The 144179-nt window shown below is 42.2% G+C and overlaps 1 protein-coding gene across 1 annotated transcript; it reads right to left on the bottom strand.

Moving 5' to 3' along the window:
* Positions 1–25404: 25404 nt before the first annotated feature.
* STOX2 (storkhead box 2) lies at positions 25405–137602 on the bottom strand. The gene is made up of 4 exons (XM_025385723.1): positions 135939–137602; positions 41399–41551; positions 32049–34314; positions 25405–26446 (listed from the first exon to the last, which is right to left on the bottom strand). The coding sequence occupies exons 1-4, from the start codon at positions 136102–136104 to the stop codon at positions 26251–26253; spliced, it is 2781 nt and encodes a 926-aa protein (XP_025241508.1). The 5' UTR covers positions 136105–137602; the 3' UTR covers positions 25405–26250.
* Positions 137603–144179: the final 6577 nt, after the last annotated feature.

Genomic DNA, 144179 nt, shown 5'->3' with positions numbered 1-144179 from the left:
AGAGAGCTCTGGAAATGGATGGCAGTGATGGTTGCACAATATTATAAATGTCCTTAATACCACTGAATGGCACACTTAAAAATGATTAGGATAGTAAATTTTATGTTATGTGTACCTTACCACACACACAAAAAATTCTTTAAAGAAAATGAAAGACCTTATAATTTATGAGTAAAACTATGCCTCCGACAAATACCTCTTCTCCTTCTAAGAGTAATAGTTCCTGGCTTGCCACCAGATCCTGGGGGAGATGACTGACCAGGTGACACCAGGTAACCAGACATCCAATTCTTAGCATTGATGAACTGTTGTGTTACAAGATCTACTTGGTCATAAAGTTGGAAATTCCAAGAAGTGCTCCACCATTAGGGACAGATGATATCTACAGCTCACAAAGGCATAAATAAGTCCTGTGTGCTCAGGAGCCCAGGATGCCACCCTGGCCACACTGACAACATGCCCTCCACCTCTACCCATGACCTCATGGAAATTCCTGATGGCCTATTGACAAAAGAGGAAAACAACTGAAGCCAAATGTACACATGGCTCCGTACCATATGCCAGAACCAGCCCCAAGAGGAGCACTGCAGTCATGATAGCCCCACTTCATGGTAACCCTGAAATGGGGGAGGAAAATCCTCCCAGGGGCAGTACTTTGCCTATAGAATAGACGGTCTGGACTAAGGCCCTGCATTGATTCCCGGAGTAGCTAATGGATGGCCATATGGTCAGGGACAACGTCCTAGTTTTTTAAAAAGGTCATATATAATTAGTCTGATTTATTAAGATGTATATATGTACAATGGAAACTACATACAGCTTAACGTTAACCCTATGGGTGGTTTTAAGATCTGTCGGTTATATTTTCCCAGTTTTTTCTTTGTCTGATGGTTGTGTATTATTCTTATAAACAGGGAAAAAGTTAACTTTGTTTCAAAAAGAAACTTCCTTATGGCTCCAAGTCATAGGAAGCCATTCAGCATGCTTTGTGGAGTTTATTCTGCTCTGAAGTCTGTCTTCTCTGAGCAACACTGTGGTCAGTCCGTGGACACATTCCATTATGGCTCCGTATGAGCTTGGCTTGGCATGCTACATGCCAAAGACAGTAGAACCATAATGTTTATAACTGATACAGTCATATAAATTGGATACAAAATGAGGGGCTTTCTGTTGATGTGAAAGTACATGAGGCAGCTTGGCGCTTGGCGTCTCCAGCCATTCAGGTTGTGGCATGAGCCTGGCTAGTGTGTAATTCCTAACTCTGCTGTTCACCAGCCATATGACTTTTGACAACACAACCTACCTCCAAGCCCAAATTTCCTCTTCTTGGAAAGGGAAGGATGCCAACCATTTTATGTCGTTCTTACAAAGTGGCCAAAATGATTAAAAGCGGTGAGATACGGAAGTTCTCTCTCCACCAGTGCTGAGCTCACAGCGGGGACTCTGTCGATTCCACGTGCGGGACAGGAGAGTGAACGATGGGAATGGAATGAGGAGATGGCACCCTTCTTTCCCAGCTCTGAAACGGTGCTTAGAAAAGGACCCAAAAGTCTCAATTTACTTTCTGCCCCAGTAGACCAGGATCACATAGGTCATGAGCAAAAGGTGGCTTGTTGGAAGAGAGGCCTATCAGTGTTTTGGGAGACTGAAGTGGGAAGATCCCTTGGGGCCAGTTGTTCAAGACCAGCTTGGGCAACATAGGGAGACTCCATCTCTACAAAATTAAAAAAGAAAGAAAAAAAGAGAGGGATGTGAGGAGTCTTTGTAAATTCCTCCCTTCTCCCTCAGGGCCCCGATCCTTCAGTGGGATTACACCCAATACGGGTGGGAGCGACTCCCCAGGTGCGTCTAACACCCCCACTGGCAGAGGGGAAGGCACGGAAGAGGAGGGCAGCGTTTACAGTCTTGAGGAGCCAAGCCCACCGCAGCAAAGTCACACAGGAGGAGCCCTTGCTGTTCTCTCTGTTCTCACCTTTTACTTGGGAAATAATTGGAGAAAGATCAGCTCCAGCCTGTCCCAGGTGGACCAAGGCTGGAGATCAGTAAGACAGCATTGCAGCTACAAAAAAGCATTTTCCACCTCCATCGCCACAGGGAGCACAGCTTCTCTCTCACTCCCGCCCAGGTTCTTAGTCTTGGGGAATCCGATGCTACAGGGGCACAGCCAGCTCCCAGGGCTCCCAAGAGCGGATTGCCCCGTGGGGTTTGGTGAGGTCCTGTGGACAGCCTGAAAGCACAGTGGAGGGAGAGCTTACCACCCACACGCCGCTGCACACACGCTTCTGATCGATTCGCGTCTGCAACCAGGGCTGCCCTCTTTGGCTTCCTACCATGTGCTCCCGTGAATCTGAGGCCCCTCATCTGTGAAATCACGTGGATGAACTCATTCAAAGGTCACTGTCCCTAATCTATGAAATGTACCTAGCACAGTACTGGAGAAATAAGGAAGGGTCACTTAGGGTTAAGGTCACTTTCCCTTAGCAGTTAGAAAGTTTCTGGAGTTTTCTAGGGTGCTCTGTTAGCTTTCCCTGTGATTTTCAGGCAAGGAGGAAGAAACAGCATAGGAAGCTCTTGTCTCCAGAACAGAACTGCAGGAGGCTCAGCCACAGGGAAGGCCAGAGGCGGCCAAGGGGCCACTGCTGAGGTGCCACTCATGCCACCGTCCCCTCCACTTTCCCACGTGCTGTCCAAGTTTGTGACATCCGAAATATTTCTAACCAACCAAAGTCTTTTAATACCAGCTGTATTTACTGAAATGTGGGCAGGTTTTTTTCATAAGGGGAGGTTCTGAGTCAACCTTCAACTCCCCTGTATCCTTTAGAAAAGAAAGAAAAGGTGGGGTGGGCTTGGGGGATGAGAGAGACGGAGGGAAAAAGCGAAGAGGAGGGAGGGAGGAAAGAGAGAGAGAAAGGCAGTGCTCCCTTCCTTCCTGCTGGCTTCCCTGATGTCATCTATCATGTCTGGGAATGACAGGCCTGAAGAAACATCTGGGACCCGCCATGTACCTTCTGCTATGCCAGAGAAGAGATGATTTCTGGATATTAATCTAACATGGGAGCACTCTCTAAGCCTACCAAGGGGAGTAGCAGCCTTTTCTAATTTATTGTGCTAGATGAAAGAATTCAGAGATGTGAGAGAAAGTTTTCATTGCAATGTCAAGGTGGGAGTCCTCAGGACACCCCTCACCCTGAGAAGCGCAAGCCCCATCTGCTCTGGGAAGATTTGGGCTGCGGAAAACAAGCTCACATTTTTTTGTTTTGTGCATACACTGGAATGAATAGATCATTCCAAGGACTTTTGAGACATCAGTCAGCTAGGGCAAGAACAAAGTTTCATTTGCTAGACTCAGTCAAGCCACCTACAACTGAGATTCTCCTCTGTAGATACTGATGACTGCTAAGAGTTGGAAGAGTCACCTACAGGAAAGACTGACAGTCAATTAACCTCTGGTGGAAACCAGTGGCTTCAAGTAGAAAAATCACAGCTTTGGCCGGGCGCGGTGGCTCAGGCCTCTAATCCCAGAACTTTGGGAGGCCAAGGTGGGTGGATCACGAGGTCAGGAGATCAAGACCATCCTGGCCAACATGGTGAAACCCCATCTCTACTAAAAATAAAAAAAATTAGCTGGGCTTGGTGGCGTATGCCTGTAGTCCAAGCTACTCGGGAGGCTGAGGCAGGAGAATTGCTTGAACCAGGGAGTTGGAGGTTGCACTGAGCCAAGATCACACGACTGCACTCCAGCCTGGCAACAGAGCGAGACTCTGTCTCAAAAAAAAAAAAAAAAAAAAATTGAAACAAAAAAAAGAAAAATCACAGCCTCGACCTGACGATGAATTTACTACCATGGTTCAATCATTTAGAATTTAGTCTCAACAGTCTTGAGAAAATTCTGAAATCATTTCTGTGACTCTCCTCAATTTCCTTTCCTAAGGAAGGGAAGCTGCAAGTTCAGTGTGCCTCGAGGGAATGGTCAATATTATGTATAAACAGATGATTACTAGCCAGAAAAGGCATCAGCATAAAGACCAAGAACAATATTTTTTCCATGTGTATACAGAAAAGATAGTTTTGTGTCAAAAGACAGCTGAAAGAAGTGATTTGTTTTCTTTTTGATGACTTGAAAAATGAAATATTTATAGCATTTTTAAAAGCAATCATTTGCTTATTGCCAAGAAATTTATTTGGCTGTTATTTTAAATTAAGAAAAAAAGATCTCCAACTTTTATGTGTTAAAAGCTGTAACTGTTTATTGGGAGCAGAAGACTAAAAACTCTCATTTTATTGCAGCCTATGACATATACTCAGCAATTAACCTTTAACAGTGAAACCAGAACATGCCTTCGAAGTTCTAGAATTCAATGAGAATCTAAACATTTTCTCCCAATATTCTTTTACTACAGACAATTTCTGGTTCAGTAAAAGTGCACTGCATTACAAGACAACATTCAAAACACTGGGGAGAAATATGTTTTAAACTATTTATCATCCTATGGGGTTTTAATTTTCTGCTGACTGTTACAACCAGAGAATTGAGCGTCTTCTCAAGGGGGAAAAGCTATTTATGGACAGTTTGTGATTAGGAGCAGCTGCTCTTCACCATATATTACCTTTTTGTGATAACCACATTTTCACACAAAGCTACCACTAATAAGCTGGTGCACACTAAAAAAAAAACTGCAGCAGAACTGTTACCTTGAAAGGAAGATGTCAAATGAAAAGCTCTTCCACGTTTTCGTATCCTTGAGTTTCTTCATTGTAGGAGAATAATAAATCTGAAAGCCTGTTGCATCTTGGGAATCTAATGTTACTAACAGAAGAATACAGTCAAGTAGTTTTTGTGCAGCTTTCACTCTGGGTTAAAATGAAAAACATCTTATACGAGAGGTTGAATCTCCATGGGAATTAAAGATGGTTTTTATTCAACCCATACAACCAGGATGAAAATATATGGGTTGTGTTGTAAATGTTTCTCTACCAAGCTGGAGACCAAAGCATACTTCACTGTGCTTGCATACTTGAGAGCAAGAAGGCAGAAAGAATTTTGAATTTGAATATGCTGTTCCCGGCCATCCAGGTGAAAAAGTTTGACAATAAAACAGTTACTTTCTCTCAAAATATTTCTGATTAGCAATGACCAATTCGGCTTCCCCAGTGGACTCTTAGAGATGCAAAAGTCAAGAAATCCCCTATCATACTGTTTTATTAAAACTTAATTAGGAGATCTGATACTTTACCTGGTAAAGACTCAACCATGCAGAATAATTTTGCAGATTATACATCAGAATGTAATCCTGAAATGCAAATCCTACAGGGATGGATACAGTTGTAAAAGTTCCAAAATAAAAGTGACCATTACACATGCTGGAAAATAGTTTTGGAATAACTGCTGACCAGGATGTAACTGGACACGACAAATGATGAAGGGTAACTTGACCATGTATTTTCAAAAGCCTTAAACACGGGAAGAGCTACAGACTTAGCAATTCTAATTCCAGGACATGTTCAGGTTTCTTCAGAGATGTTTGTGATGGCCTGAACATTCACATCAGAAAAATGTTTTTGAAAATATCCAACAATGAGAAACAGAAGGAAAATGATTTAAGGAAGCCATCACTATGCAGCCATTTGGAGCAACGTGGAAGGATATTTAAAGCCATGAAAAACGTTAAGGATAGCTATGGGGAAAAGGCAGGTTACAAAACAGTTTAGACTGTATGGTCCCAATTTTGTTTTAAAATACATGTTTTAGACCATACAGTCTACATATATATATATATATTCATTTGTTGAAAGGAAACATAGTATATTGAAAATGATCATCTTTGGTTGATATAATGATGGTTAATTCTTGTTTTTGCTTCTTTTCTGCTTTCTTGTAATTCTGTTTTCCTATAATAAACATATATTAGTTTTTAATAAAAATAATAAGAAGGCTGGGTGTGGTGGCTCACGCCCATAATCCCAGCACTTTGGGAGGCTGAGGCGGGCAGATCACCTGAGGTCAGGAGTTCGAGACCAGCCTGACCAACATGGATAAACCCCGTCTCTATTAAAAATACAAAATTAGCTGGGCATGGTGGCTCATGCCTGTAATCCCAGCTACTTGGGAGGCTGAGGCAGGAGAATCACTTGAACCTGGAAGGTGGAGGTTGTGGTGAGCTGAGATCATGCTGTTGCACCCCAGCTGGGCAACAAGAGTGAAACTCTGTCTCAAAAAATAAATAAACAAAAATAAAATAACAATAATAAATGTTAAAATCAGTGAGGCTTTATGAGACCAGATGTTCCAAATATTTTTCTGTTCCCCACCTATGAATAGCTCTCCAATTCTTCACCCCATTTGTCTAACACTGCCCCTGTATTGTTTGCGTGTGTGAATATACCTATGTGTTTTGGAATCTTTCAGGCCACACAGAATCAGTGATAAGGTGGCACAAGGGGTCTGCAGTTCAAAGTGAAGACTAGAGACATTTCAGGATAAATTTGTATGGCTGCCCCTCAGTATCTTAGGGGGAATGTTTCCAGGACCCCCTGAAAATACCAAAATCCGATGCTCAAGTCCCTGATATAAAATGGCACAGTATTTGCATGTACCCTATACACATGCCCTTGTCTACTTTAAATCACCTCTAATAAATAGTTTACTCATAACATGTAATACAATGTAAACACTATGTAAAGGTTGTTCTACTGGATTGGATTTTTATTTGTATTGTTTTTTATTGTTGCATTGTTATTTGTTATTAATATCGATGTTGGTATTGATATGGGTATTGATATTCCCAATATTTTCAATCCACAGATGGTTGAATCCACAAATGTGGAAGCTGCAGATACAGAGAGCTGATTGCATTATAATTCTAATATTACAAAAATTTTAATTTCACTCAAGTTATTTTTCAAATATGCAAATACTTTCTATCACAAATACTTTTCAAATATTAATTACTTTGTTTAAAAATTACTGATAATAATGCCTCCCTAGGAATACTGATAAGAATGCCCCCCAATAACATACCAGTACCATATAGGTGACTACACGGATCTGTGTGACTTTGCTGAAGGTCACCCTACCCCAAATGCCTATAATTCCTTCTGCTGCTCTCATGCATACGTGACTGCATGCATTCGTTCAGTTATTCAGCAAACACCTACGTCTGTGTCAGCACAGAAAATACAAAGATGACGAAGGCACAGCCTCTGTGCTCAAAAAGCCCCACAGTAACAGGGCAGAAAGACACACAAACAGACTATTGTGAAACTATGTGGAAGGTCAGGTTCGCCAGCATCCTCCTACCGAAGGTTCTTTTATAAGACATACACCTTTAGAAAAGAGAACTTTTGGAGACAGTTACTGGTTTTTCTCCTGTACAGGAGACAGAATTGATGTACAGAGAATAGAAAAGCGGTTTCAGATAAATTCACCTGCTTCCCAGGTTTGTGAAGGGGGTACCCTTGGCTAGGGTGTTCTCTCCCTAGAGAAGGTAAGTTTTGAAGGGTGAACGTGACACTGAAGCCAGAAGCAACCGTTCCTGGGATCTGCGCTGGTAGAGGGGAGTGCTGGGGCCAGCATGTTATTCGTATGTAGTACAAACCTTAACACCTCCAGATGGTCACTACAGTTACCTAAGGATGAAGGTGTTAGTTTAAATAGGTGACTTGAAATTGTAGAAAAAAATTTTTTTTTAAGATTTCAGGTCCTTGGGGAATGTTAGTGGTTGTACAGAATGTCTCTACAGAATTGTCTTCAATCTGAGACCTCCCAGCCTGGCTGTGACACAACTTCCTGTTTCGATTTTTAGGATTACGTCTGAGAGGGCAGGAAAAAAGTGAAAAGTGTGCCCTGATTCCTGAAGACCAGTTTCAGAAATCACCACCAAGCTTTAAGCTTCTTCTTTTCTGGGAAAGGGTCAGGGAAGAGAAAACAGACTCAATCTTAGGGAACTTTGTTAAAATATGCACGCCTGGGCCCCACTGTGGACTTCCCGAATCAGAATCTTGAGAGGATGAGGGTCTCCTTGGAGGCCAACCATGCATACTTTGGAAACATTTCTCCAGTGACTGATTCACGGCCCTGTGCCACGCACTGATGAGAACCATTGCTCTGGACATGCTCCCTACATACATCTTCACCTAAACGTCTCACCCTGAAGACACAGGCATGACAGGAAATCCCCAGCTCTGAGCTGTAGGGGCCAAGGGGACCCATCAAAGAGCCTCTTCACCAGGGTCGTCAGGCTCAAACAAATATCTTGCAGCCCAGGTCCATGAAACCTAAAGATTGAGTAGTGAACAGGTGCCATGATGGGTCCAGTGGAGGCAGGAAAGGCTGTTCCAGTTCTGCTGAGGGCCTTTGAGGTGATGGAGGCAGCCAAGAGCCTGAGCAGAGGCCTGGCTGGAGCACGGGGATGCCAGCCTTGGGGGATAGGGTAGAGTCAGCAAGGTGGGACTGGGGGCGGGGGGCCTTGCAAGCCTTAGTAAAGACCTGGATCTAATTGACCTAACTTTGGCCACCAAAAGGATCCAAGCTGGGGAGTAACACAGTTAGACTTGTATTTTAGAAAGATGCCTCCAGCGACAGTGTGGTAAAAATGAGGCAGGAAATCAAGGAAGAGACCACTGAAATAATTAGGCAAGACGTAAGGGTGAGCTAAACTAGCATGGTGGTGGTGGTGGAGCTGGAGATAAGTGGGCTGATTCGGGAGACTCTTAGGAGATAAACGAAGACCACCTGGTGATGGATTCCATGTGGCATGCAAGAGAGCGACGAAGGGGCCAAGGAGCACTCCTGAGTTCGTGGCTTTGGCAAGTGGGTAGCCAATGAGATCTTTGGCGAGACTGGGGACACAGAAAGGATGACCAAGTTCTGATGGGAAAAATGCAAGTTTTGCTGGAAATATTGGCCGTGAAGAAATAGAGATGTTCAATCTGGAACTCAGGGAGGAAGTGTGGGCTGGAAATTAAGATACTGAATTCTTTTACATGAAAATTCAAGTGCCAGGCGCGGTGGCTCATGCCTGTACTCCTAGCTCTTAGGGAGGCTGAGGCGGGAGGATTGCTTGAGCCCAGGAGTTCAAGACCTGCCTGGGCAACATAGTGAGACCCCATTCTCCACAAAAAGAGGGAGGGAAAGAAAATCCAAATAGAGGCCCAGGAACAAGAAGAAAAGGAGCCTTAAAATCTTTAAGGAACATTGATCATTCAAGGAGTGGACACAGGGCCTTAGAAGGGAGAGCCAAAATAAATAAGAGAAAAATCAGAAAGGTGTGATTTTGAGGTTCATGTTCTAATGCTGTTATTTAACCATGCCAAAACACACATAAAACACAGTAAGATCATGACATCTTTACACTCATGTCTGTGGTGTAGTGGCTGGGCCCAAAAACTACAAGTATTTCAGAAGTCTTAAAAATACAGTTGGCTTTTTCTCTACCCAAGTGCAGGCACATTATTTTGTGAAGGACACTTTGAAACTCACCAGTATAACTGTAAGTGGGTGGCTGTCAGGGTTAGGGCTGAGTCAACATAAGAAGGAAAGCCAGTTTGTCAGCATCCGACCAGCATACCCACTACAGCCAGCCACTGCCGGCTCTGTGAGGTCACAGGACTGAAAGGCATTCCTGACTTCGGGGACTCTGAAATCCAGCTGGGGACACACAACATGTCCATGGGGAAAAGCAAAGAACACAAGAGTGCTAAAATGACTGAAGGGGCCAGAAAGCTGAGGTGGGAGGATGGCCGCAGCCCAGGAGTTTGAGGCTGCAGTGAGCTGTGACCATGCCAGTGCACTCCTGCCTGGGCAACAGAGCAAGACTCTGCCTCTACAAAAAGAAAGAAAAAGAATGAGGAAGGAAGGAAGGAAGGAAGGAAGGAAGGAAGGAAGGAAGGAAGGAAGGAAGGAAGGAAGGAAGGGAGGGAGGGAAGAAGAGAGAGAGAGAAAGACAGAAGGAGAGAAGGAGAGGAGAGAGAAAGAGAGGGAGGGAGGAAGGAAGGAAGGAAGGAAAGGAGGGAGGGAGGGAGGGAAGAAGAGAGAGAGAGAGAAAGAGAGGAGAGAAGGAGAGGAGAGAGAAAGAAAGGGAGGGAGGGAGGAAGGAAGGAAGGGAGGGAGGGAAGAAGAGAGAGAGAGAAAGAGAGAAGGAGAGAAGGAGAGGAGAGAGAAAGAGAGAGAGGGAGGGAGGGAGGAAGGAAGGAAGGAAGGAAGGAAAGGAGGGAGGGAGGGAGGGAAGAAGAGAGAGAGAAAGAGATGAGAGAAGGAGAGGAGAGAGAGAAAGAGAGGGAGGGAGGGAGACAGGAAGGAAGGAAGGAAGGAAGGAAAGGAGGGAGGGAGGGAGGGAAGAAGAGAGAGAAAGAGAGAAAGAGAGAAGGAGAGAAGGAGAGGAGAGAGAGAGAGAGAGGGAGGGAGGGAAGGAGGGAGGGAGGAAGGAAAGACAAGACAACACTAGACTAGACTGGAGGGGGAATGAGCCAAGACAGAGGGCTCCTACTGAAGTAGGAATTAGTCATTGAGAGCTGGGGGTGGAAGTAGCGGCTCCATTTGCAGACAAGGCATGAAACAGTAACATGTGACAAACTTCTACCATGTCACATTCCAATGCTCATCTTTCATGTTCTATAGCAAAACTGTGTTGGAAAAATTATATTTGTGATGTTAATCCCTTTCCCCCTCATATACACATAGAATATTTATGACGCTAAACATTACTTTGAGAGGAAGATTCATTATAGGTACTCTGTCTTGCAACTGTTATCTTTGTTGCTCGTGAGTTTAAGCCCTTGTTATCCATGCCTGGAATATTCTCCAAATCCCTTTGCCCTTACCAATATCCCACCCTACTTTAAAGGTCCAGCTTAAACTCTAGTAATAAAATATTGCAAAGTGAGCTCTGTCTCCCCCGAACCTGCACAACAGCACAATTGTGGTTTTACACCCTACCTGACATGCATCATTTTCATGGCTCTTGTTTAACCCTCACAGAAATCACCGTGAGGCAGGGAAGGCGGGATCCATCCCTATTAGGGTAAGTCAATAACACCGAGCTTCGGAGGTCAGAGGAGGGTGTTGGCTGCCGAATCCCAGACCTGGTGAGTAGGCGGAATGGCTCTGGAACTCTTCCCCACAGTATTCCGAGCACGTTGCAGCATGGACACATCACTGCTCTTCCGTGTGCAGGGGTGACCTTCCCTTCTGAATTCCCTAGAAGGCAATGATCATGTCTTTTACTTTGTGTCGCTAGAACTTCCGGGATGCTCAGAAGCAAAGAGGAAAGTGCTGAATACTTGCTGCATAAACTATCCACTGTAGCAACATTCATCTCCAAACATCAGAATACAGCAACATTCATATCCAATCAGAATACAGCAACATTCATATCCAATCAGAATACAGCAACATTCATATCCAAACATCAGAATACAGCAACATCATATCCAAACATCAGAATACAGCAACATCATATCCAAACATCAGAATACAGCAACATTCATATCCAAACATCAGAATACAGCAACATTCATGTCCAAACGTCAGAATACAGCAACATCATCTCCAAACATCAGAATACAGCAACATTCATATCCAATCAGAATACAGCAACATTCATATCCAAACATCAGAATACATGCAGCACACTTGTGTGTCATCTTTCTATTGATTTGGGTTCCTTCCTCAAACAGTGTATTATTAATTTCTGAATCTGGAAAAGCAGCATTCAAGGCACTATCAAATTTAAACCTCACTTATTCATATACCTTTGCAAAAACCTAGTTTATAATAAGAAGACCCCAAATTTTTTAAAAAGCATTCCCCAAAATGAACTACCTTTTGGGGGTATCATTTTTTTTTTTTTTTTTTTTTTTGAGACAGAGTCTTGCTCTGTCGCCCAGGCTGGAGTGCAGTGGCCGGATCTCAGCTCACTGCAAGCTCCACCTCCCAGGTTCACGCCATTCTCCTGCCTCAGCCTCCCGAGTAGCTGGGACTACAGGCGCCGCCACCTCGCCCGGCTAGTTTTTTGTATTTTTTAGTAGAGACGGGGTTTCACCGTGTTAGCCAGGATGGTCTCGATCTCCTGACCTCGTGATCCACCCATCTCGGCCTCCCAAAGTGCTGGGATTACAGGCTTGAGCCACCACGCCCGGCCGGGGGTATCATTTTTTAAGTCTGTGATTTAGATACTTTTTTTTTTTTTTTTTTTTTTTTTTACAAATTATGATAAAGATTAAGTACAACATTAATTAACAAGCCCTAGATATCTGGACCTATAGGAAGTATCTGAAGATTCTCGCTTGGATATTGAAGGGAAATGAGTTAGTTGTGACAAACCATTTGGGAAGAATGTCTAAATACTCCAGTAAGGATTAAGGAGAATAAGCCAGGCACAGTGGCACATGCCTGTAGTCTCAGCTACTTGGCAGGTCAAATCAGGAGGATTGCTTGAGCCCAGGAGTTCAAGCCCAGCCTGGGCAACATAGCAAGACCGCATCTCTATTTAAAAAAAAAAAAAATCAAGCACCAGCTTACACTGACTACAAATAATTCATTTGTCTTTGCTACATGATGGCTTTTACTCTGTGCCTCGAGGAAGACATGACATTTAATCTTTACTCCTGAAAGTTTTCCTCACTTAATCCTACTTCAGAGTAAGAAATTCTGGGCCGGGCGCGGTGGCTCACACCTGTAATCCCAGCACTTCGGGAGGCTGAGGCAGGGGGATCACCTGAGGTCGGGAGTTCAAGACCAGCCTGACCAAGATCTCTATTAAAAATACAAAATTAGTCAAGCATGGTGGTGCACACCTGTAATCCCAGCTACTCAGGAGCCTGAGGCGGGAGAATCACTTGAACCGGGGAGGTGGAGCTTGCAGTGAGCTGAGATCGTGCCACTGCACTCCAGCCTGGGCGACAGAGCGAGACTCCGTCTCAAAAAAATAAAAATTAAAAAAAAAATTAAAAAGAAATAAAAAAGAAATTCTGGATTGCACTTTATTGAGACCAGAACAATATTTTTGCTCTGGCTAGTAGGAAGAACATTGATTTACAGCTCGAAAAAATTAATAAGGCTTTTTATACTCACGAGAAATCTGTAAGCTTCAAAATTCAGCCTCAGTCAGAGTGAAGTGGCCAGAAGATGCTGTGGAGAAAGGAAGCACTCGCCAGCCAGAAGACAGATGAGCTCGAGAGTGTCGAAAGAGGGGAGGCATGGGAGTCACACTTTGTGACTTTCTGTTTATTGTCTTTATTTTATTTTATTTATTTTATTTTATTTTTTAAAGACAGAGTCTTGCTCTGTTGCCCAGACTGGAGTGCAGTGGTGTGATCTTGGTTCACTGCAACCTCCGCCTCCCAGGTTAAAGTGATTCTCCTGCCTCAGCCTCCCAAGTGGCTGGGATTACAGGCATGTGCCACCACACCTGGCTAAATTTTGTATTTTTAGTGGAGACAGGGTTTTACCATGTTGGACAGGTTGGTCTCGAACTCCTGACCTCAAGTGATCTGCCCGCCTTGGCCTCCCAAAGTACTGGGATTACAGGCACGAGGCACCACACCCCAGCCCCTTCTGTTTATTGTATTCTTAAACATTTCAGTTTTCCATAAATAGTTTTCTGAGTTTGGAATAATATGTGCTTACTGTAGAAAAATTGGGACATACAGATGACTAAAATTAAGATGAGTATTTTCATAGAGGCAAGACTTTCAAGAAGTATGGATTTGGAAGCCCTTGTTCAATTTACCTGTAAGGTTACAGCTCCCAGTGGGAACTTGACTTTGTAGTCATTCAGTTCACCCTGGGCTGCAACCCAGCCCGAGTTGTCTGAACCTTGGTGCAACTTCATTTTAGCAATTCCCCTCAAATACACCAACTCCAAACACCTCAGGTAAACCAGAGGCTTGGGAGATTTCTGGTATTACATCAGTCAACCAGAACAAGACAAGCAGAGTTGCTGGCTTTTTTTTTTTTTTTTTAAACTAGCTTGAATATTTGGGAGTAATAGCAAGTAGTTTGTTAGTATTATATTATAGTAGACATCCCTAGTGAGGCTTTACAAATAGCCACATTATGACTACAAAATGAGTTAGCAACAGTTGGGGAAACTGCTCTAGGAAGATACGAAAAAGTTATCAAGAAATCAAACTCATGGACTTGTTCTCAAAGTGTGCGGGACAGCGGGAGAGAAACGAGAACATTAAAATGAAAAATTAGCTGCAAGCAAAATCCCACAGATGCAAAGAGAAGGCGCAGGAGGTGGGGGAAGAAATGACAAGCAACCCCAACGAAGCCATGTGGCTGGGCTGGGCTGGGGGTTGGGGGGGAAGCCATGTGGCTGGGCTGGGGGTTGGGGGGAAGAAAACGTAAATCAGGACAGAGAAAATAAATTTTTTGTTACATTTTTATGGAAAGTTTGCACAAACAACAGTCAGCTGTCTTTAGATTTAAGATATGGTTAAAAGGAAACACATTGTGAGCATGGCCATACCTACTCCAACCACTTTGGGGAAGACCCTCCCCCTTGTCTGCTGCCCCACAGAGCACCTGACCTCAGTCTCGTATTTTCCCCACAAATGAACTGCCCGTTCCGTTCCACTGTGCAAGGTTTGACTTCTCCTGAGCTGCCTGCTCGGTGGCTTTTCCCACCTCTTTTAACTTCCCGCCCACTTGGCGCTGCACACGCAGATTGAGGGCTGCCATGGAGAAACACAGCGGCTCCGTCACAGCCCGAGAGCAAAGGGCCAGGGTTCTGCAGCACAGGTGCTTGCAACAGGACGGGCTGGAAGCTTCCCGCTCAGCTTCTCATCTTACAAAAACTTCTTGACATTCCAAAAGTCAAAGCTCAGTTCCTGTTCCTGGTGTTCTTTGGTTTCGGTTTGTGTTGAGGTTTTTTGGTGGTAAGGTAGGTGCATGGAAGCAAAAAGGATGCAGTAGCTGGGAGCACATTCCCAAGAGGTTTCTTGGTGAGAAGCAGCCCTGACCACAGCACACAGCATTTTTGAAATCCTGCTTGAAGCCATCACACCCAGCCCATTTCTTGCTGAAGATTTCAAAGCTCATAAGGGCCACCTAGAAACAATGACCAGCAGAGGCTCCCCCAGCCAGGAAATCAAGGAAATAATATTAAAGTGGTATCAATTGTTTAGCCGAGGGCATGGTCTTGGGCAGAGTCTGTCTATAAGGCAAAACATGAGAACATAGGATTGGAAATGACGAATGCTCTACTGTAAGGGAGGAAAAGAAGCCATCTTCTCAGGGCATGGAAGCAGAGAAGGGTACTCAGAGAAGGCCTTGTGAAAGAGACAGCATTTGATCTGGACCTTGAAATTAAATAAAAATTTAAATATTCAGAGATTAGAAGTCGGGAGAAGGAAGTAGCGGTTCACCAGACATTCAGTCTGTATACTAAGTCAACATCGCTTCTTTCCAAGTCCTAACAGTGCAGCATAAGGAAGAACACATCTTAAATAAAATTAATAGTGCCCCTCTTCCCTCTGGACCTTACATTCTTTAGAACAATCCTACTCGGGCCAAATAAGCTCACTAACACGTTTATAATCTTCACCACACTGTCACATGAAGTAAGCCACCTACTAGAGTAAGCTGAGAAACACTTTCACTTGTTTCTCTATTTCCGTATGTATCAAATCAGTTTTAGAAAATGCAGTGGATGACCTACTATATGTGTATACTGCAATTGAGCAATCCGGCAAAGGGATGGCAGGTGTAAGAGCCGGGTTTCTCACTGTCGGAGTGGGAACTTACAGATAAGCAAGAAAGGAGGCTTGAATGATCCATGTCAATGCATTAGAGTTGGGGACATCAGCATGACACCTAGCTTAATAGAAGTAGAGGTGGTTACATTTAGCAACATCTATTGATATGTGTATGTGGACAGGTGAGCATACACACATATACCTCCTTGCTCTGTCAGCTGAGAAGACATAGAAGTAATGTCTCCCCAGGAGTAATGCACACCGCCAGCACCCAGATGGTGGTTTCTAATACCATTCTCCAATAAAAGACACCAGTGTTCTTTAGAGAAATGACTCATTCCAAGACTGGGACAGGAAATATACACCATGAGCCTACAGCTTCTTATAGTGCCAGAGAGTTAAGAAGGTGCTCAAAAACATGTGAACAAACCACAATGATGGGGGTACATCAAAGAGGTACAAGAGCCAACTTAAAGAGCTCTCAGTGCAAAAGCTGGAAAAGTTTGAGCAATAAAATCAAGTGGTAATAGACTCTCACCCAAAGTATAACATAAATATCCGAACCTATACTGCTAAGAATGATTGAATAAATAAATAAGTGGCAAAGAAGAGACAAATCTTCTATACAAAAGAATTACAACTTATTTAGATACTCTGCCCTTAAGGAAGTAGAGCTTAACTCTCCACTCCTTAAGTGGCACATGGTGACTTTCTTCCAAACAGAACAGTATGGAAATGGAGGAAAAACAGTAACTTCACAGTGAAGAAAGCTGACAACCACTACCTCCAGCCAGATGATCAAGGTTAACATCAACAGCGGTAATAAGTCATAACGAATAGGATGGACCCTTGATATGATATGATGAGAATCGAACTTTATCTCTGTGGTCCTCCTCCCCAAAACACATAACTCTGGCCTACTCATGACAAAAGTATAAGTCATACTCAAACTGAGGACATTGTACAAAACACCAGACACATACTCCTCAAAACTGCCGAGGACATCAAATATAAAGAGAGTTTCAGAAATTGTCACCGACCAAGGAAGACCAAGGAGGCAGGACAACTGATTGTAGTATAGTATCCTGGTTGGGCTCCTGGGACAAGAACAACAAAAAATGACAGTGGGACAAACAGAAAATTTGAATACAAGGTGAACTTTACTTAACAATAATGTAACAATATTGGTTCATTAATTGTGACTAAGGTACTGTATTAATGTGAAATGATAGTAACAAGGGAAATTGGATATAGGGTATCCGAGAACTCTCTGTACTATCTTTGTAATAATTCCAGAAATCTAAAAATGTTATAAAAGGTTTATTTTTAAAATGCACTGGAAGTGCTTTACTCTCAAAAACTCTCTACAAAAATGCTGACTGCTGAAGTCCTGAGGCAAGTCTTTCTAAAGTGCTGGCCCTTTCACCAGTTGGGCTAGAGCAAAAGTCAATTGTGAAAGATACCTTCTACTATGCTCATTTGTCTGGCTTCTTGGGGGCCATCTGGAGCCCCAGTCCACCTAATTAAGTCCCCTTCAAATTAAGAGACGAGACACGGAAGGGAGAGAAGTGTAGAAATGACCATTTCTGCTTCCAAGCTCACTGTTCTATTCCAGAGAATCTTAACACTTTCCCAGACTGAATATTGGTCCTTTGACATTCAACACAGATGTCCTCTCATGAACTGCCTTCAAATAACACACGAAGGAAACAAGAGGGGCAAAAGCTGTCTTCTCCAATGCACTTAAGCTTTGTTAGTTATCTGTCTCACTTATTTTAGCAACAGTGACAAACAATGTGAAGCTGCACTTTGTTGATGGGTCCGCTGATTACTACCCCACTGAGCTGTTACTAACTTTAAAGGGGGTGTTTGGCCGGGCGCGGTGGCTCACGTCTGTAATCCCAGCATTTTGGACGGAGGCCGAGGCAGGTGGATCATCTGAGGTCAGGAGTTCAAGACCAGCCTGGCCAACATGGTGAAACCCCGGCCCTACTAAAAATAATCAGCTGGGCGTGGTGGCAGGTGCCTCTAATCCCAGCTCTCAATGAAAGGTTTTGAACCTGGGAGGCAGAGGCTGCAGTGAGCCAAGATCGTGCCACTGCACTCCAGCCTGGGCAACAGAGCGAGACTCTGTCAAAAAAAAAAAAAAAAAAAAAAAAAAAAAGGAGGTGTTTTTCAGGGGAAAAAAACTTTTCCCACAATAAATCATATATTGTATAGTAAAGAATGGTAGGCACTGGCTTGAAGCCTAGATAGAAGAAGGTTACAAAATAATTTCCCAAGATAAGTTCTTAAAAGGGAGTCACATGGACATCACAAAATACCCTCTTGCATGATATGTCCTTTTGTTTCATTGTCATTTTCAGACTATAAGAATACAGGCACCTTTGGTCTAATGCGATATCCAACCATCCATCCATCCATCCATCCATCCATCCATTCATCCATCCATCCATGCATATCTGCAAGTTACCATTTATCAGGCCTCTGATGACTCAGCTGGTGGCAGATATCTACAGAAGTGTTGGAGAACCAAAGGCTCTTAGTGCAAAGGTGAGAGTGGCAATGAGATTGAGGGATGGTAGTGGTCTGTGGATACAAGGAGGGAAAGACAACATAAATATAAAATTTAAAATACTAGTGATCAATTGTGGTTATCAATAACAGAGAGCAAGAGTGAGTCCAAATATTAATAGCATAACAACAAACAAATGAAAATCATTGCTATTATGCAAAGTGAAGAGTAGTAAAGTAAAATAAACTCAAGGTAATGGAAAATAAAAATAACGCATGGAACTTTACACTAAAGGATGAGAAGCAAGGAAAACACGAAGGAAAGTGACCTGGGAGGAATTTATTTGATGGAATTCAGGAGCTGCAGTTAAGCAGCCTATTCGGCCTCTCTTGAGCACAGGTGCCTTGGTTTTTCTTGAAATTCCTGTATGGAGCAATGCACTGTGCAAATGTATTAATCACATATGATTAACTATTTGCTTGACAGGAAAGGTCTGGAGCCACTGAGTGTGAAGGTCGGGGGTGGGGTGGGGGACCAAGATCCAAGTTCTAAATCCAAGAACTCCCACAGTAGGGATAAGATTTTACAGTTAAATGAAGTATTAAGGTCAGGTGAATAACTTCTTTTGATTACTCAGTGGTTCTTGATTTCATGGCCAACACCAGGGAAGGAGGCAAGTATTGAGCACTCTGCTTGAATTTTCTCTAAGGAGGGGGAGAAAACCCACCACTCTAAATGCTAAAAATAAGTTAAAACCATACCATTTCCTTTGGAAAGACAACATGTTTATGAACTGTGACCATTCTCTCCAAGGAATCAGAATCCTGCCTTCCGCCTTCTCCTTAAGTCCCCACGTTTCCTCGGTTCACTAGATAGTTCTGAAAGGAACACACAGTTACCTTTCCTTGACCACAGCTGCTTTTGGTCCTAGAGTAAAACTCACAATACACTCCCAGTATTCCTGCTCTTCCTAACTTCATGCCTGAAAAAGGAAATGTCTGTATTGAGACAGTTTAAAATATATAGACAAACTTACGCAACAAAATACAACTTGTTCTTCAAAGCAGTCACCTTGCCGTCTCCAGACACGTATCCAAAGACACTGTCATTGTTCACAACAATTTTTGGAAGTCTCCTTTGGATATTGCCTTTATAAGAAAATCAGGCTCGACTTTATGGCTCATTGTTTTTGACTGAGAATACTATTTCCTAGCTTCATCATTAATGGGGCAGCAAATCCCTTTGGTTTGAAAAAGCCCATTCTCTGCGGGCAAAGATTTGCTACAGTGAAGAGACGCAGAAGAATGTATGACAGCTGAAGGCAATTAAACACGGGGGATTCCGAACCTGTGCAAGTGACTCACTGGTACATGTGAGCAGCCTCCTCGTGTTTACCGGGAAGAGGATCCCATCCGCTTAGGAACAAAAGCTGAGATATGAGTGCTAATGAAAAAGAAACCCCAGACCTAATCACATCACTTTATCATTTCATATAGAAAATGTAGTTATACGCATCTCTCTCGCTCTGTTTTAAATCCAATTACCTAAAAATGTGATTTTTCCCCCAACTTTCATGGAAAAAGAATTTCGATCAGATATTTTCATTTTTAGTTGTTTTAACTCAGAAGATCTAATAATATTGTGTAATCAAAAATGTTATAAAATCCTATTAATCGAAGATAAATAAATAAACCTCACCTAAAATATTTTCTCTCAAGCACCAAAAAAAAAATCCACTTAAGACATATAACCAAATGTTATTTAATATCTTAAAAAGTAACACAATCCAAAATGGATATTTCACACAACACTACATAAACAACATGAACACAGTATCACCATAGGGAGGGACTTTCAAATATAGACTTACAAAAATCCCTGTCCTTTTTTTTCTTTTAAGTTATTATACTAAGCATGACAAGTAATCATCATTTACAGTATGGTACACGGACACGATAAAAACCATGTTACAAATGTGCTGTTATAAATCAGTAACATTAGGGAAGACATTTCATGAACTGTAATTATTTCATATGAAATACTATACAATATAAACAGAACATCCATCTTGGATGACCTTTACAGCAACCAGAGACCAAGTAATTTAAAATTTTTTTTCAGTGCAAACACATTTTATTCAAGGCAGTCTTGGCTGCAAAACTCCTTTCTGACATACAGTAAATCCCACTTGCACGTCTTAATTCATTTACCCTAATGCAATAGTCACATTCAGTCACTCAGAGAAAGATACCTGCAGAATTCTGATCCCTTTAAACTTGATGTTTAAATGTAATTCTCTTCTAGAATGTAGTATCTGTGTCAACTGCTCTAAGGACTTTAATTTGTAGCTGTCAATACTTGCATGAAGGTGACCCTGGGGCAGCTCTATTCCTCACCCAGCAAGTGTGCACCATACTGCACAGTGCTCTGCCCTTCCAATGTGGAAACCGTGATGGCGTGTCAGTATCTAGGTGGGAGAATGGAAAGGAGGACCTCAGAGGAAAGGAAGCAGAGGAGCTGCTGCGTGTGTACTTCATGATTAGTTTCCTGGAACTTCAGAGGAAGATATTGGAGGAGATCTCAGGTCTCACATTTGGTACCTCTTCTTGGTGGGAGCAAGGGAACAGGTTCACTAAGATCAGCCTTAGGGACAGGGAGGCAGGCAACTATACAGGGACCAGTCAAGCTTCTAACCTTACATTTCCAGCCTTCCAGAATCATCGCTGCCTGACTTGAAACACCCCCTTTCCTCCTTGGCATGGTGTGTGTGTGTGTGTGTGTGTCCACATTTGAAGCCAACAATTAATGATTACAGCCCTATAACCGATCATGTACAATCGTAAGAAAGTTTAGTGCCCCTTGAGTCTTGTAGAATTCTGAATGTTGTGAATCATCAACTGTAAGTCATAGAACTGTAAAATCACAGGATTGTGTGTTAGGGGAGCCATCACTGGGAATCTCCTTGTGGGCTGCTGCTGCAAAAGACGCAGAGTATTAACTCAATAGGAAGGTGCCAATGTCTGTGTGAAACACACAATGGGGATGTAATAATGAATGTTTTCATATATGTAATTTATGAAACATCTCCTGAATAAAAATCTGTGGGAGAATATTGGATGGATCCTTAATACCATAAGACCTTCTGGGAGAGGAATGGGGCGACAGCTGATTCTTTTATCTCACTTGGCAAAGCTCAGACTGATAGTAATCTCTTTCCTGCCCACATTTTACTAACCCAAAGCAAAACAGTGTTTTCTGTGCCTTTTGCATTTCATGTTTCCTGTGTTCTAGCTCCCCCAAGCCCTAAACATGTGTAGAAATGTCAATCACTACCAGAAGAGCCCTGGATGATGTTGACAATGGGCAGGACGGTCCTGGGGGAGACCGGGGAAAGAAGAGATCGCTCCTGCTTGGGCCACTGAGGTCTGGCAGCACGTGGCTAGTTGTGACTGGCCTGTGGTGATGGAGGAGATCCCTGTCAAAGATCATCTATCTCCTAATTTGAGAAAACACTTAGAACTGGAAAAGCTCCCTCAGAAATCCAGCTCCTCCAAAGTAGGGCTCGATATACTGTACTGAATTTCTATGGTGCTAAGGAGCACTGTGAAGAGTACTTGATAAAGTTTTTAATTAAAATTTCTGTTTCAGCACCTTCCACTGCCAGGAGCAGTCGTGTTCCTGAATGATTTAGCACGGGAACTATAGAAACCCAGTATGAAACTGTAAACAAGGGTGTGTGTCCAGATCTGCTTCTGACTGCAATGGCATTTGGGTGGATCTGTCAATCACCGGCTTCATCCATCGATACCAGAAACGTGTGCTGAGGTGTGAAATTCCAAACACCCTGAACTTTTTTTTTTGGAATGAAAATGGACAAAAGTGTCAAGTTGTATTTGTTTTCTTTGACTTTATTAGCACACATCAGAAAAATAGCATTGTATTTAGTGATTTCTCATGATGGTCTATCAAACAGATAGAAAACAGATCATTGATAGCTGCCACTGTGTTTCTGGGGAATCTTAAGTCACTCCTTTTGTTTTATTCATTTCAAGTATGGGTATTACAAAGATGACCTGTCTTGTGAATTGTTTGTGAATCTGAATGCTTTGGAAGCACTTTGAGATCCCAAAGTGAATCGTGAAAAGTCATTATGTTGTTGGTTTTTAAATCAAGCTCCAAATACTGCCCATGTTATAAATGGCGAGACTTTCAAAAAATGATCACTATTGTATCGTGAGCAATATGCTTGTAATTTAAGTTAAAAACTTTATTTTCAAGTACACTTGGTGGTGATAAGTGGTTTATTCTGGGTAGAATTTTGCAAAGCTGCGCCAACCTAAAAAAGGAACAATGCTTCTGCTTCCACTGAACAGGTTTCTTCTCCCCATGGTGACTGCAATGTAATTTAAATTTACATTTTAGAAATGCTGGTTGGGCTATGAAAAAGAGGGACCTGGGAACAGCTGGTGTTCAGATCATTGTTATTCCAGATTAACTGTGAATTGACGCTTCCTGAACCCGACCTTCACAACATCAGAGAAGCAGTAACTTGTTATTTTTATCCAGCTAGTCTCCATTCGCCTCTTCTATTTGTTTTCTCTATTTGATGGCACCCCCCCCCGTTCATATGTTTATTATGGTCCCCTGAGATGTGCAAAATATATATAATGGAATACAAATTATTTAACAGAAGTTGTGGAATTCACAGCACAGCTCTTTTAATTAAAGTGGAGTTTGGGCTCAACATGGTAGCATGCGAGTGAAGGCAGAGCCCGAAGTGCTTCAAGCTTGGCAGTCCACATTGCTTGTGTGTCTTCTGTTACTGAAAACTTAGACTTCAAATCAGATTTCCAAAGGAGTAAATAGCTCTCTCAATTACGTTCACCCATTGGCTCTTCGCCAGAGAACTTTTAACAGGAATGGGTGGGGGGGCGGGGGTGGGCAAAAGAATTTTTAAACTTCTGTTCATTCCTAACAAAATCAACTGCGCTTTCATGGGGAAGAGAGGAGAAGACAGGATTACATCTGAAAGCCAAACAAGGGCATAAGAGAAAGCCATGGCGATGGAAAGTCATGAGTCCACAGAGGCAATCACTGACACACACAGCACGCCATGCCCTAATGTTGAAGGAAGTGTTCAACTTTGCGCTTCTGAACGATACACTTTAACACACGGCTGCCATTTCATCAAATTTATGGAGGTAGTTATATGTAAAAATAAAAATTACCATAAAGTAATATGTTGTATCATAATAATACATAAGTGTGCAAAATGCCGACAGATGTGTTGACCCTTTCACAGAGATTCAACCAGATTCGGTTTTGTAAACCTTTCAGTTGCTAAACCCTAAGACTGGATAAGCAGTCGTGTAACACAAAGCTATGATTTTACAGGAGGAAAAGGATACTGGCAACGCCTGGCGAGGACCCCACTCTTCTGGGACCAAGAGCCTCACCGTGACCTCGGATGACATTTGCAATGTGCTGCCGGCAGCCATTCCTCCCCTGTTCAAGAATCTCAATCAGATTCAGGCAAGAATATTTTTATATGCAACATCTGCTTACATGGTATCACCTTTAAAGTCCATCATTTCTACACTAATGGCTGCTGGTCTAAGGGAGTTTTTAAAAAATTATGTACCCCATAGCATCAGGCAAATAGTGTACATATTTATTTGAATAATGTCTTCTGTAAACCTATATCCCATGAAATATCAATAAATTCCTATGTTAAAGCTTCTCTTAAAGGTAATGCTTTCCTTTCCTGTTCACACAGCATTCGATTATTTCAATGGCTACTTTCAGAGGATCAGCTAGAGGCTGATGTGTTGTTTCAATGGTTATATTATTTATGAACTGAGAGTAGAAGAAAAATTTGAGAGCAGGTTTTTTGGAAAAAATGAATTTAGACAAAAATTTAGTAACCGTATGATATATAACTCCCCAAGGGAACCGACTATGTAGTCTATTAGATACATGATCATTCCTTCTGGACATATTTAAGCAATAAGACAAACAATGCGTCGAGGCATGCCTTGGAGGAAATAAGGCATGAGACTGAAAGCCAACTGGCTTAAGCATTTCAATGGTATGGGAGTTTACTAAGAAACGTGCTGAAGTTTCACTATAGTAAGCACAAAAAAGGAATTTATACCAAACTCAAGGAGTTTAGTTTGACCCAATGCAACTTCCAAATAACTGAAAAACTAGGAGGGAGCATTTAAAGGTTTCAAGAATGAGTCCAACTGTGTATAGGACTGGATTCTTTAAACAGATTGCTAGTGATTAAACCTAATACAAAAACAGATGTGTCTCACAAATCATATGCCAATTACTGAAATCGGAGGTGAAAACATTCTAGATTTATTTTGGGATATATATATATATATATATATATATATATATATATATATTTTATGGTGTATGGCTCCCAGCAGCACATGCCACTGAACTAAATAAAACTTTATGTCAGAACACTTACTTGTGTCCTATGTAACCCTTTTGCAAAGAATATTCCATTACTACAGATCTGTTCCACTGTTCTCAGAAAATAAAACATGGGAACGTTGGAATGTCTCTTTGCTATAAGATGAAATTATTGGTCATCCCTTTGCTGCTGGGTCTTCTTTGTGTTCAACATGACATTGGAAACCAAAGCAAAATGTTAACAAACCATTTTGAAATAAGTTGGGCTAATTAACTACACATCCACCTAAAAACGCCTCCTGAAATTGGTTACAAAGTATCTGTAAACATTACTCTGGCATAGTTCATGTATGCATAATTGTTATTCTGATAAATTTTAGGGGAGTACAAATTAGGATTATACCACACTAGCAGAATGAGCACATTCTGTTGTTTATTACATGGGCACATGTATATTTCTAATCAAAAATTATTTTAAAAGTTTTCTCTATAGATATCTTCCCAGGAATAAAAGGCCTGAAGTTCAACTCTCCCTAAATTTGCTCTTTCCTATAACCACTAAAAATTATCTCCCACAGCCTAATTTAGGCATTCTATCTAAAACTACATAAAATAGATTTATGTCCTTCCATTAGAAAGAATAACATCCTCAGGCCATACTCTTCATTTGTATCACAAAGAACATTTTGCTTTTAAACAAACTAATTATTGTATCTATTTGAGTAAGATAGGGTCATCCTAAGTATCACGAGGAGGAAATTCTCTTCCTTCAATATTTGAGTAATACCTTTTACAAGTCCACATCACCTCTCCCATCACCTAGTGCTGTGCCCCAGCCAGATTGGAAATTCCTTTCCTTTGTCCACTTCAGATTCAAAGGCCTATATTCCTGTTTGTGATCATGGAAGGTTAAAAAATCAGACAAGCATCTGTTACACTGGAAAACAAAATCCTGAAAACATTCACTCCCAGTGATTTTCATTGCGACCCCTTCTCACACACTTCCACGGGCTCCTGCAAAATAGTGTCACGAAAACTCACAGTGAAAAATGACTGGTGCATAAACAATTCACACACAAAGGGCCAGGGTCCCTTCTAGTTAGTTTGGCATCTATTTCCCTCAGGGTGGACCCTTGCATTTGACATTTCGTGGTGACTTAGTTTTTTTGTTTTTTTTGTTTTTTTTGTTTTTTTGTTTTTTTTGGAAGTGTCAAGGATCAGTTCTGTGGCACCGTTTAACCACAGACTGGGAGCAACACGCATCTGTGGCATTTTAAAATGGAATTGGCAACTGCATGACATTGAAAATGCATATTACACTTACAGTGTCTAGACTTTCCTATGTGTGCTCAGATACAATTAGTGAAGCAAAAGTATACATATCACCCCTACTGTTATTCAGTTGCTACAGAGCCATAAATGTGAAAAGCAATACTCTGAAATAAAGATTTTTTTTTGTTTTTTTGCCCTAGCCCTACTTAGCAGCACAGTTTAAGTAAACACAAAAACTGTGGTTGAGATGCTTGTCTTTCCAAAGATGTAAACATCAGTCCCAGTGTCGTAAACTTTGCTGTATCGAATGAGACAGAAGATCTGAGGCAGAAGGACTATCACACACTAGTAACAGAAGCTTGCAAGCAGTTGGAAGGTTTCTGTAGCTTCTCAGCTTCATTTGTCGGCGGGTCCGCGCTCGCTCGGAAGTTGAAGGCTGGACCAGCTCCACCATGCGCCGGGCTCAAAGCAGGGTTCTGACGACGGTTACTTTCAACAATGCTTGATGTGTTGGAAGCCAGGCTCTCCCGAGTACTAAAAGAGTAAAAAGGGTTTGTTTTGTTTTGTTTGGAACATAAATAATTATAAATTGAGCCCCAGAGGAAGAGCAAATGATGTCGTTAATGGATTTCCTCTGTTGGTTCATAATGTCATATCAATATACATTTCGACTGATTATTCACATCTGCCTCTCTACCACGGGCTCCAGAAGCTTCCACAGACATATAATAATCAGCAGCACACTCAGTGAATAAAGGGTTTTTAAACAGCTAAACGCACTTTGAAATATCTTCTCCTTCTTTTCACACTCAAGGAAACGACTTCAAAATTTGAGGTGATAGCTAGCTCTCGCAGTGGTTTTTAAAATGGATACTCATAAATACACCTAAGTCATGATTTCATTTCAGGCTGGAAATTCACTGGCATAGCCGCTCCTGAACACACTCGATAATTTTACCCTAAAGATTCCATTTTCGTTCTGGATTAGATTTTGACTTTGGGGGACTCTAAGCATGCCCTTTTTGGGGGGACCCTGAGCATTTGCTGCACAGATGAGAATAAAATTCATTTTAAATGTTTTATTCCACTGTTTCAAAATTTAACATGTTAGTTAAAATACATTATATTTTCGATAAAGGACTGTAGATTTTTTTTTCCCATTGATTTGTTAAGTTTCCATTCATTTCTGCCTCACTTCGGCAGGACTGTTTTTGTTTGGATTTTTGGGTTTTTTTGGTTTTGTTTTTTTTTTTTTGGAGACAAGGTTTTGCTCTGTCCCCCAGGCCGGAGTGCAGAGGTGTGATCTCAGCTCACTGCAACTTCCACCTCCCTGGCTCAAGCAATCCATCTACCTCAGTCGCCCGAATAGCTGGGACCACAGACATGTGCCACCATACCCGGCCAATTTTTGTGTTTTTAGTAGAGACTGGGTTTTGCCATGCTGCCCAGGCTGGTCTCCAACTCCTGAGTGCAAGCAATCCGCCTGCTGTGGCCTCCCAAAACGCTGGGATTATAGGTGAAATATTGTCCTTTAAAATAATTCGTATAGAATAGATGTGATTTAAAAGTTGTATTGTTTTGCTCTCTCTTTTACTTTTTCTAAGTTAGAAACATTTTAATCTATTTCATTGCTTTAAGATATTTAGAACATTTAAGATTTCAAATGCATAGGGCAATGGCAGAAATCAGATGACTGGCCCAGATTGAGAAGAACTGAGTAGGTTTCGTGTTCCAGGACCTCAATGTGGCTACAAGAACTCTATCAGCTACAGAGACTGAGGAAGCCAGAACATTCTCAAAACATCCACTGCATGAGGCAGAGTCAACACTTAGGAAATATTCTCTGAGCGTTGGTCCCCACATCTGACTTAAGCCTGCTAGAGCTAGTTAACAGGTCAAACTACGACAGCGGAGATGTCCTCTCCTCTCTTTCATTCCTATCCTAGGCCGATAGCAATTTTGTCTGAATCCTGTCCTCTTGGAAATAACCGCTTTCCAAGAGGTTATTTAAGCCTAACTCCTTATGGCTTTGAGTTTGCTTCTCACCAAGAAGCCAAGAGTTAATTGTTTAAAAGGCAGTTTGTTCACCGCCAACCAAAAACAATCAAACAAAAAAAAACCCTGGAATTTTCTTGAATGTCAAGGATGCCTCCAGAAAGGTAATCCACTTATAGAGAGAAGTCAAGTTTTTCATCATAATGCTATGGTAAATCTGAGCAAACCTAAAGGACACTCCAAAATGTCATCACTAAAAGGGAAAGTGCTAGACTTGTCTACATGACATGTCCCCCAGGAAAATTCACCAGTGGCTTTGCCAGAGCCACCACTGAGGCATGCAGCAGGCGGAGGAAGGAGGAGGGGCAGGAAAGATGCAAAACCCCGAAGATTTCAAGACACATTCCTTTGGTTTCATTCTTAATCACTAAAGCAACTTTTTACAGTATCTGACTTCCTCATCTCTAAAATAGAGAGTTATGATGGGATTTACCTACTCCTAGGGTGACTGTGAAGAAGAAATAAGCATCAAGGAAGAATCTGTACACTAATAAGGTAGAAAATGTGGACTATTTCTGTTACACACCTAGCCTATAATGAAATAAATAGTGACTGTGGGTTTGCTTCAGAATCCATGTATTACAAATGACATATTTTCTACGGGAAAATACATTTTAAGGTTCAAAGGATTCACTCTTAAACCAGGTTTCGAGGGGTGGGCTCAACATTTATTGAGTGCCTGCTGTATACCAGACACCGTAAACACATATTACAATAGATCATCTGAGCTGGGGTCTGTCTCTACGATAAGATCCCTTTGCCCACCTTCAATCACAGCCAACATGTTAATAGTGGTGAATATGTACAGTACTTCATCTTTTCCAAAGAATGTATTTCATTATTGTTGCAATAATGATTACAGTCTGTGACGTTCACACTGAGGGCTCCGGATATGCTGATGAAAAAGTTAAAGGAGATGGAATGTTAGCAGTAAAAATATTCCTCAAATTCCAAAGTTGGGTTTTTTTTTTAAAGAGAGCTAATGGAGTGCAACCTTAAAAATAGGATTTCAGGATTTTATAGGGAGGAGAAATGGACCAAGTGGCTGTGTTGTTCGTCCTTCTGTGCGCATATGTTCCCCTGGCCCCCGGCGTCTACAGCACGCGTTCATGCGATACATTAAGCAGATATACCCCTGGCAGCCTTTGGTCTCTTGATTTTCATATTGTGTTCATCAACCAGCTTTAGGCCTCACATTTGGAATCGCAGGCTTTTCATGTCAAGACTTTTCAGTTTCAATATTAGATCTCATAGCATAGTTCAAGTTTCTACCCTTTTTCCATCTACATCCCCTTTAATTTCCAACGAAAGGGACTAAAGAATTTTGGAAATGTGGCTGAACATGACTTCTGAGCCAGCACTGAAACCCTGGGGTGTGGAGAAAAATCACCTTTTGGGGTCTTTTTGTTTGTTTGTTTGGTTGGTTGGTTGCGGCTTATTTACTGAAAGATTTTAATAAATGGCCTGTCAGGGCTGGGCACGGTGGCTCATGCCTATAATCCTAGCACTTTGGGAGGCCAAGGCAGAAGGATCTACAAAAATTTTTTTTCAAATGACCAGGCATGGTGTCACACACCTATAGTCCCAGCTACTCAGAAGGCTGAACTGGGAGAACTGCTTGAGCCCAGGAGTTCCAGGAGGCAGAGAGCTACAATCACCACGGCACTCCAGCCTGGGCAACACAGTGAGACCCTGTCTCTAAAAAAAAGTAATAAAGATTCCCATGTCTCACAGCAAGGGTAAGGTATGAGCATGATAATGCTATCTGTCTAAAACAGTCCCCAGACTGGAAAGTCAAGTCTCTAGAAGTCAAACACTTTCCTTTGCAGAACATCCTCCTGGATCAGCGAGACAACTCCGTGACTTCATTATGGTGTGTAGAAAATAGTTTGTCACCTAGCTTCTAATCGAAGGGTAGTAAATACGAAAGGGATAAATTTAGCAATTGTCTGTAGATTCTCTACTAAGTACATAAAATATATAGGTGATACATGTTTTCATGTAGAGAAAATTCTACTTAATATTAGTGGGCAGACGTGGCTATTGTGCGAAGGTTGTCTCTTTAGAACAAGCTTTACCTTCTGTCATGACAAAGCATTTAACTTTAAGTACACAATGAAACAACTGAAAATCAACTTACTTCAAGAAATAATCCCAGTCATAAATTCTATATTCTGCACCCCAAGTTTAGAGAGAGTAAAATATTTTCTGTAGAGATACTGGTTCAACCATTTCATGAATATCTCTGTTTACCTTCAAACAAACAAAAAACTTTCAATGTTATGCAATGGAAGGTTTTCTAGCTAGAACCCATTAAACTACTCCCAATGTCTCCTTAGCAACTATCTCCTTAGTATGGCAGCTTCCTGTCTGTGAAAGTCCAGGGGCCCAGAGGGAAAGGTTTAAAACCAGCGTGTGAAAAGCAGGTAGGAGGCAGAGACTACATAATGAGAAACAGAAGAACAGAAAGACACAAGCGAAGACACCACACCTTCCACCAGCAACTGTTCTGAACTTCTACCACGGATTACAGACCTTCTGTTTTGCTAATCCGGTATCCACTACTAGGAACTCAAGAGGAAAAAGGAGTAGAACAGGAAAATGAAGGAAAAAAGGATAGTTAAAATAAATCGGAAAATTAATATCTGATTTGAGATAAAAAATTATTTAGCAAAAATTATTTCTTAGAAAAGCCACTTAGTAGACTAGTGGTTTTCAGGCTGAGGCCCGTGGCTCCCTGAGGTCTCAGAGGCTCCTCGAGGGATGGGGAGAGGGACTGGGGCCCACAGTCTCCACTATCACCAAGGCCATCTCTCAGCTCTGTGCAGACATTAGACTTCCACACACGTGTTAACTTGGAAGAAAGGCTCCATGACCAAAATAATAGTAATAATAATAATAATAATAATAACAATGAACCAGCCCTTTAATAAATCACAAAGGCCTAGTATGGGATGAAGGAATTAATGATTCCCAGTTCCAGCTGTGTGACGCTCACTTCCAAAATTATCCAGGGATATAGTGAAATGATCACAACAGAATTAATTTTAATTCTTAATAATTAAAATAAATATATGAAGTACATAATCCTATCTGAATCCGTGTTAAAATTATAAGTATTGCAAAATCTTGGGAATCACAGCTGATGAGAAATGTCAATCTCTCAGTGGTATTTCTGCACCTCAGAGTCACCAATCTGGAGTAGAAGTTAGAAGGAGAATTAGGTCCCATGTTGCTCTTTGAGGAGAAGAAAGAGTTAAGGAGAAAAAAGGAAGTTGCACAGACTCCTGTTTGCTTGCTGAATCCCTGCACAACTCTAGAGCTTTGGCCATGACCACTGGGCACCACTAACTCTCAACTGTCAACCCTTTGCTGAACTAACACCTACTACCAAGAAGGAACTACAATTAGACTGCCCAAAGGGGCTCCGTCAATTCTGCGGAGGAGAAATAAACATGGCACGTGCTTTGATCTAACAGAGCACAGGCCCCTGCCCTCGCTGTGAGGGAAGAAATATTCCATTTCTTGGCGGCGAAAGGAAGATGTGTGAGCTAGAGGGACAGGCTGCACAGAACACTGGGATCCAAATGGTAACAAGCTTCTAGATCCATTGGAGAGGTTTTGAGATCTGCTATTATATTTTCACTAGAGGGATCCCTATCCTAGCATCAATCAATTTACTCCCAACCCCTATCTTCCTCCCCCGCCCCCAGACTATTTATTCGACTCAAAAAGTTACTATTTTTGAAGGACTTAAAAAACATCCTTCTCTTAGCATGGGTGGCAATATGAACGTAGCAGAAAAAATACTGGAAATGTTGGTTTTAGTTAGATCAGACTGATGCAAGTTTGAGGGGAGGAGCCAACCCACCAGTCCAGATTGGTGATCTCTGCAGGTGCAGAAACATTTTTTTCAATTCCTGAAAAAGAAGTCAGAAACAGAGTGTTAACAATACAAACCATACAACTCTTAACCCTCATCCACAGAACTGAGACTATGAAATCAGAAACTTGTCAAGTTACGTGCAGAAAGCCCCAGGCCCCGCTAGGTGCGTACGTGCACAGAGACACCTGTCCCTACCGTGGGGAGTTGAATCCACTGTCCACTGTGATGCTGCTGCTGTCCATGCTGTCGAGCCGGGCTGAATGGGTGGCTCTCTGGTTGCTGCTGCTGTCGGTTTCTTTTGGGGCGAGAAGGGTGAGGTTCTTTTCAAATTTCCTCTGCAAGTCCCTTTCCTTCTCCCTCTCGAGGAGCCACTGCATGGTGCCTACATCCTCTCTATTTTTCTCCTCCTCCGTGTTCTTGTTTGCCCCTTCCTCAGAGTCATCATCATCAGAGACGTTGTAATAGTCAAAAGAGGTTTCCTGGTTCCCTCCTGACTCCTGCTGACGTTGGGAAGCAGGCGTGGCTTGTGCCGCCGAGGTCCCCAAGGATGGTTCCAGTTTCTCACATCGGCCTGGCAATGTGTCAGCAGGTGTCTTCGGGTGAGATTTGAGGAGGGACAGGCTGGATTTGTGATAGCTGTTTACAGACAAGGTGCTGTGAAGAGGTTTGAACAGGGTGTCTTTGCTAAATATCTCTTTCCTCTTGTCCAAGCTGCTGGGCTCGGCACCATGGTGCTGGACGAGGCGTCCGTTGGCGATCCCTTCAGCCACTCCTCCCGAAGCAGCTGGGCCCCCACCCGGCCCTTTTGGTGACTCCTCCTTGTGTCCTACAGGCTCCCTGGAGGAGTGGGGGACCTGCCTATCAGATGGGGAGAGCTTTTTCACCCCCTCTGCCAAAGTCAGAGTGTCATGGTCCTCCTTGTTCTTTCCCAGAGGTGATGGTGCCGTGAGCACTGTCTCACTAGAGGTGTTGCACTGGAAATAGTCATCTGTGGCTGTTTTTGTTGGACAAGAGTTGAGTTCGCCATAGGACGGCAAACTCTCAGGTGGTTTGCCTGGCTCCAAAAGGCTACAAGCGCTGGAGGGTTCCTTGCTGCCACTGACTATCTCTGGAATACACACCTCTTTATAGCTTGTGGACGCAATGTGAGCCCTTTGGTGACCAACAGTCTGTGCAGGCCTCAAAGTACTGTCGTCAACGTAGGATTGGCTGGGGGTCTGGTCGTCTTGGCTGCAGCCTTCAGCCAGGTCTTCCGGCGTCCCTAGAGAAGAAGCACCCAGAGGGCCTTTGGAGTTATCCATCGACCTGGATCTCTCCTTGGCTTTGTTGGATCTCTCATTCCTGGACCTCCGGTCCTGGGTATGGCTGTGGCTTCGGTGCACTTTTGAGTGGGAGCTTCCCCTAGAAGGTTCAGGAAAAGGCATCTCAGTTCTCCTTTTGGCCAATTCACCGGACACATCCCATTCTGGTGTCATGGGGAAGTGGGACTCGAGCACGTTGCTGTTGCTGTGCATGATGAAGTTATCTCCTTTGTGTTCAATGATGAAGCAGCCCTCCCTGGGCACCCTGGAAAGAGGATCACAGAAGTCATACTCTCTTTCACCTGGGATATCCAGATGGGAACCGTCGGAGGGGTCTCCTTTAGACACTCGTGTCTTGCTGTGAGACCGAGACTTTCCATGGGACTTCCGATGAGTCCTACTCTTTTTACTCCGTCCGCTGTGATGGGCAGAGGACCCGGCTTTACTCCTCTGGGCCTTTTCTTCTTCCAGTTTCTTCATGAGGGCGGTGTGCCGCATGACATTTTCCACGGTCAGGTCTGGGTTAATGCGCCTAATGATTTCCATCTCCACTTCCCGGGGGATCGTAGCTGGCATGTCCTCGTCTCGCAGGGGCCACTCTTCAGGAGGAAACTGGGCAGAAAAATTGGCCAGCTGTTTGGTCTTGTCTTTTTTAAAACTTAGCCGGAATAACTTTAGCCCGAATTTTTTTGACTGCTTTTCACTGTCTTTAGGTTTTGAGAGAGTTTCTGTCTTGTAGGAAAAATTTACAGTACTTTTGCTCTTTTCAGTGGGTGGCACCTGGCACAGAGAAGGGGGGCAGTAAGGGTCTTTGCAGTCCTTGGCAGACTTCCTCTGCAGGGTGGGTGCATGCGTGCTGTGCACGTCTTCTCTGCAGCAGTGGCAAGAGTCGCAGTGGTTTCGGGGCAATGTCCTTTCCCTGACACAGCCTGAGGCAGAGGGCGTGATGGTCCCGGGTTGCGGAGAGGTGCACTGAGACCGGTCAGGTATCCTCTCGTCCAAATGGTACCATTTACTGTTAGTTCTTATGAGGGAAGGAGTTATGAAATAGGTCTGCGGGGTCACGATGAAGTAGCCATCTGGAGTTGGGTAGATTTTCCTCTCCCGTACCAGCGTGTTCAGCGTGTGCCGCAGAATTTCTTGGCTTGGGGTTGGAACACCTGAAACAAAGCAAAACAAAACAAAACAACAACAAAAAAATCCACTTGTGAGAATCAAGACAGAACATGTTGATTCCTGATTTCCAGGATTCTATTCATTCTGCCAAGATGCCAAGTACCATGACATGGCTAGGATGCACTATTCAGACAAAGGTGTTCATTAAGTTCAGTGCAAATCCTCGCCTTCTTGGATAACTCCTAAATTACTACCCACAGAATGAGCAGATATAAAAGCTGTGAAGACAGAGATGGAAGTTAGGTGGAGACAGATTGCTACTGTTGTTACCTGTTGTTTGAAAGACAGAATATTTTAAATGAGAGAAAAATGAAAAATGTTTTCCATAATATGATATAAAAGCAACTAGAGAAGCAGAGTGAAAGTATCTACCTTGATATTAAAAAACACATCTAACATATATGGAGGCTACCACAGAGGAGTTACTGTATGTGCTCATTGTTAAAGATTTGACTTAATAAACTTAGTTTTGTGAATTATATAAAAAGGCAGCTAGACTTGACTACTGTTTATGATGTACCCTCTAATTTTGGAGTCATCGCCTTCCATTTGGAAGTTGACTGCAGCACGGGTAAAATTCATGTAAGAATGTTCTCCTTTTTGGCGTCAGTCAGTAAGATGAAGGTGGTTTTTCTAATTTCTAACCAAAGCGCCCTAATAAATACACAGTGAAGGCTTTGACACTCTATATCTGTTTGTCCAAAATTGCCATATTGGCTAGAATAGAAACACCAGATAAAATGACGAAAGCTTCTTTGTATGACTGATCATTGTTTTCAAAGGGTTTTTGTGCATGTTTATGCCTCGTCTACCTTAAGAGACAGAATTAAGAGTATAAATTCTTAAGAGAGTTTAACTTCTCCAGGCTCCAGCCCACTTACTTCATTTCTTGGGTATTCTTCCTTTCTCAGTGCCAGGCACATAAAGGGTGATAATACTTAGAAGATTGATCTGAAATCGGTCAGGTTGAATCATATGAAACTGCCAATATGTAACCATCTGACTCACAAAAGTAGCAGCTTCATGTGGTTCAGCCTAACACGAATAAGGCAGTGGAAGGTGGAGACCAAAAGGCTGGGCCAGGCTGCTGGACTGAAACCCTTGCCCTGTCATTGCTGGCTGGCATCGCTGGTTGAATTATGCACTCCCCATCCCAATTTGTATGTTGAAATCCTAACCCCTAATACCCTTTTAAATATGACTTTATTTGGAGAAAGGGTCTTTAGAGTCAAGTTAAAATAAGGTCATTAGAGCGGTCTCTAATCTAATACGACTGATGTCCTTCTTCTGAAAAGGGGAAAGCTGGAGACAGAAAGGCACAGAGGGAAGACACTGAGGAGACACAGAGAAGGTGGCCATCCATAAGCGGAGGACAGGGGGCTCACAGCTCTCAGAAGGACAACCACGCCTGCTGAGATCGTGATTCTGGACTTCTGGCCTCCAGAACTGTAGAACAATAAACGCTGGTTGTTTGAGCCACCTGCACTTTGTGACAGCAGTCCCAGCAAATGAAGACAGCTGGCACCACCTCAGGCAGCTCGGCCTCTCTGAGCCTTCATTTACTGTCATCACAAGGTGGATAGCAATAGTACCTGTAGCCACTGGGCTGAGGTGAAAGGAGTTTAGTGTGTGTGGAGCAGGGCACAGCACACAGAGAGTGCTCAATAAACATCAGCTGGGAGTTAGTCTCCACTTCGGGTCGGGACGCACGGAAAACCAGATTGCCTTCAAACAACGATGTGCACCAACCTAGAACACCTGGGTGAGCTGAGCTGCTTCAACTCCCCAAGTCCTTCCAAAGTAGGAAATCAAGGTATTAGAAATGGCCTGGAATTCTCAAGGGGAGAAAATCCATGAATGCGAGGTAACATACACACCCATTTGCGTGACCATCTTCAGAAGGCATCCTTAGTGACCAAGGCAAAAAAGGTAGCATTGTTCATAGATAATGTATTAATATCATTATTTAATTTTTGAGTCGCATGGTTTCCTTTTAGTCTAATACTTTACTTCTGGTAAGCTAACATTAGTTTTTATACAAATGATTTTAAGACCAATAATAACAAAATTTGTTTTTGAATTTTATAATGCTTTCTGTGCAAAATAGAAATGAAGTTTTTTCTTTTTTTTCTTTGAGACAGGGTCTCACCCTTGCGCAGGCTGGAGTGTAGTGACAAGATCTCAGCTCACTGCAGTCTCAACTTCCCCAGGCTCAGGTGATCCTCCCACCTCAGCCTCTCGAGTAGCTGGGACGACAGACACACACCAAAACACCCGAGTAGTTTTTATATTTTTGTAGAGATGGGGTTTCTCCATGTTGCCCAGGCTGGTCTTGAACTCCTGGGCTCAAGCAATCTTACCGCCTCTGCCTCCCAAAGTGCCTTCCACTGAATAACTTCAGGGGACACCACTGACACGGTATATACCTTCTGAGATGAGGGCACACCTCTGCACCGCAGTCTCACGAATGATGCCCACTGTCATTGTTTGGCACAGTAATCAAGATAGCAAGCCCATGTTTAAAACTGACCACATCTTAAATGGTAGCATACTTTCAGTCAACAATATGACAAACTTCCTCAAAAACTCGTAAGGTTCATTTACAAGTATTCATGAGTGACCAGTTTACCATGGCTCCTAATAAGGGAAAGCTGAGGTATGTGTGATAAAAATAGCTATTACTATAAAGCAAAAGTTTAATTTTATTATAGAATTTGCTGACTGTAGGTCTTCCAAATGATGATCTTAGGAAACTCATAAAGCTATTAATATATAGAATCATGACTACAATGCAATCATCTTTACTTAAAATTAAAAACAAGTTCTCTGGTGGTTCTCAAATGAAAGAATAAAAAGAAAAATAGAGAAAAAAATAGAGAAACAATTTTCTATTTCCATAGAGTATTTGTGCTTAAATTTTCTTATGTCTTGGTTTCCAGGTATATCAATCAAATAATGTTTAATTTGATAATGCACACTAGAAACATTCTTTGCCCCCGTCCAATCCATTTTCCATGCTATGACCTGAGAGTTTTCAGACTTAACTGAAAGTTGATTATGTTTATGATTATCGTATTATTATTAAGCCCTAGTATACTGACTGATCATCTATGAAATTCAGGGTTCTACCAGAAATCTGTAGGGTTGACCTGAGAAAGTGATGGTTGTGATGGATATTTAACATTTGCATACTCCACTACTTCCAAATTCGACTCTGACAGTTTATCATGAATTCAGATGTTGAGGGCTTAAAGAATAAAAATACACTTTACATCCTAACAGGCCTGAACCTGACCTCTTCCATACCTTTACATTTTTCAAAGCAAAAATAACTATTTAAAAACACTGCATGATGCTGTGATCTACTTGGATCTACGTATTGCGCTTTTTTTTTTTTTTTTTGAGATAACATTTCACTCTGTCACCCGAGCTGGAGAGAAGTGGCACAATCTCGGCTCGCTGCAACCTCTGCCTCTCAGGTTCAAGTGATTATTGTACCTCAGCCACCCGAGTAGCTGGGATTACAGGCACGTGCCACCACCCCCGGCTAATTTTTGTATTTTCAGTAGAGATGGGTTTCGCCATGTTGGCCACGTTGGTCTGGAACTCCTGGCCTCAAGTGATCTGCCCACCTCAGCCTCCCAAAGTGCTGGGATTACAGGTGTGAGCCACCACAATCAGCCTCTGTGTAATGCTTTAGTCCTGTAAATCTGACAAACTGTCAGAACAGACAGCACGTGGACCTGTTCTGTATGATAAGCACTTTTAAGTGAAACCCTTTAATGAGCCTTGTTAGATTATTCTTGTTTGTGTAGAACGCTGGCTGAAGAAGAATTCGAGAAGAGCTGACACATATAAGGAGAGGAATGGGAGACAGAACACAGTGAATGTAATATTAATATTCTCCAGCAATCTCTGAAGTCAAGTTCAGCTCCATACCTAGCCTTATAGGTCTATCTCTATGTCCCTGAAGACCAGCCTTCCTCCCAGAAAGATTCAGTTGTAACAGCTTAACAGGTACCAGACCAATTTAAATGATCATTCTGGATGAACGGATGCGTAGTTATTTAGAAATATGAGAAGCAAGTATTATTCTTTATAAACCTTTTAAAAATATTCTTGATTCTGTAATGGAAACTGATAGATAAAAGTTGTTGAGTTGGTTTTCAAGAATTCAGCCAACTTTTTTTCACTTTTATAGAAAAGTGATAAAAAGGTTTAAGTTTTGATGTATCAGAAATTTTTACTAGAAGACTTTTCACTAAACTTTCTTTAGACTATGGATACCCAAAACAAGAAAAGAAGCCAAATTCTAGACTATACTTTTGATTCATAAAATATACATTAAATATGAGATTCAAATATTTTAATAATACTTTGGCTCAAAAACTTTATTTTTCAGTAGTAAGATATAAAAGAACTACTTTATTCTTGTCTTTAAAAAACAAAAAATATAAATACGATCTTTAAATCCCTCCAGAGTTTTAGCACTGTCATGAAAATATGATTTTCAAGTAGAATTTAAAGGGTTGGGTTTTCTAAAATATTTTCTTCTGCTATAGCTTAAGTGATAGCAAAAGACAGACCAAAAAAAAAAAAAAAAAAAGGCAAAGGAAGGAAGGAAAGGAAAGGAGAAAGGGAGCTAAGAAGAAAGGAAACAAGGCAGGCAGGAAACAAACTTTGATATTTTATGAAATACAGTTTAAAATCTGGAGCTATTGTTGAACATAACTTTAAATAGTTACCACCATGCCCTAGCCCAGGGGTCAGCATACTTTTTCTGTAAAGAACCACGTAGAAAATATGTTAGGCTTTTAGCCATACGACCTCCATTGCCACTACTCAACTCTGCCACTATTGCATAAGGAGCCAAAGATCATTCATGAGCAAATGGGCACGGCTGTGTTCCAATAAAACTTTGTTTACAAAAACAGGTGGTGGGCCACACTAGGCCTGCAGGTTAGCAAACTCCTGTGCTAGACTTGGGTTTGTATGGTGTCCCTGCAAACTTCTGAGGCTGACAAATGAGTCATCAGTGTCACACAGAAGAAAAGGCTCCTCTGTCTGTCTGAAAACCAGGGCTTTGGGATTTAAGTTCCCTTGCCATAAAAGCTAGCAAAACAGTTATTCTTTCAAGTACAAATGACCTATGGATTACTCCACAAAGCATTCCAAGTTAGTGATATTGTTATCAGCTGCTTGGCAGTGAGGAGCATCTTACTATTACACACTGGCTCTGTGTTCTTTCTATTCTTTATAGCCCAGAAATGGGTGGTATATAAGCAACTTTAGAAACGCCGTGTGATTTCTCATGAAGCTAAATAAAAATACAAGGATTTAAAAAGCTGCTGGGTTGTTCAATGTCAGAAGTGGCTACGCACTCACAGGGCAGAAAGCAGGTCCTTCCTCCAAGACCGTCGTGTTTGCCAACACTATCTGTCCCCACTTAGGTGGCTCTCACCTGGGATTCTGTTTCTCTCACTACTGAAAGGAAAGGGGTTTGCCTAGGACTTAACAAAAAGAGATAGGCAATCAGATAGTGAAGACGATTCAGAGATACTAAAATGCTAGAAAGCTTAAAATAATTTGTATGTTGCAAGGGTGGGTTCATGTTAGAGATTTTGAACCATATACATATTATCAAACATAGTAATTAGAATATTGAAAAAGGAGGAAATATCACAAGGAGAGGGAGAAAACGTTTCTCTGGGACACAAGGAAAAGCAGGGAAACCAATGTGGTAGATAAGATCTCTACTCAGCTTAGAACTAGTCCTCCCGTTCTCTTCCCATGTGTGGAGTGCACTTCCCCACACCTTCACTTTCAGTTTAGCAGGTTTGCTTTGGTCGCTGCAATGTTAATGGGGCTGCCATGAACAAAGCTTGAAGAGCCTTCGTGCAATGGGCTTGTGCTCTGGTGCCTCTGACATCCCACGAGTGAAAGAGATCTCCATTTGCCCCCTTTTCTAAATAGGATGGGTACAGATGGAGCAAAACTACCCTGCTGGGCCCCACCTGGATCAGCTGACTCCTGGGGAACCCACAGAGGCATGAGTGAAATCTATGCTTGTTGCCATAGGCCTTTGATGTTCTGTAGTTGTTTGTTACCCAGAATTTTTGTAGCAAAAGCTAACTGATACAATTAACAGCTTCTATTTACTAAGATCTCTTCTAAGTTGAATGAAAAATATATCAAACGTTCCCTTTTAATATAATCTCTATTTCAATCTAGAAACAGGCTGAGTCCACACCAAGTTGGTAAACTGGTAGCCTGATAATGTATTTCATTTGACTTGCACATTGCTGGCACACAAATGTTAAAACGTATACACACATACAATTGTCAATATTTAAGAAATGTAGAGATTTCCCATAAGACCAAATTTCCAGATTCTCTTGAAACATAAGACTGGCAGCTCTGGCAGGATGTCCATTGGGGGTGGGGTGACAATACACTGGCTCTCTTGAGAGACGGTCCTGCATTCTGCAGCTTGTCACCCTTCCTAACGCCCTCCAGCACGAAAGCATCAAATGCCACTCGCACAACGGCTGGGCTGTTGCCTCCTTTTTATAATATTTAAGAAAAAAGTAAATATTTTATTTTTTTAAAATGAAATCCTAATTTATCAAATATTCTTTTCTTAAAACTCATCAAGCCATGACACAAATAGGTAAGATATGTTAATTTTTGACATGACCCTTTCTGCAGTTTAACTCCCCAGGACTAAAGTTTTCAGTTGTTGAACCCTCACATTCATGTATTTAAAGATTAGATTGCAAAGAATGACTGGAGTCCGGGTCATTTTTGCCAGATCCTTCATGAATTCTGAATTAATTTCTTCCTCTCGGTGCCAATTTGAAAAGTATTGCAGCTGAAGCAGTTAAGTTATTTTTTGATGTCATGCAGGTGCCTGAATTTTTAATTACAGAAGGAAGGAAAGCTTCTGGTCAGTTTTGGGGAAGAGTTTTTTCCTATTATCTTTAAACATGGGAAGAACAGTCCATGTGAAGTCCTAGAGTGACCAGAGCACACCGCCACCTGGAAAACGCTCCGTTCCCGCCTCGTTACCTGGGAAACACGTGGTCAGGTGTTCCATCAGTGCTTCTTGGGTGACAGGTTTTCTTGCCGAGTTCATCGCTGAGATGGCCAAGCAGAGGATTTCCCCGAGTGGAATAAACTGAGACTGACTGATGGGAGACATACTGATTGGTGATACATCACCTGCGGAAAGACAGTTTTCAAGTGAGCGGTTCATTAAAAGAGCCGGTTGTCTGTCAGATACACACCTTCACCCGTCCACACCCCTCCCACCTTCACGCGCCCACCCAGCCCTGGTCTGATGAACACAGTCAGCTCCGAACACAGAACTGCTTGCCAATTCCACTCTGAACACAGAAGCCACAGCCAATCCCACTCAGGTGAAGACTTCCACACGCAGTGGAAGCTCCTACTGCCTCAACAAATAAAACCGCCCTTTAACATCTGAGATCTCATTTAAATAGTCCTAGTACTGAAAGTCTTGCCACAACAGGCTTTTATTTCCGTTTTTATTAACTTGGAGCTGATTTATTTAATAACTGCCAGTCATATCCCGACAAATTGCATTTGTGTAACTTGATGATTCATTCATTCAAACACTGAACGCCTTTACGCATCTGCTGGGGGCACAGGAGCTGCAGAGAGTGAGTGCGCGCCTCTCCCCAAACACCTCTGCCCTCAGTTTCTATTTAAGTGGAGGAGACAGACAAGTAGATCAAAGTTCCCAATGTTGTGTGGCAGGCTCACAAGAGAACGGAACAACACCTGGGCGCTGCGAGAGGGAGGATGCTGCGAGAGGGAGGATAACCACGCATGGGGAGGTGAGGGTGGGGCTCAGAAGCAGGAAGTTCCAAGGTTCCACCAAGGAGGTGTAATCTGAACCCAGTGCTCAAGAGTAGGCGTGTCCCTGCGGGGCTGGGACCTATAAGCAGATGTTCTCTGAGGCACAGAAGAGAAGGGGGACAGGTAGGTAGGGATGACCATGAACAAAGAGCTGAGTGTCCAAGCTCTGCATTCTATGAGGGGTGGTGAGCCGTGGAAGGCCAAAGGCAGGTGTGGATTTCAGAAAGATGACTGTGGTGGTCGTGGGGATGATGGCCTGGGAGGGGTGGAGAAGGCAGATTACAATTCCCTCAGAGACTGTGGCCTGCTGCACACTAAAAGGGCCCGTGGAGGCAGGACAGGCTGAAGACCCCTTATCGGAGGGGTGATGGACGGTGACTCTTGAGATGTCAACCTACAATGCAAATATCGGTCTTCATTTCTCGTCTTTATGCCACAGTGCAGTGATTTTCCAGTGATGCTCCAAGGATGCCTAGAATTTCCTGGAATATTTCTGGTACAGAGGTGCCCCCAGCAGAAGCAGAGGCTGGGAGAGCAGGAAAGTCAACTTCTGTCACCTGAGTGCCACCTGTTTTATACCTGGGGTTCTCCAAGGTTGCACTTGAAAAGACGTCCTACACAAAGAGGATGCAAATTATCAACACGGTAGAACACAGAGGGGCTCACGGGGTCTGTTAAGTTTCTAATCTGATTTCCTAAATGTACGTACACAATCTCTCCTTTTTTGTTTCTGAAGCATGTAACAAGCTACCATGGCTGACCAAAGCCGAGACTCGGGTGGGCCTGTGGCATCAAGTAACACCCTCCCCGACAAGGTGTCTGGCTGCTCTGGCGTGGACCAGCCTCCTCACTGTCAGGTACTTAAAGCCGTGCCCAGCCATAGTTCCCAGTTTGCAGGAGGAGTGCAGAGTCCCTGCTGCTCTGATGGGCTAGACGAGAAATGGTTTGCTAGATGAAATCAGGCACCTGGGCCTGGGATGAAGATCAGCATGTGTGGGGAGAGTCCAGCAGGTGCCTCGGACAAAGCAGCAGGACTCCAGCGCCCAAGGCCCAGGCCTCACCCCCTTCCCAAACCCAGCGCAGTTCAATGCCCCCCTTCCCTGGACCACATGGGGCTCCCATCAGCTCTACTGTAGCTCCACTCTCTGCAAGATGGATATGAGAAGGATAAGACATTGTCCCAGTGGCCAGAGGGAGACAGGAGCACCCACATCCAGAAAAGAAGGAAGAGAGAAAAATCAGCAGAAGCCAGGAACTGACCTAGCTCAGAAGCCACACATTTCTGGGGCCTATGGGTCACAGGCATCAAAAAGAGACGCCCTCGGAAAAATTCTTGTGATATTTTGTGGGGCAGTAGCAGGCGAGAGTGAGCGTGAACTTGGGCCCATTTTGGGGGATGTGAGTTTCACTCATTGGCTTGTGAACCTCAATTCATATTGGTGACTCAAAAAAGACAGAATGATGTGGGCTAGGACCACCTCAGTGGGCAAGTTTGCAACTGCCTAGAACAATGTATTTAAATCTTAAAGAAAAGACTTGTCATATCCTTTTTTACCCCCCAAAAAAGCTGTCTTTGTTTGTTTGTTTTGTTTTGTTTTGTTTCGAGACAGGGTCTGGCTCTGTGGCTCGGGCTGGAGTGAAATGGCACAATCATAGCTCACTGCAACCTTGAACTCAAGAGATCCTCCCACCTCAGCCTTCCAAATAGCTAGGACTACAGTCTGGCCACCTCTTAAAGAGCTGGCACTACAGGTGTGAGCCACCATGCCCAGCCCAAACAAAGTCTTATTCTAAAACCTAATGTGGGTTGGGCGTGATGGCTCACACCTATAATCCCAACATTTCTAGCAGTCAAGGCAGGCTGATTGTTTGAGCCCAGGAGTTTGAGACCAGCCTGGGCAACATGACGAGACCCCATCTCTACAAAAAATACAAAAATTAGCTGGGCATGGTGGCACATGCCTGTGGTCCCAGCTGCTTGGGAGGCTAAGGTGGGAGGATCACTTGAGCCCGGGAGGTCGAGGCTACAGTGAGCTGAGATTGCACCACTGCACTCCAGCCTGGCCGATAGAGCAAGACCCTGTCTCTAAATCAATAAATACATAAGAAATATGTAAAGATTGGCTGAGTGCTGGTGCGAGCTGCAGCGGAGGTGGGAGTTGGGAAGTTCACCTGTTTGGCCCCGCCCTCCCCACAGCAGGCCCTACAGCTCAGGCACACACAGTCTGAGACACTGGCCTGTGGTTCCTTCTCTCTCACTCCACCACTGGATAGGACAGGGGCACTGAGGCCAGCTTTCTTACAGAGGTGATAAGTTAGCCCCTGAAAGTCACCCGGGATGATTTTAAAAGTCAGATGAAAAGGAAGGTAGGATCAGCAGGCAAAGAGGGAGAGGATCAATGCAGATCCCAGAACCTCTGGACTTGGGTATCACTTGAGAGGTTAATACCTTCTAATGTGTGCCTATTATATAACTAAGAACATCTCAGAAGATGAAAGATACTAAAATACTAACTATGATCCCCAAAATGCAGGTCGGACTATTTCCAGATTTTTGTATAGGTCATAAGAAGAAACTCGAACTCTCTGTAAAAAAGAAATGACTATTAGCAAAATTAACTGCTTAAGTTTAGGTCATGATTGTCCTTACGGATTTAGCGGAAACAATTTGTTTGGTTTCACTGCCATATTCTCGGTTAATTTCTTTTCATTCATTGCAGCCAACTCCAAGAGGCAGCATGTTTTAAGTGTGTCTGAATGGCATTTGCTTTGGAAAAGCTCAGTTTCACTATAATAACGAATATGGGCAATAACTTTTAACTCAGAATGTAGAACAAAATGGAATTTGGATGTTCTAAATAACTGTCGCCACCTCATCTCATTTTTGTGTTGCACTAAGATATATTACTTTCAACTCCTTTCCCATCCCCGAGCCCATCAGCAATGCTGTCTAGACCCTAATGCTGCCTGGTCTGTCCCCTGGATTCTATCCCTGGAGCTCCCTCGAACTGCCATCATCTCTCACCTGGTCCATCATAACTTGATGATGTTCAGCCTTCCCTCCTGCCTCCAACACTCCCCTCTCCACAGAGCAGCCAAGGTCCTCTTAGGAAAACAAAAAGCACACCACTTCCCTGCAAAAAATCCTCCAGGGACTGCCTACTGCACTTAGAAGAAAAGCTGAATTCTTCGGTAGGCCTACAAGGGTCCGCATGGTCTGAACCTGTCCACCCAAGGCTAGGACCACTCCCCACCTCCATCCTTACTTGCCACTCACAACCTCCTCTATTCTTTGAGCATGTCAGGCATTTCCTCAACTCGAGGTCTTTGTATTTTTTTGTGCCCTTGGCCTGGGATGCTCCTTGGGTTGACCTTTCAAGACTGGCTTTTCATGCTTTAGGTCTCAATTCAAATGGCACCTCATCAGAAAGCCCTAACCTGACTGTCTGGTCTACTGCCGTTCCAACACAGCCGAGTTTATTGTCTTCTCTCCCTGCATGTGTGCGTGTGGGTTTGGTTCACTAGTTTGCTGTCTGTCTCACCCACTCGAATGTAAGCTCCGTGACAGAAGGCAATGTGAATGCCACATTCCCAGCACCTAGAATGATGCGGTGCTTACCCAACAAATATTTGTTGAATGAATGAATATCCATTTTTAACATTATAATCCAAGGAATTTCTTAGTAATCTTAAAGGATTGTAATTTTATTAATATTTTTGCTAAATAATAGCAAACAAACAAAAAGAGAATAAATTTAGCCATGCAATTTCTAAGACTCCCCCAATTAACTGCATGAGCAATAGTCCTCCAAACACAGCAGTTACTATAGAAAAATAACTTTATAATACAACTATTATATAGCAATAAGAAATTAAAAATTAAGAAAAACGAGTAAATTTTTTTAAAGAATAATTATATATTAAGTGAAGTTTAGAACATGCATTTAAGATCTGTATTAAAGGAATCACCAGTGTCTCTCAACACAACATAAACATTATTCAAGTTTACCATAATCTTCTGTGGATCTTATATAAACCTGCTTAATGAGCCAACTAGTCATATTTAAGACCAACATGGCACATGTATACATATATAACAAACCTGCACGTTGTGCACATGTACCCTAGAACTTAAAGTATTAAAAAAAAAAAAAGATATGCTACCAGAAAATTCTTCCAATTACTGGACCACATTTATTTCTTCAAAGAAGAAAAAACAGAATGTAAGTACTGCTAAAATATTGTTGGTCATGATAATCTACATAATCTACAGAAACTACCATATTTTGCATGAAACGTGAATTATAACTTACTTGTCTATAATTTATAGGATGGATTTTTCTGTCTTTAGAATTAGTTCAGAACACATTCATAACAACAACTCATCTTAAAGCACACTGGCACTTTGTCAGCTACAAAATTTTTTCTAAACTGCTATAATTCTGTCCTATTGTTCTAAAAAAGAAGGAGTAGATAGGTTTTAGTTCAGCTTTATTTTCTTACGAACATCCATTTAAGTACAGTCCTCAGAGGACTTTTGTCAAATCTAGGCTATTTCAGATAAAACCAAACTCGGTGTCCTGGACAAAGGAAGCATTCCATAGATTTTTAAGTGAGCTTAAAATGTGAAAAGACATGAAAGGATTACAATTGCAAGTAAACTTCTGTTTTAAGAGCATTTAACATTTAAAATGCATGAGTGAAAACATGGACACTGCTTTCATGTGAGGTCACTGTCAGCTGACTGGCATGAAGAGAAACAGTAGCCGGGTGGATGATGAGGGGCGTGGAAGATGGACCCCCTCCAGGAGAGGCAGAACAGCCCAGGCAGCGCGGGAGGCAGCATACTGAGACCAGGCAGTGCGCGGAGCTGAGCCTGGGGAGCTGTGGCAGGTTCAGGCTCCCCTGAGGCAGGCTGGTGGTGAGATACAGAGAAAAATAGACCAACCAGATCCTGGTTGACAAGAAGGCTTAGATCTTATTCTTGATGTTGATGGGGCACTGCCCATGTTTTCATACAGACAAAAACACATGATATGCTTGTATGAGAAAATCCCTCTTGTGCAACTGAGGAGAAAGAGCTAGTGACTCCTAAAACCACTCGCGCAACGGACAACAGGCAGAGGTCCTGCAGATGCCAACCTGCTCTTTGATTGTCTACAGCTAGTCACCCCTACCTCAGGAAATAGCTTTATCAAGCGCATCCATTTTCACTATTTAAATCCCTCTGTCTACTTTCCCCGTCCAACTTTTGGCCCATTACTTTAGTTGGAGTTATTTCAAAAAAAACTCTCTCTCACATAATTCATTCTTTCAAGAAGTATCCAAATTCCTATTATACATCAAATACCTTTAAGCACTCAAGTTCTAAAACTGTTCTTATCTCGGTTCTATTTGTGCAAAAATAATAATAATAATAATAAAAAAGACTGTAATGAAGCCCTGTCCTTTATAAATGGCATTTTCACTTTCTGCAGTCATTAATTGTGGTTCCAGGAACTCCTCAGCCTGTGCACACGCAGGAGGCCAGCACCGCTCCTGGGATGTGACTTTCACAGCAGTTTATACTCTCTCCTTCCTGGGTGACATCCGTAGCTTTCCAAAAGATACCTGCTCCAGAAGCCAACATAAAACTATGTCATCCCATCTTAAAGCACCCATCCTCATACAACTGTGTAAGAAAAGGAAAGCCAGAATTTCCCCAGGTGAACGGCATCACAGCAAACAGCCTGGAAAGTACTAGCCTCCATCCTCTATCTTAGCTTTCTTTAAATAATTTTTTTTTCAAGCACCAACATTCCGTAAGAATTATCTTGTTTTCCTTTTAAGGTACTATTTTTCATTGCAAATGTGAATGTAATCTATTCTCTGGGTTGAAGAGTTATCTTTGACATTAATGAAGTTCTTGTATCAAAACAACTCACTTACAAATGCGGTTCTGAAACTGTACTAGTTTATAATTGGGAAATTCCCAATATACAAAAAGCATTTGAGAGATATTTTGATAAGTATCCAGTCTCTTAAAACAAAATACAATTATCCGCTCTGTGCCTGTTTCCTCATCTGTAAAATGAGAGTTTGGATGAAATGATTTCAAAGGTTCCTTCAGGCTCCTAAATCCTATGATCCTATATCAATGCAGCAGAATTCTGGCATAAAAGCATCATATAGTACGGGTGTCTAGCTCTGTTTCCATCATGCTGGGGAAACTATTTTAACACTCATCGGATCTGAAAAAGTTAGGCTTTAATTTTCAAAGAAATGGCTCCATATACTGGCTAGTAATTTTTTTTGCCTTACAATAAAGGCTTCATCATTTTCTCTTTCTAAATTCAAAGTCTTGCTCAGCTTTGCTCCTCAGAACTAATGTGTGCCCCTTTTGTTCTCTGTGCTGCCAAAATTAACACTCAAGTTAAAATTATAGATGCCAATAAAATCACCACAAGTAGTGGATATTGTGATTCCTCATAAAAATAGTCAAACATGTCTGTAAAATGCACTATGGGCATGGCGACAACACAACGCTATTCCTCTCAACAAACTCTTCAGATTCATTTGCCAGGTGTTATCTTCTATGCCCTTGGGTTTGGGGAAATCACCTGCTTTCTGAGGTTACAGTTAAGTGAACAACTTCTCGGATGCAGCGCCTCAGACAAATCTTGTGTTTTACAATTTAATTCAATGTATTAACCCCAATTTTATGTATTAATGCTGTTTGGTTCTTTTAACAGAAGGCCTACTACAATATTTTTTTAAAAGCTCTTCTAAAAAAAACACACACACACACATACTTCTTTTCTATGCGCTCTCTGGAAGACCACAGCACCCATATGGTGGGGCAGAGTAGACGGCTCCTGTTACCTCACATGCTCCTGCGTTTTAAGTAGCTTTCCTTTGAAACCAGATTACTATTCTTGACTTTCCAATGTTTGTATTTGACATTCAGAAGAAAACTGGCAATAAAAAGGCACTTTTACTAGTTTACTGTAGGTTTGTTTCAAATGCCACTGATTTCAAAAGTTGAAAGCTGAGCCTGTTGGCAATAGTCAACGAAGGAAACAGCATAGAAAAGGAATTTTAGAATATTTAGAGATTCTATAACAACTTTTTAAACGTTTCCTAATGCTTTACTTCAACACCTAATGGGTATCTTAAAGCAGGTCCAATTCCTAAGCTATTATTTGAGTAAATCATTTTAATCAAAAGACAGCATAAACAGAAGACACCCATCAATCATACTGAAATACAGGTGTCCATTAGCTATTACTTACTAAGAAACTTCTAATGGGAGTAGAGTTAAACAACAGTAACCATGGTGGCTAAGGGCACCAAAAAGAATGAGTTAACGTCCCCCACATCACCCAAGCCTTTGTGCTGATCAGTCTGTCTAATGCCACTAGGTGAAGTGACGAATTAATTGGCTCATTGGTCTACAGAGGAAACTCATGATCTTCCCAGTCCGCAACCTTTTGTGAGTCATATTAGCTATTGCTCTTGTTACTCAGATTTGACTAGAGGTAAAAAGGTTATCACAGAATAAGCAGAGACAGACAAGGCAGAAAGGGTAGAGCGTCAGGCAGAAAGGGGCCATCCATGGGGAGGGGTGGGTGAGAGCGCCCTGGCCAAGAGCCACCTTCCCCATCACCAGAGGTGATTCCTGACATCTCTGATAGGAACAACTAAAACTTTTATTGGACCATTTAGCTATTTGCAAGAGATGCGTAGCAGAAAAGGTAGGATAGAAATATGAGCCCTGGGACCAATCAGAAGCTACCGTAATTAATGCCTTTGCTAAGGCTCCCCGCTATAACCCATCAACTGCATCCAGGGTGGTATATGTTAGGCACATGGAATAAATCTAGCCGAATGCTTTTACATGGCAGGTCCTCAAACGCATGTAGAATCAAAAGGTCCTACATACATAGACAAGAAGAGGCAAGGCCCTGCTACCTTACGAGATGTTTTCCAACACCAGCTGCCACTTGTGCTCCAGTCCTTCAACCAGAATGAAGTTAAAGCCATTTAGCAACAGGGATAAAATGATGATGAAGTACCAGTCCTAGATGACAACAATTAGCAAGATCTCCCAGATGTTCCTGAAATTCTGTAAAGCACCTGACCAACAAGAGCACCTGAGTAATATGACGTCTTCCTTTTCCTTAAGTGCATCACATAGGACAGAACATAAATTCCTATTTTAAGCCACCCTGTACTTCTCTTCCATGTTCATTCTGCAGCATAACCTGGCCTAACACTAGACATTAGATGCTCCAATTTCCACTGATGATATTTCCCAGCTTCAGCTTATAAATCAGTCTAACAACTCTAGGTCACACATTCACTTTCCCTCCTTTTAAGTGAGAATCACCAGAGCTGTTTCTCAGTCTTTGTATTCTCTGCTTCATCAGTTTAGGGATGACAACAGTAGTGGGACTGATTTCTGTAAAATATAATTGTAATAGGACAGGAAGGCCTAATTAAATAAACTACAAATATGGACAGGTTGACAGTTCCCAAATTACAACAAAATTATACTGATTGACTGCTACCAACCCCCCTAAAACTGAACACCCTCCCACCCCTTCCAACTGCGATGGAGGTCATTATGAAAGGCCTATGTAAGAATTCAGAGGCATGAAAGAAAGGATGGAGGATCAGATCAGATACACAGAGGAAACTTCCAAGTCCATGTACAATTAAGTAACTTTTCTCTCTTCAGTTCAGCATTACAAGATGGTGGCAAAGGCCATGAGCTTTGTAGTCAAAAGTCTAGGTTCAGAGCCCAGTTCTGCTCCTCATTGGTTGTGTGATTTGGGGCAAATTATTTAATTTTTTGAGTTTCAATTTCTTCTTTTGTAAAGTATACATACTGATGTTTACCTTGTAGACTCACTGAGAGGATTAAATGAGATAATGGATGTTGAGTGCTTACCCTGTCCCTGAGACCTAATACATATTTAATAAATAGTAACTAGTATTAAAAATACCTTCCCTGGTTGGGCACGGTGGCTCACGCTTGTAATCCCAGCACTTTGGGGAGCCGAGGTGGGTGGATCATCTCAGGTCAGGAGTTCAAGACCAGCCTGGCCAACATGGAGAAACCCCATCTCTATTAAAAATACAAAAATTAGCCAGGCGTGGTGGCAGATGCCTGTAATCCCAGCTACTCGGGAGGCTGAGGCAGGAGAATCACTTGAACCCGGGAGGCGGAGGTTGCAGTGAGCCAAGATCGTGCCACTGTACTCCAGCCTGGGCGACAAGGAAAGACTCCATCAAAAAAAAAAAAAAAAAATCTTCCCCAAGCCCATCTAGATTTATCCAGTTTACTCATTTACCGTGTTTGATTTTCTACCAAGGGAAAATTTGTTTGGTCCTAAAAATAGCCTTTTTAAAAACACTAAAATGTCTTCGGGAAGGTTAAGAGTGCAGAGTTCTTTCTTACACTAGTATGAAGTAGTTTAATCAGATCACTTTAATCAGATATGTAGAATACATAGCATTAGGGATGCATCTCCAGGCTGAGAGTGCAAACATGCATCACACTAGGGACTTTGGAGAGAAAAAGGCACTAGGAGATGGGAAAGAGTGTGGATAGAGAGTTACAAGGATATCAAAGGATGTTGACCTATTTCAAAACTTAGGTTGGGCCAATCCACTACCTAAGAAAGAGAGAGGAAACTCAGCACTTAAATAAGTAGTGTTAGTACTAAAAATCAGTGACACTAGAAGTTAAATAATTTCTGATATGACTTGAATTATTAGTAACCATTCTGGCTCTCTTCTAAGGAAAATGTCCTGTAGGAGTCAAAAAAGTGACTTTCACATGAACTTCCCGAATTTCGCATACTCCTTGTAACTTAAGGATGGCTTGTCCAATACAATTCAAGTAAACCATGATCAGTGTCCATATTTAAGGGCCTCACATGCTTACTTGTCCTTAACGGTAACAGTCCTTTACAAGCAGAGTAAGGCAGCTTTCCCGGCTGTGACACTGCCTCAAGGTAAGAACCATCACAACTTCTAGAGTGGTATGCATGACTCCTGAGGTCCGCCTTAGCCTGAATATACCCTGTGAAGACGAAGATTCTTAAAATTAGCAAAACCAGATCATTCTAACCCTCTATGACTAAAAAAAAAAAAAAAAAAAATTCCTGCTTTTTAAACTTTCCCTCTTCCTATTCAACTATTTTTTGAAAGGTTTCCATGTGTAGGGAACTGCTAGGAGATGTAGAGAGCAGAAAAAAGCATAAATCTTGATCTCTGCCTTCAGTGAGATTACAATTTAGGTGGGAATACAAGATATACAATGTGAAATCTATAAACAATCATGAAATATATACACTGCTGTTCAAAACCCTTAGAAGAGCTACAGCAAGAAAACACATGAATGACTAGAAAATTAACTCTATAATGGGAGTTTCGAGGATTTAGAAATGACCTCTTGTTGGGATGATTAGGGAGAACTTTCCAGGGGAGAGAGATTTCGAACAGGTCTTTGAGGATGGGTAGAATTGATGGGTGTGAGGACATGATGGAACTGTATTTGCAACATACCGCGCTTGTGTTTTTTCTGACCAAACATCCTTTAAACCTGACTCAGCATCCTCGACGTTGCTCTGAAGATATAAACTGCTATGCAGAAAGAAGAGACCTCTGACAATGAAGAAAGGAAAGATGCTTTCTTTTCTTCTGTAAGAGGGTGAGCTATGGGATGGATGTGACTGCGAAGAGAAAGATGTTCGAGGGGTCTTGAACATCTGCCTTTAAAAATGTTCTAAAAATTCTTACCAATTACATACAGGATTCACCACTCTCAGAAATATCTTTAACAGTACTGAAACCATCCATGTGATGAGGTGGTAAAGCCATGCTTTCAGATGTGCCAAGTCTCACTTTGGAAATGAAGCATGTAATGTACCTTTGAGGACCAAAATTTACCATTTTGTTGTCATGTTTTTTAAAAAAGCTTTTGTGTGAAAAGCCCATGGATGTTGTAAGAAAACAGCTCTGTCATAATCTGAATCCTGAAGCAGACTATGATGAAATATGCTTACTTCCTTAGTAGTTAATAGCAGCTTCAATATGATGTGAGTCTTGGAAACAGTCCCTGGGTACATAAATCAGGCTTTCTTGGATTTTAGTGCATTGCATGTAGGTTAACAGGCCAAACAGTACACAAAATTTCAGGCACTGTATATTAATTGGTAAGAAAAAATGTCAAGGCCGGGCACAGTGGCTCACGCCTATAATCCCAGCACTTTGGGAGGCCAAGGCAGGCAGATCAACAGAGGTCGGGAGTTCGAGACCAGCCTGACCAACATGGAGAAAACCCATCCCTACTAAAAATACAAAATTAGCCGGGCGTGGTGGTGCATGCCTGTAATCCCAGCTACTCAGGAGGCTGAGGCAGGAGAATCGCTTGAACCCGGCAAGGAGAGGTTGCGGTGAGCCGAGATTGCACTATTGCACTCCAGCCTGGCCAACAAGAGCAAAACTCTGTCTCAAAAAATAAAACCAAACCAAACCAAAAAAAAAAAAAAAAATCCCCAGAAAAAATGTCAAATACTATTTACTGAATGTCTCCCTCAGAGCAGCGAGCGAGACAGATATATAGCTGAGGGAAATCTGGGGCAGTCTGATTATTTCCTATTGGCAAATCCTGCTGCTGTGGACTTCTCGTCCCCGTGAGCAGCTCTGGGATGACCCGTGCTGGTGAGGTCATGTGTGGTGAGCAGCCCACAGTGGGAGGACCTGGACTGCCTAAGATTGAGGCTGGGGGAAGAGTGCAACAGCAAGACTTTTCAGAGGACCGTGCACCCTCTTCACAGGTGGTGCCAACATTTCACCATATTCCTTTGCACACAACAACTCTTGAAATAAAAGCAGGGGAAACCTACCTGACCCTTTCTGGACTGGCTCCATCCCCCAGGTAGCGTTGACGCTAAAGCCTGGTGCATGCTAGGGGGTTGCATCCAAGCACAAGAAGGAGCCAGTAACAGAAACGGACGTCCTAGAATCTGGAATAAGAAGAAAGAGTAAACTTTCAAGTCATAGTATCCTAAATGAGCATTTCAGATTGGCTACTGAGGGCCTGTGGAACACGACAGGAATCTGGTACTTTACCTTCGTAGATCTACTTTTTAAAAACGAGTTCCAGAACTCTCAGCTCTTCTTACAATTCAGGGCTTGAGGTACTGGTACAAGTTCAGTTCAAAAGCTGGCAAAAGGCACCTTAAAAAGGCTTTGTGAATGTACTTTGCTGGTAACGTTTTGAGGAGGGGAAAAAAAAAGGAATCCTCATTACCATTCTTTTATCTTATTTGCACGGAACAGCTGGAATACTGTTCCATGCCTATCCCATACATCACAGCCACTTGCTGAGCCAACATCCCACTGCAATGCCTCGGAATCTGCAGTGTCACTCCTCCTCTGCTTGTTCTCTGCAAAGTGAAGTCACAGGGATGGATCAGCCAACCTGACTTCTCACTGCCCTGCCCAGAATCCTTTGTGAACTGAAATGAGTCATCGCTCCAAGAAAAGCTACAGCCTCTGTTTGTCTGTGCAGGCTCCTTTGTCTGTGCAGTGCGGAGACGCGAGGTCGGAATGTACCCCAGGCGAGGGGTGGCGAGGGGCACATTCTCCTCTCTAGGGGCCCAGGTCCCCTCCCATGCATTAGCACCAACTCATATTTTTTAATCATGAAAAAGGTAAAAAGGGCACATACCTCCAGATGCTTGAAGAGAGAACACACACATTAAAATTGATCTGGCGTCATATACTCACCAGTCCGTAATCAGAGACCTGCCACATTTTCCTATTTTTGTGTTAAGGCTGGCTTTGCATTGTGACGAAGGACGCATCTCCCTTCTGTGTGTAACAGGCGGTTCTACTGCACACTGTATCAAAGTTCAGCTGCAGTGAGCTATTTGTCATAAATTCCAGTTGCCGTGCAAGTCTTTGCAAGCCTGGGTCTCTTTATTCCCGACACACAGCCGTCAGGCTCGCGGTCCGGGCAGCGGCGGAGCTCGCCCAGCACCAGCCAGCGCGGCTTCTGCCGCTGCGAGGAGGGCGGCGTTGGGAATGAGGTCACTATGTCAGGAACTCGCTCTCAGCAGGAGCCTCTCCTGCGCTTACAACACAACTCCAATCGCACCGAGAAGTAGGATTCATGGGATCTGGGGGGTGGCTGTGTCCTCCGTCTTTTCTTAAAAATGCCTACCGCTAAGATCAGCAAGGTGAAAATGAACCACGTATCTGCATAAAAATGTCGTTTTCATTGCACTATGGGTGCCACGCTCACCTGTGGACATGCATTTACACACCGACACACACACACAGGGGAACTTATGCCAGCAGAGAAAACATTTAGTCTTTATTTAGAGTGCGAGAAGCAACACGTAAACATCTCAGGAGGAAAACGGGGGCGGCACTTGAGAGAGAGGACAGAATGGAAGGAGTAGAGCAGCCACATAAAAGCCAGAGAAAAATGGAGTCAGAGAGGCTAAGGAAACGAATCCCACGGCAGTGGAAGTGCTACTGCCAAACTCTCCCAAACGCAGTAACATCAAAACAGGCACATCTTGCTGCCTCCACTCAGGATCCAGGTAACCAAAAAATTATCCCATTCTCAGAAGCCCATAGAGGTGCGTGGCAGATGACTGTGCAGCAAATTCTCCCACATCCTCATGAATCCAGCAGGTCAGCTACCAGGGGCACAAAATGTAGGGTGCCAGCAAAGACGGGAAATGCACTGAAGCTCTTGGTGAGGCACCCTGAAACTCAGAGTTACAGGGGTTCCCATGTGGGTCTCCAGGCTAAAATCCTGGAAGCATCCTATTCTCTCCTGACTCCGGTGATTCAGCCTGTCCTCCAAAACCTACACCCACAGAGCTCAGGCTCTGGCAAAGGCCCCGCTGCGAGTTGAGTCCAAATCAGCATCTCTTCTCACCCCGGCACAGTGACACCCATTCTGTCCTTGGTAGGCTACAAAATGTGTAACCCTCTTGTGCACCATCACCCATCTGACAGCTACAAACACTAACCGGGTCCCCGTGCCCAGATCAGCTCTTTTCTAGTTGCCTAGAGTCTGGGACACTTGGCAGGCACGCAGACTATATATTCATCTACTGATCCACTGAGATGCTTGCTTTGAATGTTATTAAATAAAACGTCTTCCATGCCCTCAACCGCCTGATGCTTTTCACATCCTCTGCCCTCCTGGGGTCCCCCCTTTGCTCTGGTCTGGTGTATCCATTTCCCTCTGATGATGTGGCATCCTCCTGCTGAGTTCTCCCTGTGGCACTATGTCCTCCCTGTCCCGGACTATCTGTCACCCTGTGACCCCCTTGAGAACGTGTTCCACACCAACTGCTACTGCTGCACTCTTTAACAGCCTCATCAATTTTACCTTGTATGCTTGATCAGAAGCATATAAGGACATAATAGGCCATATATAGATGAAAACATACATGTTTAGATATTAGAAATTATGACTACATTTTTATTATATGTTCTCATCCCTTTTCTTCAAGTCTTTGTGTTTTTTTTTCTTTCTCCACTTATTTAACCAAATACGGTCTTGATTTTCCTTTCTAGTGTATGATTTTCTCTCCTGTTTGATAAGCCAGGAGCTTCTCATCCATGCCACAGACAGAGCCTAGGGCCCAGCACCAGGGCCTCCAAGCAAAGTCACTCACCTTTTGTCAAACTTCTTTAAGTGTGGCTGTGTTGCTGTTTATAAATCCACCCAAACTCACGCAATCCAGCCTACTCCTATGGGGCTTGGTCTGATCACTGTGAGGTCAGACAGCGTGCCTAATAAGCACATGCACTTTAAGAATGCGATGATGGACGCACAGAACAAATGTATTACAAAATTCAGATCTAAATAGACACATCTGTAGTCCTAGCAATGTAAGAGCCTCCTGGGAAGCCCTGGGTCACTGCACCACTTCCTGACAGTTAAAGACACAAGTTTCTTCTATAATCTACGAAAGGTTAAATATGTGGAGAAAGAAAAAAAATCCAAATACTCGAAGAAAAGGGATGAGAATGTACAAATAAAAATGTAGTCATAATTTCTAATATCCAAGCATGCATGTTTTCATCTATATGTGGGCCTAGTATGTCTGTATTTAGAAACTCACATAATCTTCAGAAGGACTCTGGAAGTTAAGTACTGGGGTGATCCCCACCTAAAGAGGGGAACTGTTTTCCTGAAGCTCGTAGAGCTGGTAAACGGCAGAGACAGGATTTGAACCCAAGGCAGCTGGCTCTCGAGTCTGTTCTTTCAGCCACTGAAAGTCAATTTTACCTTTTACCCTTTTATGTATGCTGTTCTACAGACTTTCCACATCATCTTCAACAACCATTGCTGTTGAAAGTCTGTTCTTTCAACAACACGTGCTACCTCTTGATTATTAGAATAAAAAAAGCCACTGTAAACAAAAAATGTTAAAACCTATATCGTAATTTTTAAATTTAAACTGAAGCCAATCTGCTTACTTGGCACATGGACCAATGAGGTAAGTTCACAGGTGGGGTCTCCCGTAGGAATTGCCTCTGCTGGGATCTATGACCCCTGACGACTACCCCCCAGCAGACTTTTATTGAAGGACCATGGGAAAAAGTATACATGGTCAGGCAAAACCACCACAAGCTCATCTTGCTGCCCTACTGAGAGTATGATGGGTTTCATAATGGGCACCATTGGCCTCCACCAAGAAAGAAAGACAAGAAAGGTCTGCTGATGCTTTAGATCTTGGTGTCTGATGGCAAGATGAGCTCAAGAATCACACGCAGCCATCATTAGCAGTGCTCCTCCTTGCCCCGTGCCTCTTGCATCTTTGAGTAACAGCTTCGGTGTTACAGTAAAGATTTACAAACATCACACAGAGGACCGCAGAGGTGATTTGCTCAGTTGATGAGGTGTGGGCAGAGGTTGTGCTTGGCACTTGCCTGCATCCTTGGCAGTAGATTAAATAGTAGCGCCACATAGTGACACACGGAGGATCTTAATAAATGCTTGATGACTAATGGTCTCACATGCTCTTAGAGCTGCTCCACTTGAAAAAGCAGAGAGCAATAAATATCATTAAATCAATTAAAAATATTTATCAGGTGACTAATTGCAAAGTCCTACGGTCAGTTTGGGAATTTAAATCTTTAAGGTCTTGTACATATGCAGTATAGGAACCTTGGTGCACACTCTCTCGTGGACAAATGACATGGTGTCTGCCCTCAAGAAGCTTAAGATATACTTGAGGAGGTAAGATACTCACATATAAAAACTGCAAAAATACAAGGCAGTGTATTTCAAAGGGGAGGAACAAGTAACCAGTGCCCCCAAGAATTCTGAAGAAAAGAACCAGGGTCAAAACAGTCAGCAATGGCTTCCAGGGAAAGGCAAACTTGTTCTAGAATCTGGACAGGTGAAAGAAAAGAGAAAGCGCAGCCCATATGTCATAACATAAGCTTCGTGAGCAGGGATGTTTTTTGCATGTTTTGCGTTTGCAGATATATCCCTGAAAGTGCCTAGCCAACAGCAGACCCTGAATCTATGCTGAAGGAAGGAGAGGACTGACCTGCAGACAGGAAGCATGGACAAGGGGTGGAGGTGTGGATGCAGGGGAGGTGGGGTTCATAAGGCAGGCGGGCCTGCCTGGGGCTGAGGGTTCATTACTGGGAAGCAGAGGAAGAGGAGGTAAGAGAGGTGGTCCAAGGTCAGATTCAGAATGTGGCACACAGTGGCTCCTGCCTGTAATCCCAGCACTTTGGGAGGCAGGAAGATCACTTGAGGGCAGGAGTTCAAGGCTGCAGTGAGCTATGATTGCACCACTGCACTTCAGGCCTGGGAAAGACAGCAAGATCCTGTCACTAAAAATTAATTAATCAAAAAAAAATTTAAAGAACAGTCTTTAATGGATAGGAAAATGGCCCATTTTATATTTGCAATGAATTTCACTTGGCATTTGCTAGATGGCCCTTAGTAAGTCTCCTCCCAAAGAAGCATGACACCTCCATTCTCCAAAAACATTTGTAAGTTCATGGCGGCTCCCAGGAGGGAAGCGATGCTGACAATATGGTCAGACGCGGCTTCCCCCAGGGACTTCTCGGCCTCCTATCACAACTCAGAAGTCTGTGGTGTCAAGATTCTCTCCCCTTTTCAAGACTGCACCAATCGGGGAGAAAACAATCCTAGTCTGTGACAATATTCCACTAAACCTCCTTTTGAGTCAAAACACACTTATAAAATACAGCACGTGAGATCCTAGCGTATGGCTGAGGTCAGAGTAACGATGAATGGGTACCACTCCTATATTCATTGTTCAACATCAGCATCTGTGTCATTCAAGGCAAAGAGGGAAAGAGGACCAGGAGAATAAAGAAAGATGGTTATTTCTGATATGAGAAAAGCACCATCAAGGAAGCATGGAGGGAACTGAGAGGTGCTTCAGGAAGGAAGAGGCACTGAGGCGGCCCCGCAGGATGGGTGAGGAAAGGGGTGAGAAGAGGAAAGATGAGAGTGGCTTTCCAGGCAGCAAGGCAGTATGAACAGAGATGATGTGGTTAGACAGTCTAAGATGTTTTGGAGAGTGGCTGGTGGCAGATTCAGCATGGCTGGGTTGAAGGGATTCTATGAAGGAGATTGGTAGCAACGAGGCCAAAGAGTCAGGCAGGCAGGGATAGAGATAACATGAAATACATGGAGAATGGCATTAAAGGTTTCTACAAGGGCGATGTTCCTCATGCTGAATGTTTAGGTTATGCAGGCAACAGGGTACAGGATTCATGCAAAGGAAAAGATAATTAACTACTGAGGCAAGGTAAAAGCCTACTGTGAGAGAGTGGACAAGATGGAGAGTGCTCAACCAGGGAACGGAGAGAAGCAGAGAGAGGTGCTTATACAAATTATAGATAACTTCCCTGTTTCACAAAAGTACTATCCGACATTTCCAACATGAAATCCTGGAATTCTATCAGAAATGCATTTCTAGGAGTTTTACAACGCACCTAACACTACCTCCTCAGCATCTATCGAAAAGACTATCTGTGCTCTAGCAGTAGCCTGACATTTGGAATAGTGCCCAGGGTAGAATATTAGCACAAACTGAGAAATAAAGGGAAGAGGAGAAATTCTCTAAACAAAAACCCCTGGGCACCAATAACAGATTAGACTTTCTTAGTTGCATAAAATTGATTTAAAAAAAAAAGACACAAATTAAAAACTCAACAAAAGCAGTTTGGAAAACAGAAAGTTCCTACATTTTCAGGGCCTTTATAGCCCAGGATTGACTACGTTTAAGTGCATATTTGTAATGGTGGAAGAAACCATTTCAATTAAATTGGGTAAGATTTCCTTGCACTATATATGCAAGAAAACTAAATATTTAAAAAAATACACTTGGTGTTCTTACAAGTATTAGGGAGCATCACTATGAACATGAAGTGAAGAACATTGCTATTCTGTTACTTAAATTCTCAAAAGTCTTTGGATCAGTCAATTCTTATAGGATTGGGAACACTGAATGAGGGCAGGTGAGAGCTGGAGGAGACACGGAAAGACATCTAGTACATCATCACTTGATCGAATATAATCCTAGAGCCCAAAGTGGGAAGGTGACTTGCCCAGGTTGCAAAGATTTACTGGCAAAACCAGAACTAGCACTGAGGTCCCCTGATTCTCAGTGCTGGTGTCCCTCCGTTACTCCACAACACCTCCTTGTAAAATATAGTAAAAGAAAAGTCAACTCTAAGGCTTTTCCAGATGCACTTTGTGTTGTGTTGTGTTTTGTTTGAGACGGAGTCTCGCTCTGTTGCCCAGGCTGGGGTGCAGTGGCGCAATCTTAGCTCACTGCAACCTCTCTACCTCCTGGGTTCAAGTGATTCTCCTGCCTCAGCCTCCCAAAGTGCTGGGATTACAGACGTGAGCCACTGCGCCCGGCCCCAGGTGCACTTTGGATAAAAAATTATACATTAAGTGTGCAGATATCCAATGTTTTCCATACCACATTATGGTATAAACTATTTTTCTGCCCTAAATTTGTCTAATCAATATCCAGAGAAGACACGTAAGGAAAAGATGAAAGTAAAATGAGGGAAAACTGAGGAGCTTATGATTTTTCAGTTAAAAAGCCAGACTCTAAATTGCTGTTTTAACATTAAACAATAAGAAAATGATGAGACAGCACAGAAAAATGAAATGTTGCCCTTCTCCATTACAATTTGATTACATAGCATTTGGATTTATGGTCTATTTCTTTCCAACCTACTGGGTTAAAACACGCCTGAGTATATCTCAGACGTTTCTATCTAGTATCTGTATTTACACTGCAGAGGATAATGGTGGAGGCCCACAGAAGCCCCCAATATGCAGAGGAAGAACAGTTAGATTCTACTGTGAAGATGCCCTGAAATTCACACAGTATATGCATTCTACTCTGATAGACCCCTGATTGTCCTAATAACAAAAGTTTAAAACTTTGTTTACAATGAACACCATTCAATATTACTTTCCAAAATGTACAAGTGAACTGACCCCTTAGGGAGACCATCCACATTTATCTGGAGGTTGTATAAACCTGCCAGAGTATGGCCTCAATCCCTTGGGACAAATATGCCCCCAATTTGAGAAACAACAACTACATCTAAAAATACGCCCTAAAAATGGCATTTTCCAATTAGTTTTCAAAACTATCATCAGTATTTCTGTTGCTTTAAACATACACCACCAATGAGTCCTAGAGCTCTTTTAGCTGGAATTAGTTAGAAGGTCAAAGAGCTGAGAAACTGAGTTACTTTGTCACTGGGTTATTTAATTAGAACTAAGTTATCCTCTCTGTGGGTTGCATTCCTTCTCTGCAAGATGGAATCAGGAAAGAAATATGAAGGTTGCAAAGACTGCCATATTTTTGCAAAGCAGACATAGCAACAGAATCAACCTCTGACCTCAAGGTGCTTCCAATTAAGTGAGGAATGAAAAGTAAACATACATGAAAAGAAAGTATCACAATACTTCTAAAAAAAAACCTATGAATAAGAGGGGAAAAAAATCACTGCAAACTAAGTCCAGACGGAGTGTAAAGTAAAGAAATACCGGCCAAACATTCTCATCACAAAGCTGAACTTGGCACGACCAGGTTGAATTTGTACTTCTCACAGTCCCCAATGGAACCAGCTGGAAGGGGCAAGCCACAATGGAACACCAGTTCAGGGGGGTTTGCAGGGGCCTTCCCAGGGCTGCTTTCCTGACGCCTCCGCATCCGGGGACAGGCTCCTAATGTCCACCTCTGTCCCTACTGACAAGGATGACAACAGGATCCGGACTGTTGTGTTCACCTGGTGAAAGTGTAGTTACTTTCAGCACCCAAAAACAACCCAATATTCGCTGGCTTAAAAATAAACGTTATTTGGGCTTTGGTCTCCCCTATACCTTTCGTATCACAATCACAAACTTCTACACTCCCACTAACATCTTTAACGTACATTAGCCTCATCCTCAGTATCACCTCCCTATATCACCTCATGGAAGTTGGATCATGCATTTTTGTTTATAAAGCTAGAAAATGTCATAAAATCCTGATGTCAAAAAGTAAAAACTCGTCATAATTTATCTCTCTGAATGAATAAAAATAACATAATTTGTTTTCTAAGATCACAGTGATTATACAGTCATCAATATTTGTGCTGTCAAATCGAGTAGCTACTAGGTGTGTGTGGCTCTTTAATTATAAGTTAACTTAAATTAAATAAAATTAAAATATTAGTTCCTCAGGAATAACACTGGCCAAACATTCTCATCACAAAGGTGAACTCGGCATGACCAGGTCTAAAATATTAGTTCCCGAGGAACTAACATAAGACCTGAAATATAAGACCTAACAATACATTTAGAATCTGGATTTTTAACTAAAAAATCATAAGCTCTCAGTTTTTCTCCTATTACTTTCATCTTTTCCTTCCTTGTCTTCTTAGAACATTGATTATAAGAACTTAGGGCAGAAAAAGTTTATGCCACAGTGTGGTATCGAACTTTCTGAGGAACTCATATTTAATTTTATTTAAATTAACCGAAAATTAGGAACTAATATTGTTAGCTCCTAATAATATTTAAAATAATAATAAAATATTATTACAAGTGCTCAATAGCTACATGTAACTAGTATTTACGATGCTGGACGGAGCAGATAGACAACATTTTCATCATCTCAGAAAGTTATACTGGACAGTACTGATCTGGTTAATCAATAGGCAATCAGAAGAATATCGGTGATACGGTTTGGATCGGTGTCCCTGCACAAATCTCATGTCAAATTGTAATTAATTCCCAATGTTGGAGGTGGGGCCTGGTGGGAGGTGACTGGAGCATAGGCGCGGAGTTCTCATGAATGAGTTAACACCATCTCCTCGGTACTGTTCTTGTGATAGTGTGTGAGTGAGTTATTGTGAGATCTGGTTGTTTAACAGTGTGTAGCACCTACCCCCTGCACCCCCAACCTTTTTGTTTCTCCTGCTCTGGCCATGGAGACACGGCGACATGCTGGCTCCCCCTTCGCCTTCTGCCATGACTGTAAGTTCCCTGAGGCCTCACCAGAACCAGATCCTGCCGTGCTTCCTCTACAGCCTGCAGAGTCACAAGCCAATTAAATCTCTCTTCTTTATAAATTACCCAGTCTCAGGTATTTCTTTATAGCAATGCGAGAACAGAATAATAAAATTGGGTACCATTCACTTTTGCCAAGAAAATTCATATTTTTAATATAATTTTAAAAATTAACATATACAAAATTGAGGCCTCTTTTGATGTACAAATTCTGTAAGTTTTAACACACGTGTAGATTTGCCTCCTTGCCATTGCTCAGGATAGAATCAGATATGGAATTGCTCTATCACCCCAAAAAACTCCTTCGTGTTGTGCCTTACACACTTCCAATCCCTGGAAACCACCGTTATATTATTTTTCCTTATCATTTTGCCATTTCTAGAGTGTCACATAAATGGAATCATATAGCAGGTAACTTTTGGAGACTGGCTTCTTTCACTGAGCCTAATATTAAAATGTATCCACACTGTTGCATGTACTAGAAATGGGATTGCTGGATCATATGGTAAGGATATGTTTAACTTCATCAGAAACTACTGAAGTAGGATTGCTTTGGCTATTCAGGCTCTTTTTTAGTTCCTGGAGGCATCACATTACCTGACTTCAAATTATACTACAAGGCTATAGTAACCAAAATAGCATGGTACTAGTACAAAAATAGACACATAAATCAATGGAACAGAATAGAAAACCAAGGAATAAAGCCATATAACTACAACCAACTAATCTTTGACAACATTGACAAAAATATACAACACTGGGGAAAGGACACCCTATTCAGTCAATGGTGCTGGGAAAATTGGAAAGCCAATATGTAGAAGAATAGAACTGGACTCCTATCTCACTCCATATACAAAAATTAAATCAAGATGAATTAAAGATTTAAATATAAGACCTGAAACTATTAAAATCCTAGAAGAAAACCTAGGAAAAACTCTTCTGGACATTGGTCAAAGCAAAGAATTTATGACTAAGTCCTCAAAAGGAAATGCAACAAAAAACAAAAACAGACCAATGGGACTTAACTAAACTAAAAAGCTTTTGCACAGCAAAAGAAATAATCAACAGGGTAAACAGACATCCTACACAATGGGAGAAAATATTTGCAAACTATGCATCCAATGGAGGGCTAACAGCCAGAACCTACAAGGAACTCAAATAACTCAACAAGAAAGAAACAAGTAACCCCACTAAAAAATGGACAAAGGACATGAACAGACATTTTTCAAAAAAACAGGCAAGAGACCAACAAACATATGAAAAACATCACTGATCAACAGATGTGAGGATGTGGTGAAAAGGAAATGCTTATACACTGTCTGTGGGAATGTAAATTAGTACAACCTCTATGGAAAAGAGTATGGCAATTTCTCAAAGAACTAAATATAGAACTACCTTTGATCCAGCAATCCCACTACTGGGTGTCTACCCAAAGGAAAAGAAATTATTTTACCAAAAAGACACCTGCACTTGGATGTTTACTGCAGCAGTACTCGTGAGAGGAAAGATATGGAATCAACCTAAGTGTTCATTAACAGATAACTGGACTAAAAATGTGATACACACACACACACCCCCCACACACAAACACACACACCACACACACACACACACACACCACACACACACACACCCCCACACACACACGAAATGGAATGCTACTCAGCTATAAAAAAGAATTAAATCATGTCTTTTGCAGCAACATGGATAGAACTGGAGGCCATTATCCTAAGTGAACTTACTCAGAAAGTCAAAAACTGTACTTACAGTACAGTTGTAAGTGGGAGCTAAACAACAAGTGCATAGGGACATGTGGAGTGGAACAACAGACATTAAAGACTCTGAAAGGTAGGAGGGTAGGAGGGGAGTGAGGGATCAAATATTACCTGTTATACTGCCTATTGGATACAATGTACACTGTTTGGGTGACGGTTACACTAAAAGCCCAGACTTTACCACTACACAATATATCCATTTAATATAACTACATTAATATCCCCAAATCTATAAAAATAAAAATAAATTTTAAGAAACTACTGAACTATTTTCCAGACTGGCTATACAATCTTGCATCTAGCTGGCAATGCCATTCTAGGAACTTTTTCTGTAAGTTTCTTGGGATTATCTATATGGTCAATCAAGTTGTTTGTAAATAGGCAGTTTTATTGCAGCTTGTAGGCCTTTCATTTCTTTTTCTTACCTTATTCCAATGGCTAAAAACTTCAGTATTGTGTTCAACACGAATGGTAAATGTGAACATCCTTGCCCTGTTTCCAGTCTTAAAGGGAGGGTATTAGGTCTTTCACCATCAAGCATGATGTTAGCTACAGGTTTCTTTTTCTTCAACTTTTATTTTAGATACGGGGGTATATGTGCAAGTTTGTTACATGAGTATATTGTATGATGCTGAGGTTTGGGGTATGAGTGATCCTGTCATGCAAGTAGTGAGCATAGTACTCCATAGGTAGTTTTCAATCCATGTCTTCTTCCCTCCCTCCCCATCTAGTAGTCTGCAGTGTCTATTGTTATCATAGCTGCAGATTTTTGTAGACGTTCTTTATCAGGTCAAGGAAGTTTCCTTTTAATCTTACATAGATTGTTGAGAGTTTTTATCATGAATGTATGTTGAATTTTGTCAACTGCTTTTTCTGAATCTGTTAATATTATCAAGTGATTTTTTTCTTCCTTGGTATGTTAATATGGTACATTACATTGACCTTTTTTTTTTTTTTTGAGACATAGTCTCGCTCAACTGCCCAGGCTGGAGTACAGTGGCACAACCTAGGCTTGCTACAACCTCCACTTCCCGAGTTCAAACAATTCTCCTGCCTCAGCCTCCTGTGTAGCTGGCACTACAGGCGCGTGCCACCACGCTAAGCTAACTTTTGTATTTTTTAGTAGAGATGGAGTTTCACCATGTTGGCCAGGATGTTCTTGATCTCCTGACCTCGTGATCTGCCTGCCTCGGCCTCGCATAGTGCTGGGATTACAGGTGTGAGCCACTGTGCCCAGCCCTACATTGACTGATTTTCAAATGCTGAATTAGTCTTACATTCCAAGGCTAAATCCACTTGGTCATGATTTGTTATTCTTTTTATATATTGCCTAATTCAATGTACTAATATTAATATTTCATGAAGGATTTCTGCATCTATGTTCCTAAGAGACATTGGTCTGTAGTTTTCTTTCACTGCACTAACTTTGTTTGGTTTGGTAACCAGGATAATGCTGGCTTCACAAAACAAGTTGGGAAGTGTTGCCTCCTCTTTGATTTTTTGAAAAAGATCTTATAGAATTGATGCCATTTCTTCCATAAAGGTTTGGTAGAGAATTCTACCAGCGAAACCATTAGGTTTTGATTTTTGAGCTTTTGGTAAAGATTTAATTATAAATTGAATGTATTGAGATATAAAGGAGTATTTTGGGGTGAGTTTTGGTAACCTCTTCTTTCTAGGATTTGGTCCATTTCATCTATATTGTTGAATTTATGTGCACAGAGCTGTTGATGGTATTTACTTATTATATTTTTGTGGGGACTATAGTGATATGCCCTCTTTCATGCCTTACATTGGTAATTTATGTCATATTTCCTTGTCAATCTGGATAGAGGTTTATCAGCTCTCGATATACTTTAAAAACCAGATTTTTAATTTTATTGGTTTTCTCCACTATTGTTGTTTTCAAATTCATTGATATCTACTCTTATCTTTATAAAATTTCCTTCTTTCTGCTTGCTTTAGACTTGTTTTGCTCTTCTTTTTCTAGTTTCTTTAGGTGGAAGCTTACATTGCTCACTGCAGTTCTTTTTTTCTTTTCTAATATGAGGGTTTAATCCTCCATATTTCCCTCTAAGTCCTGCTTTAGCCACTTCATATGAATTATGATAATATTGCATTTTCAATTTTGTTCACTTCAAAATATTTTCTGCTTTCTCTGGGACTTTGATTCACAGATCACTTAAGTATGTTGTTTAATTTCCTAGTATTTAGAGATTTATCAATTATCTTTCTTTTGTTGATTTCTAGTCAAATCTCCTTACGGTAAGATAACTACTTTTGATTATTTCAATTCTTTTAATAATTTTTAGGTTTGTTTTATGTCTCTGGCTATCATCTATTTTTGTGAATGCTCTCTGAGGATTTTAAAGGGATGTATATTCTGCTATTTGAGGGAGGAACACTTTATAAATGTCAATTAGCAAGTCTGATGGTATTGTTCAATTTTTCCACATCCTTACTGCTATTCGATCTACTTGTTCTTGCAATTATTGGGGGAGCTGTGTTGAAGCCCCTAACTATAATTGTCCATTTTCCCTTTCAGTTCTATTCTGTTCCATGTACTTTGAAACTTTGTTATTAGGTACATACACTTTTTTAATGCTTTCTATGTCATCATGGTGAACTTACCCATTTTTCTTTATGTAATGTTCTTCTTTATCCCTGGTAATTTTTCTTGCTCTACATTCTACTATTTCTGATATTAATATGGCCCCTCCAGCTTCCTTATGATTACTGTATATCTCTTTACTTTTTACTTTTAAGACATTCATTATATTTAAAATGTATTATCTGTAGATAGCATATCCTATGGTCATTAAAAAAAAATCCATTCTGACAATCTCTGTCATTTAATTTGTATGTTTAGACCATTTATATTTAATGTAATTATTTATACATTGGAATTTAAGTCTACCCTTTATTATTTATTTTAGGTTTTTTCCCTCATTTTGTTCCTGTTTTTCCTTTCCTACTTTTATTTGAATTATTTGAATATTTTCAGTGCTCTATTTTTATTTATCTATTGAGTTTTTACTATATTCCTTTGTATGGTGTCTTTAGCTATTGCTCTACACATTTCAATATATATACTTACCTTTTCACAGTCTACTTAGAATTAATATTTTACTACTTCAAGTGGTAAATCTTACCACCATTTTAGTCCCTTTAACCTCTTCTCTTTACGTTACAATTGTCGTATGTGTTACATCTACATACAATGAAACTCTACCCATGCTATAATATTTGCTTTCCATTATTATACTTTTATTTATTTATTTATTTTGAGATGGAGTTTCATGCTATAATATTTGCTTTCCATTATTATACTTTTATTTATTTATTTTGAGATGGAGTTTCACTCTGTCGCCAGGCTGGAGTGCAGTGGCATGATCTCAGCTCACTGCCACCTCTGCCTCCCGGGTTCAACCAATTCTCCTGCATCAGTCTCCTGAATAGCTGGGCCTACAGGCGCATACCACCGTGTCCAGCTAATTTTTGTATTTTTAGTAGAGACGGGGTTTCCCCATGTTGGCCAGGATAGTCTTGATCTCTTCACCTCATGATCTGCCCACCTCAGCCTCCCAAAGTGCTGGCATTACAGGCATAAGCCACCGCACATTTTACACATATTTTACACATATTTTAAAGAAGTGAAGAGAATAATTATATTTACTCAGATATTACTACTGTTGCTTTTCTTTTTCTCTTGGTGTTTCAAGTTTTCCTCTAGTATAATTTTCTGTCTATCAGCATTTCTTTTAGAGCAAGTCTTCTGGCAGTGAATTATTGCTTTCTTTTATTTGAGAATATCTTTTTTTTAACCTTTGTATATAAAGAATATGTTCCCTGGTTATTTTAAAAATAGTATTCCACTTTATTTTGGCCTTTGTGGTTTCTAACGGAAAATCTTCAGTCATTCAACTTGTTCTATTATATGTTATGTATCATTGGTATGTCTAAACATACCAATTAAATCTGCAGTAATTCAACTTGTTCTATTATATGTCATGTAGCAGTTTTCCCTATTTGCTTTCAATATTTTTCTCTCTTTAGTTTTTAACAGTTTATGATGTGTCAGGGTATGCATTTCTTTGATTTTAGCCTGTTTAGGTTTGTTCAGCTTCTTAAATTTAAAAGCTTACGTCTTTGACCAAATTTAGTTGCCACCCATTATTTCTTCAAATCACACCCTTTTAGGAACCTTGATTACACAAATGTTGGACATTTTTGGTATGGTCTCACACATCCCTGAAGCTCTGTTTACTTTTTTTTTCATTCTTTTTTTCTCTGTTGTTGAGATTGAATAATTTCTATTGATTTATCTTCAAGTCCACTGCCTCTTCTCTATTATCTTCATTCGGTTATTGAGCCCACCCATGAATTTTTATTTTTGATTATTATGTATTTCAAATATATTCTAAAATTACCACTCGGTTCTGCATTATATAATCTATTCCTGCACTTCTGGGGCCATGATTAGAATAATTGATTTAAATCTTTGATAATTCCAACATCTGTGACACCTCAGTATTTGCAACCGTTAATTGTTCTTTCACATACAAATTGAGATTATCCTAGTTCTTCATATGCTGGCTAATTTTCAGTAATGTTGATTATTATATTATGAGAGTCCGAGTCTTTAAATACTAAGGACAATGTTGAATTTTTTTTTAAGCACGTGATCAACATTGTTAAGTTCAGGCTGCAATTTCCAAACTACCTTCTGTCAGCTGAATGTCACTTCAGTGCAGAAAGCCTTTGCAATGCTATTTGGATCTGTCTTACATGTATGCCATGCAGTGGTCACCCTGGGACCTGTATGATCTAGTTCATATTTCAGCTCTCATAGCATTTGTAGTGCTGCTTAGAGTCAGATCCAAACATGCACAGCTCAGAAGCGAGTACAGGAGTACACACAATATTTTAGGCAATAGCTCTCTTGATCCTCTCTGTGATCTCCTCAGTACCTTCCAGTACCCTAGGGCCCATTTCATGGTCCTTCTGCTAGAACGCTGGGGTTTAGTTGCCTTGCTCAGCCACATACTTCTAGCACAACTGCATTTCAGTGTGGTGTCAAATGGCAGAAGGACAGAGAGGGAAGAAAAGCAATGGGAATTCGCCCCATGCTCTTAGGACCACGGTTCCCTTCATCAGAAAGAAGGATATCCTCCTCTCCCAGCATGCACAGTTTTGGATGTCTGCCCAGCCCTACGCTGCTGTGCAGAACTGGCTATGGGCTGGGAAGGGAGAGAATGAAGACGGTGGCTTCTTCCACTCACTCTGAAGTTAGCACTCCCCTTTCTTGCTTCTCAGGTCAGGAAGCAAGGGCTTCCCTTGAAGATCTTTCTGTCCATACCAGTGTGACCTACCGGATTTTGGGCTACCTCGGAGTCTATGTCAGGTGATACAGTTTAGTGGAACTTCAAATTCTGATCTCTTCCCCACCGTGCCTGCTGTGCCATGCATTCTGTCCATGGCCTCAGCTACATGCTGACTCTTGCTCAGAAGCAGAATCCATAACTACTTTTTATTCTTTGAAATAGCACTGTTAGCAGGAGAAGCAAATATGTTCACTTTGGACTTTGTTTTCCTTTTATAAAGACTTACTTTTATTTTAGGACTGTTGCCATTGAGTTTTTTTTAAGTTTTATTTTAGCCTCAGAAAATATCATTTCACTTCATCCACTCTCACATACCAGACACTTAGCCTTTTCCCACCTCTGTGATAATGGTGGACAGATATGGGTAACTCAAAGTTAGCTTCCTTTTTGTGGTTCTGGCCTCTTTGGCCAACTATATTCTTTAGAGTTACTAATGAGAAGCCAAACTGATTGACATGAGTGCCATCCTCTCTTTCCCCAAGTCCACCCTCTGGCCAGAGGTACTAATGAGCTTTGTCATCAGTGTTAGGTGGATCAGGAGACAGGAGGCACCCACATGGCCCACAGACCAGATCATTAGCGTCCAATGTAATTACTGAGTTCATTGTTTCCCTTTCTGACCCTCTCCTATCCACATCACACACACAATAGTGATGGGTGCTTTCAAAAATTCACCTTAGCCCTGGCTGAGGGCACTACAACAGAGAAGAGAAACAGGTATGGCCTGAGACTTTGCCTCAATAATGTTCAGTCCTCCTACTTTTACTTCAAACTGTTGGTATTTGTGGTACTTAGAAGAGTATCACTCAAGTTTGTATACTATATGAACATGATTGGCTTCTACACTCAACACAAAAGTTCTACCAAAAAACTCCTCAAACATTACATCTTGACAGTTACACTACCATGCACAAATAACCTGACCCCAAACTTCTAATGGCCTTCTCACTGGGGGATATGACCCCAGCGGTTATACTAAAAAGAGCTCCAAGAAGGCAATGTTCATATCATATATATTAGTATGTCATAGTGAGGGCAGTTTACTGATAATAGGACAGCCTGTTGAACAGAAATATTGAGTATTTGGCAGGATGAATGGACAAGGTATATTTATAATTCTACTCAATTAGAGAGTGAAGTCTGAAAGTCAATATGTGCAGTATGAGCAGATTTGCAAGAAAAGGTTTATGGGTAATGGATAAACTTTCTTACTCAACCCAAACGAGGATTTTAATTTCTGGCTACTGGCAGCAGCACTTTGACGAGGGAGCCAGTGGGGACAGGGACGAAGGTAGCTCAGCCCAAAGTGCTCCATGGAGATGCCTCCTGCTGACAGCGGGAGCCACCCGAACATTCTCCTTGTGTGTATGTGGTGGCTGCCCTTCCTCCTGTGTGATTCCTTGTGACACTTAACAGTTCATCCAGGCAAGGGTCCAGTCGGGGGCAGTGATGTGGCCTGGGCCACAGAACGGGGCCCCAGGGGCTCCTCCTCAGTGAGTGGCAAACCGTGCAAACCGTGCTTCATCTGATTGGCACAGTGGCACTCCCTGAGGGGCACCCAACCCAACTGAGAAAACAATGCTCACCGTCCAGCTTGTGGCTGGGCCATCACTTAGACTGAATTATCAGCATGGACATGGCTGATAGACTTCAGAGAACGAAGGCTACCACAGATGTCAATGATACCACATTTGACACCACTGTTTGACTGAAGCCGTGAGAAATTGTAAAGCAAACAAAAGCTGATTTCTAACTCAACCTAGGAACAGAAAATTCAGTTGGAACTACACACACGTACATACACACAGACACATACACACACACACACACGTACATGTAGTTATAGACTGAGATTGAGAAACCTAGCAAGACAGTATAAAGCGTTTTCTCGTGTCTGGGCCAAGAGCAACGCAGCACAGTCTCTATGGAGAGGGGAATGGCTGATGGATCAGCTCCTTTATGCTTTGTTCAGATCTGTGGCCCTAAAGCAATAGTTTCCCCAACACAAGATATGTAAATTTAACACCTAAAACCTGCAACTATGGCCGGGTGTGGTGGCTCACACCTGGAATCTCAGCATTTTGGGAGATTGAGGTGAGAGGATCTCTTGAGTCCAGGAATTCAAGGCCAGCCCGAGCAACATAATGAAATCCCATCTCTACAGAAAACTTTTAAAAATGAGCCAGGCGTGGTGGTGCATGTCTGGAGTTCCAGCTACTCAGGAGGCTGAGGTGGAAGGATGACTTGAGCCCAGGAGTTGAAGGTTGCAGTCAGCTATGATTGCGCCAGTGCACTCCAGCTTGGGTGACACAGTAAGATCCTGTCTCAGAAAAAACCCTGCAACCCTGAAAATGGTAAGTTCAAAGTTAGCAGGTTATGAATAAGCAGAAATCTAGCGGGGTATGGTAGCTCACACCTATAATCTCAGGGCTTTGGGAAGCTGAGATGGGAGGGTGGCTTGAGCCTGGGAGGTCAAGGCCAGCTTGGGCAACAAAGCAAACCCTGTTGCTGTATTTTAAAAAATAATTTTAAATACAAAACAGGCTAATTTTTAAAAGTGTTTCCAAATATGTGGCTGGGCAATTATTTAGATGGAATTATCAGCATGGACATTGCTGATAGACTTCAGAGAACGAAGGCTACCACAGATGTCAGTGATACCGCATTTGACACCACTGTTTGAAGCCAAACATATTCTATATTTAGAATTAATTAATAATTAATTATTTAATAATTTAGAATTAATAATTCTATATTTAGAATTAATAGAAATTCATTCTAAATTTACAAAAGCTATCAATAAAAGTTGTCTGTAAGCTCTTTTATAATAAAAACCCATGGTGCATTTTCTTCCTTCCACATTTTACTTTTATCCCATCCCTGCTGGTAAGTCACTGCCGTAACAAGCTCTTACTGTCTGTTCACGTAACACGTACACTGATGAAGCAGACTACATTCTTAATCATCTGTTCAGATTAGCAGATTTTTCTGTTAACTTTCAAAAATCCACATGCCTGCCACATTCATATTTTGCAATAAAGGAGTCAATTCTCATAGGAACAGCAAAACTGGCCTCTTTAAAATTCCACACCTCATAAAAGGCTTGTTTTAAGAACAAACAATTGATGAAGAAAGACAGCATTCCCAATGTGATACCATATCCTATTACTTTACACTAGAATCTGAAATATTCTTGCCTATACAGCTTAAAGTCATATGTATTTTTCAGGCAGTGCCAGGGCAAAAAAAAAAAAAAAGGAAGTCATATGTACTTAATTATTGAAAGTCTTTAAAATATCCTTCTTGTGTTATACCATTTACTTTCTATCCTTTCTATCCACCCTCCCCTCCTCCCACCAAACCCCTGCCACCCACTCCCCTGCAACCCAACCTACCCTCAGAAAAGAAAAAAACATCCCCTGGCAACAAAGATCCTTTTGATAACTTGGCTTGGGCCACAAAGTGGTCCGGAAAAAGGGTTGGTCTTTTCAGCCCTGCGTTTGTAGCAGCGAAGGTGGCAGGATTTCTGTCTCCCAAGCTGTCCTGGGCTGGTCACCTGGGAGCAGGTAGACAACAGCTGGACCAGTACTTTGTAATTCTGGCCAGATTCTGTAGGTCTGTGCTTGTGCTTGTGTGGACAATTATTTTAACAGTCTACAATGAAAATAAAGAAAGATAAGGCCACAAAGAAAGTTTCTCATAAAGATAACTAAACTTGATCAAAAATTGTCTTTAATTATGCTCTTCTTTGTGTGTGTGTGTATGTAGATACATGTATGTGTGCATGTTAAATGTCTTCTTTGTTAATGCAGTAATGGTGATAAGAGATGACAGAATTTTTTTAAAAGCACTTGCTTGCCAGAACTAAAAGCTGGCGACCTATAGTGATCCACACAAATTTTATTGAAGTGTTCTTTGAACGTGAAGTCCAAAAGTGTGAGAACCCTTGGATTAGACTTCAGACAGATGGGAGGGAAAAGGGCACAGGGATTTATCATCCTAACACACATCCTGAGGCCATTCCCCAACTCCATTTGTGATGTTCAGAGTTTGGGAAGCAAAGTGCTACCCACCCTGATATCTTTTGCTTAATAAAAAGCATTAACACTTGCATCGGAACTCATGTCAGTTTCAGTTATTTTCTTAGTGTGTACCAATCCAGAGTTCAGCTGGATCCCCTCATGGGTTTTCCTTAAGTTTTGTCTTCCTCATTTTGTCTTATGCTCCGAAAAAAATAGTAGACTGTCATAATTCATTCCTCAAGCTTTGCATTCATAAACTGTTATTTTATGTTTCTCAGTTTTAATATTTTCATATTCTTGCGGCACTACATTTTTCACAACCCAAAGTTGATGATCTTTTTCATCCAATACAGGATTATCACTACTTCCCTTCCTACTATCACCATTTTCATGACATCCTACAATCCAACTATGTCTGATTGCAGGAAACTCAAAACAACCAGAGCATAGAGCATGCAACAAGTTATCTAAGTTAGGTACATCTCAGGTCCCAAACATCCAGCTGTCAGGTGTGAGCACTACCCTTGGGTGGCCCGTGTATGCTGCCGTGCCTTCCTACCCTTCCTTCACTCTTCCTTAAAGACACCAAACACTATCATGTTCCCCTTTCTTCCTCTTGCACCACTCACTTTCTTGATAATAAACATTCTCACTTGTATGCACACCCCATCATCTTTAACCGCTTTCCTCTCACTTCTTTTTTTTTCTTTCTTGAGACGGAATTTCACTCTTGTTGCCCAGGCTGGAGTGCAATGGCACCATCTCGGCTCACTGCAACCTCTGCCTCCTGGGTTCAGGCAATTCTCCTGCCTCACTCAGCCTCCGGAGCAGCTGGGATTACAGGCACACGCCATCACACCCGGCTAATTTTGTATTTTTAGTAGAGATGGGGTTTCTCCATGTTGGTCAGGCTGGTCTCGAACTCCCAACATCAGGTGATCCGCCTGCCTCAGCCTCCCAAAGTGCTGGGATTACAGGCTTGAGCCACTGTGCCCAGTCCCTCTCACTTCTAATGCCTACCCCTCCCACCTCCTACTAATAACAACTACACCTTACTGTCAATATGTACGAAGGGGCTTTCTACATGTCATGACACTTTGTTCTCATAAGAACCTTACGAAACAAATACTATTATCTCCATTTTATGAATGAAATCAGGGAGAGCTAGGTAACTTGCCCACGGTCACAGTTTTAATGACAAATTATATAATAGCTAAGACATTGATTGAGTTCTATCAAGGAAAAAAAAAAAGCAAAATTTGCCAAAGTAAAGAACACTTTTCTGCTCCCAAAAATACTTAAAATATTAAGTCACACTTTCCACACAGGTCCTAGGTCATCCCTTCTAATTACAACCATTTAAGTGCTCATACTAAAGACGAGTGAAAACGACTTTAAATTGCACGCCTCCTCGTTGAGTGCTCAGTACCTCCTACTTCCCACAGTCACCTGCCGCATTTTGGTCTCATGAAGGTTATGGTGAATGTGTGGCGTGGCCTGAGTCATCGCCACCACTGGGAACGGCTCCTGGGGAGGCGCCACCGGAAGGGTGACTGTGATGAAATGGAAATTCAGTGGACTCAAGAGACCCATCTGTCCATCAAATGCAAAACTGACTTAGGGCACCATGGTTCTTTCCAGCTTTGGTTTTTTGGTTCCAAACGGTTGCCGTATCCATCTTTTTGGGAAACTAACTGTGTGTAAATTATTAAAACCAAGTCCAGATTCTAAATTCACATCTAGGGTCTGAGTTTCCTCTTCTTATAACTGTTTCCTCTGCTGGCCTCTAAAAGAGAGCTCTCGAAGGCTCCATCCTCACCCACCTCCTCTCTTCTCCCGCTACGTGGCCCACAGGGGCAGGCCCACCCCGTCTCAGGTGTAACCACTCTCAGCCATGCAGAGCTGAAGGGGTCAAAACTCCCTCCCTGGTCCCAAAACTCTCCCTGACTGCCTGACCCACCTGTCTTTCTCAATCTGTCTCTCCCTCCCTCCCTGCCACCTTCTCTCTTTACCTATCAGATGATTCCACCTAGATACCTCTGGTGCCTCAAACTCAACACACTCAAAACTGAACGTGTACTCTATCCCGTAAATCCTGCCCCTTCTTGTATCTCCTGGTTTGGACCGTAGCACCACCACCGGGGCAGCCGCGTGACACATGAGTGTGAGATACCTGTCCTTTCTTCCCTAACCACCCCCTTCCCTCATAACGGAAGCAGTCAACAGAGCCACTCTACTCACTGTCTGGATGTCTCCAAATCCATTTCTTCCTTTCGCTTTAGGTTTTCACCTGCACTACTGGAAACCACCCTCCTCACCCCTGCCACTGGTTTCCTCTGTCACCCTAAGCATAAGTCCCAGAATGAGCTTCCCGTGTAATGCTCCTCTCTTACTCCTTTTCCAATGATAAACTCCTAATGATCTCAATATGTTGATATCAATTGCATCCCTATTTTTGAGCTGATAAAACTAAGGACATAACATAAGGACAGATGATGAAATTGTCTAATCGTATCATAAAGATATTCTTCTAGAATAACTTATCAGAGTTGAAGAACAAACCATTTTATCTTATCCCTTCAGGAAAGATATCCCATTAAGGCAAACAGAATTTGGTCATTTTAGCAATTAAATGCAAGCAGGAGGCAAAGAATGCTAACATTTATCGCACACCTACTGCACGGCCAGTACTCCAAGTTAGACACTTCATATAGGTTCACAATTAATATAACCTGTGATGTGGGTGTAATCCTCATCTAAAGGATTAGCTAATTTGTTCTATGTCTCCCAGCAAGGAAATGGTACCTCCAGGATACAAATGTGGTTCCAATATCCCGAACCTACACACTTGTCACCATTCCACATGCCCTGTCACCAAGAAAATGCCGGACTTGCTGGTGCCATGAGTGGCTAAAAGATTCGTAAACACGGCATAACTGCTCTTATTTAAATTCAACCACAATATTTCCTTTTTATTCAAATTTCAGATTTCAAGACTATAAGATTTTTATGCTGATTGAAAGAAGAAACGGGTAAATACAAAAAGCACTATTTGGTGATAAGAAAATTCAACAGATAATATGTCTAAGATTTCATAAAACCCTTTCATTTCCTGTTTCTGAGGTCAAGGGTAACTTTTCATAACGTTCCAACATAAAAACTCACCAGTTTGGCTGGGTGCAGTGGCTCATGCCTGTAATCCCAGTATTTTGGGAGGCCAAGGTGGGTGAATCACCTAGGGTCGGGAGTTCAAGACCAGCCTGGTCAATATGGTGAAACCCCATCTCTACTAAAAATACAAAAAATTAGCTGGGCATGGTGGCATGCACCTGTAATCCCAGCTACTTGGGAGACTGAGGTGGGAGAATTGCTTGAACCTGGGAGGGGGGGTTGCAGTAAGCCAAGATTGCACCACTGCTGGGTGTGACAGAGCAATACTTTGTCTCAAAAAACAAAACAAAACAAAACAAAAACAACTCACCAATTTTTTACACCTATTTTATACTTAGCCCCGGTACGGGTACTCTGGGGACAAAAGGAAGACCAAGACACAGTACAATCAGAGTATAATCCATCTACAAGTAACACTTTCAACTCAAGATAAACAGGTACTGAGATAAAGACAGCATTTCTCTCCCAGTGCTGTTGGCATCATGCATTACATACAACCTCACCATGGACTCAATCTAAATAACATGAGCTCCAAATAAAAAAGGATTTGACATATTACAACCACACAATGGGTAAAATGCACCATTGGGGAAGTGATTCTAGGTCATAAAGATCTGAAAATCAGTCCTTTCTCAACACAACATTTGAATATTAATTAGCACACCATCAGAAGAACTGAAGTGACTTGCAAAGTTTATTCTCTGAAGCACATAATCTCCCTTGTGCCATTAATTCATTTAGGAAACCCTTTTCACATGAATGGAACAGAAGTACATTTCAGGCTAGTCTCGATTTCAATTATCAGCATTCAGCTTTGTAAAGAAAGCTGGTTTGGTTTCATTTTTGTCATATTAGAAATAATATAACATTTTTAGGCCGGGTGTGGTGGCTCACGCCTGTAATCCCAGCACTGTGGGAGGCCGAGGCGGGCAGATTACCTGAGGTCAGGAGTTTGAAAGCAGCCTGGCCAACATGGTGAAACCACGTCTCTACTAAAATACAAAAATTAGCCGGGTGTGGTGGCAGGCACCTATAATCCCAGTTACTCAGGAGACTGAGGCATGAGAATCGTTTGAACCTGGGAGGCAGAGGTCACAGTGAGCAGAGATTGCACCACTGCACTCCAGTCTGGGTGATAGCGCAAGACTCCATCTCAAAAAAAAAAAAAAAGAAAAGAAAAGAAAAAATATAACATTTTTAAATAGATGAAAGCAACATTCAACATGTTGTTTCCTACTATAATTTGTGTCATTTAAAAATTATTTTAATGGCACTTTATTAATGAAGTTAAGTATTATACAAATACGACTTTTGACGTCATAATAAAACCCGTAAGAATAGAGACTACATGTTTCTTAGTTGGGGGTAACAAATACTCTCTCCTTCTCATGTTTCCATGTGATGGAACCACCTGATCAGTAAAGAGCCAGGTGTATCCACTGGTCCATCCCACTCATCTACACCTGGGGGACACTGACTTTTGTGACTGGTAAGTGTGGGAGAAGGATCAACGTAGAGAGAGTAAGTGACCAAAAGTTACCCCAGTGAGTGTAGAAGAATTAAGATTTTGTCTGATTTTGAAGCCTTAATACTCTCTATATTCTACCTTCCAGAGACCTTGATTTTATTCTTCTTCTGAAGTTTGCCTATCTTCAAAAGAACTTTTGCTTCTACTGCTTAATAACCCCCCTTTTATAAATGTAGTGAGCTTGATATTTGTTTGTAAACAGTGAATTTCTAAAGAAAAGTATTTTTAAATTTCTTGAACCCACGAAATTATCTAAAAGCACACTGTTTTTCTCTAGACTTCCCTAAAAGGCCATATTTTTTAAAACTTCACAGACCATCAGTATTACCAACCCCAATTATTTCTAAGCAAAGTCTCTTGCTAAGCTACTAGCTTCACTGGATGATATCAGTGATGAAAGAGAAATGCTACAATACTGCATCTGCCATTAATCTCTAAGCATCAGGCTTCACATCAATCACAAGTCATTTATTGTGGAACCTGTCACAGGATATAATGATTCATGCTAGTTTGAACTTGCCATTGCTCCTCTTCAAGGGGGCTTTCAAAAAAGGAAAAAGCTCATGAAACAGTAAATTAAACAGAATATCTCTTTACCTTTCAATTCTACTTAATCTTTAACATATTAATTTTGCATTTGTTAGACGCTCTAAAATGACTTAATGGAGATTTTGCCATATCATAATCTGACCACAGAGACATACTAAATCACCTAAATATAAAAGATTAGAATTTTGCCACTTAAGAACAACAATTACTATATAGTTATACAAAATAAAGGTGTCTTCCTATGACGATTAATAAATACGGTTTCTACGTTTTAAAGTAAGGGAAGCTTTATAGCCTGCAAGTGAACAAAGGTGACAAATCCTGCTTATAACAATGGAACTGCATTACAGAGGGTCCAATCTTATGCAAACCGAGTCATTAATGAACCTAAACACTGTTTAAATTAGAAAAGCATGCTTGAGATTTGAAACCACACAATTAACCCATCCCCCAGAGAAATGAAGGTAACAGAACAATCAAATGTTTATAGAGAAAAAGTGCCTGTTTTATCAACAGGTGGATTTCTCTTCATGGGGTCACTGCACCCTGCTTTGTTTTAGACAAAGGACTCCAGCCCACTTCAAAGGCCTCTCCAATTGTGGTCTCAGCACAATCTGAGCTTTGGCATTTGTGCCATGAGATAGATTCAACATCTTGGTAAAAGTCACACCCAAGATCCTTTTTGTGCTCCAAATATTTTGAACCAATTATTTAAAAACCTAGCTATACTATCGCATTTATTTATCTTTGGTAAAGTCTTTCTTTACAAAGCCATACAAACAGAAACCATATAGAGGAGTAGAAATAAGCCAAGCATACTACCTACTATCAGTGTACACTATCAGGGTGATAGGCACACTAAAAGCCCAGACTTCACCACTGTGCAATATAGGCATGTAACACAAAGTAGAGTTAGGGGTACTGCACTTGTATCTCTAAATCTAAAAAATTTTAAAATGAATATATAAAAGAATAAAGCAAGTGTGATGCGCTGCAAAGCTGGCTACAGATTCTTGCTAGCTGGCCTTGTATTTGGTGAATGGAGGTAGCTGGGCTGACGATCATCCAGCTTCCTCACATGCTGGTGGCCTGACCTCACATAAAGCAAGGTGGCTGGCAGAGTCCACCGTTCTGTGCAGCAGCAGCAGCAGCAGCAGCAGCAACAACAATCATCACTTGTCGTTCGAGGTGTTTTTATTCTTTGTTTATCCATTTAAAGGCTTATAAATTTTTATGAACTGTTTGTGAGGTAAATACATTGGGGTGGCAATATGACAGCTCGATGAGCTCTGTCCAAAAGCTCGCTCACATGCTTCCCATTTGTGACACGATGAACCAGACAGCCCAACTCAACTACGGTATGTGTACCCCCTAGCAACACATACCTTAGTTGGAGACACTGCCCTAACCTTTCCAGGGCATTGGGTTACTATTTATGAATGTGATAAAACATTCTCTAACCAACCGACAAAACCCTGGAGAGCATCCAAGTCGCTGTGTCAGGGGTAGGGCTGAGGGGTGTAGCTCATGTGTCTCTGTCACATCAGCACCTTGATGTATTTGTTTCACAAACCACCATAAACATTTCCAGATCTTTACATCTGTAAACACAGCTTCCCTTTACAGCTTTAAGTTGAAACTGTCAGAGCATTATTCAGCAGATAATTCTGGAGCAGTCAGATATTATGTTCAATTAATGAAAGACTATAATATCAATATTAGGATATAAACCAGCCAATTTCAAGGAATCTAAAAATGAACTAAACCTCCTAACCAAGCAAATCCGACACTCTTTACAACCCCCTATATGCCCCTTACGACTCATCATAGATAAAAGACTTTAAAAAGTAATCAATGCCAAAATATTCTCTAGAAATGAACAAGTTTGCTTACCCAATGTAAATGCACTTTAATATATCATTTATCCACCAATAGGTATTGTCACTGATGCCAGCAATCAAATGAAATGTTGACTCTGAGCAGAATGACTAATATGGAGGGTTATCTCTTTTTTTAGAATACGCTTGAGATTCTATATGCAGCATACACACGTGTTATCTATAATATACACATGCACATATCAAAGATTGAATAAAGGCAGCTGTAAAACTTCCTAACATGTTACAGTCGGTAATTAACGCAAATCGGAATGAAAACACTCTAGACTGCAGTCTTTTGGAGGCAGGAGCTCATGATCCCCAAAGATTCAGAAGCATTACCTCATTGCAGCCTTGAGACAAGCTGAGCATTCACTCTAGGTCTTACCCAGCATGCACCGGTTCACACAAAGACAACAGAGGCGTGACCAATCACATTGTGGCTAGCAGGCACTGTTTCAAAGCCCTCTCCCAATATTACCCATTGACATGCTTGCTGGCAGCCTGCTGAACTTGTCGTCATGACAACACATCCCAGCTGCTCGCGGAGGCTTGTTATATTACTTTTCCTTTTCATCACTCACTTAGCTAATTAAAAATTTAGAACTATGTTTTGCATGTTGGATGCAAACGGAAACAATGCAGGTTCCTTTTTTCTTTTCTAGTCTCTATTTTTTTTTTCAATGGAGCTTTTAAAAATGCTGGGAAAAGCAAATTGAAGGACACTCCCATGAAGTCCCAATATAACCAATCAATAGAGAGACTGCATGTAGCTCCAGCCAGATGGAATTTGTCACTAAACCTAATCTGCAGCAAAGCAAAACCAAATCATGAATGTTCTTCCTGTTCTGAAATCCAGAAGCCAATTCAGCATAGATATTTATGTTGAAATATTCACATTATTCTTGGTGAAAATGTTCTTTCGATATTTTTATTTAACAGGATGCTGATGTAAAGCAGCCCTACCCATAATTCCACAATGCAAGCAGAGTAAATAAATAAATAAAGCACAGAGAGAAGATCCTGTAAAAACTGCCAATATGGCAAGTGTTAAAGGAGGTTCCTGGTAAAAAGCATGCCTACGAACCTGACACATGTTTTAGATTTCATCACCAAAATGCACCACTGCGGGGGAAGGGCAGGAACGGCAGCCTTGCAGTTGAAAAACCATGGAAAGAAAATGCCAGCTTTTGTTTACCAAAGCATGAGAAATAAATTAAACCTCTCAAACTGTTTCGAAGGTGATGGCTGCCTCATGTATATCACCTTTTTGAAAACCCCCCTTCCACCCTGAGTTCGACCTTCATAACTAGAGTTGACACCAAAGGCATTCTTAGAATTCTAAGGTAAAAATTTCTCTTCAGATTTCAGATTTCCACGTAACACATTTAACAGAGTAGAAAGAAAATGAAAATTTGAAGTTATGTTCATTGTAAACAAGCAGAGATAGGAGACATCAAAGTGACATAGAAAATCCAAGTGTTACAGCTAAGGGGAGAGGTCTGCACTAATTTCAATGAAATGAGAACACCGAGACATCAAAAACATGCTGAGAGAGCTGGCGTGCCTTCTGCCTCTTCCCAGGTTAGTCTTCTAATTTTTTTCAGTCTGAAATAATCCAGGACTATCTGATTTGTAGCATTCAGTCCTCAAGCACAGTGCAAATGCATCCACAGAGAGCCTGGCCTATTCTCTCCAGAAATGCCCACATCCCTGAATTTTCAGGTCTATCGTCAATACCACCGAAAAGAAGTCCCACCCACTGAGAGAGTTAGGAAGAGAAACTTCAAGGAAACCACGCAGAGTTCTAATTGCCAGTGAGAGATACGGGAGGAATGCGGGCCTGGGACACTGAGGCAGACATCATGAGCAAAGCTACTTGGGGTGTTAAAGGTAAATATTGTTTATTCCCTGTCACCTTACCTCAAGTAACCAACAGATGGAAGATCTAAGATGGGGTTTCCAGTTAAACATGGTAGACTGCAAACAGTGCCTCCCAACTCTCACCAAAATGACAGTAGGCGGAATAAAAAAGAAGAGAATGAGAGGGAACATGAAAGCAGAGGAAGCCATCAAATAATTCTGGAAGCTGGAAAAGCAGATGGATGAGAAGTAGCTGAATTACGAGAGTGAAGAAAGTGTAAATATATATATAAGAGGAAAAGCCAACCACAGACGGTGGGATGGGTATGGTACTTCTAAAATGATTGTGTATATATGGTGTGCCTGAGAAAATTAACCATGAGGGGAGACGAAGAACCCAGCGCTATCTTTGTGAACTCCTGCTTTTATATGTGTATTTCTCCTAGCTCTGTCCCCTGAAAAGCTCGGGAAGCAACGCCACCCCAGTGGCAAAGAGCTCCCACAGCATTCACGATCTGGGGTTCTAAATACCAATCTACCATTCACCCCTGAAAGAAAACAGGGTGTCTTATTCACGATCTGGGGTTCTAAATACCATTCAACCATTCACCCCTGAAAGAAACCAGGGTGTCTTATTCACGATCTGGGGTTCTAAATGCCATTCAACCATTCACCCCTGAAAGAAACCCGGTGCCTTATTCACAATCTGGGGTTCTAAATACCAATCTACCATCCTCCCTGAAAGAAATCAGGGTGCCTTAGAGAAATAATTGATCATCACGAATAGGTCCAAGGCAGGAAAAACATAGGTGAACATGCAACATCATTTAGTTTCAGAAAAGGCTTCAAAACTGATAAGGACACCTCAAAAGACACAGGGACAAGACTGAAAGGATTTCTGTGGTCAAATCGGGAACCAGTTCAGCATAAAATAGCATGCCTGCAAAAGATTATAACCCACTGAATCAAAAGAAATCCATGAGTCCATTACGGCACAAAAACAAACAAAAAATTATACAGTGCTTAGAAAAGTACAGTGCTTATTTTCATTCAACAAATGAACATCAATTCATAACTTTAGAAGAAACTATCGAATTCAAATATCACATTTGTAACCACCACTGCAATAAGTGATTAAAGCAAGAATTACTGATGCATGATAAAACCACAGGGTCAAAGGCTGTTGGAAAACAAGCTATTCATACTGTCTCAAAATATCAACAGATTATTTTTCATTACAAAAAGAAAAAGACAATTGAGAAATCAGGCTGCCACCACCATAACCAAATGATAAAACTTAGTATCATCAATGAGCTAAAAAGCCACCATGTGCCTCCCAGTATTATGTACTGAAAAGAACACTACACAACTTATAGCATTCTTAAAAAAAAAAAAAAAAAAGCTTAATCTAAATCTAACCATGGAGAGATAACTGGACTTCAAACTGAGGAATAGTCTGCAAAACAATTGGCCTGTAATGCTAGAAAAAGTCAGTTTCATAAAATGCAAAAGGAGGCTGGAAAACTCTGACATTAAAAGAAACTGAAGAAATGCAACTCAGTATAACATGTGATCCTTAGAGTTTGGAATTTAAATAAAAGAATTTTAAAAAACAGTTATAGAGGATATTATTAGGACAACTGAAAAAAATTGAATGTTAACTGCACACTAGAAATAGTATCATATCAATGATCAGCTTTCTGAAGTCGGTAATTCTAGTCTCATTATCTATAAGAGAATGTCCTTGCTCTTGGGAAATGTACCCCTGAAACATTTAGGAAATGCAACTCTAAAACATTGGTGCCACGATGCTTGCAACTACTCTCGAAAGTACAGAAAATACATATTAGAGAGAGAGAGAGAGAGAGAGATCGATCGATCGATCGATCGATCAAATGTGGCAAAATGTTAACAATTAGTAAATGTAAGAGAATAGTAGACTAGTGTTCCTTTCATGTACTTTGTAACTTTTGTGTCAAAAGAAATAAATTAAAAGCTGGTGGGAGGAAAGAAGGCTGCAAAGTCTCTAAAATTCAGGTATTGTTAAAGGCGAGGTATAAAACACCACTGAAAGCAGAACTACTGTTTGCAAAACTTTATAAGGAGCATTTAGACACTCAGCCCTATTCCTTTATCTAATACAGTTACCTCTCAACCTAGGCAGACGACAGCAATTTATATACTGGAGAGGTTAAACCACAGGTTGTTAACTAGGGACACCAAGCACAGCTGAGAGGAGAAATCAGCTACTGAATGAAACAGGGTTATGTGAAAAATCATACACTTTACTCTCCCTCTAGACTGCTGTCACAGTCTAGAGGCTGGTAGACTCTTCTAGGGAAACGGGTGCAAGAGAAAAGCCCAACCATTGCCCTCTACAGATCACTCCGCAGGCAGGTCCACAGGGGATAAGCCCACCTCCCACAGAACTTCCAAGCAACACTTTAGTGCCTGCAGAGATCAAAACAAAGCAAAAACTAGAAAAGAAACTTTAAAGAAGTGGATACAAAGCACAGAACAGAAAAATCCTCTCCCAAACTCCTAAAATTAATATTCCCAGGAAGCCACTAGAGATGTGGCCCAGCAAAATAGGGAAATAAACCCAGGAACAGGAAGACATGGGGCCTAGAAGACAGAGGATCCAACACAGGAGTGGTGAAAAGAAAACCCCCAGATACCAGCTGTCAGCCAGCCTTAAAAGTTAGCAGTCCCGATCAGAGCAGGAGGACACAGCCCTCTCAAAGCGAAGTCTCCAAGAACAGGGAAGAATAGCTAGATTGCCTGAGATACCAAAGTACTTGGAAAAAAAAAAAAATACCGGTGAGAATCTGGCACATCTGATGGAGCACTGGGGAAAAAGTTAAAGACATACTTTTTAAAATCTATGCAATTTTTAAAACAGGCAATCATTAACTGCAGACAAAATGAATGGCTGCGTAAGGGAAGTAAGTGTATTCATGGCACAATACTTGGCCCTTCAAAGAATAGAAGTTACATAGTCATCATAATACCAACACTGATTATTGATTTACCTGTAAGTTCTTGTATAACTGCGTGGGGGAGATAAAGGGAGGCGAGGTGAGTATATAAGGAAGCTAAATTTCACTCAGTCTACCAGGAAGATAAAAGATAAAATCCAAAGTAATAAACCAAGATAAAGCATTACAAGCACATTTAGAAATTAGATACATGCCAAGGAAACAACTAGAGGAGTCTGAAGAGATAACCTCTGGGAATCAGAATCAAGGACTGCTTGGGGGGGGCCAGGCGTGGTAGTTCAAGCCTGTAATCCCAGCATTTTGGGAGACCAGTCTGGCCCACATGGTGAAACTCTGTCTCTACTAAACAAAAATCAGCTGGGTATGGTGGTGCACGCCTGTAATCCCAGCTACTTGGGAGGCTGAGGCAGAAGAATCACTTGAACCAGGCAGGCAGAGGTTGCACTGACCCGAGATCATGCCACTGCACTCCCGCCTGGCAACAGAGCGAGACTTCATCTCTAAAGAAATAAATAAAGATTGGTGGGGAAGGGATCAGGTGATTGTTATTTTTCATTATACTAGCCAGTAGTGTGGGTGATGTGTGTGTGCATTTTTGACTTCTTAAATTATGTAATTACCTTTGTAAAAGCAAAAATTAATTATAAAAACAAAACTGGGCTGGGCGCGGTGGCTCACGCCTGTAATTCCAGCACTTTGGAAGGTCGAGGTGGGTGGATCAGTAGGTCATGAGTTGGAGACTAGCCTGGCCAACGTGGTGAAACCCCATCTCTACTAAAAATACAAAAAATTAGCCAGGCGTGGTGGCGGGCGCCCAGCTACTCAGGAGGCTGAGGCAAGAGAATCTCTTGAACCTGGAAAGTGGAGATTGCAGTGAGCCGAGATCATGCCACTGCACTCCAGCCTGGGCGGCAGAGTGAGACTGTGTCTCAAAAAACAAAACAAAACAAAAACAAACAAACAAAAAACTAATGAACAGCACAGGCTTGGTAGGGCAGAAATCAACCCGCCAGTGAGACCTTTTTGAGTACCTCCCACGGGCTCTGCAACGTGACAAGAAGCGCTCCCCAGTGCTGTGGATATTCTTTTAGTTTCTTTTTCCATGTTATTTTTAAAGAAGCATTAATTACAAAAATTAGTTTTTATCAAGGACTAATAAGAAATTTACCCGAATGATGACGGAAGGGGTGTTATCAACATGAAACCACCTTCAGTGAGAATTAGAGGCCCACAATCTTAGCTCTGCAAGAGTAAAGCAAATTTCACTCACTCATTTAGCAAACATCTATTAAGAACCACTTTCCGGCTCCCTCATACACCAGCTGTGGGATTCTGGGCAAGTTTCGAACTGCCTAATGTCTATAAAATAGGTGTAAGGTCGGGTGTGGTGGCTCATGCTTATAGTCCCAGCACTTTGGGAGGCTGAGGCAGGTGGATCACTTGAGGTCAAGAGTTCAAGACCAGTCTGGGCAACATGGTGAAATCCCATCTCTACTAAAAATACAAAAATTAGCTGGGCATGGTGGTGCACGCCTATAATCCTAGCTACTCGGAGGCAGGAGAATTGTTTGAACTCGGGAGGTGGAGGTTGCAGTGAGCCCAGATCCTGCCACTGTACTCCAGGCTGGGCGATACAGCCAGACTCAGTCTCAAAAAAAAAAAAAAAAAAAAAAAATCAGTGAGAATAATCATGTATACCTCATAAACAGTGTGTGGCACAGAAAAAATGCTCAAGCAAGTTAACTGTTACCTACTATGAAGGGCCCAGTCTTGCCACTGGGTACAACAGGAACAAGGGGCACCCCTGCCTGCAGGACCTCTAGTGGGAGGGGAAGGTGGCGATAAATAGGCCATGACAATGCAAAATGCTAAAGGGGCAACAGGGTGTGGGGTTAGGAGGTATGCTCCCAACATCATCCTTGCCTTCACGACCCATGTACCACCCCCGTGTGAAAAATCTGCCTTTCCCAAGGAAATCCCATAAAACGCTAGTCCCAGAACACACTTCTTTTAAAAAAAAGTTTCATGGTAAAATCCATCTGGGAAACACCACACTTTTCTTTTTTTTTAACTGTACTTTAAGTTCTGGGATACATGTGCAGAACGTGCAGGTTTGTTATACAGGTATACATGTGCCATGGTGGTTTGCTGCACCCATCAACTCATCATCTACATTAGGTATTTCTCCTAATGCTATCCCTCCCCCAGCCCCCAACCCCCTGACAGGCCCTGGTGTGTGACGTTCCCCTCCCTGTGTCCATGTGTTCTCATTGTCCAACTCCCACTTATGAGTGAGAACATGTGGTGTTTGGTTTTCTGTTCCTGTGTTAGTTTGCTGAGAAAGATGGTTTCCAGCTTCATCCATGTTCCTGCAAAGGAAATGAACTCATCCATTTTTATGGCTGCATAGTATTTCATGGGGGAAACACTACACTTTATACCTGCATTGGGATAGTCACTACTCATATGAGCATATGTAGGACCCTAAGCAGTCCTACCGTAAAGAAAATGGTGCAACTTTGTTTAATCCAGCATTTCCCAAACTAATGTACCATGCACCTCCTTTTTTACTCAAGAGGCCCAAGTATCACAAAATTAGTGCTCCACAATCACCTCCTGGGGGTCACTGCCATTGATTTTAAGGCTGTCAAGATGGAGAAACTTTTATTCCGTTCTTCCTACTTCATAGCTTTTCAAATTCCTTTTTGATTTACCCCCGATTATTTGGACAATTTTTAAAGCCTCAAATGTTTACAGTGAAAGTATTATTCAGGCCGGGCGTGGTGGCTCATGCCTGTAATCCCAGCACTTTGGGAGGCCGAGGTGGGCGGATCACAAGGTCAGGAGATCGAGACCATCCTGGCTAACACGGTGAAACCCCGTTTCTACTAAAAATACAAAAAATTTGCCGGGCATGGTGGCGGGCGCCTGTAGTCCCAGCTACCGAGAGGTTGAGGCAGGAGAATGGTGTGAAACCGGGAGGCGGAGGTTGCAGTGAGCAGAGATCGCGCCACTGCACTCCAGCCTGGGCGACACAGCGAGATTCCGTCTCAAAAAAAAAAAAAGAAAGTATTATTCAATGGGAAACTCCCCTAACTAAACCACTCTTGTGAAAAGGAATCTAATATATATTTGTGAGATCTGTATATTCTTTTGACAGTAATCACATAGTTGAGTTCAAATAATTCAGAATGAAGAAAAGGCTTCAATAACATTTTTAGAACAAAAGTAAAATCAGTGATGGATTCTTTTATTTTTTTCTTTAGAAGAACACTATGTGAATCCTGGATAATTTGTGAAATGAGATGTGTTATGGTTTTTAAAGTACGTAGAACAAACCAACACCATAAAAAAGTAGCATGTGGGTTCTGCAACAGTTTCCCTGTTTTGAAATATGCGTGATGGGGATTATTTTACATTCACTTGCTTCTCTTGCCTTTTGAGAAAACTCACAAATACATTCTTTCTGTGCCAAAGTTTTCTGAGAAAGAGAGTCTGGAAGTCCAGTGTTGTTTATCTCACTTCAAACAAAACTGCTTTAATGTGGGGAAACTACAAAGGGCTAGAGGGAGAGCATCGGAGGGTGAAGAGTCGCTCACCCACATTTATTTATTTATTTATTTATTTATTTATTTATTTCGAGACAGAGTCTCTCTCTGTCGCCCAGGCCAGAATGCAGTGGTGCAATCTTGGCTCACTGCAACCTTCTGTCTCCTGGGTTCAAGAGATTCTCCTGCCTTAGCCTCCCGAGTAGTTGGAACTACAGGCATGCGCCACCACGCCCGGCTAATTTTCTTGTATTTTTTTAGTAGAGATGGGGTTTCACCATGTTGCCCAGCCTAGTCTCGAACTCCTGACCTTGTGATCTGCCTGCCTTGGCCTCCCAAAGTGCTGGGATTACAGGCATGAGCCACCGCACCCAACCACTCATCTACTTTCAGAAAACTGGGTAAGAGACTGTCTTCCTTGCTGAGAGCGGTGGCCCACGCCTGTAATCCCAACACTTTGGGAGGCTGAGGTGGGTGGATCACCTGAGGTCGGAAGTTCAAGACCATCCTAACCAACATGGTGAAACCCCATCTCTACTGAAAATACAAAAATAGCCTGGCATGGTGGCGCACGCCTGTAATCCCAGCTGCTTGAGAGGCTGAACCCTCAAGGGTTGAACCCGGGAGGTGGAGGTTCCAGTGAGCCGAGATCGTGCCATTGCACTCCAGCCTGGGCAACAAGAACAAAACTCCATCCCAAAAAAGAAAAAAAAAAAGAAAGAGAGAGAGAGAGAGAGACTGTCGTTCCCTAAATCATGGATGAAAATATCTATGAATAGGCAGCAACATGGACTTCCCTTCCTCTCTCTAGTCTTGCTCCTCTTCCCACCTCTGTCACCCCAAATCCTTTCTCCACATTGCAGGAAGAATGAGCTTCTAAAGTGCCTCCAGGTGATGGTGTCACTCCTGAGCAAAGCCTTTGCACTACTCTCCTTCTTCTACAAACTAGGGACTTCATGACGTGGGTTGTGGGTGCTTTCTGCTCTGACCCCAGTGAACATCCCTAACTCCATCTCTTAGCAGCTGCTCCCTCCTACCAGTCTATGCTCCCACAAAACTGTGAGCTCCTGAGACCTCCCCCTGCAGGCTCTCTGCAGGCTGTTCTCTGGCTGCAGTGAGGCTGCCCCTTTCCTTGTCTGGAGTCCCCAGCACGCTGTGAGTTCCGTGGGCTCCCTGGCCTCACGCCCTATTGCATGCCCAACCATCCTGCTCCATGTCATTCCAGCTCCTCTGTACGGTGATCTTTGACAAACTCGGCCTGCTCATGCCACTTCCCCCATTAAGGCCTTCCAGTGGCTTCCTGGGGCACTGTCTCTTCTTTCCATCCTGCCTCCCCCGATCTCTCCAGGAGCTCCAGCCACACCGGCTCCCCACTACTTTCTGCTGCCCTTCGCCTTCACACTCCCTGCCCCAGGAGCATCCTGCCCAGGCCAGGTCCCCTTTTTCTGAACCTCCTAGCAGCCTGTTTTATTTCCTTCTTGTCTGAGTCTGAGTCTGCCTCTCTCTCTCTCCCACTAAACTGTAGGTCCATGAAGGCGGAGACCGTTTCAACTTTGCTCACTAGCTAACATCCTTGAATAATCCCCCACACCTAGACCACAGCCAGGCACACAATAAGCCTCTGTGAACATGTGCTGAACATATGAACGAATGAATGAATGACCGAAGTGTCTTAATCTATCCAGAGAAATAAAAACTAAAGAATTTCAGCTTTAGCTGTCCCTTCTCTGAAATAGCAACATAATTTAATAAAAGTGTAATGCAGTTAGCAGATTAATCAAATGCAGTTAGCAAATTAATAAAAATGGTGTACAATGGTGAGAAGAACATGCCTAAAATGAAAACTTTATGACTTTTAATTCACGGTATTAACTGTCAGTAGGAGCCCTCAAACCTCAGGGGGACACGGTGAGGAAAGTGGGGAAGAGGTGACATGGTTAGAGAAGGGATACAAATGCAGACTGAATGGAGCACCCACACATCTAAGCACAAAATGGGACGCAGGACTTGGCTAAATGTCTAAATGGATAAAACCACCAGCCTGAAACAACAAGCACTCAAAAAAATATGACTTAAAAATATAAAAATATCTTGCAAAAATCTAAAGTGTATCGGCATGGAAATTAAGAAAGTTTTGGTTTGTTTGTTTGTTTTTGATATGGAGTCTTGCCCTGTCACCCAGGCTGGAGTACAATGGCACGATCTGGGCTCACTGCAACCTCCACCTCCCACATTCAAGCGATTCTCCTGCCTCAGCCTCCCGAGTAGCTGGGATTACAGGCACCCGCCACCACGCCCAGCTAATTTTTGTATTTTTAGGAGAGATGGGGTTTCACCATGTTGGCCAGGCTGGTCTCAAACTCCTGACCTTGTGATCCGCCCACTTCAGTCTCCCTAAGTGCTGGGATTACAGGCGTGAGCCACCACGCCCGGCCTAAATTAAGAAAGTAGAGCGAATTACAAATCCAAACTATTATGATTTTAAGGGCAGTTTCTTAAAATTAAAGACAAAGAAAAAGAGAAAAAATGCTACCTTTGAATTTCCATGTTTAAAGAATTAATAAGGTGATTGATTGAAAATTAGCCAGTGTATTTGTTTTGTAATTTGGTTCCTGAGTGTTTACGATGTGAGATCATTTCTGAGATCTCCTCTCCTATTGTTTCTTCCTCTTCCTTTAGTGCCTAATCTTGGTTTGACTGGTGGTTGTGAACACTGCTTTCCCCACCTATTATACCAATGGCTTCGATTTCTCCATGAGAAGACTCAAAAAAAATATGAAAACTGTTAATGCCCCTACTGTGTAGACCTCTGCTTAGTGGATATCACTTATTATTTTTCTTACGGTCCTCTAGGAATTAGCATCCTTGTTTCAGCAATGGATAGATTAGAGCCAAGAGAAGGAAAGATCTAAGATTTGCCGAGCATGCTCTAAGTATCAGAGACGGTATTTTACATGTTCTCTCATTTAATAATAATAGCAACCTGGTAAGTTAGGTCTCATTATTGCGATTTTAAGAATAAAGCAGCCCGGCGCAGTGGCTCACGACTGTAATCCCAGCACTTTGGGAGGCTGAGGTGGGCGAATCACCTGAGGTCAGGAGTTTGAGACCAGCCTGACCAACATGCTGAAACCCCGTCTCTACTAAAAGTACAAAAATTAGCCAGGCATGGTGGTGGGCACCTGTAATCCCAGCTACTCGGGAGGTTGAGGCAGGAGAATCGCTTGAACCCGGGAGACAGAGGTTGCAGTGAGCCAAGATCGCGCCACTGCACTCCAGCCTAAACTCCGTCTCAAAAAAAAAAAAAAAAAAAAAAAGAATACGGCATTAACAAGTTAACAGCGTGTCCAAAGACTGCATAGTCATTAGAGAAAGAGCCCCAGGAGCATCTGTATCCCTGCCTGGTGATTATTCCCCAAACTAGGTGTTGAATTGTTAATAGAAATATGGAGCTATTGGAAAATACTCCACCTGCCAATTTTAAGATGCTATGTATCAGTTTAAGGACAAATAATAAATGCGCAACCTAAAAATGATTTCTCTATTGGCTTCTACTTTTTGAAACGAAATAAGCCTCCACATACTTGTCAAACATCTCTACTTACTCTTTTTTTTTTTTTTTTTTTCTGAGAAAGAGTTTTGCTCTTGTTGACCAGATTGGAATACAATGGCATGATCTCGGCTCACTGCAACCTCCGACTGCCAGGTTCAAGTGATTTACCTCCCTCAGCCTCCCGACTAGCTGGGATTACAGGCGTACGCCACCACGCCCGGCTAATTTTTGTATTTTTAGTAGAGACAGGGTTTCACCATGTTGGCCAGGCTAGTCTTGAACTCCTGACCTCAGGTGATCTGCCCAACTCAGCTTCCCAAAGTGCTAGGATTACAGGTGTGAGCCACTGCACCTAGCCTCTACTTACTCTTAAATGTAAGTTTGCTACCATGGAGCCTTGTTGTAATCACTTAGGATAGCACAGAATCAAGCAAAAAGCCAACTGATTCTAATAACACATGCTAACTGCAGTAATATTAGTCTGTACAAAATTGTATTGAGACACAGAGGAGGCACCGCTCCACTCTGCTTGGAAGAACCCTGACGAACACAACAGAGAAGATGACAAGGAAGGAGTCTTCAGGAAGGAGGAAGGGGAGATGTGTTCCAAGCAGAGAAAACAGCCTCTGGAACACAAAACAGAGTGAACGTTTATTTAGGACTGAGCAATAAGGCAATCATTACTTTATTTAATCTTCCCAGCAAGCCAATGATGTAGTGCTACTATTATTTGCTTTTTACAGATAGGGAAACAGAAGCACAAAGAAATTAAATAAGGTATATAGCTAGTGGAAAAGTGAAGTTCTGTGTGGAACCAAAAGGCCAACACAACAAGTCATATTTTGAGATGTGGATTGCATGAGAAGCAAAAGACAGCCCCACCCCACAAACTAGACAGCTAATAAAGCAGAGAATGCCATGGCCAACAATTAAATACTACACTCAGCCCTCTGTGAGCTCCTATCCAACCAACCAATGATCAAAACTATGCAGAAAAAAAAAATCACAACTAACAAACAAAAATGATACAAATTTTTAAAATACAGTATAATGACTACTTACAGAGCATTTACATTGTATGAGGTATTATAAGCACAGCTAGAAGTAATTTAAAGTACACAGGAGGATGTGCATGAGTTCACTGAAAATACAGTTGTTTCTTGCTGTCCTAGGGAGCTGGTTCCAGGACCCTTCCAGGATACCAAATCCATGCATGATCAAATCTCTGATATAAAATGGTGTGGTGTTTGCATAGAACTTACCCACATCCTACATATATTTTAAATCATCTTTAGATTACTTACCACACATAATACAATGTAAATACTATGTAAATAGTTGTAGGCAGGGCACAGTGGCTCATGCCTGTAATCCCAGTACTTTGGGAGGCTGAGGCGGGTGGATCACAAGGTCAGGAGTTCGAGACCAGCCTTACCAACATGGTGAATCCCCGTCTCTACTAAAAATACAAAAATTAGATGGGCGTGATGGCACACACCTGTAGTCCCAGCTAGTCAGGAGGGTGAAGGAGAAGAATTGCTTGAACCTGGGAGGCAGAGGTTGCAGTGAGTTAAGATCGCACCACTGCAGTCTAGCCTGGGTGACAGAGCAAGATTCCATCACAAAACAAACAAACAAACAAAAACCTATGTAAATAGTTGTTATATTATTTAGGGAATAATGACAAGGAAAAAAGTCTGTATGTCTTCAGCACAAATGCCTTTTTTTCCAAATATTTTTGATCTACAGTTGGCTGAGTCCAAGGATGCAGGACCCATAGATATGGAGGACATTTTACACTAGGGATTTGAGCATCCTCGGATTTTAGTATCCATGGGGGCATAGCCCAACCCCCCTCATGGACACTGAGGCATGACTGTACTTATTATTAAGTTCTTGCTATGTGCTTGGCTCTTGTCACAGGCATAAGCTCATTTAATCCTCCTGACAACAGTCACTTTGCAAGTGAGGAAACTAAGAAAAGGTATGTAATTTGCCTGAAGTCGCACAGCAAATAAACGCTTGAAATGAAGTCAGTCTTCCTAGAAAGCCCATCATTTTAACCATTATGCTATCCTGCTATTTTATTAAACCCTGAGAGGTCATCTGAATTAAAAAGTGTGACGTTGAATTCAGCCAACGCGTTGTATTTATGCGTTTTAGAGCAAGACCTGTTAGACCTAGGAAACATTATTGCTTTCTTTCCAAAATCATTTACCCTGAGTGCCTATTGACATAGAAAGTATTTTAAATTGTTCCCTTTAGAAACTGTAGTCCTAAGGGAGCTATGTACTACATTCACAATGGTTTTATTCAGATTTAGAACATTAAGCATTTCATGACTAAAGTTTTCTAAAGAGCTTAAAGAAATATATTCTAAAGGAGGATACGATGGCTACAGCTCTTTGCAAGGAGAGAGGAAATGATGCGTCCCAGCAAAACAAATGGAAGGTAAAGAACACAGGGACTGAGGACAAGAGAGCATTCCCAGCGTCTTAGACCCTGAATCGCAAGGGTCCTTCAGTCTTCTTTCGTGGCGTGTTCAGCGATGGGAAACGACTTCGCTGTACCCATGGTAAACGGATTTCCTCAGCCCTTTGCAACATCGTAATCCCTCAACAAAAGGAACTTTCTTTGTTTTCACACAACTTTTTCCTTTTCTCCATAGAATTGCTATGGGTTCCGTTTTTAAATGCAGGCCTACAGGCATTCATAGTAACTGGTACCCAGCAAAACCGTCTTGAGCACAACTATCTTTTGCTCAAAATATAGATGTAACCTAGAAATGATCTAGAAAATCTAAAGACAAAATGACTTATGGCTATAAAGCTCATTAAGCCATTCTAATCAATAAATAATCAATTAAGTCACTTTGTTTTTGCTCTCTCACCAAGGAATGGGTATGCTGTCACGACCCTCTCCCCCGTGTACCCTCATGTTAAAATCAGATTTTTATTGTGTCTCCTCCACTTCCACCCCCAAATTCTGCAACTGAAATTCTCCTACGTTCCCTTTTTGAAGAAATTTTTAAAATACCAAAGAGCTCAGAGATGTATAAAATACACACCTGCCTTGCCACCACCTAAAACTGACAATTGATGAAATTTTGTCATAATCTTTTCTACAGAAAAGAATGAAACCTTGAAGGTAAGGTGATACACTCACAGACTCCATACCCAGAGGCACTCTTGTGAACCTCACCATCAATCCCCCCAGCACATTTAAACACTTTTACATATGTAAATGAATGCACAACAATATTTGGTATTTTTAGATGCATAATAAAAGACTTTAAAAAATGGTATTATATTGTGTATCATTCTGTAAACTGTGTCTTTTTTGTTGATGTGCCCTAGACATGGTAGACACTAGATAAAATTTGTCGAATGAATAAAAGATAAGCTTATAATAGGCAAGGCCCATATTTCCCAAATAAATACATTCTCCAAACATTCTTTTAGTTGTCATATTGAGGTGCTCAAATGCAAACAGAGAATATATACTTAAATAACTTTCTCACCATTTTATTTCATTTTATTTTACTTTATTTTATTTTATTTTATTTTATTTTATTTTGAGACGGAGTCTTTGTCACCTAGGCTGGGGTGCAGTGGCGCGATCTCGGCTCACTGCAACCTCCGCCTCTTGGGTTCCAACAATTCTCCTGGCTCAGCCTCCCAAGTAGCTGGGATTACAGGCACATGCCACCACGCTTGGCTAACTTTCGTAGTTTTAGTAAAGATGGTATTTCAGCATGTTGGCCAGGCAGGTTCGAACTCTTGACCTCATGGTCCACCCATCTTGGCCTCCCAAAGTGCTGGGATTACAGGCATGAGCCACCATGCCCGGCTCTCACCCGTATATTTTAAATGCATGCTCAGTAAACATCTGATGAGTAATGACAGGGTCTTAATGTAGTGTATTATGCACTTGAGTTTGGAAGACTCACATGTCAGCACCACGTGAACTATTCCAGTTAAGCAGTGGTGCTCAAAGTAAGACATGTTTCCCAGGACATGGAGGAGGAGGGCAGCCCTGGCTTTAATTAAGCCCAGCAGGGCCAAGACACTCGCTGAGCAAAAGGGATGAAAGGATAGTAACTACTATTTTACCCTGACTTATATTGTCAGCTACTCTGTAAAGTGTCCCCAACTTCCTAGAAAGAATGCGTTCTCTTCTCTCTATCTATACTCAGAACATTTATGCAACCGGAATGTATTCTCTTTCATTTGTACGCCTGTCTTCTGCACTGTGTCATGGGTTTTGCCAGAGCAGGACTGACTTTGAGACATCTTTGAATCCACAGCGCCTCGCACGGTGCTCAGTGGTGGCCACAGCAGAGTGGCATCCCCTGGGGAGATTTCTTTTTTTGTTTTTTGGATTTTTTTTGTTTTTGTTTTTGTTTTTGTTTTTTTGAGACAAAGTCTCGCACTGTCGCCCAGGCTGGAGTGCAGTGGCACGATCTCAGCTCATTGCAACCTCCGCCTCCCAGATTCAAGTGATCCTTCTGCCTCAGCCTCCCGAGTAGCTGGGACTACAGGTGCACGCCACCATCCCCGGTTAATTTTTGTATTTTTAGTAGAGACGGGGTTTCACTGTATTGGCCAGGCTGGTCTCGATCTCCTGACCTCATGATTTGCCCGCCTCGGCCTGAGATTTCTTTTTTAAATGATAAAACTCAAGAACGATTATGCACTTCTATTTCTCCTCGTATGTTTGAAATTCTTGATCACTTTATTTCTCTATATTTTATTTTAAAAATATTTTAAAATGGAAAGTTCCAAATACATTCAAAAGTTAGCAGAACAGTATCCTAAAACCTCCATGTACCTATCACTCAGCTTCAAGAATTAACTCATTTTGTTTCCCTGTGGAAAATGAAACTGGAAATCATAGATGATACATAATAGGTATGATTTATTCTAGAAAAACTATGCAAACTCATAGTCCTTGCCTCTACATGAAAAAGGTGTTTTCAGTTAAAATAAAATATTTTAGATTTTTAACAAATAATTTCCTGCTAAGTTCCCTGCTAATAATTCCCTGTTAAGTTTATTCACTGGACAACTAGCTACCAGAAGAGAGTATTTCCGGATTGCCAAGTTGCAAACACAGGGTCACTGTCCCATAATAGCCTATCCCCAAAATTAATGATAGTTAAATGACTAAATATATCTAATTATGAAAGGTCAGTGTTCTCTTCCAGCCTAAACTTTTATCTGAATTAATAAATCTTGTAAAATTTGTAATCTCAAGGTTTCTTTTCTATCCCCATTCTGAACGCTGACTGCATCCCAGATTCAGTCTTCTAGAAAAGTTGAAACTCACCACTGCCAGAGTTGGAATTCAAAGCCCCAGCAATTAGATGAACTGATAAGAAATTATTATGTCGCAATACAAAAACAAAGGCCATTTACTTCACAAAATGAAAACATCCGACAAGATAGTAATAAAGACTTCTTATCTCAGGGCTGTAAGAATTGGTTTCAAACCATTAAAAAAGACTTTTTTAAAAGCACATTACATAGAAAATCTTTATAAACATGGCCTGTCTCCATTCTCCTAGGACCCTATACCAACTTTGCAGTTCCTGTCTGCCATTTGTTTTCTCAGGCTGAAACAGTCGTTAGCCCATATTTTACAAACAAGAGCTCTTCTCTCTCTTTTTGTAGTGCCTAAAAAGTTTAAGGCCGGGTGCGGTGGCTCACGCCTGTAATCCCAGCACTTTGGGAGGCCGAGGTGGGCGGATCACGAGGTAATAAGATCGAGACCATCCTGGCTAACACGGTGAAACCCTGTCTCTACTAAAAATACAAAAAAACTAGCCGGGCGTGGTGGCGGCACCTGTAGTCCCAGCTACGCGGGAGGCTGAGGCAGGAGAATGGCGTGAACCCAGGGAGTGGAGCTTGCAGTGAGCCAAGATCGCGCCCCTGCACTCCAGCCTGGGCGACAGAGCGAGACTCCGTCTCAAAAAAAAAAAAAAAAAAATCAGTTTACAAATGTAAATTATGCAATATGGAATGACTTTTTTTTTTTTAAGAAAAGAAGAGCTGGAGGACTACAGGATTTTGTATACAGATTATGAAAATGAAATGCGGATGAGCTTAGGACAATCAGAAGCCTCTTAGTGATCCCTCAGTACCAGATGAAACCCAGATCCAACAACCAGCAGTCTGGTCCCATGCGGTGAGTCATGAGTGTTCATCCAACTTTTGTTTTTGTTTTTTTAACCTCGGTTTTGTCTAAAAAAAAAAAAAACAAAAAAAAAAACCCTAGAAGCCTGGCGCATATATATATACACGCGCGCACACACACACACACACATACACACACATATATATATAAATACAAATGTGTAAGATAATTTATAAATGTCTAAACTCAGAGGAAACAAGCTGGCTGGTCAATCAACAGTAAATTGGATTGTACCTTTGTTGAAATGTCTGCTCTCAGTGTCAGTTTATTTAACTGTTGGCTGCTGATCTCAGAGCTGTTAACATTAAAATTACATTGATTGAGCCAAAATCAAAGATGCCTTTGCTGTTTACACATCAGGCATGAAGGCTAATTACTTACTAATCCTTGAGAGTTTTAAATGCTTCTGAGGTACTAAATGCCCCTGAGGACCATCCATATTTTTTAATGGGTTGAGGACAGGCCCTTCAACACATGTGCCCTCTAATAGCTGAAGAGGAGTTGTAGGGTGCCAGGCATGATGAAGTGATAAATGTCAACAAGAGTGTCAGTGTTGTCTGTCGTCCTGGAGAATCTCAGATTCTCTCTAACCAAAGTGTACACTAAAATATTCACAACATATTGATTTATATTTCATCTCTGTGTTTCTTCCAGTAGAGCTTTCTAATGCACAACACATAATAATACCAACATTAGCTCCATCTACCAATTGCTAATGACTAACTTTGTGCCAGGCACTGTGCTAAGTACTTTAAGCACATAATATGGTATCCACGTTGTTTATCACCATACGGCCCGTATACTTATTAGGTATACACCCCCATATCGTGCATGAATATTGGGGTGCTCAAGAAAAGAATTTTTTTGAGATGGAGTCTTGCTTTGTTGCCCAGGCTGGAGTGCAGTGGCACAATCTCAGCTCACTGCAGCCTCTGCCTCCCAGGTTCAAGTGATTCTCCTGCCTCAGCCTCCCGAGTAGCTGGGATTACAGGCACCCACCACTGCGCCCGGCTAATTTTTGTATTTTTAGTAAAGACAGAGTTTTGCCATGTTTCCCAGGCTGGTCTCAAACTCCTGACCTCAGGCGATCCGCCTGCCTTGGCCCCCCAAAGTGCTAGGATTATAGGTGTGAGCCACGATGCCTGGCCACAAAATATTTTTTGAATGAATGAAAGAACTGAAGAGTAGGAGAACCAAAAGGATGAGTAAGAATGAATATTATGAACAGATACATACGACTCAAAGACTCCATCAGCACATGGAATCCATAATTCAGTCCACTCATCTTACAAGTAACTGATTTGGTTCTTGCAAAGATAAACTAAAGATGACCTAATGTGTTTTTACTAACTTCATCATCCTTATCTCTGGTGCACACAAAAGAAGCTAGATCTGAGCTTGTTTCATTAAAAGTGGGTGGTTGGCCACACCACAGATCCAAAGCATACGTTACAGCAAGCTTTGTCTCTCCTGAATGCGTCATTTTCGTGTCAGCCTGAATGAAAAGTGGTTTATTTGACATGGCATTCATCAACAAATATTTATTGGACAATTATTTTATGAAGGAATTGTAAAATAAAACTTTAAAATAGTAAAATAAAGAGGTTGCAAATTTAGAAGAAACAGTAGATTTAGAAAAAACGATCACACATAAAATATTTAGTACGATTAGGACCACGAAGTTTTTAAAGAAAAAGGAAGTCAGGCTTTCAAATCTTGCTGATTAGGGGGTCAATTTTGTACAACCAAATTAGAAAATAAAACTTGACCTCTGTCAAACATCATGTGATCCATCAACTTGGGTTATCTTTGAGTTTCAAATTAGAACATGCTGTGTTCCCTTTGATGACAACATCTTGGTGAAGCTGGTGTTTTGGTGGTTGCCAAGATCAAACGCAGTATTGTGCAAAAATCAGCGTGGAGCAGGAAGAGGAGTGGCCATGCCCCAGGTCATGCCCAGGTTTGCGAAGTTCTGCAGTTTGCAGCATGTACATATATCCCCGGAGCAACGGGACTTATTTAAGAATAAAATAACATTTTTCATATTGCTATGAAGTTGCTAGGACATAAATACCTGCTTAGTCGTTTGGGTCTCACTAATGAGTAACCAGAACAACTAGGTGTTTCTTTTGCCCTAGCAGTTTTGTGGAAAAATTCGTGAGGCACGAAAGATACCATGAACCAATGTCAGGGAACCCGGGTGTCTTGATTTCAGAAATAATAAAAATGCTGGATGGGTGCAGGGGCTCACGCCTGTAATCCCAGCACTTTGGGAGGTCGAGGCAGGCAAATCACCTGAGCTCAGGAGTTTGAGGCTGGCCTGTCCAGCATGGCGAAACCCCGTCTCTACTAAAAATACAAAACTTAGCTGGGTGTGGTGGTGGGCGCCTGTAATCCCAACTACTCAGGAGGCTGAGGCAGGAGAATCGCTTGAACCCACGAGGTGGAGGCTGCAGTGAGCCGAGATTGCGCCATTGCACTCTAGCCTGGGTGACAGAGCGAGACTCCATTAAAAAAAAAAATGCTATCTTTAAATAAGAAAACACCATAATTATGATCACTCCTGATGTATCTATCACACTGGTCAGAATTTTTAGGAACTTTACATAACTTCGCCATTATGTCATCTTGTGGATGAGGAAACTGAGCCGCAGAGAAGTTAAGAAGCACACCCCAGCTCACAGAGCCGGGAGAATGCTAGAGCCTGAAATCAAGCCTGGGACTGTCCAACCCAAAGGTGTCACTCTTCATTTTACCACAGTCCCTCTCCCTCCAGCAACCACTGGAGCACATTATAAACAACACTCAATAAATAGTGATTCTGAAAAAAAAAAATCTGTTACCATCTGTAGTAGCTGAGTGGTGGCCCCTGAAAGGGTACATCTAAGTCCTAAACCCCAGAACCTGTGAATTGGGCTTGACTTAGGAAAGGGTCTTTGCAGATATGATTAAGTTAAGGAGCTCGAGATGAGAAGATCATCCTGGATTCCTCAGGTGGGCCCTAAATCCAACAACAGGTGTTTTCCTAGAGAAGAAGACAGGAGGACACAGAGAAGACGAATCTCCCCTAGATCCAACACGTTGATTTCAGCCTTCAGGCTCCAGAACTGTGAGAGAATACACTTCTGGGGTTGTAAGCCACCCACTGCGTGCTGCTCTGCTATGGCAGCCCCAGGAAATAACATGCCATCCTTGGTTCCAAGTCACCAAATGATTAAGATTGTTACAAATCACTTAAACATCCAAATTACCTGGTTAGCTACCAATAGCTTTTACAAGTCCAAATCTGAAAACAGTCTTCCATTCCCTATGTACCAAGGAGCTGACTCTTTTGATAGATCTTATTAACGGCCTGCCTTTTAAAAATCATTCATTTAATAAAATATTTTTTCTTTTACTTTATAAAGTTTTTTAGTTCATTAGCAGGCCACTGCATTCCAGCCTGGGCGACAGAACGAGACTCCGTCTCAAAAAAAAAAAAAAAAAAAAAAAAAAAAGATGAGCATTCTTAATCAGAGCTGATGAAATGTAGCAACTGACGCTACAAGTACAAGTCTGGAAAAAATTCAAAAATGCATCTCAAAACAATCATCCTGAAATTAGGCAGAACGTTGTCTCCAAGGTAATGGTGAGCTTTGAAAATCAAAGTTGTCACACACGAGCATTGGCATTTAAAAGAGTAAACTTTGGGAATAAAACAGATTTATTTATTTTTTTTTTTGAAACAGAGTCTTGCTCTGTTGCCCAGGTTGTAGTGCAGTGGCACCATCTTGGCTCACTGCAACCTCCACCTCCTGGGTTCAAGTAATTCTCCTGCCTCAGCCTCCTGAGTAGCTGGGATTACAGGTGTGCACCACCATGCCCAGCTAATTTTTGTATTTTTAGTAGAGACGGGGTTTCATCATGTTGGCCAGGCTGGTCTCGAACTCCTGACTTGAGGTAATCTGCCCCCTTTGGCCTCCCAAAGTGCTGGGATTACAAGTGTGAGCCACCACACTCAGCCATCAATAAAGTTTTTTAAAGTGACAAATGAGCTTGCTTCTTGCATGTTAATTTACTAACACAAACTGGATGATGGCAATGCTACTCACAAGGAATAATGTGTATCTAAAATGCTTTCATGTTTTGTTTTAATAACAGTTATAGTAGAGGAACCAGTCTCACAAAAGGTATGTTAATGAGAATGGAAGAAGATTTTAAAGTAATTTCAGCAAGTTCAGAATTGTTTTGTTTTGTTTTGTTTCTTGAGACAGGGTCTCATTCTGTTGCCCAGGATGGAGTGCAGTGGCGCAATCATAGCTCACTGCAGCCTCCACCATCTAGGCTCAAGTGATCCTCCCACCTCAGCCTCCCAAGTAGCTGGGACCTCAGGCACACACCCCCACATCCAGCTAATTTTCTGATTTTTTTGTAAAGAAGGGGTTTTGCCATGTTGCCCAGGATGGTCTTGAACTCCTGGGCTCAAGCCATCCGCCTACCTTGGCCTCCAAAAGCACTGGGATTTACAAGCATGAGCACCCAGCCAGCTCAGGATTCTTTAACTTTTACTCAAAATAAAGTCAGAGATACTATATTTTCAAAATTCATCTTTAATCAATTCCAATTTTTTTTTTCGGTCAAGTTAGTTAATTGTACATCATCTACTGATGAAATCAATGGTTTCCATACTTCTGGATCATAGAAGCTAACCTTAAAATGCCACACATTGTGAACAAGGTCCTGAGTGTGACTGTTCTGCGGCTCACACCACACCTGAATGACATCAATGAGACGAGTTCACCGATCATGAGTTTGGATGTTGGTGAAATATCAAACTGCTATTAGTGTTTCAATGCCTACTCTCAATGTCTAAATATATGTCCTTGTGGACCTGTCTGCCAACCCCACTCTGAGTAGCTCTAAAACAAACGCTGACCTCCCTAAGCAAGTGCCAAGGCCTCATCCAATAAAGAGAGGGTCCTGCGGCTTCCTGAGCGTCGGAAATAAAGGAAGGAGACACGTCTTCTTTCCACTGGAAATTCTCTCCTTCGGGATAGATGAAGAATTGATTACATCCTTTCAGGAAAGCTGTGTCTAAACAGGAAATTGCCACGAACCAGAAGAATTCTGGATAATAAATTTTTTAAATGACAGGTTATCTCAGCTGAAGTATCACGTACATTAAAGAGCCTCAATGTGTTTTGAATTTTGCTTGCGTGTTACTAAGCTTTCTCTTAGGTAGGCCGTGACTCACAGGAAAGGAAAGGTACAATGAATGTACCTCACCAAAGGGTGCTTTATCTGTACATCAAAGACATGCACACACTGCCCTGAGTGCATACAACTATATGCACGTGTGAATTCAAGATACCGTCATTATTATTTCCCTCCTTATTTACGACGCCCATTTCAAAGTTTACTAAAAGGAGCAAGATAATGTCTCTATAATGAAAACTCATAGTGTGCAAAAGTATCCATGCTCTGGCCACCAAATTAGATCTCCAAATATTTTAAGAACTGTTTATTCCTACAAATCCCTTGTTTCATTAATCAGAATGAAAGTGAGGTGACATATCATTTGCAAGACATAGACGTGGTTACAACAGATAGGACTGATGAAGTTTTGAAATAAGACTGTCACTCAGCACACAGTTGTTCATGGAATACCTCTAAGAACACAGGCAGGCTAGTAGTTCTAAATATTCAACAATTCCACGCACCAATACCTCTCCTTTAAGTAAACTTCTTTGTGATTAAATTCTCAGTGTCTTTAAAAGTTCTTAGTTTCTTAAAATCTAGGTTTTTCATTTCTTCTCTTCAGACACTGTTCTGCCTACAGACTACTCATGTATAATCACAATTCAGTGCTTTGGTCAATATTTTCCAATTTTGAGCAACTTTGGTATACCAAAAAAAAAAAAAAAAAAAGACACTATCAGGCCTTACAATAAAGTAAAAGATACTGTCGTCAATAAACTCAAGATCCACTGTGAAAAGAAAAAGAAAATATGCAAAAACCTTACAGGAAAAATAAAAATTGATAACCATCAATCACAGCCCTACAAACAAAGACAAGCCGTGCTGAAGCAATTACCCTGAGTAGATTCAGGTGGGCCAGGCTGGGCTACGCGCGGCTACAGCTTCCTCGGCACAGATGAGAGCGAAGGCTTCACACGGACGGCAAAGAAACTCCAGAGGGAAGGAACAGCGTTTGCCAAGGCTTGGAGGAAGACCGCAGAAGTACCCACATTTAAATTCTATTAGTAGTTAGTTACTCTTAGGAAGTTGGATCAGGGGTGGTGAAGATTTCATGTTGAAATTTATTTATATGTCCCTTGTTTGGAGTTCCTGCAGGAAAGCATTTCTTTTGCCATTTAAAGAAGTAACCCTTTTTCTCCCAGGAATGTTGTGAAATACAAAATCTAAATCTGAAATGCATACGGTTCATTTCAACAAAAAAATTAAGGATGCTTCAGGGTATATAAAGTACTGTGTATCAGGTTTTTCACCTTAAAAATTAAGAACTAAACATTTCACTTTGTTATCACTCTTACATCCCCCCTCTTGAAATGCAAACACCATCACTAGAAAGCTCTGCATGAGAAGAGGGGAGCAGAGGAAACTAGCAGTTTCTGAGTACTCTTTAGTCCCAGGCACAATGTCAGTTACTTTAATGCACTACCATCCCATTAATATTAATTCTCATAACAACCCTATAAATTAGGAGTAAGTACTTGTTTCTACAGGTGAAGAAAGACTCAGAGTTTAGAAGCATTTTTCCAAGATCATACAGCTACGTGGGGGCTACATTTCATACAGGACTAGGACTCAAAGTCCAGTTCAATTTCCCCGCACTCCCAAACTGCTGGGCCCCTGGGCCTTGCCTCTGGTCTTCAGCCCTGGCCTTCTGTCCCTCTCACTTCAGTTTCCCTCCGACTCTTTCTGGAATAAGCAGATACTTATTCACCCTCACAATTCTCCAGGGCGTTAGCCCCAAAATGCTGCCTTCCAGGCCTAAGGGAAAGACAAACCTAAACGTGAACTTCCAGTTGCTGCTGTTTCTTTTCCACCTTCCCCCTTTTCTGGTCAACAGGGTGATACCCACTGAGGAGCTTTTTGCTTGAGAGGCAGTTTTGCTTGAGAGGGTACCACCTCTGGTATTCAGCAGATGAGGTTCCAGGGCACGCGTGGGGTGGAGCCCCAGAATGCACGCTCCTGAGCGGCCTTCCCACTGCCCTGCGGGACCTCCATGCTGGGGAGCATCTGTGTGTAATTATCTGCACTTAGAACATCACTCCATTCTACATAAAAACACCAAACTCTTTCCCCAGCTTTAATAAAAGCTGAGTTTTCCAGGATTACAACTGGAGATGGAACAAACTAAACTTTGTTTTGTTTGAAATATTGCCCTGAGTTGATTCTTGTTTCAGAAAATTGTGTCGCCAGTGGCAATGGTGATGACTGTGTCTGAGGCACCCACGCAACCCCAGGTGTCAGACTGCTTGTGCGCTCACAGCGATTCCCCTAAGAGGCAAAGAAGCCGGCAGCTTCCTGCATTTTCTAGTGAAGACCTATCCAAGCATGTACATACGAAAATACACCTAACTTTACTATACGTTACATTCTTCTTATTTCTCATTTATTTTACAATTAAGAAGCATATTGATTTTTTGAAATTATGTGTGTAGATAAATTATATTTCAGGATAAGAAAAGAAGCATTACCAAAGTATTCGTTGTTGTTGTTGTTGTTTTAAAAGGAGGCTCATTGAGGCTAACAAGGCCAAGAACTGCTGCTCTAAATCAAGCAATTGTTGAGTGAAAGATTTTGGATATTTGTTTTAATTAACTCTGTCACTAATTGCTGTACAACTGAATAAGTCAGTAAAGGAGACAAGAATTAAAGACAGGCTATATAGAAATAAAGATAAAATACAGTTAGGCTATCTAAAATTTCTGAAGGCCTTTATATACTTAGACCCAAGTGCTTGAGTAATTCTCCGTTTCCCGATTTAAGACAAAGGGCTTGGGCCAAGGCATTCAGGAGAGACAGATATTTTTCAATTAAACACAACATTTACACCTTTATTTTATTTTTATTTATTTTTTAGTTTTTTGAGAGGGAGTCTCGCTCTGTTGCCCAGGCAGTAGTGCAGGGGTGCAATCTCAGCTCATTGCAATCTCTGCCTCCTGGGTTCAAGCGATTCTCCTGCCTCAGCCTCCCAGGTAGCTGGGACTACAGGCGCCACCACCACGCCCAGCTAATTTTTGTATTTTTAGTAGAGACGGAGTTTCACCATGTTGGCCAGGCTGGTCTCAAACTCCTGACCTCAGGTGATCCACCCGTCTCAGCCTCCCAAAGTGCTAGGATTACAGGCATAACCCACCGCGCCTGGCCAATATTTACATTTTTAAATAGATAGAATCAAGTTTGAATTTCTTAATTCTGCCAGCACATCTTAATTCTTAAACACCCCACCTTCTGCTTACTTTCCTATTTTTATTTTCTATGTCCAGTTTTCCACTATTTAATTTTTTTAATCACATGATAGCTATGTATCTCCCTAACACATCTTAAATACTTTTGCAGGGAGGCAGGATGAAGCTGAGTATAAATAATAAAATGCTCTTTCAAACAGGAGATACTACAATTCTAATTATCACATAAATGTAATTATTAGCAATACCCAAGTTAGGCACAATGTACCATGTCTTAATACTTCTGGGTTTCGGCCAGGTGCAGTGGCTCACACCTGCAATCCTAGCACTTTGGGAGGATGAGGCGGGTGGATCACCTGAGGTCAGGAGTTTGAAGCCAGCCCAGCCAACATGGTAAAACCCTGTCTCTACTAAAAATACAAAAGTTAGCCGGGTGTGGTGGCGGGCACCTGTAATCCTAGCTACTCAGGAGGCTGAGGCTGGAGAATCCCTTGAACCCAGGAGGTGGAGGCTGCAGTGAGCTGAGATCGTGCCATTGCACTCCAGCCTGGGCAACAAGAGTGAAACCCTGCCTCAAAACAACAACAATAACAACAACAATTGGGATTTTTGTATAGCTTTTTATGCAAATACTTTAATTTCAGTAAGAATTAGGCTTAGGAAAAGCCATTCCCAATTACGTCTTTGGCTAAATTTATAGTATTAAAGTAAATCGCTATCACTTAAAATACATTGGGGAAAGGCATAGTATTTGTCTCCACAAACTCCAATAAATGTTGTACGTGAGCCAGATAATCTGCTTCAGAAATTATCCAGGAGCTTAAGGAGAAATTTCACTCTTGACGCACATTAAAAATGTAAACATTGGCTAATACAAACAATAACTAATGAACTATTCAGAAAGCAATGTCATATTTATATATTTTTCTTTGTCATTTAGCATGTGAATCTGCCTCTCAACAACTCCATATGTATTCTAAGGAAAAATGGAAAAATAGAGGCAAGCTCTGGAGAATAAGTGCCTTATAAATACTAGGTATTTTTGAAGTAGTATTCTGCAAGAGGCTATAAATATTGTTCAAATGAGGAGCTGTCATGTAGGACATTTCTTTAGTTCTAAAGCTGCAGAAACACCCACATCTTCCACAGTTCTGACAGGGAGTTGGGAAACAATGTTGTTGTAGGAAGCCGGGTTCCCCATTTCCTAGCCAAATTTAAGCTGCTTCAACAAGAGCAGCCATGCTACTTTTCACTAGGCTCAAAACAGTAACTAATTATTCAAGACTGACATGAGCCCTTAAGTGAATCACAGCAAATCTAGGCGCTCAAGATCTTCACAGGGATTAAAAGCCCTCAGTAACAATATTGGTATGTTTAGGCTGATGTTGAAGTTAACACAGAAAGGAAAAAAATGCCTACCAAACATTTCTGCTGTATAATTAATATATTGTATCAATACATTAATATATATACTGATACATTAATGTATATACTGATAGATACATATACTGTATGTATATACTGATATAATTAATATATTATATCAATATATCACATCGATACCTCAAACTCAATATATCTAAAATGGAACTCATCAATGTCCCCAACCCCATACCTGCTCCTCCTCATGCATTTCCATCCAAGCAAATGGCACCTCTCCCTTACTCAGGAACTGGGTATCGCCTTGACTCCTCCTTCCTGCTCATCTGCTACATCCTCACAGTCCCTGACACCTGTCAGTCAGCTCAGTCCCCAAAGCACGTCTCAGCTCTGCCCACGACTCAGCTTCTCCACCATCATCACCTGCTCCACGCTGTCTCCTTCCCAGGTCTGGATCCCTGAAACAGCCCTTCCCTGGTCTCCACGCCTCCCTTCTTGCCCGCTCCAATCCTTTTCTGCCTTCCACAATGCAAGTTGTTATTATATTGCTCGCTAGATTAAACACTCTCTACAGTTTCTCGTTTATTGCCTCTTAAGAGCATGCAAATTCCTCACCCCCATGAGCAGGGTAACCATACATTCCCATTTGCCTGGGATGGTTGCAGCTTATGCCTGCTCTTCTTGTGCAATTATTAATAGTGCCCTCTTTCACTGGCCCAAGCGTTGCAGTTTATAAGGTCATCCAACCTACAAGGCACCTCCTGACTCGCCTTACCCTACAGACTCACATTCAGCTTGCACCACACTACCTTTACGGTACGGCGAACTCCTTTCAGTCCCTTTCTTTCACAATAGTCTGTATAATCTAAGTGAACAGGAGACTTGTGTCTTTCACTGTTCCTAGACACTTCACAACTAATATATTGATTGCATATAGACACTAGATAACTCTGAATAAATCAATAGAAGAGAGTACCAGGCATATGGTAGCTCCATAATTTTTTTTTTGGTGGGGGGAGGCGGGGGGAAGGAATCTTACTCTGTCGCCCAGGCTGGAGTACAGTGGCACGATCTTGGCTCACTGCAACCTCCACCTCCTGGGTTCAAGCGATTCTCCTGCCTCAGCCACCCAAGTAGCTGAGACTACAGGCGTGTGCCACCATACCCAGCTAATTTTTGTATTTTTAGTAAAGACGGGGTTTCACCATGTTGGCCATCCTGGTCTTGAACTCCTGACCTCAGGTGATCTGCCTGCCTCGGCCTCCCAAAGTGCTGGGATTACAGGTGTGAGCCACCATGCCCAACCAGTAGCTCCATAATTAATATATTATAGTAGATGATAAATAAAGATCTTTTGAGAAATTAAAAGGAAAAATTACTCAACAAGCTAGGATTTGGGTTTAACACAATCATCTCAACAAGAACAAACACGACAGTTTCTAGACGAATATTTTTAAGAATTATTTTGATACTAACAAAGACACTTTCGTTGTCCCCCAATAGAAATTTCTATTTTAACCAGTATGGCTTATGTTCAGCCTCTTTGATTTGAAGATATCTGCGGAAACCACATATGATCCTGGGACTATCATACAAGAAAAAAAGAAAATTTGTAGATCTAGATCAGTATTTGAACTGATATTGAAGTTATTCATAAATAGACTTAAAACATCCAAAAAATATGACCTCTTCCTCCAAAACAGAGGGAAATAAATATAGCTTCATATTATTCTTTAAGCTTTAGAGCAGAATATTGAAGACTAACTTCCTTCTTGAAAACAAAAGTTATGGCCGGAGCAGTGGCTCACACCTGTAATCCCAACACTTTGGGAGGCTAAGGCAGGAGGATGGCTTGAACAAAAGAGTTGGAGATGAGCCTGGGCAACATAATGAGACTCTGTCTCTAGGAAAAATACAAAAAAAAAAAAAAAAAAAGGGCATGGTGGCACACACCTGTAGTCCCCACTACTTGGGAGGCTGAGGCGGGAGGATCACTTGAGCCCAGGAGTGAGCCATGATCATGCCACTGTACTCCCGACTGGGTGGCAGAGTAAGATCCTGTCTCAAACAATAAAAAATAATAACTAAAAATAAAAATCTTAGCTGGGCTTGGTGGCACATGTCTGTAGCCCCAGCTCCTCTGGAGGCTGAGCTGGGGGGATCACTTAAGCCCAAGAGTTTGAGACTGTAGGAAGCCATGACTGTACCAGTGCACTCCAGCCTGGATGACACAGTAAGACCCTGTCTTTAAAAAAAAAAAAAAGCTGGGCGCGGTGGCTCACGCCTGTAATCCCAGCACTTTGGGAGGCCGAGGCAGGCAGATCACGAGGTCAGGAGATCGAGACCATCCTGGCTAACACGGTGAAACCCCGTCTCTACCAAAAATACAAAAAAAAATTAGTCGGGTGTGGTGGCGGCGCCTGTGGTCCCAGCTACTCAGGACGCTGAGGCAGGAGAATGGCGTGGACCCGGGAGGCGGAGCTTACAGTGAGCCGAGATGGTGCCACTGCACTCCAGCCTGGGCGACAGAGCGAGACTCCGTCTCAAAGAAACAAAACAAAACAAAAAAAGTTGTATAGCTAGGACAATTGGTTGTAATATTTTCTTGCTGTACAAAATTATTCACAGAGCAGTGAACATAACACCAACAAAACAGTAGTTGTAGCTCAGAAATACATTTGACTGGAAGCTTGTCGGTGTTGTGGCCTTTCAACATACAATGCTGCTAAATGGTCCTTTTTTTTTTTTTTTTTTTGGTTTTATGTGGGAATGGCAGTGAGAAGTGAGAGTTATGAATCCCCTGCAAGGGCCTCTCTGTTCATCTGGTTTTAATGTTTGCGGAAGGCTCAGAAGAACCTGTGTGATCCATGGCCAGAGATTCCATCACTTTCTCAGTCTCACTTAAGGTATTTGAAATATACCCAATAATCAATTGGTTATTGTTATAAATTATGTCCCCAAACTACACTCAGGTATGGCGATGACCCAACATAGTACACATAACGTCATAGAAAGAGAAAATGCATACTACTTCCAAACCACCACACCTAGACCATTCATTTCCTTGGATTCCTAATGCATTTACCTAAATCTTCACTGGATTATTCAAAGGAAGGCCAATATCACCACACAATCAAAAACAGCATCAAATATCTGATTTAATGATAGCTGTGTACTTGATATTTGGGGCACAGCTCTGAGCACTTTTGGTCTCATCCTGTAAACGCTGCAGCAAAGAAACCAGCCGTGAGTAATGGAGAGGCCCCAAGACTTCAGCAAATCTCCATGTTTTTTAATCATGACTAGATCCCATGTAATTTTCCCAATAACTAGAAATTTTAAGTTACTCCTTATATCTTTAAATATTGTGTGTATAAAAATTAAGATGGCAAGTGAAACATACTCATCTGAGGAATTCTCCAGATGCTTCTAGGAGTTACGTTTTCGGGGCTTGGGTTACATCACAGATCTGAACCATTACCAAGTTTTGCATTTCATACTTTATCCAAAGCTTCTTTTCCTTTGAGTAAGAGCTATGACTTCCTCAGACATCATCATTTTCTCTTAATTCTTATCACCAGCAGCTGTGGTTGGTTGGTGTTCTTCTCAGGACTATTTCCAAAAAGAAACCAATTTTTTTGTTGTTTTTTGTTTGTTTTCGTTTTTGTTTTTTCCTGAGATGGAGTCTCGCTCTGTCACCAGGCTGGAGAGTGCAGTGGTGCGATCTCGGCTCACTGTAACCTCCGCCGCCCAAGATACCAGGTTTTTAATCCCCCCTCCTGTCTCGGAACTTTGAGAACAGACCCATGGAGCTACACTGGGTTGGCAAGAGCGCCAGGCTCGGCCGGCTCACTGGGTTAACGATTCAGGTCCACGCTCACAGGACACGGGATTAAAATCTGTGCCTCAGCAAAACCACAAGCTTGTCCTAGACCTCCATCCTGATCGCCCATTAATAATTGAAATATCTGATAAATCCTTGAACCCCAAAGCTCTCCTCTGTTATTCTCTTCACCGTATTCTCCAGCTGAAAGATCAATTTCTCAAGAATCTTGAAGGGGGCAGAATCCAAGCTCCTGCAGACACTGAAGTAGGCTTTCGTGTTTGTGTGGGTTTTTTTGTTGTTTCATTTTGTTTTAAACCCAACAGTTTATCTTCTTCATAGAAAGGAGGCCACTGGGGCTGTAAGCATTCCGTGGGCAGCTCTGGGAAGGTGCAGAGATGAACAGGAGGGTACACTAGATACAAAATGTCCCCCATGAGGGCTCCTTATCCTCACCGATGTGAAAGACACAAATGCACTTAAAACAGATGACCTAAACTGAACACCAATCTGTTGGGGAAAAATGCTGCCACAAAGCCAATAAACAAACACTGCAAAACGGAACCACTGAAATAATACACCAGGGATCCTTAGCACCCCTGTTCTCCCGGAAAGATTCTGCAGTTGTATGCTCTCTGTTGAGTAGCCTGACCATCATGCTAGTCCTATCACAGCCGCTGCAAGACCATCCGACCACAGCAAGGAGGGGCGCAGAGCCAGGTTTGTTTCTGGGCCACTTGGTGGGATGCCTGTGTGCCCTGCTGATGCCTGTGTGCCCTGCTCACTTACCTGCACGTGGAAAAACAGGGTAAGCCTGTTCTCCTCCTAAGCAAGAAGAGAGAGCAGACTGAGTGGCTCCTTACAGATGTACAGCCCTGGGTAAGACCCAGAAAGGGCAAAACAAGGCAATTATTAGAATGTCACACCAGCACTCACACACCCTCCCACCTCGTATCAAAAACATCAGTTGGCAACCTCCTAACCATTAAGTCCTAATGGGTCCTTCTAGCTCAGTAACATGTGCACTGAAGAAGGACCATGTCTATCCTGCAAAGCCCATCTATTTCAAACGCACTATTTAAAACAGCTCCTATAGGTCAGGAGAGATCGTAATTACCAGCAGTTAAGTCTTTCCTACCTAAAAAAAAAAAAAAAAAAAAAAAAACACCCAGAAAGTTCTCAGAAATAAATGACCCCTTTTTAGAGGTCCAGAGCTGCTTCTTGCTAAACTGACAACAAGCTTATTAATAACAATAACTGTTAACTCTTCCTGAGCACATAACATTAAACTAAAGATTGCTATCCTCAAGGTTTTATACCGATGAAGGCATTTGATCCTCAAACAATCCCATGAAGCAGGTGCTGCTATTGTCCCATTTTACACATAAGACACAGAGGCCAGGCATGGGGGCCAGGCTACACAGCTGCTTCTGTGCAGAGCCTGTGCCCAAACTCAGCCAGCCTTCTCCCACATCCGGGCCTCAAGCCACTATCTGGCATTGGCTCCGCTTCCAGAAAACCAACTGAAAAGTCTACATGTGTGCAAAGAATCAATAACTGGCTAGAAAAGCAATCAGAGTCAATGAGGAAATAATACTCATCACGATGTGTTGTTTTGATCCTCCCAAACACTGCCATTTTTGCACCAATAGCACTTTTTTCCTTCTGTTAAGAGTAGCAGTTGACACTTTACTCTTTGCCCAGTTTCCATCTCCTAACTTTTTTACAGATCTGGTTAAAAAACACTATTTATGGCCGGGCCTGGTGGCTCACACCTGTAATCCCAGCACTTTGGGAGGCCAAGGCGGGCAAATCACCTGAGGTCAGGAGTTCGAGACCAGCCCGGCCAATGTGGCAAAACCCCATCTCTACTAAAAATACAAAAATTAGCCAGGCGTGGCGGCGCATGCCTGTAGTCCCAGCTACTTGGGAGGCTGAGCCAGGAGGATTGCTTGAACCTGGGAGGCGGAGGTTTCAGTGAGCCGATATTGTACCACTGCACTCCTGCCTGGGTGACAGAGCAAGACTCTGTCTCAAAAGGAAAACAAACAAACAAACAAAAAAAACCACTTTTTGCTTCACTCTAATTATACATTGGAGGGTGAAGTACTAAAGGTTCGTCCTAAGAAAAGTTAGCAGATCCAGATTTGAATCCTTGCGCTGCCATTAATTAGCTAGTAATGTTCAACCACAAATTCCTTATCAGTAAATTGATATAATAATAATACCAACCTCAGAGAATTGGTTGTTGTATTAAATGAAAGAATATCACTGACTACTATTAGGGCCTCAATAAGTGGAAAACATTATCAGGAATTCTAAAATATTCTTTAGGGAAAACAACATGTTTCTTATTTATTTCTTCTTGGATATTTACTTATTTATCATTTTGAGTGTTTATCTTGAATGTTTTATATTTTTTATTTTTATTATTCCCTTATTTTCTTAATTTTTAAAATCTGTACTTTTAAATTTATCTTCAGTGTTTTATTTCTTTATCTTGAATATTTATTTGTGTATTTTTCCTCTTGAATTTTAACACATCTGTTCTCATATAGGTGGTGGAAATACAGATTTCTTTTATAAAAAGAAAAAGACTCACATGTCATTAAGGATGCAGAATTACTTGGTTCTGCCATGTAATAAAATTTCATTTTGATTTAAAATCTACCATTTTGGAGTCTGGAGATGATGGGATAGGGCCAGGTTAAAGGTTACCTTTCCTTTAGCTAGGAGAAATAACTGGCATCAATAAAATTTCAGGGCACCATATCAACGATTCAAGAAGAAAAAAAAAAAACCCTGTTTTCAAATACTAAAAGGAGCAATCTCTTAGTAGAACCAATGATATGCTAATTATAAATAATTTATCCATTCATTAGATAGCCTAAGGACATGAAAGTAATAAGACTGCATTCCATTAAACATTCTATAAAATTTAAATCTTTCACTTATTTAGACAGGTCTTCCTCCCAATTATCCCAAATTAGTGCAATTCTAGTCCTAGTTATATATATTACATTGTCCTGTGGAACATTATATACACAGCAAGTCACATCTGACAAAAGCTTAATTAGGTGATCAATTTTTCTTGACTAGAGCTTAAGAAGAGCTCAAGTATCCTTCAGAAATAATTCTTCATGATAATAGACTTCACTTGGAATTATTCTTCAAGCAACTTTGCAAGTGTGTTTGGGGCCGGGGAAGGTGGCTCATGCCTGTAATCCCAGCACTTTAGGAGGCCAGGTGGGGAGGATCGCTTGAGCCCAGGAGTTCAAGACCAGCCTAGGCAACAGAGCAAGACCCCAACTCTACCAAAAAATAAGTGAGTTTGAAATGACAGTTTGTGATCAAGATTCAAATTTTCACCCATTGTGCTTCTTTCAATTTGGATTCCTTTTTTGAGTATTGAGACTACCATCATTAGAGAAGCATTCAGAAGATTAAGAAGTATCATACACCAAACCTGTGCTTCCACCTTCTCATATACTAACCTGTGCTTTCACTAGGAACAAACCCCCAAAGGAGACATCCCATCAGCACTGACTTCATTCGAAGGTTACAGCATGGGGAGAAAAAGAAACTTCAACTTCCTCATTACTCTAGATCCTTCTACTTGGCAAAGTGATAAACCTAGAAAAATCCAAATGTTTGATATTCCTACTTTTGCACTCAGATTATAGAGCACTACATATAAAAATCACTGCATCATACAAATTAAGGCCACCACAAATTCATGGTATCCAGTCTCAGCAGGCCTCCCTAAGACTCTCTAAGGGAGGTCTACGCATGTACCTTCTGATGCCAGCACAGCTATCTTAACCCTGGTATCTTGCCCATGACCTCCTCTAACTCTTGCAGCCAACTTCCTGCTTCAAGGTGGAGACAGGCACCACCAGGCATGGAATTCCTCAACATTCTGGCCCTGACACCCTTGAGAGCCTATCTCTATCCACTGCCTGCCTATCAGTTTCTTCCCCTAGGCCCTACAATCCATTTTCCACCCTGAGACAGGGCAATCTCTCTCTCTCATGCAAATCCCAACATGTCACTCCCCTACTTCAAGTCTGTCTGGGACTCATTAAGCTCAGAATAACCTGACAGCTCCTCAGCTTGAAATATAAGGTCCTCCTGGGTCCCGGCCTCTCCTCTGTCTCGCCTTGTCTCTATCATCTGCTGGCCTCTAGAAGGAGAGCACTGCCTGGGAGACTCCTCCTGTCTCCAGCCTCTCTTGTCCTTTCCTGCTGGGCTGCCTGCCCCTCCAAGGGCAGACAGGGGCTCCTGTGCCTCCTCAGAAGTCCTTTCCCATCTCCTAGTCTCTGTGGGATCCAATGCCCCTTTCTTAGGCCCCCATCATCACCCTCATCCCACTGTCACGCAGTGGTTTCCTGTGTATCTCCAGCCAACTGTGGGGGCCTTCAAGGCAAGCATGGATCCTGACTCTCTAATAAAACAAGCACACATGTCAAGGCCCTGACACGAACAGGCAATGCTGGTTTGCTGAAGGTGTGAGGAAGCAGTGAGGATCTGAAGGAAGGAGCTGAGAGGCTCCCTGTCCTGGACAGGCAATTCCAAATCAGTGGCTACCAAACCTAACTGTACATCAGAATCACCTCAAGAGCTTTTAAAACATAAAGTTCTGGGCCCCATCCCAAGCTACAAATACTTGGGGAATGAGGCCAAGATGTGTATCTGCTTAACAAGCTCCCCAGATGATTCTGCAGAAGGAACCAACTCAATGCTCCTCCACAGATGGTGTCTAGGAACCACAGTCTACAGAGTGTTCCTACCTTCTGGAGGGTACATCTAGAATGCAAGACAGAGTCAACTCAATGCTGCCCCTCTGAATGCAGCCTGACAACTCCATGCCACACCCCTCACAGCCCCGCGTAAGGACTCATCCGACACCTCACTTTCTGCAGCTCACCCCCAAGGATATTCTAAGCTCTTCACTACATTTTAAGCAACTTGGGAAGGGCCCATATGGTTACATCCCACAGCACTACCTCATAACACACACTGCAAACAGGGATAAAACTTGAAGAATTACAAGTTGACTTTGCCTGTATTTAAATATTTCCCTCACTTGGAAAAAAAAAATAAGAAAACAGTATTCAAATAAAAGCACAGTAAACTAGAAGCAGTTTTGTTGATCAGCTCTGCCTTTGTCTTCCATGTTGGTTATTAATCAGGTGACAGTGGCCTTCTAAGAAAGACTCCAGCCGATCCTGTTTCTCTGTGCAGCAGACCACACAGAGATTACTCCAGTTTTCTTCTACCTTCTCAGAGAAGACAGATCATGCACAGCACGGAGCTATGAGTATACTTCATAACATACATGACTAAGAACACACATCCATTAGGATGGCTACTATCAAGGAAAAAAAAAAACAGAAAATAACAAGTGTTGTCAGGGATGTGGAGAAATTAGAACCTTTGTACACTGTTGGTGGGTATGCAAAATGGTGCAACCACTGTGAAAAATGGTTTGGTGGTTCCTCAAACTAAGTTAAACAGAATTACCACGTGAGCCAGCAATGCTGCTTCTGGGTATGTACATAAAGGAACTGAAGGCAGGGACTTGCCAGTTCTTTGCACACCTGTGTGCACAGCAGCATTCTTCACAAGAGCAAAATAGTGGGAACTCAAATGTCCATCAACAGATGAATGAATAAACAAAACATGGTACATGTGGGCAATAGAATACGATTCTGCCTTAACAAGAAGATTCTAACACACGCTACAACATGGATGAACCTTGGTGATATGCTAAGTGAAATAAACCAGTCACAAAAGGACAGATATTTTATGATTCTACTTAGATGAGGTGGGGTAATCAATTTCACAGAGACAGACACTAGAACGGTAGTTGCAGGGGATCGGGGTAGGGAGTACTGGGAGTTAGTGTGTAATAGGTACACAGTTTCAGTTCTGCAAGATGAAAACAGTTCCCAGGATACACCCTGATGTTGGCCTCACAATAATGTGAACGTACTTAATACCACTGAACTGTACCCTTAAGAAGTTAAGATGGTAACTTTTGTGCCGGGTGTGGTGGCTCACACCTGTAATCCCAGCACTTTGGGAGGCCGAGGTGGGTGGATCACAAGGTTGGGAGTTCAAGATCAGCCTGGCCAACATGGCGAAACCCCGCCTCTACTAAAAATACAAAAATTAGCCAGGCGTGGTGGCGGGCACCTGTCATCCCAGCTACTCGGAGGCTGAGGCAGAGAATTGCTTGAACCCGAGAGGTGGAAGCTGCAGTGAGCCGAGATCGTGCCACTGCACTCTAGCCTGGGCGACAGGGAGAGACTTTGTCTCAAAAAAAAAAAAAAGATGGTATGTGTTTTTTTTACCACAATTTGAAAAAGTAAGTTTAAAAAAATGCATGACTAAAAATGAATCTAAACAGTTAAAATAATATTTGCACCTTAGGAACAAACCGTTCATCTTCTCAAAGCACCAGGGAATAGCGAATTTGTGGAAAGTCATCTAGCTCAGATCAATGCAATTTCTGTACATTTAATGTGCTGTATATCATTAACCCTTTGCTTTAAAGAGGTAGTTTACTAGTCAAATCTCTCCCAGCATATCATTAGAAGGAGGAAGACAATAAGAAGTAGACATGCAGATAATTAAGAAATTCTTATCTTAGGAAACTGAATACAAGTGAATTTGACCTTTTTCATATTATGAGTTTATCTTTTGGTATCCTGATTCTAAATTTAAAAATACAGAGAAACTATAAATCATATTTTTAGTTAAAAGCTTACAACTTTGTTACATTTCTTCAGTATAGTATACACAGAATTTAAGTGTTAGCTAGTTAGCTAGCCATGAAACAGGGGTAAGTGTTAATAAAAGATATAATTTTTAACTATTATATACTGTTTAAAAGTAATTTTGGTCTTTTAAAAATATATACCGTAAATCATAAAGCTTTGTGACTGCTCTTAAATGTTCTAAAGATCTGGGGTTTCATTTTAAATCTTATACATTCCAAGGATTATATAGGTGCTAGATTTTGAAAGTCCTCCTACTAACAGAACTGAACGAAGCTTATGTTTTCATATTACCCACATTCACTGTGTTGCCATGGGTTACCGAACCCATCCTCCTGGACCACTGAAATGCTGGAGGAAATTGTTAACAGATTTTCTCAGAGTGACCCTCCTACAGGGAGTCACAAGGATGCTTTTTTTTGTTTTCCCCAAAATTGAAAATTTTTTAAATATACATCTAATGTATTCTAAACCAGTTCACTGATTCTTATCAAAGATACAGTTGGTTCACCCAAATTTTAACCATCTATCCTTTTTAATCATATTCAACAACATTTCTAGTTTATTAATTTCTTTCTTGATTACCTTGAACTGAATTGTATCTTACACCATGCAAACCCATGGAACTTCTTCTTTGCCCCCAGTTCTATCACTTTAAATTATTGTGCCAGGTACTGTCAAATTGTTCCATTATTTGGATCTAGCCTACTGCTATCCTCAGAATAATGTTCAGTCAAACTCTTACAACAACAGATGGCAGAAATTAGACTGTGCTAAACCAAATGCTTCTTCAGCAATTTTTCATAACTAAAAAAGTCAAGAAAAATACAAGAGAAAATGAGTGAGCAAAAGAAAATGATTTGCAAATGAATGAAATTATGTTTATGTTTGAGACTTCTTTTCATTTGAAGTTTCAAATTTTGTTGTGAGGGTACCTTTGCACTAAATGAGTTAAGACCTAGGAGTTGTTCGATCCCAACTATCTCATCTTCTCCAAGACTCAGGGATGTTCACTGCATGATTGACAGCTCATGATAACACTAAGCCAATTAAGATGACTAAGGAGCTCACGAGCGCATTACAATGGCATTTGAAACCCACTCTAAGGTGCTAAAAAGAGGAAGAGGAAGAAATAGCAGCAGGGAAACACTCAGCAAATGCCCCAGCCCGCCCCTTGCCAGATCTTAGGAGGCTTTATTGTTCTTTGGGTAAGGCAAGATAATTCTCAGAAGAAACTCGGCTGGCTGAGAAGAGATTATTTTTAAATAACATACACAAATATTTAGGATTAGACTTGTTAGAATATGCAAGGAGCCCTAAAATCTGCTCTCTCATTATGCACAGGCTTCTACAGTGGGGTCCACTTAGAGGAAGTGCAAGATGAACCACTGGGGGAATGAAATAATATTAAATACTTTATTTAAAAATAAGTAGGCTGGGTGTGGTGACTCACACCTGTAATCCTCGCACTTTGGGAGACCAAGGCAGGCAGATCACTTGAGGTCAGGAGTTCAAGATCAGCCTGGCCAACATGGTGAAACTCCGTCTCTACTAAAAATACAAAAATTAGCCGGGTGTGGTGGCGGGCACCTTTAATCCCAGCTATTCAGGAGGCTGAGGCAGGAGAATTGCTTGAACCCAGGAGGCGGAGGTTGCAGTGAGCCGAGATGGCGCCACTGCACTCCAGCCTGCGTGACAGAGCAAGACCCTGTCTCAAAATAAAAATAAAAATAAATAAAAATAAGAAGTTATTTTACTAACATTGAACACGATTAAAAGTATACATATGAGTGTGTGTGTGTGTGTGTGTGTGAAATCTCAGTTTTCTCAGATTTTTTACATTTGTGTTGCTAAAATAGTAATTGGTGGCATCCTTGCAGGAATGCTGTGAGGACTAAATAAGGTAACACACAGGTACCAACATACCAAGTACATGCTCAATAAACAATGGTTTCCGCCCAGGTCCAGTGGCTCATGTCTATAATCTGAGCACGTTGGGAGGCCAAGGCAGGAGGACTCCTTGACCCCAGGAGTTTGAAACCAGCCTGGGTAACATGGCAAGACCCAGTCTAAAAAAAATTTTAAAATAGCCAGGTATGGTGGTATACAACTGTAGTCCCAGCTACCTGGGAGGCCGAGGTGGGAGGATTGCTTGATCCCAGGAGGTAGAGGTTGCAGTGAGCTACGATAGTACCACTGCACTCCAGCCTGGGTGACAAAGTGAGACCATCTTAAAAAACAATCCCAATTAACAACAATGATTTCCTTTGTTAGGGGAAAGGGAATTGAGGGTAAAGAGGCTCCTTTTTCATACTGACATTTCAGGAGCACACCAGAACTCCACTCTCTTTGAGGAAGCATGCTGTCAGACTGTGCTTATGTCCCAGGCCTGAGCCACTGCCGGGCTTCACACACACCTCCCGGGGGGGGCCTGACTCCACGACTGCAGAACCTTAAACCCCACCTCTAACAGGCCCACAGCACCAATCCCAGCCCGAGCACACTCCACCACGCTGCCTTGCAGAGGAAGCCTTGCACGCATATGGCTGCATCTCACAATGGAAACCTCCATTTCTGGCCCTTAGGCCAGGATGGTACACTACTATTTACTATGCCTCTGGCATCCCAAACAAACATTCTGTGTAACTCTCCGTGTGTTTAAATCACCCACATCAAGCAGGGTACACCATATGGAAAAACAAGATCTGCATGCTCCAGAAGCTATGCTTTGACTAAAGAAAGCCAATACTTGTGGAATGTTAAGTAGAAGAGGCTTTCCAAGTTCAATTAGTTGGGCATAACCAGAGAAAACAAGTTACTTAGTACCGTTTCCGTTCTTCTTTAGTTATTTTTCCCTTGATTTGAAGGAAGGGAAAGGATGTGTTGCAAATGAATAAGTAACATGGAAACTCAGGGCTACATGCAGCAAAGGTGGACAGCTTTGAGCTCCCAGATCCTGGCTGGTGCAGAGGTTCACAGGAGGTGGGTGCAGAGGGAAAACCCATTCCGCTCCTCCAGCTCAGGCTGTCATCCCGGAGCCCCGGGCCTGGCTGCCAAACCATCTGCTTGTAGCAGATGAAAAATTCACACATGTGAAAAGTGGACCTCCAATTCTAGCACCCTCCTTTATTTCCTATGTAACCCAGAGGCCATGCTGACCCGAGATTCCACTGGGCCCATCGCTACTTTTATAAACTCACCAAAGGAGGAACATGCACTTGGTTGGCAGGAGAGAGCCTACTGGCTTTACTTTCAAAATTGGCCTTGAAAGATGTCCCTTCGTTTCACAGCTTTCCTCTCTCAATTGTGCTTCTCTGAGACTGGTTTTTATTGCATATGCAAACACATCAGCACGCAGCTGAACCCGCAGCTCAGAAGGGGAGTTTTCTCCTTTACCTTCAACTGAAAAGTCTAAATAAGTATCTCAGAGTAAGCTATGTCTGATTATATGGGACACAATTTCAAGCCAAGTCCTCTTAGAGTTATATTCCACGGGAACATTGACTGCCGACTGCGCAGTGATTCTCTGCCATTTTCCCTTAGTTGGAAGTTCAAGGACAAATGAGCCCACTTAGATAAATGAATAATTCTGTAGATTTCCTTAGCAGAGCACATACCAAAATCAGTAAGAAACGGAATATTTGATTTCTGATAAATGAGTACCAAATATTAGGCGAAGAATCCCATTTAAAGCTGCTTTTAACTCTGTGCGGCACTACACAAGTTGCCCGCTAGTTCTCTTCTTCTGCATCCTCAGGTGTAAAACACTTAGAAACCAGTCAATCCTGTATAGTTATGTTCCAAAAGAAATAATCATATAGTAGCAAAGATGTACTAGGTTCTTACGGTGCGTCAGGCACTATGTTAATTATTTTGATTGCATTTGCGCATTTAATCCACATAACAACTATAAATTAGATACTATTTTATCCTCATCTTAAAGATAAGAAAACAGAGGCTAGACTGATAACATAGATTGTTAGGATTCCACAGCCAGCAAGTGGGTGCCAGCACCAATGTATGAATGTCTGATTTCAAAGCCCTAAATCACAGTGCTGCCTTACTGCATAAAGGCATTTGATGAACACAGACAGAAGCCACTCTCACAAATAAGGAAAAATCCACTTGACACTATTGCCATCTTCACTGTTCTGCTCTTTGGGACTTGTTCACTCTCTGGCTAAACAGTCTTTTTAAAAGCACTGTTAAAAAGTTATCCACATCTGCCCATTGTCTGCATTATAAACCGCCAGTTTGCAAATGTGGGGAAAATATGTCCAAATACTTCTTTCAGTTATTTGAAAACTAATGGAAATGAAAATCTCAATGAGTTCACTAGGTTAACAGAATGCCCCGTTCTAATCACAAGCTCTAGCACGTAATCTAAATGGAAGCTTTCTCTTAGACGTTTAGTGAGTTCAGAAGACGTTGTTTTATAATTTCACCAAAGATCCATGCCGGAATTCTTAAAAATCCTATGACCGAAGCTCATATCTCTACAACCCGGTGGTTATAGCTAAACTACCCCAGTTTCCTTCAGTTTGCTCCTCTGGGCCCCTGTGAGTGGGTCAAGATTACTGATCCACCACAATCACCCAGGTGGCTTCTTCGCATCAACCCCTGGGGCACCAAGCATGCATATGGTTAGAGAAAGACTCGAAATACAGAGTCCACTGAAGCCACTGGGAATGCCAGCAAGACCATGTGTCGCCGTATCTATACATTTAAACTGCTGTGTACCTGCTACCCATCTGGCACTCGCTAGACACTGGGAGCACAAAACCAAGTCAGACCCAAGCCACGGCCTGAAAGCGTTTCCAGTCTAGATGGAGGGTGAGGCAAGAAAATGGCAGATGTGTCGGTTATTTCAGAGGTGTGTGCAAGAAGTGCTGCCGGAGCACGGAGAAGGAGCAGCTCAGTCACACCCCATCAGGTTTCCTCGAGGAACTAAGTTCTAAACACTAGGAGGAAGCAAATAGGAAGTAGAGGGAAGGGGGTGTTATTGGAAAGGGGAAAACAAAAGGGCTCTGGAAAGGTCACCATAGGAAGACGACATGGTTGCAAAGTAAAACTCAACTGTACTTTTTTGTGTAGCTTATGTGCAAGTCACTCTTTATATCAATATTTTGAAGTGACAACGATTGAGATCCCGTTGTGATTCTATATAGGTGTCTGATGCAATTCTCAGTTTTATACTGCAGAAACCAATGCTGGCTCTTTTAATATTAGGTTGGTGGAAAAGTCATTGCAGTTTTGGCCATTACTTTGAATGGCAAAATCAGTCATAGGGATATCATGTTTCCATTGTACCAAGCTTAGTTCTAAGTGCTTTACACATATTAATTCACCCAAAGCCCAATGAGTAGGTACCATTATTATTCCCATGTTGCAGGTAAGGAAGCTGAGGTCCTGAGAAAATCAGTAGTTTCTCCAGGTTTACCTGGCTAGTGATGGTAACATTGAACTATGAAGCCAAGCCACGTGGTCCACATCTCTGCTCTAAATCACCAGCTACACAGCCTCTCAAGAAAGAGAACACAGTAAAATACACTGAGTAACTCAAGGATCCCAGGGAGGGCTGGAGACCCAGGCTTGAAGCATGCAGCCAGAGCCGCTTCAATAAGGACACCTCTGCAGCCACCACCAAGCACGAACCTGCAGCTGGCACCGCTAGCAAGGTCACATGGGGCACCGCCTGCCGGCTGCCACCTCTGGCCTCCGAATGCCATCATGCTACACCACCACATCCAGGGACTCTGTCTCACAGTCCCCATCATCTTACCTTACTAGCACCAGATTGGAAGTCATAAGAAGGGAATATCCAATGGGTGAAACCCAGGTCTCTGGCCCCTGCCCTCCACGTAAGGAAGGCCAGGAAAGTAACTACACAGCAATTTCAGCATCTTCACAGAGAATGCGGGCGCTGCCTTCCACCAAGGCTCAGGAGGCGGACTAGTGTCCTGCGGCTGCTGGAACTAGCACCGCACAGTGGGCGGATTAAAGCAACAGAAATAGGTGCCCTCCCAGCTCTGATGCTAGAAGCGGAAACCCCAGGTGTCAGTAGGATTGTTTCCTTCCCGGACCCTGAGGGTGAAGCAATCCCATGCCTCTCTCCCAGCCTCTGGTGGTGGCTGGCGGTCCCGGGCCTTCCCTCATTTGTAGACACATCACTCCCACCTCTGCCGCTCTTGTCACATGGTATTCTCCCTGTGTCTCTTTTCATCTTCTTATAAGAACACCAGTCATATGGATTTAGGGCTCACCTATTCCAGTACTTAACTCGGTTAAGCCACAGTGACCTGATTTCCAAATAAGGGCACATTCACAGGTACCAGGGGTTAGGACTTGAACATATCTTTTGGGCAGACACATTTGACGTGTAACAATGGGGAGTGACACAGACACTGAAAAGAGGTTCAGATACTGGGCAGCCAAAAAGGAAAAAAAAAGGACAAATACCCCATGCACCTCAGTCACTATGGCGGCCTTCAATTTCTCTAATAACGAGACAATTTCAAAGCAAAAGTTGGATATGCCAAAGGCAATAAATGGCATATTAGCTCTCTTAGGGGAACCGACCAGACAGGAATCTGTAGGGGTGAGAAGGCAGTGTTAATTGCAGAGGATGGCTCCTCCCTCTGAAACTACGGCCATCAGACGGATAAGGCCAGGCAATAGTCCTGCTACCCCTACTGCCCACAGGCATCTGCCAAATCTCTCTCTTTTATCTTCAAAAAGAGAAAACTTGGCCTGGAGGGGCCATCACGGATTAAAGTAGAAAGATAAATGGAGATTTTGACTGTGTGTATGAGTTACCTAAGCCATAATTTTTCAGTGGGATAGGTATATGACAGATGTTTGAAATATACATTATTTACATAGCTGGCCTAGTCTTTTGTGCTGCTACTTGCAGAGTTCTCTTTTCAGATCTGACTATAGATATCAAAAACATATCCCTTCTATCAACAATGCAGTGGCTTCTGAATAAATGAGAACACTAATAAAATAAATCCAAGAATTCAAGGGCACTTTACTTTGAGGAACAGGAAAGCAGACAATCTCCAAGAAATCCTAGCCTCGAGTTTCCAGGCTTCAGAAACCCAAGGAGAACTCTGAGTTAACAGAATCCAACTGAGCCTCCTTCTGCTGGAAATAAAAATCGGTCATCTGCTCCCCTCCAAGAAGGGGAACAGAAAGCACAGACAGCCAAGCTATTCTCATGTTCACAACGAACACTGCCGCACACATGACCTCCAACCTATATGCCTTTATTGTTCACCTGTATACCTGAAAACCCTCTGTGGTTGGAATATCAAACCACTAGCCCAAAATGGAACTCATTCTCCACTCACTTTCTGCAGGTTCCTGGTCATTTACTGTATTCTTCCAACAACAACAAAATCTGTTGCACCTTTTTTATTTTTATTTTTATTTTTGAGACAGGGTCTCCTTCTGTCACCCAGGCTGGAGTGCAGTGGCACAATCTCTGCTCACTGTGGCCTCAACCTCCCCAGGCTCAGGTGATCCTCCCGCTCAGCCTCTCGAGTAGCTGGGACTACAGGCACATGCCATCAAGTGTGGCTAAGTTTTGTATCTTTTGTAGACGGGGTTTCGCCATGTTCACCTTTATTTTTCTTTCACCTCTTAAACCCAACCACGTACAAAGAACAGCCAGTTCCTTTGTTCTCCCAGATTCTCCCTTTCCTCTTCATAACCCTTTCTACCTTCTGCCATCCCTCCTCCCTTGGCCTACTCAGGTTTTCCACTACATGGTGTGAGTACCACTCAGGCACATGGGTTCATTTCGGGTAGTATCTAGTTGAATATTTTTTACTAAAATAATTAAACGTCCATTTTAATAGGGATTAGGAAAAAATATAATTATCAAGGGAAACCCATAATTTCATAGGAAATGCAAAATTTTCTCTTTAATTCACTTAAATACAAAAGTAGATCAAGTTAAAGAGAAGTATTAAATAGGTAGCGGACCAGGCGCGGTGGCTCAAGCCTGTAATCCCAGCACTTTGGGAGGCCGAGACGGGCGGATCACGAGGTCAGGAGATCGAGACCATGCTGGCTAACACAGTGAAACCCCGTCTCTACTAAAAAATACAAAAAATTAGCCGGGCGAGGTGGCGGGCGCCTGTAGTCCCAGCTACTCGGGAGGCTGAGGCAGGAGAATGGCGTGAACCCAGGAGGCGGAGCTTGCAGTGAGCTGAGATCCGGCCACTGCACTCCAGCCTGGGCGACAGAATGAGACTCCGTCTCAAAAAAAAAAAAAAAAAAAATAGGTAGCAATGTAGGTGGTATGCAGACATATTTTTAACATCTTGAGGGTGGTGTGCTAATAATGCCTAGCAGTGCTGGGACACACAGTTTTTTTGTTTGTTTGTTTTGCTCCCCCCACCCCACTGACAAAGTCTTGCTCTGTCACCCAGTCTGGAGTACAGTGATGCGATCTCGGCTTACTGCAACCTCCACCTCCAGGGTTCAAGGGATTATCCTGCCTCAGCCTCCCGAGTAGCTGGGATTACAGGCACACACCACCACCACACCCAGCTAATTTTTGTATTCTTAGTACAGACGGGGTTTCACCGTGTTAGCCAGGCTGGTCTTGAACTCATGACCCTATGATCCACCTGCCTTGGCCTCCCAAAGGGCTGGGATTATAGGCGCACGTGAACCACTGCGCCCGGCCCAGGACACACTGTTCTGTGGTCGTCGTCTTACTGCTTGATCACCACATCAACCCCCAAACACCTCCCCTCCGGTCTCCCAGGCTGTAAACATTCAAAACATGCATCTACCCAGGAAGCCACTATCTGACACCTCTTTAAAAAGGTTCCTTTCGTCATTTCTCTCCCCAAATCACAAATGCGTTACCTACCCCACAAACTCTGAATCCACCCAAATTTCAAGATCCCACACATTATTTCTAGTAGCATCCCAGAGTTACAGTAAGACAAATTTCACACATCCATTTTCATTTCCAGCTTCATGGCTTAGTTTGTATTGCTTCCTCAACCTCCCCCAAATCCTTCTTCTCCATCTCTTCAAATCAACCCACTTCTTCAAGACCCAAGTAAGTCCTCCCTCCAGGCAGCCTTTTCTAAGCAACATCCTTCTGTTCTCGGAACTCCAGTTCTACTTGTAGCAACCACATCAACCAACTCAACTTGACTCTTGATTGTATCCTATTATTTAGTACTTTCTAATCATCCACTCGTAGCTTGCTGGTCCTGGTTCTACCAATCACAATGGAAGATCTTTTCAAAAGTAGGATCTTAGAATACATACTTGTACCTTCTGCAGTTACAAGAAGGTGACTCATATTAGGACTTCAAGACTTCATTCAACTTTCTAAGAAGTCATGTTTTAGTCACTCATCCCATACACATTTACTGTGTGCCTGATACATGCCAAGCTCTGTGGTTGCTGGCAAAATAGAGATGTGAATAAGGCAGGTACTATCAGTGAGGATTTCACCATCCAGACTGGAGACGCACATGGATTATAAACTCGTGGTGCGGCACAATGTGACCGTGTTGCGGCACAATGTGACCGTGTTGCTGTAACACAAGTACAAAACAAACATCATGGGAGCAATTCACTCTGGAAAGGATCTGAGAGACGATGCAAGAGAAGGGGGCATAGGAGCTGGTTCTGGAAGGCTAAAGAGGATTCTATCAGAACTGTAAGGATGGAGGACGCCTTCTGGGCAAAGTCACATAAACTACAACAGGTACACAAGGTGACAGGCACTGCCGCAGGTAAAGAGCTCCCAGAGCCCAAAGCGCGGGGTGAGGTGAACAGGGGGGAAAGAGAAGAAGAGGTGGAAAAAGTGAGGGAGGTTATACTGTGATGTGCCCTGGTCTATGATTTCATCCACAGGCGTGATGGATGGGAACACTGGCAAGGGAAGCAACACGAGCAATTTTGCTTTAGGAGAGATTTTAAAATAACAAAACCAAAACAAAACCATCAAAGCCCTCGGGGGACATCAGGAGGATGGAAGGAACTGGAAGAGAGGTATGTTTGGAAGATAGAGTAATAGAACAGAAAAAGAGTTCAGCAACAGAGATGGAAGAGGAAGAGACAGGTTTTAGAAACATTTAAGTGGGAGGAACAAATAGAATTTTCTGATTGACTCGTTGCGCATTCTGATGTTAAAAAAGACTAGCCCTTTCCTACTTCAGGAAAAGTTTACTCCCTACTTAAAAAATCACCCACGTCCTTTCTTTCTTGTGTTACTGTGGATAAGGTCAATTTGGAGTAGACTGTATCTATACTCTCACCAACTAGAAGAACCTCTACTTTATACCTTATAGATTAGGCATCACACACTATAACTGATTTACAAAAGCATGTCCTAAATTCAAAAGTTAGCACAGTACCCACTGGCAAGGGTCCAAGCAGATTGTGCTTTTAGTTAAAACCTGCGTTCAGCCTAAGCAATCGTGTACCAAAGAGTATACCATTGTCTGAATTGTCCTAAGTCTCCGGGGGGTAGGGAATTTAAGGCCAGAATTGCTCTGGAGGTGCAGAAGTGTAAGGTTTTTATACAATATACTCATATTCCTTTCTTTCAAATAAAAACATTGGAAAGAATGTAAAAGATATTGAAATACCAAGAGAGGTGACCTTTTGTAAGCCCACTCACGTTCTCCTGGGAAATAAAGAATAAAGTCATTCACCACCAAGTGTAATGTTCCTCACTTCCACTCGCCTGATGAAAGGAGTCAACACAGGTAGTTTCAAATTAAAACACAGTTGGAGCGGCTAGGCGGAAAATGGATCTTCGCAAAGAGGGAAAGGGACGTGACGGGCTGCTGTTTATTAAAACTTGCATATGATTACAACTTACCAGGTCTTAATTTACTTCCTCCTCCCTCATTACTCTGGTCACCAGGGCGAGTCCTAAAATGCATACATTTCATGTAACATTTCAGGATGACGGGAAATAGGATTGTACGGCAAAATGAGCACTATTCCCACATACGGGAGGCACCTGACTCCAAAAAGTAGAAGAGGGCCGAGCTTTTGTGCAACGATTCATGTGTAAGTGCTCAGAAGTCTTGCACTTGCTCATTACAGAGCCACTGCGGAGCCGAATTCTGTAATGGCAGCACGGAAGTGGAGGACTCTTACAGATGGAGGGAGGGGATGGAGGGAGGTCATATTACTCGCCAGGGACACAGCTGGTTTGTGGCAGGCCCAGATTAGAACCTCCAGTGTCCATCCTCCACTCCCAGAAAACGCTCATGTCTCTTAAAATAACAGAACATAAGGAACTGGAACACACAGTCAAATGTGCCCCAGAATTAGTTTCTATAAACCAAAAACTAATAAACTAATCAAGGTGATGAGCTGGCCATTCTTCCCCAGCAGACAGAACTGCTTTCCAATTTCTTGTAATGTCAGTTTAGAGCTTTTGTTTTGTCTTTCTTTTCAAAGCCTTTAAAATCACAGTATTCAAAAGGCACACTTTACTCCTTAAAGATGTTATCAAAATGATAAGCATCAGACTAAAATGGGCCAGGACTTCGCTTTCTCATTCATAAACAAAGCTTTTAAGGATCATGTGCTGTAGAACCTGTATGATGAAAAAATTACTTTCCATGCTTGATCAATAAGAATGTCCCCCAAAGCTTTGATGGTATTATATATGGAATATAAAGAGGTGCCCATCCCCAGGGCTGGGGGATGGGGTAGTGAAGGAAATGAAAAGTTAGCAGCATCATTCTTGTGAAGAGATTACAGTTCACATAATTCTAACAGAGAAAGCTCTAACAACTTCATCAACCGCAGGTTTGGGGCCTTGAAAATCATTTCACAGAGACAAATGAGCATGTTTTCATATATAAAGTACTAAGTGTTCGTGATACAGATCTGCTCCTCTGTGAGGAGTTTCACTTTTATCTCTAGTTCATGAATATCGTAACTTCTAGTTTTAGAAAACGCACAAGAATCATCCCACATCCATTTGGTCCAACCCCTTTTCTTCTTAAGATAATGCCATGCACTTTTTATTATTCATCTTGATTTGAACAAAAGACAAGATCTTCCCCTTTCTGCCCAGAAACCACCACTGGGAAATTAATATTCAAGATGAACAATGAAGTCATCTCATGGCCTGTGAACTTACTGGTTGCTAGGAAGCTCATGAATTCTTAGGATTTCTTCAGATTTGGTAGCATGAGTTGGGAGCTTAAACAGTCCCATAAGGCATAGTCTTCGAGACTTAAAGTTTCAGAATTCCCTAACTGTCCTTTTGCAAGACCTCTCTAGTTTATAGGTGCCCGCTCTAACCTCTTGGGCTTAAGTGTAGTTTTTCCTGAAGGTATTGGAAAGGCCAAGGCTAAATGTCAAGCCTATTGCTATAAATCACATTTCACACTGGTAATTACTTATTCGTGGAGCAAAGACTGTTTGAAATGGTGCTGTCTCATTAGAAAGCTATTACAGAAGCCTACAATTTTGCTTGAAGCACCTACTGCGTGATATGGGACGCTAGACCAAAAGGAAAATTATTAATAGCTATTTCTTGAAATTCCCAAGGCTCTCTCATGTCCTGAAGCTTTTACTAAGTGATTGTTTCCCACAATTTTCAGGAATATTTGTTGAGGGAGGGGGTCTAAAAATAGTCTCTTAACTGAAGTTATTTTAAGTCATTTAGTACATTTCTGAAAGGCTTATCTTGTCCTTAGAACCCAAGTAATTTCCCCACAACAAAAACCTTTTTACTAAAAATCAAGTATGAGGATACCAGTAGTAATTAAATCAAATGGCTGGACAAACAGAAAGTAGAAATATGAAAGGCCTCATGTGTTTCTAAGAGGTTTCATTTTCTACTCAATATTTTATGTGACAAAGGTTCCGTTTGTATCCAAAGTCACTAACTTGATAAAAGTGGATCTCCTTTACATTTCCTAAAAGGACGAGAATGTCTTATAAATCATTTCCAAGTGTTTCAATATATCATCTATTTCTATCAACACCCACATTTTGAAAGGAGCCATATTTGTAAAGGAAATACATGAAGATACACATCCTTCCCAACCCAACCCCCAAAAGAGTTGCACATGAGAAAGACTCCACCTACTCTCCCAATGTTCATTGTAGGTGTTTGTCTTCATGTTTACTATTTCCTCCCATAGCAGCAACACCTGCTTCTTATTCCATGTATCAACTAATATTTAAAATAAAGAATAAACGACAAGCCTCCCTCCCTGGGCAAGAACCATGTTATATCCAACCGTACAACCCCATGAGAATCCAGCAAGGCACTGTGCTCTTCGGGGGCACTCCAGAAAAATGCTGAATGAATGATGGAACTTTTCTTCCATCTTTTGGTCTTCAGATTTCTCAGCAGTAACCTAACATTGAATCTGAACAGAAAACTGCCAACCTGAAACAGGTTATCCTTCATTATCACCATAGGACCATCTTACCATCTGCGGATCAAGAAATGAAATAAGGGAATCAAATACAATTAAAAGCTTCTTCCTCAAGCCCTCAAAAATGCCTCATAGCACCTGCAATAGCAGACAAGTTCTTTTGCAAAGAATGAAAATGTGATAACGAGGTAATGCCGAGATAGATTTAAAAAAAAAAAAAAAAAAAAAAACCGGCTCCCTGGAAATGTGCCTGAATCATGAAACACAGTGTTGCAGGTTTGTTGAAGAAATGATGGCCACCAGCCCTCCTATAGCTTCACACTTGGTGTCAGGACAGGTTCCTTAGGAGGCATAAGGGGAACTGTGTAAGTGTGGAATGAAGACATTCAAACCCTAAGTACATGAAACCCAGGATTATCTGAACACTCAGGGCAGACATGGGTTTATGTACATACATGTTTTGAGGTTAGGTTTGGATCTAGGTGTGTTTCAAAATTTACTGCCACAAGTCTGAGGAATATAGCAACCACAGCAGCGACTGAAATGACTGAAGCAGAAACTGTAGTTGTCACTTTCTTTACGAATTTGGCTTTTCACGAAAGGGAAAATCAAGGAGCTTTATTGCCAAAATAGTACAACATCCTTATGTCGCCTGATTTTGCAATAAAAAAGATGGTTCTTTTATTTAGGCTTTACGTTCGTGGAAATGCGGTCGCAAGGCATTTTTGAAGCATGAGATGCTGACCCCAGTTAAAAAGGACTTGCTGTTTTAGGAGAAAGAGAGTAAAGCTAGACTCTAAGTACCAACCACAAGCTTAAAATGATCTTCCCAGTTAAGACAGGGCTCAGAGTGATTTGGTACAGTATGTGGTTTGAAAGAAAATCTCGGTTCTTCCATTACAGTGTGCTTAGAAGAAAATCAAAATTTTTCTCTGAATGAAAAATAAATAAAAACCGATGCCTTACACATCATTACATACAAGTGGTTAACGAGAAGTAAGGAGAAGGCAACAGAAGCTTTCCAGGCTTTTCCTCCTTCAGCATTTCCCTCAAGAATTTCATCCCTGGGTTCCCAAATCAAACCAAAGCCATTCCGTTGTATTTCCAAAAAAAGAACTGGCTCCTTCAGGAAGGCTTTTCACAGCACTGCATTTTAAGCGGAAATCTTTTCTGAAGCCTCCCTTTTCCATTTACCGTTTTGTTTGTCCTTCCTGTCTGACGTGCAAATACATGATACAGCCTCCATTCTTTCCATACAGCCTAACTCAAAGCAACATATGTTAAATCCACACAGAATCATGTGAGCATTCAATCCGCATCCACACCATTACCCCCACAGAACGCATTCCGTGAGCTCCAACACAGTTCTCTGCGTGCAAATCAGACGAGCCTGGGATGTCTGCAGGACTCTCCCCTGACTCAGCCCATCCAGAGCTGCGCATGGAACCTGTTCCTTTTGGAGAACAGGGGGCTGCTGGAAATACCCACTCAGATAACCGGCCACCACGCAGGAGCCAGCAAGCCTGGCACTGCAGGCAACCCTGGGCGCAGGATCCTCCACAAAGCTCGAGGAGGCTGCAGCGCGGGGGCTTGCAGTCATTTATCTCCCTGCAGCCAAAACGCCCGGCTCGTCCCCCCTCCCTCGTTTTACCTAACTAATAGCTCTCCAACCCCATATTGAGAGGGCCTGCTGTGGATCTTGCGGAGGTACAAAATGGTGGATGGGAGCTAATTTTTTCCTGCTTTCCCCATAACTTATCGCATCCATCACTGCCCGTCCTCTCCTCCAAGCACGCGGGCCGCGGGATACCGAGCACATCCCGCGGCCCCGGCGCGGGGGCAGAAATGCGGTCACCAACCAACCTGATGTCATGTAGCCCCGCGAAGCCTGGGGCGCAAAGGCCGCGGGGAAGCGCTTGTGCAGGCGGTAGTCCTTCTCGCTGCGGGACCTCATGCGGTCCGAGGCCCGGTCCGAGAAATCCGAGCTAGGCCAGGCTCGCCGCAAGGTTGTGCTCCGGGTCTTCTTCATGGTGGGGAGGGCGACCTGCCGCCCCGATCCTCGGGGCCTCAGCGCCGGGGCGCAGCGCGCTCCTTCATCCGTCTACGGCGGGCACGACCCGGGCGGACTCTGCGCACATTTTCCCAGCCCCTCCTCGTCGGCGTCTACACCGCCAGCGGCGGGTCCGGCCCTCCCCACGCCCCCCCACACCCCCACGGCGAAGGCTCCGATTTTACACACGTCCCACAATGCATTACACTTCATTTGCAATCCGCCCGGCTTATAGCTTCCAGATTCCTGGGGGGAAAGGCACGTTAGGAGGCTCCCCGGCCCGGAGGAGGCGGGGAGGGGGCGGGCGGGGTGGGGGCGCCGAGACTTGCAGCGTGAAGGCAATGGGAGCGCAGACAATGGCCCGATTCAGCGCAGGAGTGCTTGGCCAACTGGGAGCCACGGCACAAAAGACCCAAACAAATGAGGCAGCCGAGGCCTCCGGGGCTGACCCGGGATCGGGCGTGCGGGAGTCCGGAGGGGCGGCGGCAGGCCCTCCGCGCCGGGCGGCTCAGCGCGAGGCGTGGGGATGACAGTGTCCGAGTCGTGTCCCCGCGGGCCTATCAGCCGCACGGCCCGCAGTCCCTGGCGCTGGCTGGCTCTGCCTCCGCTGCAGTCCCCGGGAGGCAGTCTTCATCACAGAGGCTCGAGCCGGGGGCGCGTGTGCACAGGATCCGAGCAGGCTCTGCAGACAGCAGCTGCGGCGGGCGGGCTCCTGCGGAATCCAGGAAGAGCCCGCGTCGTCCCCACGACTGCAGCGCCTCGTCAATCTTCCCCTTGCCGAGGTTCCGGGCGCTGTGCGTGCGTGCGCGCGGGTGGGTGGCTGGGTGGGTGCGCCGACACGCATGTGCCCCCTACACATGCATGCTCCTACTTACTGGACGAGGCGGCGACGGAGCCATGGCTGCCAAGGACGCCGAGCCTGCGATCGACCCCCGCGCGGTGGCAGCGCTGCTCGGGCGCGAGCGCGCGGAACGGCTATTGAAGGGCAGGAAGCAGGACAGCCGCCCAGTCTCATGCTAATCACCAGGCTGCCTTAAGTTAGAGCGTGGTTCCCATCAGGCTTCTCATTTTCATGTAAAACACCCGGCGGCGGCGCAGGGACCTTGGCTGCTGCCCCAGGCTGGAGCCAGCGCTTGGATATTTACATATTTTTAGGATGGTCCCTCCCCCTCGGAGAGAGACAGCGAGCCAGCCTTCGTGGGAACGGGGAGATCTGCGGTGCCCTGCCTGGCCCACCTGCGCCAACCCCAACGGAAGCTAAAGCCAGAGGGAGGGGGCGCCACGGCGAGCTCCCCCACAACCGCACTCGCCGGGGCGCCAGGTCCACGCAGCCTGGAAGACGCAATGCAAGTGGCCTGCAGCGTTTCCTTTCTCCCTCTGGAGTCCCGGTGTAAGTCACCGCCAGCCGGCTACACTGCATTCAGGTCCACAGCTCTTTAGATGGCACGGCTCTGCACAGCTGTTTCTGGTCCAACAACCAATCGCTAAAGGACAACAACGCGCGCGGCGCGCGAGGGGAGGAGCGGCCAATGCGCCGCCCGGGCCGGGGCGATGGGCCTGGGACGCGGGCCCGGGACCCGGAGGTCACGCCGAGTTAAAGGCGCCCAGCCACGTTGCTGCTAACCCCAACCATGCTCTGCCACTGCCGTTCATTCAAAAACGGTTATCTCCTCGATTTGGGTTTCCAAAAATGCTTTGGTACAGTAAACAACGACAAAAATAAGCCTGATTTCCTTTTTCAGTGCTGCATTTTATTTGACTTGTTGATGCATTTTTTCATCTGTGACAATGCAACGTTCAAAATCATATTTATGCTGTTGTTTCATATTCACAGGTGCCAAGACGCAGAGACAGGGATGTTAAATCTTTATGGGGATATGCTTTTAACAGGCTGATATCGCAAAAACAAGCCAGTGGATTCTAGCTGCTTAGGATTCAGGAACTTCTAACACAATCCGTGCTATTCCAAGGCTTGAATTCTTTGAGGTGGGTAGCAAGGATCTTGAAGAACCAGGCAGAGCAGGATGGCGTTAAGCCACAGGCATTATAAAATCTAGAATTAGAGCTCCCCTCATTCAGATCTCAAGACCGCCTTCTATAACCTGTGGCCACTGTACTACCTCTTGAGATACCCAGGATAAATAAAGAAGTAATCAGTAAGTAGCCTACGGAATTTATATTTACAAAATCAAAATGTATTACTAGGCAGGGCGCAGTGGCTCACGCCTGTAATCCCAGCACTTTGGGAGGCCGAGGCGGGTGGATCACGAGGTCAGGAGATCCAGACCATCCTGGCTAACATGGTGAAACCCCGTCTCTACTAAATATACAAAAAATTAGCCGGGCGTAGTGGCGGGCGCCTGTAGTCCCAGCTACTCGGGAGGCTGAGGCAGGAGAATGGCGGGAACCCGGGAGGCGGAGCTTGCAGTGAGCCGAGATCGCGCCACTGCACTCCAGCCTGGGCGACAGAGCAAGACTCTGTCCACCCCCCTCAAAAAAAAATAAATGGATTACTGTCAACCAATTCACTAATGTTCTGTATTTTTTTGTTTTTAATTAGGAAAGGATAGTCCCCCAAAAGGCATTTTTAGTTCAATGTCTTCCTGTAAGAGAACTGCTAAGAACAGAAAGATTACAGATTTAGAAATTATAGAAAGCTAGCTGTATAAAGCAGGGATCCCCAATTCCCAGGCCATGGACTGCTTGGATATTTACCTACCCCACGGATATTTATGGACCCCATGCAGCTTCTAGTCCCTGGCCCCTTAGGAACCAGGCAGCACAGCAGGAGGTGGGCAGTGAAGCTTCATCTGTATTTACAACAGTTCTCCATTGCTTGCTGGCATTACTTCCTGAGCTCAGCCTCCTGTCAGATCAGCAGCCACATTAGATTCTCATAGGAGCACGAACCCTATTGTGAACCACGCTTGGAGGGATCTGGGTTGCATGCTCCTTATGAGAATCTAATGCCTGATGATCTGTCACTGTCTCCCATCACCTCCAGATGGGACTGCCTAGTTGCAGAAAAACAAGCTCAGGGCTCCCACTGATTCCACATGATGGTGAATTGTATACTTATTTCATTATATATTACAATCTAATAATAAAAGAAATAAAGTGCACAATAAATTTAATACACTCGAATCATCCCAAAACCTTCTACCCTCCAACCCTACCCCCACCCTGGTCCAAGGAACAACTGTCTTCCACGAAACTGGTGCCCAATGTGAAAAAGGTTGGGGACCGCTGGTGTAAAGGATCATAAAGGTAATAATAAATTGTAGTAATGAATGTAGGATAACTGACATTTAGATATTTCAATTCAACAATTACTCAGTACCTCCCAAGAGCCAAAAGCGGTTATATGAATGATTATAATAGCTATGACTTAAGGCTAATGGTGACTGCTGTGGCAACTGTGATAGTCATTCATTCAGCAAACAATGACTGACTGTCTAGAATATGTGAGCCCTGGGATGGGTGCTAGGCACACAGAGCACCACACATGACCCTGCAGCAAACCATCTAGTAGGGAAGAGAAACAGTAGGCAAATAAACGCAGAAATTGTGCTAAGTTCTATGAAGAACAATAACCTCTCTAAGAAATGACAGTTGAGCTGAGACCTACAGTATGAGGAGCCACTCAAGCAGAGTGGGGGAGACGGGGTTACAGAAAGGGGGAGCAGTCTGTGTAAAGGCCCTGGGGTAGAAGGGATCTTGACTTCTGTTGGAGGAAGTGGAAAAAGGCCACTGTGGCTGAAATTGGAGCATAGTAAGAGGGAGGTTTGTGATGAGGTCATGGAAGGATGCAGAGCCAGATCATGCCGGGACTTGCAGCCCATGGTAAAGGTTTTATATTCTATTCCAAGTGCAGTGTGAACCGCTGAAGGGTTTGGATAAAAGAAGCAATGATATTTTTAGAATTTCTATACAGAAGAATAGGGAATCTGTTTGAAGGGAGAGATTGGCTAAGAATTTTCTGGAAGTAAGTTTGAATTGCACTTGATTAAACTGAGAAAATATTAATTGTTCATATGAAAGAAGGGAGGTGAGTTGATGGACATTTGGGGAGAAGAGCTACAGCTCCACTCAGCCACCTCCAAATGCAGACCTTGCAGAGGGGTGACATGATCCAGTGTTTGTGGCCAACTAGCCTGATGTAGAAGAATTAGGGGATACATAGGCTGAGTTAGCTGAATCGGATCAGATGGCAAAGTAGGTATGGGTGGTGAAGTAATTTATCCATCCAAATTGGGGACAATGCTGAATAGTGCTATGAAGGGAAGGCTTAAATCTAGCAAACAGCGTATTGTGAAACCAGTCCAATCTGAAGAAAATGGAGGTCCCTGTTACTATAGCCACTATTAAAATCAGACTCAGTCTGTCCATCTGTGTTATGGAAAGAGTCACTCTGGTCAGTTTCAGATCTCTAAACCGACCTCAGACAATCATGGATCTGAGCCATGAGTTGTCCATCAAGCAAGCTCAGTTTTGTAACCCAGTATTCAATATTAGGAAAGTTAGAATTAAATGATAAAGCAAATTGATTTTATAGCATCAGTATTCTTTAATCAGGCTTTTAAAATGTGTATATTTGGCATTTTCATATCAGACAGATTAGAGACACTAATTAGACAGATTTGCTTTGTGACTCTAATTCAAATGTATAATTGATTTTACACTTGTAATCTTAAATTGAAAGGTATACAAATTTTGACTTGAAATCCTTTTCATTTAAAACTTTAGTTTATTAGCTTTGCTATAGTTGAATGAAATGAGAGTTAGAAGAATGTAAACTCCACGAGGATGAGGGACATTTTCTGTCTTATTCATTGTTGCTCATTGTTCTGTTTTGTTCAGAACTATATCCCCAATGGCTAGCAATGGTTGGCACATATTTGATGACTACTGAAGACCCAGTAGAGTACTGGGGAAAATTTGGGTTGAAGCCTTCCTAGTCAGATATATTAAGTACTTTTTAAAAATCAAGTATACCAAGTGTATGACATCAGAGACACAAGCCACAAAAGAAAAAAAAACAGAAAAATTGACTTAATGAAATTTTTAAAATGTGTGCATCAGAAGACAGTCAACAGAGAAAAGACAATCCACAGAATGGGAGAAAATATTTACAAATCATATATCTGATAAGGGACTGATATCCAGAGTATGTAGAGAACTCCTAAATCTCAACAACAAAAAAACAAACAACTAGATTCAAAAATGGACAAAGGACTTGAATAGAGATTTCTGTGAAGAATATATCCAAATGAGCAGTAAGCATATGAAAAGATATTCAGTATCGGTAATCATTAGAGAAACGCAAATCAAAACTACAATGAGATACCAACTCACACCCATTAGCATGGCTACTATCAAAAAAAAAAAAAAAACCCAAAAACCAGAAAATAACAAACGTTGGCAATTATGTGGAGAAACTGGAACCCTTGTGCACTGTTGGTAGGCAAGCAAAACGGTACAGCCACTGTGGAAAACAGTATGGCAACTCCTCAAAAACTTAAAAATAGAATTACCATATGATCCAGCAATTCCACTTCTAGATATACCTGCAAATTGAAAGCAGGGACTCGAAGAGATATCTGGACCCTCCCTATATTCATAGCAACATTATTCACAATAGTTAAAACATGGGTGCAACCCAAGTACCCAATGAGGGATGAGTGGATAAGCAAAATGCAATATATACATATAATGGACTCTATTCAGCATTCTAAAGAAAGGAAATCCTGTCCAATGCTACAACAGGATGAACCTTGAAAACAGAATGCTAAGTGAAAGAAGTCAGTCACAGAAAGAAAAATACTGCATAATTCCACTTATATAAAGTACTTAGAATAGTCAAAATGATAATGACACAAAGGAGAATGGTGGTTGCCAGGGGCTGGAGGAAACGTGAAAAGAGGGGTCGTTGTTCGAGTTGTTGTTTAATTGGTAGAGAGTTTCCATTTTACAAAAGGAAAGGAATTATGGAGATAGATGGTGGTAATGGATGCATAACGTTATGTATATATTTAACTTAACTGGACTATACACTTAAAAATGATTAAGATGGTAAATTTTATGTTATGTGTATTTTAACTCAATAAAAATAGTAATACATTTTAAAAATTAAATAAACCAAATTTATAGAGGCAATTTAAACATTTAAGGGAATGTATTTAAAGATGTTTCTAAGTAGGGCTAATTGTTAAGAAAAGGGGATTTAGTGTTCCATTCGAGTTGATCAAATGTTTTTCAGAGGCCCCAAGAGTTACAGTTTTTATTTTTTACTTAAAAATGCAAAATTTACAAATAGAATAAATTGAATCTGAAACCTTAAGGAAATTTTGATTTTTCAATTTGCATCTCTAGTAAAGGAAAACTTGAAGTTTGAATTTTTAAACTTGTATCTCCAGTATATGGAACATTCATTAAAAACCTAAGCATCTGAACACAATCTTTCCTGTGGGTTGGAATCAACTTCTTCCAAACTCCTGTTAATGTTGATATTCTGACCTCCTCCCATGGATCACAAATGTTCTTAATGGCATCTAGAATGGTGAATCCTTTCCAGAAAGTTTCCAATTTATTGTACCCAGATCCATCAGAGGAATCATGATCTATGGCAGCTACAGCCTCATGAAAAGTATTTATTTCTTAAATAATAAGACTTGAAAATCAAAATTACTCCTTAATCCATGGGCTACTGCAAAATGAACATTGTGTTATCAGGCATGAAAACAGCATTAATCTCCCTTAACATCTCCATCAGAGCTCTTCAGTGACCACTGTCACTGAACTATATTGTCAATAAGCAGTAATACTTTAAAAGAAATCTTTTTTTCTGAGCAGCAGGTCTCAACAATGGGCTTAAAATATTCAGTAAACCATGTTGTAACCAGACGTGCTGTCATCCAGGCTTTGTTGTTCCATTTATAGAGCACAAGCAGAGCAGATTTAGCATTGTTCTTAAAGGTCTTCAGTTTTTTGGTATAGTAAATGAGCATCGGCTTCAACTTAAAGTCACCAGCTCCATGACCCCGAGTAAGAGAGTTAGCCTGTCCTTTGAAGGTCATATCATTGAAGGCAGACATTGACATCTCCTCTCGAAGTCTAAGATGGCCTCTCTTTCCAAAAGAAGACTGTCTACACTGAAAATACATCGTTTAGTGTAGTCACTTTCGCCAATGATCTGTGCTATTTCTTCTAGATAACTTACTGCAACTTCTCCATCAGCACTTCCTGCTTCACCTTGCACTTCTATGTTATGGAGACAGCTCTTTTCCTTAAACCTCATGAGCCAACCTCTGCTAGCTTCAAACTTTCCTTCTGCAGTTTCCTCATTTCTCTCAGCCTTCAGAAAATTGAAGCTAGTTAGGGTCTTGCTCTGCATTCGACTTTGGCTAATCTAGGGAATGTTGTAGCTGGCTTGGTCTTCTGTCCAGACCACTCAAATCTTCTCCATACCAGCAATAAGTCTGTTTTGCTTTCTTATCATTCGTGTGTTCATTGGAGTAGCACTTCTAATTTCCTACAACTTTTCGTGGCATTCATAACTTGGCTGACTTTGGCGCAAGAGACCTAGCTTTTGGCCTGTCTCAGCTTTGGACATGCCTTCCTCACGAAGCCTAATCATTTCTAGCTTTTGGTTTAAAGTAAGAGACATGCAACTCTTCTTTCACTTGAACATGTAGAGGCCATTGCAGGGTTATTAGTTGGCCTAGTTTCAATACTGTTGTGTCTCAGGAAATAGGGGAGCCAGAGCAGAGGGAGAGAGAGGGGGGAATGGCCAGTCATTGGAACAGTCAGATCGCAAACAACGTTTATGGATCAAGTTTGCCATCTTATATGGGCACACTTTGTGGAGCCCCAAAAGAATTACAATAATACCATCAAAGATCAATGATTACAGATGACCATAACACATATAACACAAATGAACAAGTTTGAAATATTAAGAGAACTGCCACAATGTGACACAGAGACGTAATGTGAGTAAATGCTGTTGCAAAAATGGTGCCCGTAGACTTACTCACCACCAGATTGACATAAAA

This window comes from Theropithecus gelada, chromosome 5, assembly GCF_003255815.1.
Source record: "Theropithecus gelada isolate Dixy chromosome 5, Tgel_1.0, whole genome shotgun sequence".
Taxonomy (NCBI): Eukaryota; Metazoa; Chordata; class Mammalia; order Primates; family Cercopithecidae; genus Theropithecus; species Theropithecus gelada.
Note: the sequence above shows the minus strand (reverse complement) of the source record. Positions and strands in the feature narration are given on the sequence as shown.

Excerpts from the sequence above, each read along its gene's own strand:
- STOX2 (XM_025385723.1), bottom strand. The coding sequence starts at position 136,104 with ATGAAGAAGACCCGGAGCACAACCTTGCGGCGAGCCTGGCCTAGCTCG. Across the intron at positions 34,315-41,398 it reads CCTGACCACGTGTTTCCCAG|GTGTTCCAACCCCAAGCCAA; the intron begins GTAACGAGGCGG and ends GCTTTGTTTCAG. Across the intron at positions 26,447-32,048 it reads AGTGGATTCAACTCCCCACG|TACTCGGGAGAGCCTGGCTT; the intron begins GTAGGGACAGGT and ends TTACTCTTTTAG.